This window comes from Rhinatrema bivittatum, chromosome 6, assembly GCF_901001135.1.
Source record: "Rhinatrema bivittatum chromosome 6, aRhiBiv1.1, whole genome shotgun sequence".
Classification (NCBI taxonomy): Eukaryota; Metazoa; Chordata; class Amphibia; order Gymnophiona; family Rhinatrematidae; genus Rhinatrema; species Rhinatrema bivittatum.
The window spans coordinates 256,786,579-256,920,142 of NC_042620.1; the positions used below are offsets into that span (position 1 = coordinate 256,786,579).

A 133,564-nucleotide genomic window follows, 5' to 3' on the forward strand; every position below is an offset into this window, starting at 1 on the left:
TTAGGTGCCACTGCTTCTTCTACCATCGCTGCCGTTCCCACTGGGCTTGAACGTTCTGATAGCCCGGCGGCAACGGCAGCAGGGAAGAAAGAGCAGCGGGAGAGACCGGGAGCATGCAACACACCAGCCGGTGCTTGGCGACACACTAGTGTGTCGCGACACACCGGTTGAGAATCGCTGACCTAGAGCATTAAAACAAAGGGCCTATAGGCTTCAGGAACTTTTTGCCTCAAGAGATCCGTCGGAGGCTCATTCATCGCCTGGCCCGCTAACTTTATCGGCTCCATCAAGGAAAAGAACTTTGTCGCTGGATCCTAAATCCTCCACTCTGGGAAGTAAGGGAAGCATAAAAAAACGAAGGCCAATGGATTCTCAGAAATCCTCAGAGCCTATAGAGCCGCAACATACCTCGTCAGAGAAGGAAACCTCGGCGCCGACAACTTCCGAGACTACGGCGCCATCTGCCCATAACAACACATCGGCGCCAAGAAAGGGATCTGCGCACAACCTAGCACTTCCGGCACGCATGGTGCAGAAGAAACCACCGTGCGCAACACATATGCGCACGGCGCCGGGAAAATCTGCACGTACGGCGCCGACTGCAGAAAAACGTATGCGCACGGCGCCGAGCACATCGGCGCAGATAACCCTGGCGCGTTCAGGATCAGGAACATATGTGGATACAACTACAACCGCACACAGATCTACTTCCGCGCACAAATCTACAAGCGCGCATAAGTCTACAGTCGCGCGTACCTGCGCATAACTCTACATCTGCGCGTAAGCATGTATCCGTGCATAAATCCAAATCTGCGCATAGATCAAAATCTGAGCGTATAAGCCATAATTATTCACCACAAAAATTAAAGGCTCAGTTGAAGCGACAAAGTTACCCTTCACACAGCTCTTCTTTCGGGGGCTGACAATTATCATAAGCACTCAGTTCACTCCCACCTTAAAAAATTGACGAAGAGGAGTGCTACATGGGAGTGCTACATGGGAGATAAGTCCTTCGACTTCTAAATCTTCTCGTAGAGTGCCATCTAGTACCTGCTCAAATAGAGAGGTGGTACAAATTCTTTCCTCTAATACTTCTTCAGATTCGGAAGACTTAAGAAGTACTTCATTCAATAAAAAACAAAAGGACAGGAAAGTTCCTACTACTTCACCTCAAAATAACTCTATGTACCTTAAAGCAGGTACCTCACACAACAAGACAATCGTATGATAATGCCCTCTCATACAAGAGAAGCATTTCATCAATTGTCTCAGTCTTTAGCAGGTTTTTATGAAACGCTGCAATCATCTTTTAAAATGACTAATATTGCTGATGACAATTCTACGGAACATAAAGCACAGTCTAATGAAGAGCAGTCGGCAGAACCACCTATATCTCCCATGGTAAACCGACCAGCCTCGCCAACTCATATACATGATACATCTTTTGATTCTCCTTCAATACAAACATCCCCATCATCATCTGTGGGATGTCTGTCGGATTCGCAGGATCAAATACAGGAGCCGTATTCCCCTCCTGAAGACCTTACATACCCAAAATTCCTAGAAAAAATGGGTACCATACTACAGCTAGAGGTCCAAAAAGAAACAGACCCTAGAGCAGAAACTCTTGGTCTTCTAAAGATTTTTGATACTCAAGTGGAACCAACATCTCTTCCACCACAAGATATCCTGCATTCAGTCTTACAAAAATCCTGGGAGGCGCCTTATACAATTGCAGCTGTTTCCAGGAAAACAGACATTAAATTTCAAATGAAGAAAGCATCACTATACACTCTACCACAATTACCTCACGCTTCCATTGTAGTAGAGTCGGCAATGCAAAGGTTCAAGAAAACAAAGTCACATACCACTTTCCCACCAGGGAAAGACAACAAATATCTAGATGAGGTTGGCAGGAAAATATACCATAACTCGATGTTAACTGCACGAATTATGCAACATCAATTCTACATGGTACAATACCTATATGAGTGCATACAAGCCATGAAAGGTATGCTTTCCTCCACTGCTGATCAGATACCTCCGCCTCTTCATGACATGGAGGAGTGTTCTCGACATCTTTTGCGGTCAATCTACGAAGCACATGAGACATCATCCAGGGCATCAGCAACAGCCATTGCAGCCCGCAGACTAGCATGGTTACGTTCCAGTTCAATACGTGAAGACTTGCACGAGAAACTTACAAACCTTCCATGTACAGGAGATAACCTGTTCGGAGAAAGGTTCCAAGATGCAGTCAGCAAATTAAAAGAAGAAGCTCTAGCAGTACAATCATTAACATCACATCCTACTTATTCGACTACACGTCATTATATGGGATTTACTCGTAGGCAAACATATGCCAGAAGACCTTATAGATCTTATCAATCTTTTTGAAACCAACCATACCCTACTTACCAACGTCCTGCTCCGCAGAACAATACCTCAAACCAACGTAGGGGTAAACCACATAACCAGAGGCAGCAGGCACAACAACCTGCTACTGCAGCAAAACCGACTTCATCTTTTTAGTTACTCAGTCGCCACCACAACATCAAGCTCCACCAGGCAGAATTCGTTCTTGCCTGAAAGCCTGGGAAAGAATAACATCAGATCAATGGGTTTTGGAGATAGTACGTCAAGGTTACCAACTCCAATTTCTCACAAAACCCATATTGCCTCATCTTTCCACACTCAAGACTCACAATTCTCATCCACAACTGGGGGAGGAAATTGCTTTACTTCGCAAACAACAAGCAATTCGACAAATCCACCCACACTCCAATTTAGCAGCATTTTATTCTCCGTACTTCCTCATACCCAAGAAGTCGGGGGGACTTCGCCCCATACTAGACCTAAGGGAATTGAACAAATTTCTCATCAAGGAGAAATTCAAATTGGTATCATTGAAGTCAATTCTTCCTCTCATTCAGACCAACAATTGGATGTGCTCCATCGATCTGAAGGATGCTTACACGCACATTCCAATCCATCCATCCTCGTGGCGTTACCTATGCTTTCGCTACAGGCATCAACACTACCAATACAAAGTTCTTCCCTTTGGCCTTTCGGCTGCACCCAGAGTATTCACCAAATGCATGATAGTGGTGGTGGCTCATCTCAGGAAACAAGGTATAACCATCTTTCCATATCTGGACGATTGGCTCATAATCGCCTCAACTCCAAATGTCTTACTGGATCACCTCCATTGGGTGATACACTGTTTGCAAGAACTAGGGTTGGTGATCAATTTTCAGAAATCACACCTACAACCAACACAACAGTTGCAGTTCATAGGCGCATGCCTGGATACTACGTGCAACAGAGCATACCTCCCAGTCGACAGAATATCACATTTCCGTCAACTTCTACACACCTTGAAACATACTCAGAGGCCATCAGCAAGACAAGTCTTGGTAATTCTGGGCCACATGGCAGCGGCGAACTTCACGGTTCCCAACACCAGGTTGCACATGAGATGCCTACAATGGGGTCTAAAGCGCCAATGGAAACAGCATTCACAACCATTGACGCAGAGGGTATCGCTGACCACAGAAATGAAAAAAGATATAGCATGGTGGCTCCTAGATTCCACCCTGTCCAAAGGAGCGTTGTTCAGCCCCCCCCCCCTCCTCACAATGCAGTCCTAACCACAGATGCGTCTCGCAAGGGATGGGGTGCACACCTCGAGATTTACGAAACCCAAGGGTTATGGACGATCTCAGAACAGAATCTACAAATAAATCTACTGGAACTCAGAGCGATTCGCAATGCATTGCGAGTCTTCCAAGACCACCTGAAAGGGCGCAGGGTCATGATCTACACAGACAACCAAGTAGCGATGTTTTACATCAACAAACAAGGAGGGTCCGGTTCATGGACCCTCTGCAAGGAGACCCTGACAGTCTTCGAACACGCTCACAAGAATTGCATACATCTCCAAGCAACTTACCTACCTGGAATTGCAAACACAAGAGCGGACAGACTAAGCCGCATCTTTCATCCTCACGAATGGACACTCAATACAGAACTAGTCCAGGACATATTTCTGCAGTGGGGAACACCTTCGATAGATCTCTTTGCAACAGAGACCAATGCACAGGTTCCCAACTTCTGCTCCATACGACCAAGCCAATTCAGGATCACCCAAGATGCCTTCCTCATTCCGTGGACGACAGGCCTTCTCTATGCCTTTCCTCCCATAACAAGAACAATTCAGAAGTGTATAGCGGACAAAGCTCAACTGATACTCATAGCCCCGGCCTGGCCGAGGCAGCCATGGTACAGTTTCCTGCTTCGACTATCCATCAAGGATCCAATTCTATTACCGAATCGTCAAGATCTTCTCAGCCAAGATCAAGGAATACTCCTACACCCGCTACACTCATCTCTACACTTGACAGCTTGGAGATTGAAAGGCTCCTTCTGATAGAACAAGGAGTTTCCACTTCAGCACAATTCATTTTGTTACAATCAAGGAAACTCTCAACCAGGAAAAATTATAGCTATAAATGGAAACGCTACTCTGCCTGGTGCACTTCCAAAGGTGTACCACCATTGGACTGTTCCCCGGAATTGCTCATTGATTATCTTCATACACTATATGTAGCTGGTCTAGCAACATCATCCATCAGAGTTCACCTCAGCGCCATCGGCGCCTATCATAAAACAATCAATGACATTCCTATATCCAATCACCCATTACTGACTCGTTTCATGAAGGGTTTAACACACATTCGTCCTCCGATATCCAAACCTCCAGTTCCATGGAACCTCAATATAGTTCTGGAACAGCTCACGCTTTATCCCTTTGAACCCATGGACTCGGCACACATTAAATACCTCACCTGGAAGGTGGTATTCCTGGTTGCAGTAACATCAGCACGAAGAGTTAGCGAGTTACAAGCTTTGGTCCATTATCCTCCCTACTTGCAATTTAATCACCAGAAGGTAGTTCTACGGACTCACCCGTCCTTCCTACCCAAAGTAGTTACCCCATTCTATCTCAATCAGACAATGGAATTACCAACTTTTTTCCCTAAACCGCATGCAAACGATAGGGAAAAACTACTGCACACACTGGATTGTAAGAGAGCTTTAACACACTACAAAGACAGAACGAACTCGGACGCCCGTGTTTCTCAACTCTTTGTCTCCTTTGACCCAAAGGCACCTGGACTACCAGTGGCTAAACGCACCATCTCCAGTTGGATAGCGCAGTGCATCAAATTCTGCTACGACAAACAGAATTTACATTTACGGTCTACTCCTAAAGCTCACCAAGTTAGAGCAGTAGCAACCTCCTTAGCACACCTGAAGAATGTGCAACCCATAGACATTTGCAAGGCAGCTACATGGTCATCACTGCATACCTTCACATCTCATTACTGCCTTGACCAGCAAACAGCCACTGATGCGAAGATAGGGCAAGCAATACTGCAATCTCTATCCTCCTGTCCACGGTGACTGCCACACTGTCAAAGATCACGTCCAAACACATATATCATAAACGACGTGATCGGGAGCTTGGGACTCCCATGACAGCATGGCTAATTCAGCCCTGCTATCCACGGGAAAAAGCAAGTTTGCTTACTGTAAACAATGTTTCCGTAGATAGCAGGATGAATTAGCCATGCTGACCCACCCTCCTCCCTGGCAGTCACCTAGTCTTCGACTACACTACAGCTTAATTACAGACTGAGGAGATTCCGTTACTTTCCTGCGCGGGAACACACGCGCAGCCGCAGAGAGCAAAGCTCTGTTCTCTGCTTTGACAAGCTCCGCCTCCCGGGCCTGATTGACAGATCCCCCATGACAGCATGGCTAATTCATCCTGCTATCTACGGAAACATCGTTTACGGTAAGCAAACTTGCTTTTTTCTGTATTAATTTAAAATGTAATTACTTAAAGACTGTCATGTAAATTGTGTTATTTTGACCAGTATAAAGTCTGCAGAATTTTAAATTTCTTTGCACAGAATTCCCCCAGCAGTATGTGTAGTAGTAAAAGCCACTGAGGCATGACTGCAAGGAACCAGAGTCCACAGGACTGAAGCCATTGTGGAGAGCAATTGGGCCTAAAAAGCCTGTGGGCAATGAGAGATATGGGGGTGAGGGGGAAGACAGATCAAGCTGGGGAACCAAAGGGTAAGGAAAATAGAAATAAAGGAGGGGAGGGATGAGATGGTGGAGGAAAGGGTTGGAAGACATGGGGAGTGGGGAAAGGAATAGAAAGCAGAAGGGAAAAAGGGATATGCATTCACCACAAATGATTTGTGAATTGCAACTAGTAAATAGTAATTATATAATATAGCAATAATATAATTTTTATATAAAAAAATTGGAGATAAGTTTCAAACACATGTTTCAGCAGAAGCCTGTTTCAAGGGGAGAAGATTGTCAGAGTTAGAATAAATATGAAGGTATTCCAAATGTCAAAAATACAAATTAAGTGCAATTGTGAAAGTAATTTAAACCAATCAAGGCAATAGCAATATAAAGATTAACCAATGCAAGTGATTATTATGTAATCTAAAAGTACAATATAGTAATTAACCGAATTCCAACATTATAGAAAAACAACTGCAGTACCACAAAATCAAACATAGTGTAGAAACAGGCGGGCCGATACAGTAACGGGCGGTAGAAAGAGGTGCGTTAGTGCCCGGCGCACCTGCGTTTGCCGCACGCACAGTTTGGATCACCTACCGCTCGATACTGTATTTAAATGGCATGCAAATGCAAGCCGCGTCCATGAAGCGCAATCCATTTTACTGTATAGGCGCTATACAGCGCCTATACAGTATCCTGGGTGTGCTGGTACCTGTCATTTCAAATGTCATTTGAAATGACAGGTACCAGGAAGTGGATCCCAACTTTAATCAAAAGAAAACCTAAGGCGAGCAAGGCGCAGGGTGAAAAGCAACTCGACATGCTATTAAAATATTGTAAATAAAGTGTAATAAAAGTTAACTTACTTTTTCTTACAGTCCTCTCTGCCCTCCGGAGGCGGGCACCGCGGCTCCCCTGCCTCCCGGGGGCAGCCGGCAGCGAAAGCAGCTTCCAGCGGCCCCCGCCGGCGAAGATGGATGAACGCACACCCGTAGTGCACGGGCGCTCGTCAGCAAAGGCGCATGAACGGGCGTGCGTGACGTCACGGCATGCGTTCATACGCTTTCGCTGACTTGGGCGCCCGTCAATTTGGGTGCTCAAGCCAGCATCCCTACTATAGCATTGTCAAAGCAAGGCTGCACAGTAAGCTGGGAGGAGGGAAGGCTGCATTTTCCTTTGACCTGGCTTTGGAAGTTTGGGGGATGCTTCTCAGGGTTGAAGAGGTGATCAGGGAAAGTTGTTGGTCTTGGATTTAAAATTCTATTGGGGGGGAACGGTGCATTATCCCCATATTTAAAATCCTAATTAAGAGGGGAGCTGCAAGGGCTGTGGGCCCAGTACCTTTACTATATTCAGGCAGTGGGGATGAGGGGAGCTGTTGGCCTTAAATTTTACATTCCATTAGGGCAGATGGGAGGAGGATTGCGGGGCTGTCAGTTCTCTACTTGTCATTGAATTTGGGTGAGTGGGAAAGGGCTCAGCGCAGGTTGTGAAACAGGACTTAGCCAGCTTCAGTGTGTTGTGCTTGTGATAGTCTTGCGTTATGTCTGACTCTCTCTCCCTCTCATATATATATATATATATATATATATACACACCACTGTGGCGGGGCACTTTGAATCGGAGTGGGTTTCAGAAGGTGGGGTGTTGGGGGGGGGGAGTGTTACAGAAACATTCTGAGATATTCATATTAAAATTGGCATCACTAAAGATTTGTAGATGTACAAATCTACTCCTCTAGTTATACTTATTATTTATTTATTTGCGGTTTTTTTCTATTTGCGTTTTTTCTATACCGGCATTCATGGTTAGAAACCACATCATGCCGGTTTACATGTAACAAGGGGTGAGAACAGAAAACGGAACATAAACAAGTGCAGGGAGATCAAAAGTTACATTACAACAAGGGTCTTAAACTTGGAGGAGAGATAAAAATAAGAGAGCCGAACAGTAAGGATTACATTATTTACATTATTATTTATTCATATTAAAATTTTCATCACTAAAGATTTCTGCTGTGCAAATCTATTCATCAAGTTATACTTTTCATCCATTAGAATGACTACAAATCTTTAGTGGTCAGTTTTATTATGAATACCTCAGAATGTTTCTGTAACACCACCCCCTAACGCCCCAACCTTCCAAAATCGACCCCGATTCAAAGTGCCCCTCTTCAATGGTACATATATAGAGTGTCAGATTGACTCCATACAGTCTCTCTTTCTCTCTCCCCCTCCCCCTCCCCCATGGGTGATAAATTGCCTATGCGATGTGCGAGCCAGGCAATTAGCCTAACCATGCCCCTTTTAACCGAGGGCACTATTTCCGCTATATTTATAGCATTTTGATAAATCTCGGGGTAAGCTGGGAATGCAATTTTTGGAAAAAAACAAAACTTTCTAGACTAATCAAGCTGATGCAATATTGGCGCAGGGAAAACGGGCACTCGTGATTGAGCGCCTACTCTCCTAGTGCACGCTGATCAACCTATCCTGGGCAACTGATTTAATATTTAAATCGGCTGCTGCGGTGCAGTAAAAAGGAGGCGCTAGGAGAAATGGTGCACCCCTAGCTCCTCCTCGGTAGTGGGCACCCAGGAAAGGTCGGCTCTTAGCCATTCAGGAAAACGGTTGCTCAATTTTACAAGCATCCATTTTTCTAACCTGTGCACAGCCACAGGTTAGCAAAATGGATGCTCGTTAATTTAGCATCACTTTTCCTAACCGGACTGCTGGCACATTTTTTAAATTTATTTTTTTAAAGGTTGTCCTCACTTTTGTTCCTCTGGCTTAATATCGCCTTTGCTAATCTGTTATGTTCAGCTGGGTGCACTCAGTCTCTACAAGCCTCAGACAGCTGGATCTTCACCTGTACTGCTAGCCCAGCCCATTGTACCGTAAGACTTCTATAATATCCAGACTCTGTGTTACTAGCCAAGATTGTACTGCCTCTCTTCCAGAGCTAGCAAGCCATTCAGGTATTGATCAGGGACATGAGCCAGTTCAAATTTCTCCACCTCATGATAGTTTGAGAATGGCTTCTTCAGAATGAAAAATCAGCAGCTAAGACTGAAAAGCTTTAAAGGCAGTCACAGGGATCATGTCCTCAGCCAGCTCTGACACGCCATGCTGAATAAATTGCCAGTCAGTGGGAGGAAGCCAGGTACCTAAGTGGAACAATACATTCATTAGGTGGTATGTTCTTATTCCATCCATATAAGTAGACTGACTACCCAGAGGTCTATATTTATTTTTTAGTCTGTCAATTTTGATTCCAGGGGCCAGCCCTATGGCATAGTAGCAGTGCTGCATACTACCATGTGGAAACCTAGCTTTGATTCCCAGGTCAGGTCTTCTGCTTCTTAGGTTGGCGATGTTGCAGAGACAACATTCACAGCATCTGAGGGGGAGGGTGTCCCAGTCATCAATTACTAGCAACACCTAATGACCAGTCTTAGCACCCATTATTGTAAGGTTCTAGAAATAGCCCTGGTGCATGGCCCACAGCCGAGGACTGTCACTGTAATAATTGGGCTAAGTGGGTTTAGGAGGAGATATAAAAAAGAGGGAAAATCTCCAAATTGTTGCAAATGAAAATTCATAGCATCAGATTCCACCCTGGTTCACCTCAAAAAGGCCTGCATTTCCAGTTTGCATTCTCTAGCATCGAAATATGGTATATTTGGAAACTGAAATGGGAGCTAACTAACTGTAAATTATTACAGTAGGGGTGATGTGGGTGTTTGGGTCTCTTTTGAAATTGTGCCTGGGAGAGTGGTGAAGAGGCAATGAGACACGTTTAGACAGGTCAGTATTCTTGTTTTCCTAAGCTTTTGGTCACAAGTAGCTTTATAATTACCGATAAGTATTCAATTTCATTTCTGCTTAGTTTGTCTAGTAAAATAATATGCACAAAACAGAAGCTGCATAAAAGTATGTGCTAGAAAACTGCTAGTGTAAAACTGAAAAGTACTGTGCTATGTGCTGTCTAAAGTGTTGCGCTGGTGGTGGACCCTTGGCCCGAGGTGGGGTTGATGCTACCCATAGGGCAGACCCTAAAGTTCCCCAACATCGGGAAGCGGAGCAGACCGGGAAACGGAAGCCAACTGGAGCTTCGCCAATACCAGTCCTTGCTTCCTGCAGGTTGAGCCCTTGGATGCCGGGGCCGGCTGGTCTTAGGCGAGCCTCCGTCAGATGAATCCCCGTAGATATTCAGAACAGGCAGACAGGAACCAGCAGAGGTATCAGAGGGACCTAGGCAGGTCCGGATGAGGCAGGAGTCCAGAGACCCGGGTGGCAAAGATGTACCAGAGTGCAAGGATAGGTGACGCCTGGGCGGAAGAAGGCCAAAGCCTAACAGGGCCAAGTCCAGAGGTGAGGTCAGGAATAGGCTGGAGTCGAGGCAGGTGGCAGAACTAGGCAAGGTACAGCGGAGCAAAGGGTCAAAGCCAGAAGTCAGTCCTGAGCGTAGTCCAACGAAGCGAGGGTCAAAGCCAGTAATCAGTCTGAAGCAAAGACTAGGTAGGAACCAGGAACAAAGTCAGGAACAGGAACCAGGAACAAAGTCAGCAACAGGAACGAGCAACGAAGCATACGACTAATGTGGAGACCTGTTGCTAAGGCAAGGCGTGAGTAGCGGGCCCTGCCTTAAGTAGCGGCGCCTGATGATGTCATCATCCGGGGCTGCGGGTTAGTTTCCCACCGCTGCCCCTTTAAAGGCCGACAGGATGGTGTGCGCCTAGGAGGCAGGACGCTGGATGGCAGCGTCTCTCTGCGGCAGACATGGGGAGACCCGCCATGAGCCAGAGAGGTCCGCAGAACAGCTGGGAGCACCCAAGGAGACAGCCCGAGTGCAGGAGCGCAGGCCCACCGCCGCCAGTGAGACCGGGCCAGGTCCAGGAGCCGGGCGCCGGAGGTGAATAGGCCCGGTTGCAGGCCTGCCGCGGCCGGAACACGCAACATAAAGTATACCAAGGCCAGAGCTGACATTTCAGCCTAGCTGCAATCTCATCTTACTCATTGATAGCATTTGCATACTGAAGTTACATATAGCTACTAGCAATAATTGTTTCCTCATTATAGCCAGTCATATGAATATTTTGCCAATTGTTTAAACTAGTCATTGGTTTGGGGGTTAGAGGTATAATCTCTGTTTAATTCCTTGTATCAGGGAATGATCTCTGAGAAAGCTGTTGCGGTGGCCATGCATGGTAATCTGTTACTCTCTCTCCTTAAGATACTTATACTTTTGCTGTTTTAATAAAAATGATTCTTCTCCTTAAACTGCTGGCTTTAATTGTTTATTCAACCACAACAGAGGAAGGAAGTGGGATTAGTCTCCCAAACTATAAGTGTAAATTTCAAAGCTTTTTATGTGGGTAAACAGCTATGAAGATTGCATTTTTAAATCTCCCGGAGTACTTTTGGATGCATATGTTGCCTCTGTAAAGTATGCAGAGACAAAGAACCCCATGTATCCCTGCCAGCCCTAGATTTTCAAAGGGGATTTTTAAAATGTGCTTGCAGACCTGTGAATACAATATATGCATACTTTTCTTCCCCCAACCTAAGTGTCCCCTGAAACGCTTCCCTGTAATGCAGCTCAAAGTATATATATTGTGGCACACATACACATTGGGGCGGATTTTCAAAGGCAGGCGCAACTTATAAAATAAAGTTGGGGGGGGGAGATTTAGGTAGGGTTGGGGGGCGGGTTAGATAGGGGAAGGTGGGGGGCCGAAGGAAAGTTCCCTCCGAGGCCGCTCCGAAATCGGATTTCAGAGCGGCCTTGGAGGGAACAGGGAAAGCAAATGTTGCTTACCTGATGTAACAGGTGTTCTCACAGGACAGCAGGATGTTAGTCCTCACAAATGGGTGACATCGAGGATGGAGCCCACCACGGAAAACTTCTGTCAAAGTTTAAACAGAACTTTGACTGGCCCCTACTGGGCATGCCCAGCAAGGCACTGACCCTGCAGCCAGCAGGGGTCTCCCTTCAGTCTGATTTTCAAAGCTACAGGCAGTGCCTAGAAAGTAAAAACAAAACGAACCCAACACCGCGGGGTGGCGGGCGGGTTTCGTGAGGACTAACATCCTGCTGTCCTGTGAGAACACCTGTTACATCAGGTAAGCAACATTTGCTTTCTCACAGGACAAGCAGGATGGTTGTCCTCACAAATGGGTGAGTACCGAGCTGAGGATGTCCTGACTTGCACCAAATGCACCCAACGACGTGCAACAGGCAGTACAAGTGGGGTGGAATTTGGGAAAGGGCATCCGCACCCTACCGGGAAGGTGGAAGGGTGTTGGTACATCAGGTTGGAAAAAGGTTACGCAAGACAGATTGGCCGAAGATGGAGTCCTGTCTTCCAGCTTTGTCCAAACAATAGTGGGCTGCAAAGGTATGGAGAGAACTCCAGGTTGCAGCCCTGCAGATGTCAGGGCTGCAACCTGGTGTGCCAACCTGGTGTGCCAACCTGGTGTGCCACTGACGTAGCCATGGCCCTCACAGAGTGTGCTTTGACACGGTCTTGGAAAGGAATGCCAGCCTGCTCATAGCAGAAAGAAATGCAGTCCGCCAACCAGGAGGAAAGAGCCTGCTTACCCACAGGTTGTCCTAACTTGTTAGGATGGAAAGAGACGAATAATTGAGTGCTCTTCCTGTGAGAAACTGTACGGTCTAGGTAAAAGGCTAGAGCTCGTTTACAGTCTAGGGTATGCAGGGTCTGTTCTCCAGAGTTGGAGTGGGGCCTGGGAAAAAAGATAGGTAGTATGATGGATTGATTGATATGAAACTCAGAAACTACCTTAGGTAAAAATTTAGGGTGAGTGCGGAGTACCGCCCGGTCCTGCAGGAGTTTAGTGTAAGGCGGATAGGTAACTAGGGCCTGTAATTCACTAACCCTGCGAGCTGAAGTGATAGCCAAAAGGAATAACACTTTCCATGTGAGATACTTTAACTCACAGGAGTGCAGAGGTTCGAAAGGAGGTTTCATTAGACGACCAAGAACCAGATTAAGGTCCCAGGATGGGGCCGGAGGCCGTAAGGGTGGCTTCAGATGGAGCAAGCCTTTAAGAAAACGTGTTACTAGGGGTTGTACTGAAATAGGGACACCCTGTACACCTTTATGGAAGGCGGCTACCGCACTGACATGCATCCTAATGGAAGAGGTTTTAAGACCTGATTCAGAGAGATGCCATAAATAGTCCAAGAATTTGGAAATTGGACAGGAAAGGGGATCAAGGGACTGAGAAGTGCACCATGATGTGTACCTTTTCCATTTGTATGAGTAAGACTTTCTTGTGGAAGGCTTTCGTGAAGCTATCAGGACTCGAGAAACGGAATCTGAAAGGTTGAAAGGCTGAAGGACTAACCTTTCAACATCCATGCCGTCAGGGACAAGGCTTGGAGGTTGAGATGGAGGAGGCATCCGTCGTTTTGAGTGAGCAGATGCGGGTCCTTTCCCAGAGGAATGTGCCTGCGGATGGAGAGATCCTGGAGTATTGGAAACCATACTTGGCGTGGCCAGTAAGGTGCTATCAGGATCATGGTTCCTCCGTCCTGGCGTAGCTTCACGAGAGTCTTTGACACAAGAGGAAGTGGGGGGAATGCGTAGAGCAGACCGGTTGTCCACTTGAGGGAGAATGCATCCCTCGGCCGAGAGTTCTGGCTCCGAATGAGAGAGCAGTAATCGTCCACTTTGTGGTTCTGAGGGGACGCAAAGAGGTCTATGCGGGGAGAACCCCACTTGTGAAACAGAGAGGTCGCTATCAGAGGATCGAGTGACCACTCGTGCGGTCGGAAGACACGGCTCAGCCGGTCTGCCAATACATTGTCTACTCCCGGCAGGTAAGTGGCCCTGAGGTACATAGAGTGGGAGAGGGCTTCCGCCCAGATCTGCGCAGCTTCCTGACACAGAAGGAAGGAGCCTGTGCCTCCCTGCTTGTTTATGTACCACATGGCCACTTGGTTGTCCGTCTGGATTAAGATTATCTGATGAAAGAGATGATCTTTGAAAGTGCGGAGCGCATAGCGGATTGCTCGAAGTTCCAGGAAATTGATCTGGTGTTCGGCTTCCTCGTTGGACCATAACCCTTGGGTTTGAAAATTGTCCACATGGGCCCCCCAACCGATGTGGGAAGCGTCGGTGGTTAGGATAACTTGCGGATCCGGTGGAAGAAAGGGTAAGCCCTGAAGGAGGTTGACCTGAGTCGTCCACCAAGTTAAGGATAGGCGCAGCGCTTGTGTGACTGTGATTATGGAGGACAGAGGCTGAAAAGCTTGAATCCATTGTTGTCGTAGAGTCCATTGTGTTACCCTCATGGCTAGTCTGGTCATGGGAGTGACTTGAACCGAGGATGCCATGTGTCCTAGGAGAACTAGGAATTGGCGAGCTGTGGCAGTGTCTTGAGACTGGAGCTGGTGAGCTAGGGACATGAGAGTTTGGACCCGTTGTAGCGGAAGGTAGGCCTTTGCCTGTAAGGTGTCCAAGTCTGCCCCAATGAAAGATAAGGTTTGAGATGGGACGAAGCAAGATATCTCGTAATTGACAAGAAACCCTAAGGAAAGGAGTGTGTTGATTGTCAATTGTAGGGAGGACCGGGCAATCTGAGGGGTGGAGGCCCTGATCAGCCAGTCGTCCAGATAGGGGTATACGTGGACACCTTCCTTCCTGAGGAATGCTGCTACAACTACGAGGCATTTGGTGAAGACCCGTGGAGCAGATGCCAGACCGAAAGGCAGTACTCGGTATTGATAATGGTCGCGGCCTACGAGAAACCGCAGATATTTGCGATGGGATTGTGTTATCGCAATATGGGTATAAGCTTCCTTGAGGTCGAGGGAGCACAGCCAATCCCCTTTCTGCAGCAGAGGGAGTAACGTGCCCAGGGTTACCATCTTGAATTTTTCTTTTTGAAGGTACTTGTTGAGGGCTCGAAGGTCTAAAATTGGACGTAGCCCTCCTGATTTCTTTGGAATTAGGAAGTATCTGGAATAGAATCCCTTGCCTCGTTGAGAGGGAGGAACGAGTTCTATAGCATTTGATTGCAGAAGAAGAGAAACTTCCTGTTGTAATTGAGCCAAATGGCTGGATAGACTCCACGCTTGAAGCGGCGGGGAGTCTGCCGGAAGAGTTATGAAATTGAGGTGGTAACCCTGTGCGATAATCGCCAGCACCCACTGGTCTGAGGTAATCCGTATCCAATGCTGTAGAAAGTGGCACAGACGACCCCCTACAGGGATGTGGGGGAGTGGGATATGGCATGTGCTCCGAGTCGGGAAGTCAAAGGCCTGCCGCAGGTCCGGGGGGTGGGGCTACAGCAGGTCTTTGTTTCCGAGGTTGGCGTGGCTGAGGTCTGGTGGAGGATCGAGCCGGACGAGGCCTAGTCGACGGAGGGTAATAACGACGTGGCCGAAAGAATGACTTTTTGGAGTCCTTCTTAGGTGGTGGTTTGGAGGATACCTCAGATGGAACAGACGAAAGTTGTTTCAACGTCTCGTGGTGATCCTTCAATTCCGCCACAATTTGTTGAATCTGTTCTCCGAACAGATTATCCCCTAAGCAGGGTAAATCGGCTAGACGATCCTGAACCTCTGGGCGAAGGTTGGATGATTTTAACCAAGCCCAACGTCTGGCTGAGATGGCAGTAGCTGAGACTTTCGTGGAAGCATCGAAGATATCGTAGGCCGTTCGGATCTCGTGCTTCCCAGCTTCAAATCCTTTGTGAAGGAGGGCTTGAAGCTGTGGCTGGTATTGGTCCGGTAAGGTGTCAGCGTAGTCCTGCATTTGTTTAAGGATAGCTCTGTTGTACTGAGTCATATAAAGTTGGTATGAAGCTATACGAGATATCAACATAGCCCCATGATACACTTTCCTTCCCACACTATCAAGAAATTGGTTGTCCTTGATAGGGGGAGTGGAAGAGTGTGGCTTTAAACGCTTGGCTTTCTTTTGCGCAGACTCAACTACAACAGAGCGATGATCCAGTTGAGACTTCTGAAATCCTGGTGCTGACTGAACGAGGTAGGTTGAGTCAGCTTTTTTATTGACTGGTGACACAGATGAAGGTGATTCCCAGTTTTTCTTTAAAAGATCCAGAAATACTTGGTGAATGGGGATGGAAGCGATGATCTTGGGGGCATCCAGAAAATTGGAGCAGCTCCATCATTTGGTGCCTGTCATCGGTCTCAGATTGCAGCTGAAAAGGCACAACTTCTGACATCTCCTTTACAAAATTTATAAAGGAGAGATCTTCAGGAGGAGATCGTTTTCTACTCTCTGTAGGAGATGGTGGGGATGGTAAATCTGTATCTGAAGATGAATCATCACCCCAGGTATCATAAGGATCATGTAAGGTTTGCTGTCCTGAAGGACCTGGTAGAGGATCCAAAGGCATCGATGGAACCGGTGCTGCAAGCGGAACAGTGAACGGCATCGAGGGCTTCGGGGCCACCGATGGAATCGGTGCCGATCTTGGAATCGATGGAGCCGAAGGATAAATCGGTGGAAAGGTATGTGAAGGCACCGATGGAACGACACCGGACGGAGGAATCCGGAACGGTGTTTCTCCTGTCGATGAATGTCCTTCCGGAGATGATGGTGTAGTCGGTGCTAATGAAATCACCGATGGAAGGGCACGCATAAGTGCCTCCATACGATTTAGTATCGGTGCCAACGCTTCCACTATAGGCTCGGTGGTCGGTTCCATCCTCGGTGGCAGAGTCGGTGCTGAGGTCGGTGCCGGAATCGGTGCCGGAGGCGGTGCCGGTGGAGGCTGGAATCTTCGCATCGCATTCTCGATGGCCTCCTGGACCAGCCGGTCCAGTTCTGCCCGGAGACCAGGGGTAAGCATACCCGGCTCGACGGGAGAGGGAGGCTGAGGCAGGGCCGGAGGGACCACCGTAACCGGTGGGATCACGGCCCCCGCACCCCGGGAGGGTGAGGGTTTCCTCGGTGCCTGCGAACGAGACGTGGACGGTGCCAGGTCCGACCGAGGCTTTTTCTTCGGTGGCTCGGCCTGTTCAGAGGTCGATGGTTGCGGATCCTCGACGGGCCGAGACTTGTGCCGTCGATGGCGATGCTTATCCTTCCGATCTCCTCGGTCATCCGGGGAGGGGACAGGAGTCGACGGCCGAGAAGTCATCGATGGTGGACGGTCACCGGCGGGTTGGCGATGGTGGTGCAACTTCGACGGTGCCGGTTCCGATGACGTCGATGCTATCGATGGCGTTGGGGTGGGTGCATGGAAGAGGAGCCCCATCTTCTCCATCCTGGCCTTGCGACCCTTAGGTGTCATTAAGGCACATTTGGTGCAAGTCAGGACATCATGCTCACTACCCAAACATAAAACACAAACCCTATGGGGGTCAGTGATGGACATAGTCCGGGTACAATCCGGACATCGACGGAACCCCGTCGCCATGGCTTAAGGCCAAATTTAGGCGCGGGCTCAGTAAGTTCCCACAGGCCTCAAGGGCCAAAATCGAAGGCCGCCGATTAAAAAAGGGAAAAAACTTACCGGTTTCCGCGAAAGTGACAAAAATTTGTCGAAGGGAGACCCCTGAGGGGCAAATTTTTTTCGGATAGAAAAATACCGAATTCCTGTCAGGAACGTGGTAAGAGAGCTCCTTTCACCGCGTGGCAACTGCTGCGCGGAAAAAAGAAGACTGAAGGGAGACCCCTGCTGGCTGCAGGGTCAGTGCCTTGCTGGGCATGCCCAGTAGGGGCCAGTCAAAGTTCTGTTTAAACTTTGACAGAAGTTTTCCGTGGTGGGCTCCATCCTCGATGTCACCCATTTGTGAGGACAACCATCCTGCTTGTCCTGTGAGAAAGCCATCGGGGCTCCCCTAGGGCTCAGCGCGTGCAAGGTGCAAAAGTGTGCACCCCCTTCGCGCCGACCCCGAATTTTATAACATGTGCGCGCATGTTATAAAATTCGGCGTAGAGTTGTGCACGCCGGGTTGCGCGCAAAAATCTATGCCTGCGCGTAGCTTTTAAAATCTGGCCCACTGTTTTTAGCCATATCGAGGGATAGCGTTTTTTCAGATAGCCAATTAATAAAGATAAAACATGGTTTTCCTACATCAATGACTTTGAAAATTGTTCTCTATAAGATTCTGACAAGGTTTAAATTGCTGCTGCTTGGATAACAGATTATTATGCTGTGGCCTGATGAAAATGTTGGAGAAATTAGGAAAGTGGGAAGATTGCTTCTTTTGTATCCCTATAAGAAATCATGAGAATTTTTGTTCACTTTAGCTTATTGATGATGTTCTTTGGACTGGTGCCTGAAGACAGCGCTTGGGTTATTTACTTTACACTCAAGGAATAGCTGCTATCAGTTAGGCACAAAGCACTTTTTGCAAAGTGGAAATCAGTAATTATACCCTTGTTTAATGATTGGTTGATTAAAATATGGGAATAAATGGAAATTAATGTGTTAAAATCGGATCTGAATAGGAAAGTCAAAACTGTGAGAAAGTGGGCCCCTTTATCACATTAGTTTAAGAAACAGAAGAAGGATTGAGAAACAAAATCTATCCTGGTATCTTTGCTCTTTTTCTTTATGTTTCATGAATAAAGAGAAAAATATAAATGTCATAAAAAAATGTATAAAATGAAGGACAAATTACAAGTTTCTCAATTGATATCTCAATTGAGATCGAATGTCGGTATATAAAAATAATAAATAAATAAAATAAATAAATAAGTAATGTCACAGATTCTGCCTTGAAATTCAGAAAAATAATTGATGGAGACAGTGGACCTTAGTTAAATATGAAAAACATTTTAATTTTAAAGGTTTACTTTTTTTGTTTTTTTGCAAGTTGTTTATATAAGAATTATGCTATAAACAGATATAATAATACTAACATTATAACAACCTTAAATACTTTACAAATAATGTCTTAGTAGTAACTTTTTATTTCAATTGCTCTCTGTTGAGATTGCCCTTGAGCCAATGAAGGTAGTCATATAATTTATTTTTATTTCAGCATTTATTCTGTATTCTATACTGGGGTTTTCCTACACATCTCTTCCACAAAAAGCTTACACTGGAAGTGGGTATTCAAGGCAATGGAAAATAAAATTACAAGGAGAATCTAGAAGAAAAACAGAATGGGGTAGATTTTAGAAAAGTACGCCCGCGCGTACTTTTCTTCGCGCACCAGGTGCAAACAAAAGTACGCCGGATTTTATAAGATACGCGCGTAGCCGCGCGTATCTTATAAAATCCAGGGTCGGCACGTGCTGCCCATTCCCGCTAGGCCGCTCTGAAATCGGAGCGGCCTCGGAGGGAACTTTCCTTCAGCCTCCCCCCACCTTCCCCTACCTAACCCACCCCCCCAGCCCTATCTACACCCCCCTACCTTTATCGCGAAAGTTACGTTTGCCCCAGACAGGTGTAACTCACACGCTCCAGTCGGCTGCCGCCAAGCGATTCCCTGGCCCGGGAGCAATTTCGGAGGCCTCGGCCACACCCCTGGGCCGGAACCACGCCTTCATGGAACGCCCCAAACCCACACCGCCCCCCGACACGCACCCCCTAGCAAAGCCGTGGGACTTACACGCGTCCCGGGGCTTGTGCGTGCCGCCGAGCCTATGCAAAATAGGCTCTGCGCGCGCAGGGGGGTTCTGAAAGGGTTACGCGCATAACTTATGTGTGTAACCCTTTTAAAATCTACCTGAATCTGAACAATGATCTCATGGTTCCAAGCCCATTACTTTAACTACTAGACAACATCCTCTCTTCAAGTTTGCAAAAGGATGCTCAGTTAACTCACTTACTGACTGCTATCCAAATGGGCACACTGGCCATGACATCAGAAACAGGGCACACTCAATATGAACTAATCAAATCTCATTCCACAAGGTATTTTGCAGCTCTGTTCCGAACTTGCCAATGTGGACTTTAAAAATTTACCCTTCTATGGGTGAGTTTTCTAAACAGCCCACAATGATGTAAAGCATGCAGCCACTTTCAACATGCGTACTTTATGCAGACTGTCAGAGAGAAACCTCCATCTTTGAAATGTGCATTAAGTATATGCCCTAAAAGCGGCTGTATACTTTGCAACTGCTTTTTCTACAGACTAATTTTGGCTGGGAAATAGTATGTATATTTTTGAAAATGACAAGTATATGCACTCTTTTATACCCCTGACCTAAACCAACCCCTGGCAATGCCTCTTTTTAACCAGGCTAAAAAATATGTATGTTGTGGAAGCCGACGTGTAATTTTAGCCAAGTTGAGGGTAGGCAATCTATATTTATCTGAGTAAACGACTTTTGAAAATACCCCAAGGATGGTTAGCGTATGAAAATTCTATGTTCTATTTTAAGTGTAACCAAAGACAGCAGCTTTCTCAGCCTATCCTTATATCCCCATTCTCCTAGTTACAACACACTGCATTGATGCAACCTATACAGTCTCTCTAATTGTCACTGAAAACCTCAAATTTTCAATCTGACTAACCGATTATCATGACTCTCGGCAAATATTCAACTATTATCAGTTGCCCTATCAGCACAGTTCACTAGCCCCACACTACAGAACCTGGGATTTTTCACATATCAGTAATGATAACATTTTAATACAATTGCCAAGCACTTTTGCTTCCTACATTTCTTTCATACAGAAGGCCTCATGTAGACTCTTTTGAGCCTGCTTGCAGGTTATTTTCTTCCACTGGTCTGGAAGATCAGCTGGTTTAGCTTCGTATTTTTCAGCAAACTGCTTATTAAACTTCTTAAGAACAAATTTCCAGTAGTCAGAAGCCTCTATACTGGGATCTGGCTGAATACGCCAATCTGGATAATAGCATTTGTATTCTTTATAGGGATGCCAATTCAATCCTGTGACGAAATTTCTGAATGACCCATTGGAAACAACATCGGAAGAACATAACGAATGCACAAGTATTTTTGTTGCGTCATATCTGTATTTATTTAATCCCTGAGGTCGATGAACTGATGCAAAATGTTCCTTATGTTCCTTTCCTCCTGCTTCACAGGGGACTTTACAGAATGGACACTGCTTCCCACATCCAAACACCTTTTTAAAGATCTCATTCTGGGGCTTGAAAGGAAGTTTGGAAAGCTTGTCCTCTGTTTTAATTAACTGAAGTTCCTTCAAAATATTGTCATCTAGTTTGGAAAAAAAGAACTTAATGTCACCAGTAAACTGGTCAACATTCATTTGGTTTTGAAAAAGAATCAATTCCAAGCTGTCTTTAGGAATTACCAGGTCTTTTTCTAACATCTTGCAAAAGTTGTCTAAGAAAGCAGATACTGTGTTAATATGCAAGTCATTTAAGGTTTGAAGAGTTTCTCTAACTTTCTTTATGATGGTGGAAAGGATGCTTTTTTCCAGAACTTCTAAGACTCCAGTCTGTTTGTAATGAGTTAAAATGTGCCTCCAGATCCACTTCTTCACAAACTCCTCATAGCTGTTAATATATTCCACATAGTTATCAAAATTCTTTTCTTCCAGAAGTTTCTTTAATATAGTAAATTGGAAGAAACTCCGGCTGTTGTATTCAAAGGAATGTTTACCATGGAGAATGTCATCCACTATTTCTATCCCAAGTGCTTTTATCACATAGTCAAGAAATGCAGGTTTGAGACACTGATCGCAAAAATCTCTGGCCCTCTTCTGGCATTCATCCTTCTCCATGTATAGATCTTTAAAGGTGGAAAAAAACTGTGGCTTATACTTTTCTAGACGATAATGTGGGTCATTTTCTTTAATGAAATCTTCATGCATTGCTTGAAAACTACAAGCTGCTCGTCCCAAAATATGAAGCTTTAGGTCTACTTCAAAACAAGAGTTAGTGTGAACTTTTTGTTTATCATACTGCTTTAGGCTTAAATTAATGATATGAAGCAATTCTTGACAATAGGTCACATCATAGTCAACTTTGGAACTGACCTTCTCTTCAATGTAGTTGTCACATGTGTCCACTAAATGTTTAGCAATAACTTCCGCTTTGGAAAATAATTCATGTGTAAACATCTCTTTCCATTTCTTGATTCCATGCCAAGATAATTCAAGATAGTCTTTTTTCATACTGAAAGACTCCTTTCCATAATCCAGCAGGCTTTTTGCATTTTGTAGCTTCTGGTTAACTGCTGCCCCCCGATTGCTCAGGTCCTTCCACAAGTGACAGAGCATATCTTCATGAACTTGGTGTCTCTCCAAAGGACAGAGCTGCAGCTCTTCCAGCATCTTTTCCCACATTGCTTCATATTCTTTTTCAAGTTCCTGATTTTCTAGCTCGTGTCCTCTCTTCTTGCAGTCTTCCAGAAGGCTGATGACTTTGTCTTCAATTGTCTTTATGTACACAGTCTGCATGGTTTCTATTCTGTTTTTGCTTTTCCAAATCTGCAATGCTTCTTCACACTTACTCAATGAGTAATCCTGAAGCCTTTTCTGGAGACATTTTGCGCTGGTGATGAAATCTTCTCTGTATTTTTCTATGAGATGCAAATTTTGCATATCACTTTCAAAGTAATTGTTTATACACTGCAAAATCTTTATCTCCTCTTGCTCAAGTTTCTGGAATGCCTCATGTTTCAGGTTGCTGAAGGCACCAGCATCCAGTTCACTGGGTGAGTGATTCTGAATTATAGTTTCTGCCTGAGAAACCCAGCAATGTATCTCCTTGGAAAAATTCCACTCCCACTCAGAATATTTCATAGACATTTGGTTGTAGGCTTCAGCTACCATGCTGTTTCTGAAGCTGAAGATGAAATTTTCATGTTTGACTGCATTCCACAGGCTCTTGATCCATTCAGTGAATGCTAAAATATCTTGTGGTGCTTTTTTCATAGAATGCTCTCTTACAAATTCAATCAAATATTTCTTTAAATCTTGTATATTTTCACTGTATCCAACATTCACTGGAGCCATGGGAGGAACACCATGCCAAAGGCCAGGGATGTACCAGTTGTGTTTATCAAGATCATAATCCATAATATCAGAAAATGACATTTCTCTCTGTTTTTCCATCTTAGCTGCAGCTTTTGTCATTTCATTCAGTTGCTCCAGTAGGTGTTTTCTGTCTCTCATGTTTTGCTCATAAGCAGACACATCACTCACATTCTGATGCACAAACTGGCAATTAGGTTTTTTCCCTGTTTCTTCCATCCTGAGAAATGCATGCACCACAATCTGCAAAATATCCTTCATTTCTGTAGCATTTTCCATAGCCATATTGACTATGGTTATATCACTTAATCCAATCACCAGTGTTGCTAGCTCATTATCATGTTCATAACTGTTCTCCAGCTTGGCAAGTTCAGGGGCTTTCAAGCCTTCTGTATCAATCACCATGATGAAATCACAGCCAAATTCCACCCGTAAATTTTCTTTCACTTTAATGAGTAACATGAAGGCTCCTCTTGTGCATCGGCCACTGCTGACTGAGAACTGCAGCCCAAACATGGTGTTCAGAAGGGTGGATTTCCCTGTACTTTGTACTCCCAGCACTGTTATTACTACCATTCGGCATCTTCCCTCCATCTTTTTGTTGACCTCAGTCAAAACATCAGTTATCCACTGCAGGGGAATATTAGAGGCATCTCCATCAATCAACTCTAATGGAAAACCATCTAGCAGGAGATCAGCTGCTATGCTAGGAAGACCGGTGAACTGACTTTGTTCCTTTCTTATGGTGCCTTCCTGAAACATGGAACACTCAGCCTCATACAACTGCCCCATCTCGCGCATGAAGTGCTCCACACCCAAGGAACTGGTGGATATCCTTTCATCAAGTTTTATTAGTTTCCTGGAAACTACTCCTAAGCTTTGATATTCCTTTCTATACTCAGCTCTCAGGTTAGACAGATTTTTCCTAGTAATGGAATCCAGGCTACATTTCAACCACTTCAGAAAATAATGCTTCTCAATCTTAGAGAGATTTCCCATGCCAGAGATAAATGTAGCCATACCATCAGTTATGCCATATCTATTCTGTTTTCTGCGAAGCTTGAACAATTCGTTTCTCAGCCTAGATTTATAGACCTCTGGAAGGTTGTCCTCTTGCCTCTTCATTTGGCATAGTTCCTTTTCTATTTTAGCCAACCTCATCCATGGATCCCCCTGTAACTTCATCATTTTCTTCTTGTACTCCAAAACATCTTTTATTTCAGCAGTGATTTTTTTGGCATACATACTGGCTCTTTGGCATTCCTCGCAGTCTTCATCTACCTGGATTCCAAGTCCTCGTGCTGCAACTGCCATATCTTCTATGGCAACAGTGCTTGGTGGATGTCTTATAATATCTGCTATGGTGGACTGCAGCTTCTTCACAAACTGTGCATCATTCATGGTACAGTCTTTCATCAACAGATGAGAGCTGTTTAATTTCATCACTGGTGCCAGTTTATTGAGGAATTTCAGCGACTCATTGTGTGTGCTAATCTGAGGATTAAAGATGAAGTAGTATTTGGGTTTTGATTTTGTCAGAGACAGTAGTAGTTCATATTCTCTCTCAGTAATTGTTTCGACAAACACAAACACTGCAGAGGACACCTCACGCAGAAAGCTGAACTGCAACCAATAAGATTGAATAGCTCCACGTAAATTAGCAACAGCAATAGGTTCTGGGTACAGATCTGAATTCTTCTTCCCTCCAGGGAAATACCAGGAAATTTCCACCAACCCATCAGAGATCCTTCGAGGAACATTTCCAGAATCCATGTTGCAGTGTATGAAGAAATCCTGGTGGTGCTGTGGGGGGCTAAGTACGTCATTGAGTATTTTGGACTTGGAAAAGCTGCAGCTCCCAATCCGTACAAAGGAAATGATTGGCATTGGTATGAGCACCAGACTTTCTTCTCGAAATCCTTTGCTATCTTTCAGTGAATGAGGTGTCCACTTTTTCACAATGTCTCTCATGGCCCACAGCAACAGTGTGCACCTGGTGTTATCAGAAGGAGGTAACAAGAGTGGAAGAGCAAATTGGCACATGGACATTTTTAGCATCATTTCCTGCTGCAAAAAACTGTCTGTGCAATAAAAAAGGATACAGAGAACATCAAGGGGGTTTACAGAGACTCTGGTGGTTTTGGATTTAAGATAAAAAATATCATTATCCTTAGCATCTTCATCAACATCCTCACAGTGTCCTTCATTAAATGCACTGTGTTCAAGGCTGGTCCTCCTAGCGGTCACATTCAAAGCTAAGACTTTATGCAGGAAATGCCAAGGAATTTCTTTTAAGGTATATTGTCCAGAGTTCCCTAAATTTTCTAGGCCAATTTGGAGAGCATCACTCAGTGATATCTTAGTATTTCTGCAGTTTTCCAGTTGTAACTGTGATAGGACTTCCTTGAAGACTTCTCTTTTGGCTGTAGGGAAGAATTGAGATGTTTGCCATGTTAGTAAATGGATGCTTTTAAAATGGAGAAATTACTTACCTGATAATTTCGTTTCCCTTAGTGTAGACAGATGGACTCAGGACCAATGGGTATAGTGTTCTCCTGATAGCAGTTGGAGACAGAGTCAGATTTCAATCTGACGACAGCCCTATTACATATACCCCTGCAGGAAGCTCTACTCTTCGGTATTCTCTTCGAAAAGCAATTGTGGATATATGCGTGACTGAATAACTTGATTAACTTGGTTAACTTTGATTAACTTGATTAACTTGAACTGCTTGATGTGGTTGTAGCTGGAGACCGCCAGTGCACTCAACCGAGAAACGTCGACACCCGGTAGGTATGGGTGTCCTCATTAGAGGGAAGCGTGGCTTACCCGTGTTTGTCTTGCTCTCGGTGATTATCACCCGAGGATCCCGTGTTTGGTGGCAGCCGTGGGCGGGATGCTGAGTCCATCTGTCTACACTAAGGAAAACGAAATTATCAGGTAAGTAATTTCTCCATTTCCTAGCGTGTAGCAGATGGACTCAGGACCAATGGGATGTACAAAAGCTACTCCCGAACCGGGTGGGAGGCTGCCCGTGGCCCACTTAATGCTGCCCTTGCGAATGCTGTGTCCTCCCGAACCTGGACATCCAGGCAGTAGAACCTAGAGAAGGTGTGAATGGAGGACCATGTCGCCGCCCGACAGATCTTAGCGGGTGACAGCATCTTGGTTTTCGCCCAGGTCACTGCCTGGGGTCTAGTGGAATGGGCCTTGACTTGTAGAGGTGGAGGTTTGCCTGCCTCTACGTAGACCGCCTTGATAACTTCTTTGATCCAGTGGGCTATGGTTGCCGGCGAGGCCGCTTCCCCTTGTTTCTTCCCACTGTGAAGGACGAATAGGTGGTCCGTTCTTTCTTCCGAATTCCGACCTCTCCAGGTATCGGACTAGGAGTCTGCTGTCGTTAAGATGGGGAAGGCGGCTAGAGTCTTCCGAGTCCTTATGCTCGTCTGGCGATGGCAGCGAGATGGCTTGGTTTAGATGGAAGTGAGAAACCACTTTTGGTAGGAAGGAGGGGACCGTACGTAACTGTATGGATCCCGGTGTGAACCTGAGGAACAGTTCTCGACAGGACAGTGCTTGAAGCTCAGAGATGCGACGGGCCGAGCAGACTGCCACTAGGAATGCAGTTTTCAATGTTAGGAGTCAGACCGTGGGTGGGTCTGAAGGAGGCTCCTGCTAGGAAGTCTAGGACTAGATTGAGATTCCATAGAGGCACCAGCCACTTTAGGGGTGGTCGGATCTGTTTGACTCCTTTCAGGAAGCGGGAGACATCCGGGTGAGAGGCTAGGCTGCCACCTTTCACCTTGGATCTGTAGCATGCCAACGCGGCCACCTGCATCTTGATGGAGTTGAGGGACAACCCCTTTTGTAAGCCATTCTGTAGGAATTCCAGAATCGTAGAAATTTTGACTGTCCGCAGGAGGATGTCGTGGTCTTCACACCAGGCTTCGAATATTCTCCATATCCGTATGTATGTTAGAGATGTGGAAAACTTGCATGCTCGGAGCAGGGTGTCAATCACTGCCCCCAAGTATCCGCTCTTCTTCAGGCGTGTCATCTCAATGGCCAGACCGTAAGAGAGAATCGAGTTGGGCTTTCGTGGAGGATCGGGCCTTGCTGGAGCAGATGCCTGTGTGGAGGTAGAGGGAAAGGGCTTCCTGTCAGTAGTCTTCACATGTCTGCGTACCACAGCCTTCTTGGCCAGTCCGGGGCCACTAGAAGTACTAGCCCCCTGTGGTGTTCTATCTTGCGGATGATCCCGCCCAGTAGCGGCCACGTGGGAATGCGTATAGCAGGATTTCCTATGGCTAGGCCTGATGAGGGCATCGATCCCTTGGGATTGTGGTTCCCATCTGCGACTGAAGACGTAGGGAACTTGGGTGTTGGACCGGGTTGCCAGGAGGTCCAAGGCTGGTGTACCCCAGCGGTTTACTATCAACTGGAAGGCTGTGGTTGACAGCCTCCATTCCCCTGAGTCTAGACTTTCTCTGCTGAGGTAATTCGCAGTGACGTTGTCTTTTCCCACGATGTGGGCGGCTGAGATCTCTTGTAGGTTTGATTCTGCCCATGTCATTAGGGGGTCTATTTCCAGGGACACCTGTTGGCTTCTGGTTCCTCCCTGGCAGTCGATGTAGGCAACTGTTGTGGCGTTGTCCGACATGACGCTGACCGATTTGCCCCGGAGTCTGTGACTGAACCATAGGCAGGCTAGCCTGACTGCCCGTGCTTCCAGTTGGTTGATGTTCCATCCCGACTCTTCCTTGTCCCATTGCCCCTGGGCAGTCAGTTCCTGGCAGTGGGTTCCCCACCCTCGAAGGCTCACATCCGTGGTGAGCAGGATCCAGGTTAATGGGGATAGCCTTACTCCCTTGCTCAGGTGGTCTTCTTATAGCCACCATTGTAGCTAGGTCCGAACTTCCTCCGGGAGTTGGAGGCAAATGGAGTAGTTCTGGGAAATTGGGTTCCATCATGACCGTAGGGAACGCTGTAAGGGTCGCATGTGAGCTCTTGCCCATGGAACCACTTCCAGTGTGGATGCCATGATACTGAGGACTTGGTGGTAGTCCCATACTTTGGGGCGAAGACTGCTTAACAGGTTTCCAATTGGTTCATCAGTTTTGTTCTCCTTGTAGGAGTCAGAATGACCTTGTCTTGTCTGGTGTCGAACCGGACTCCCAGGTATTCCAGAGATTGGGAGGGCTGCAGACAGCTCTTGTTTGTGTTGACCACCCACCCGAGGTTCTCCAGTAGAGTTTTGACTTTGGTGGTCGCCAGATGACTTTCCTCTGGGGATTTTGCCCTGATCAGCCAATCATCCCGATATGGGTGTACGAGAATTCCTTCTTTCCTCAGTGTCACCACCACTACAACCATGATTTTGGTGAACGTTCGAGGTGCTGTGGCTAACCCGAAGGCTAGTGCCCGGAACTGGTAGTGGTGGTCCAGGATCGCGAAGCATAGAAATCGCTGATGCTCGTGATGGACCGGGATGTGCAGGTAGGCTTCTGACAGATCCAGGGATGTCAGAAATTCTCCCGGCTGTATCGCCCTTATGACCGAGCGTAGGGTTTCCATGCGGAAGTGGGGTATCCTCAGGTGGCGGTTGACGGACTTGAGGTCCAGCATGGGCCGGAACGTACCCTCTTTCTTGGGAACGATAAAATAGATGGAATAGTGCCCAGTATTTATTTGCGTGGGCACTGGCGTTATGGCCTTTAAGGTGAGCAATTTGGCCAGTGTGGTTTCCACTGCCGTCCTCTTGGAAGGGTCGTGGCAGGGAGATTTCACAAATTTGTCCGGAGGGATGTTGTGGAAGTCCAGATAATATCCCTCTCGAATGACGGTTAGGATCCATTTGTCCGAAGTTATCTTGACCCATCTTTGGTAGAATAGGGCAAGCCTGCCCCCTGTGGCTTCTTCCTATGGATGGGTCGGCTGATTTTCATTGTGGGGTGCGGCTGGGACCTGGACCAGAGCCGGCTCCCCTTTTGTTGTGCTTGTTCCGAAAGAACTGGCCCCTGCCTGCAGGGCGATATGCTTGATATGCACTTTTGTACGGTTTGATCCCCTGCCCTTAGATATTCGGGGGGAGGGGCGCTGGCTTCTCTTGTTCTTGTCCTCCAGTAGCCGCAGTACTGGGGATTTGCCCCATTTATCGGCTAACTTCTCCAGTTCGCTTCTGAACAGAAGGGTTCCCTTAAAAGACATTCTCGTGAGCCTCATCTTGGACGTCGCGTCAGCTGACCAGCTTCGGAGCCAGAGTTGCCTTCTGTCTGCCACAACAGATGAAACGCCTCTGCCTGAGGTGCGCACCAGGTCGGAGGTCGCATCTGTGAGGAATGATACTGCTGGTTCTAATGCTTCGACGGGTGTGGTGGCGTTCCTGGTCTTTGATAAGCAGGCGCGTGTCACCACGGCACAGCAGGCCACGATCTGCTGTGACATATCTGATACATTGAATGACTGTTTAAGGATGGATTCCAGATGTCTGTCCTGGGCATCCTTTAGTGCCGCTCCTCCCTCGACTGGGATGGTAGTGCGCTTTGAGACCGCGCAGACCATGGCATCCACTTTGGGGAATGCCAGGAATCTTTGGCGGCGGGGTCCAGGGGATATAGAGCTGCCAGGGTCCGTCCCCCTTTGAAAGTGGCCTCCGGAGCCTCCCATTCCAGGTCAATCAGCTGTTGCACGGCTTGCAGCAAAGGGAAATGGCGGGAGGACTGATGGAGTCCCTCTAGGAGGGGGTTCGTCTTTGGTTCCCCTGTGGCACTTGTGCCTGGGATAGCGAGCTCTTTCAAGCTGTGAGCCACGAGGTCTGATCGATCATCTTTGGCGAAGAACCTCCTCATCGTTCGGTAAGGTTCCATTCCTGGAGGGATTTCCCTTTCCTCCAGGGAGTCTTGATCCTCGTCTGAGGTGTCCGTGTCCCCAATGCTGGGGCTTTTGTGCGGAAGAGGCACTTCCCTGGGTTTAGAGGGTCCCGGGATGTTAGGGTCCTCTGGGAGAGGCTGTGGCTGTGTCATTGGAGGCGCCGGTTGCATATGGACAAAGGTATGTAGGCCTTTGAAGAATTCTACCCAGGAAAAAGATGCTGGGTCTAAATTGAGAGGCGCTTCGTTCCCGGGTAGCCCCGTTGGAAGGAGGCTCCCGCTGGGGGCTAGCAAGGTCCAGTGTACTGTCGGTGGATCCGGATCCCAGTGCTGGCTGAGGAGGACACTTGACCTGGTTCACCCAGAGCCTCCTCGCACTGTAGACATATAGCTGTGGCCTCTTCGTGCTGCGCAGCTCTTATGTGGCATGTTGGGTAGAGGACCTGAGCCTTGAGCTTCTTATCTGGTGGTGCCATGGCTTGTGCGCGTAGGGTTGTAGAAATCCCCTGGTTTGTGCATTCAAGTGTACGCTGGGAGGCTTAGATATGCGTTCCGGGCGCGCCGAAGTTGTGCGTGTAAGTCAGATGCGCACGCAATAGGATGTGCGTGCCGCTATGCGCACAGAGATAACTTATGCGCCCGGCACAGTTGAGCGTGTGGCTGTGAGCCTGGCACCCTTGTGTGTGTCGCTGCACGCACGGCACTTATGTGCTCGCTGATGTGCGCACAAGTGATTTTTACGTCTGGCTCGCTTCTATGCGCACGGATCGGATAGGCGGACAGGGCGGCGATCGAGGGAAAATGGCATCGGTGACCACGCAAGCAATATGGCAACCACCTCGGAGCGTCGCCACATGGGAGGACCCTCGTATCGGACCAGGATCTAGCCCGGAACGGGCTGATCAACCCGGTAGCACTGACGCTGGCTGGCGATCTGTGCAGCTATTCAAGCCTTAGAGAACGGAGACTTTTAGGAAGTTTTCTACCTTACTTTGTCTCGGCGTTTCCTGGTCTCGTTCCGGGTGGTCTCCAGCTGCGGGGGGAGAGGGAAAGGTACCTTCACCGCCGCGCTCGAAGTTGGACCCGCTGCCTCTCAGCCACACCCGTTGCCGGGGGCTAAGTCCACGCTGGGAACCAGCTACCAGACCGAGGCCTACCTCTGAGGGATCACGGAAATCACCTCAGGAATTCTCAACTGGGGGAGGGACCCGTAGGTATCACCGCAGGAGAGCAGGGCTCGTCTTAGAGGTAAGATTTCTTCTTTGTTTGGATTTCTTTGGTTAGAATACTCTATGCTGTGCAAACGTATATAGAGTCCCGAACTGCTATGGAGACGGAGAAATACTGAAGAGCTGAGTTTCCTGCAGGAGTATATGTACTAGGGCTGACGTCAGATTGAAATCTGACTCTGCCTCCAACTGCTATCAGGAGCACACTATACCCATTGGTCCTGAGTCCATCTGCTACACGCTAGGAAAACATACACAGGCAGGCTCCCTCTCTCTCTTACACACACACATAGGCAGGATCCCTCTCCCTCTCTCACATATACACACACATAAAGGCAGGCTCCCAGTCTCTCTCTCTCTCACACACAGGCAGGCTCCTGCTCTCTCTCATACACAGGCAAACTCCCTCCATCTTTCTCATACACACATACAGGCAGACTCTCTTTCTCTCTCACACACACACACACAAAAGAAAGCTCCTTCTCTCTCTCATACACATATATACAGGCAGGCTCCCTCTTATTCTCATACACACACAGAAAGGCTCCCTCTCTTTTTCATGCATATACACACATACAGGCATGCTCCCAGTCTCTCTCTCACACACACACATGGGTAGGCTCTCTCTCACATATACACACAGGCTGGCTCCTTCTCCTTCATACACACACAGGCACATTCCTCTCACACACACATAACACACAATGGCAGGCTCTCTGACTCACACACTCACACTAACAGGCATGTTCCCTCTCTCTCATACACAGGCAAGCTCTCTGTTTCTCTCATACACACATACAGGCATGCTGTCTCTGAAAGACACACAATCTCAGGTAGGCTCGAGCTCTCTCTCATGCACACATACAGGTAGGCTCGATCTCCCTCTCATGCACACATACAGGCAAGCTCCTTCTCTCTCTCTCTCACAAAGTACACAGGCAGGCTCCTTCTCTCACATACACACACTCAGGCAAGCTCCCTCTCTCTCATACACACACTTACAGGCAGGCTCTCTCTCACTCACATACACACACTGGCAGCCTCCTTCTCTCTCTCCCATATATGCACACACACAAACACAAGGCTGGATCCCTCTCTTATACACATACACACATGACGGTTTTCTCACTTTCTCTCATGCACACAGGCAGGTTCTCTCTCTCTCATATGTGCAAACACATGCACAGGCAGGTTTCCTCTCTCATTCACACAACAAAGGTGTCAAATCTTTCTAGAATTCTAACTGCATTAATTAATAACTTACTTTGCATATAATTTACCTTCTGTACTTGACTGCATATGAGTTGGTATGTGTGAGGATTGTTCCTCCACCTCCTCTTGCTTCTTCGTTTGCACCTTTTTTTCCTCCACTTTCTCCATCTTGTCTTTCATCCATTTCTCATCCTTCCTGATATTCTCTTGCACCTGTTTTGCTTCCTCCCTCTTCTTCTCTTGCACCTGTTTCTCCTCTTCCCCCCTTTTATAGTCTTCTACCTGTTTCTCTTCCTCATCCTCCTCCATATTCTCTTGTATTGGTTCCTCTTCTTCTTCTTCCTTCTGCATATGTTTCTCCTCCTCTTCCTCCCTCTTAAAATCTTGCATCTGTTCCTTCTCCATCTTATTCTCTTCTACCCATTTCTCCTGTATATTCTCTTGTACACCTTCTTTCTCCTTTCCTTTAATCTCTTGGGCCCATTTTTCTTCCTTACTCTCATTCTCTTTCACTTTTTTATCCTCTTCTTCTCCTCTCTTCCTCTTATTTTCTCTCACTTTTTTACCCTCTTCTACCCTCTTCCTCTTATTCTCTTTTTCATCCGCTTTTGTCCTCTTCAACTCTTGCATCTGTTCTCCCTCATCCTCACTTTTGATCTCTTGTGCATCTTCCTCTTCCTTTATCTTCATCTTATTCTCTTCTACTCGTATCTCCTGCTCGTTTATTTCCTCTTGCACACATTTTTCTTTCTCCTCCTGTTGGAACTTTCCCTCCTTTTCTGTCAGGTTTCCAGCGGTTAGTTCTTGTGCTTAAAAAAGAAATGAATACATGTGTGACTATAGCATTTGGAAAATGTAATTAAACAGAACTATGAAAACAAAATGCAAATTATCATAAAAACTATGAGTTCTTTCCTAGTAGCATAAATAGTTTTTTACAGAAACATATCAGCTATATTTTAGTATTTTTCTTTATACCTCCACTACCAACATCTCCAGTGCTCTCATGTTTTACTGCATGGCATGGCATCAGGAAGTAAATTGGGTAGACTGAATGAGCCTTATGGTTTTTTTCTGCTACCATATTTTGTGTTTCTATGTTACTTAAATGACAGCATGGAAATCTTTACATCCTCAGGGTATCTGTATTTTGAGTTTGTTTTTATGAAGCTCATGTACATTGCATTTTCCACATTAATATTCCAGTAAACTGCAAATAGAGGCCCATATATTTTAAAATATTAAAAAAAAAAAATTGCTTTCTCCTTTTTTCATAGTGCATAAAGCAGAATTGCTAACCTGTTATAGTTTTTCCGAGGAAAGGATGTCAGTCTCTACAAGTGGCAGTGGGAGGCCATCATAATTTACATTTACAGTTATTAAAATTTATAAACCACCTAACACTTAAAAAGGCCTAGGTAGTGAACAAAATAACATACACAAATTAACCCTTTGAACCCTAGGTTCCTATGGCGATAAACCCGTCAACCCTAAGCTCTTCAGGAAACCCAATAATTTTTGTCAATGTACTATTCTTAATATTAGTACTGTTTGCTGCCCATAGGACTCCTGTACCAGTATTACGTGGGAATGGAGTAAATCAGTACCGGTTTACCGGGATAACGGGTGATATTGATATTAGGCCATCCCTGAATTCAGGGACAATGGATTCAAAGAGTTAAATCAACAAACAAGAAATAAAACAATGTACAATTAAAATAAAAATTAAAATGTTACAATGGTGCATAAAATAAAAAATATTAAATTAAAACAGTTGATAAACACAAGAGTTAGATGATAAAAGTAAACTTAACCATAGGCTAAATTAAATGAAAGGGTCTTAATGTCTTTTCTGAATTTAGTAAGCAAATCACATAAGATAGAGCCTGGCATGGAAATTTTATGTGCCTCACTGAGCATGTAACCAATTAAGGTAACAAACAAAATATGTGCAGGCTCTCTGAAAATATCAATCACACATTAAAATTATCAGAGGAATAATAAGCAAGTTATGTAACACTTTCTATCTGTTTATTAGCAATACATATTTAACAAATCTGTATTCTATTCTAAAGACACTATCAGCAAAAAACTAAATGAATTCTTTGCTTCCGTGTTTACTAATGAGGATGATGGGGAGATAACAGTTCCGAAGATGATTTTCAGGGGTGATGAGTCAGACGAACAGAACGAAATCACTGTGAACCTGGCAGATGTAGTAGGCCAGATTGACAAACTAAAGAGTAGCAAATTACCTGGACCGGATGGTATGCATCCTAGGGTACTGAAGGAACTCTAAAATGAAATTTCTGATCTATTAGTTAAAATTTGCAACCTAGCATTAATATCATTCATTGTACCTGAAGATTGGAGGGTGGCCAATATAACCCCAATATTTAAAAAAGGCTCCAGGGGCGATCTGGGTACTATAGACCAGTGAGCCTGACTTCAGTGCTGGGAAAAATAGTGGAAACAATTCTCAAGATCAAAATCTTAGACTATATAGAAAGACATGGTTTAATGGAACACAGTCAACATGGATTTACCCAAGGGAAGTCTTGCCTAACAAATCTGCTTCATTTTTTTGAAGGGGTTAATAAACATGTGGATACAGGTGAACCGGTAAATGTAGTGTATTTGGATTTTCAGAAGGCGTTTGACAAAGTCCCTTATGAGAGGCCTCTAAGAAAACTAAAAAGTCATGGGATAGGAGGTGATGTCCTTTTGTGGATTACAAACTGGTTAAAAGACAGGAAACAGAGAGTAGGATTAAATGGTCAATTTTCTCAGTGGAAAAGGGTAAACAGTGGAGTGCCTCAGGGATCTGTACTTGGACCGGTGCTTTTCAATATATATATATATATATATATATATTTATATATATAAATGATCTGGAAAGGAATATGATGAGTGAGGTTATGAAATTTGCGGATGATACAAAATTATTCAGAGTAGTTAAATCACAAGCGGATTGTGATACGTTACAGGAGGACCTTGCAAGACTGGAAGATTGGGCATTCAAATGGCAGATGAAATTTAATGTGGACAAGTGCAAGGTGTTGCATATAGGGAAAAATAACCCTTGCTGTAGTTACATGACGTTAGGTTCCATATTAGGAGCTACCACCCAGGAAAAAGATCTAGGCATTATAGTGGATAATACTTTAAAATCGTTGGCTCAGTGTGCTGCAGCAGTCAAAAAAGGAAACAGAATGTTAGGAATTATTAGGAAAGGAATGGTTAATAAAACGGAAAATGTCATCATGCCTCTTTATCGCTCCATGGTGAGACAGCACCTTGAATACTGTGTACAATTCTGGTCGCCGCATCTCAAAAAAGATATAGTTGCGATGGAGAAGGTACAGAGAAGGGCAACCAAAATGATAAAGGGAATGGAACAGCTCCCCTATGAGGAAAGGCTGAAGAGGTTAGGGCTGTTCAGCTTGGAGAACAGATGGCTGAGGGGAGAAATGATAGAGGTGTTTAAGATCATGAGAGATCGTGAATGAGTAAATGTGAATCGGTTATTTATACTTTCGAATAATAGAAGGATTAGGGGGCATTCTATGAAGTTAGCAAGTAGCACTTTATTTTTTTGTTAATTTTGTTAATTTTCTATTTATTCATTTTTACAATAATTTCAAGAAACCTCTTGAATTGAAATATACACACTTTGCAGCTTAAACAATCAAACAACAAAAAAATAAGAAAATTACAATAAGGGCAAGTCAAAGTCACCCTAAAAGAAAAAGATCAGCTACAGAGCATCTTGTCAAGCCCTTATTCAAAATCCAAAGATGTTCACAATCTCAGGAAATATTGCACATTAAGGGGCGGATTTTAAGAGCCCTGCTCGCCTAAATCCGCCCAAATCCAGGCGGATTTAGGCCTGCAGGGCCCTGCGCGCCGGTGAGCCTATTTTACATAGGCCTACCGGCGCGCGCAGAGCCCCGGGACTCGCGTAAGTCCCGGGGTTTTCGGAGGGGGCGTGTCGGGGGCGGGCCCGAACCACGCGGCGTTTAGGGGGCGTGTCGGCAGCGTTTTGGGGGCTGGTACGGGGGCGTGGCTACGGCCCGGGGGCATGGCCGCGCCCTCCGTACCCGCCCCCAGGTCGCGTCCCGGCGCGCAGGAGGCCCGCTGGCGCGCGGGGATTTACGCCTCCGGGAGGCGTAAATCCCCCGACAAAGGTAAGGGGGGGGCTTAGACAGGGCCGGGTGGGTGGGTTAGGTAGGGGAAGGGAGGGGAAGGTGAGGGGAGGGGAGGGCAAAAGGAAGTTCCCTCCGAGGCCACTCCAATTTCGGAGTGGCCTCGGAGGGAACGGGGGTAGGCTGCGCAGCTTGGCGCGCGCCGGCTATACAAAATCAATAGCCTTGCGTGCGCCGATCCAGGTTTTAGCAGATACGCGCGGCTCCGCTATTTGAAAATCTACCCCTAAGGAAATTAAGATAGTGGAGAAGCAGTAACAAACTTTGATAGACCCGTTACACATATTGGAAGCTCACAGTCAATTTGCACATGCAGGAGGCAAACCTTTACCCTTCTTACTAGTTATAAAGGAAATTAATTGAGAGGGTTGAAAAAAAATATAGGAATTACCCTGAAATTTGATCAGGCATTTACAAGGAAATTTCAATAAGAATAACCCTCCCAATTCCAAAATTTGGGATTTCAGAAGAAGAAATTGTTGTCATCTTCTCTGCGTTGCTCTCGCCAGGTCGTGGAAAATCTGGAGTTTGGAGCCCAGGAAAGATTCTGTACGGTGGGAGAAGTATTTTTTAAAAATCCACTCCCTATCAGATTCCATCAAAAATACCACAATTAAAGTGGATGGTACAGCGATGTTCTCATCAGACTGTTCCAGGATTGCAGATATATCCAAATTAGGAATTTCTCTAGGTTGCAAAATCTGGAAATTATCAGTCAGTACCAGATTTTTTCATCGGCGGGGTAAAATATACTTTTTTTTTTTTTTAAATTCTTTATTTCTAAATTTTCAATCAATACAATAAATCTAATACTGCATATGCAATATAATAGTATAATCAGCAATTACCATAACATTACATTTTCATATCCATAATTTTATCTTCAACTATTAATATATCAATCAAATTGGAGGAGTAGATAGTTTCATAGATACTGGGAGAAGAAGAAAACAAAAGAAAAACGTTTCACATTGCAGAATCTTAGCACACCATTTATACCTATTTTCTATATTACACTGGGGTAGATACAGACATTCTCATGGGTTCTAAGAAATTGTTTAACTGGTCTGGAGTGAAAAATATATACATATTTTCCAGTTTCTTTATTATGCATTTGCACGGGAAACGCAGTACAAATGTAAAGCCCATGGAAAGAACTTCCTGGCGGTGGACTAGAAAGGCTTTCCGGCGTTGTTGAGTCGAAATTGCCAGATCTGGAAAAATTTTTAATTGTTTTCCAAAATAATTTGTAGGATATTTATTAAAGTATTTTTTCATGGTTGAGTTTATATCTGAAATATTTTGAAAATTTACCAATAAAGTTCCCCAGTCAATTACATTGGCTGAGGAATCTTCTAAGAATTCTGTTAAATTACCCTGAAACATTTCTGATCTCTCATTTTCTTTTTTTGATCTGGGAAGAAAATAATTATTGATAATGGGGAAATAATCATGAGAGAATCCAAGAATGTCAACCAAGAATTTTTTTAGAGTAGTTAGGGGTTCCTCCCCAACTACTCTAGGAAAATTTAAAATTCTTAAATTTAATCTAAAGACAGGGAGGGTTTAGCCAGGAGGATTGAATTATTGGGTAAAATATACTTTTGAAACTATAGGAAGAGTTTCTTCTGTTACTTTCAAAACTTCCATCATGTATCTACGCTAAAGTTCTTTAGGAGTCAAATAAGAAACCTTAGGGAAATTTATGCATCTTAAATTTCTTGCCCTCGCCTGATTTTCCATATTTTCAATTTTTTGTTGGATAACTTGGTTTTCTTTAATAATATTACATTGTATGTCCTTAAAACTTTCCAGTTTTACCTCCAAAGAATGTAACTTCTGAGAGTTTTCTGCCGTTTCCTTTTCAACAGTGATCATTCTTACTTCCAATTTTCCCACTTTATTATCTGTTGACTTTATTTGATGCGATATATTATTATTGTCTCTTATTGCTTCCCATATTGACTCAAGAGTAAAGGTAACAGGTCTTACCAGCTCAGATTGTCCCAGTTCCTTCCGAGTCTGCAGGAATTTGTTCTACCATGTCTCCTGCTTGCAGTTGCTGTGCAGCTTCGTGTGGAACAGCTTCCACTTCCCGGTCCAGTTGGTGTTGCGCTGAAACTCTTCCCCCCGACAACTCATGCTCCGAGGGAGTCTCACAGGAGGCACTCATCTCCAGGGCCTCCGGTTCCTCCTGAGTTTCGGCGGTTTGTCTCTGCACTGGATTCTCGGGTGGGTGTCTATCTTCCAGGGATGACAGAGTTAATTGCTCAAGAACGGCTTCAGACTCTTCCTCCCTCTGAAGTTCGTTCAGCGAGCCTAACGCCGGGCACTCTGCTCCCCGGCGCAGATGAGCGTCCATTGGCCCAACGACCGTAGGAGTCAAGGAGGGCATCGGAGCTGACCGCTCCCTTACTCTCTTTTTTCGGCCAATATGCGGCATCAGGAAAAAGTTTGAGGTAAGCTGGAGACAGACGCTCATATGCGTCTTATCTCGACACCATCTTGGATCTCCAGCAAGTAGCACATTTAAGACTAATCGAAGACAATTCTTTTTCACTCAACGCACAATAAAACTCAGGAATTTGTTGTCAGAGGATGTGGTTAGTTCAGTTAGTGTAGCTGGGTTCAAAAAAGGTTTGGATAAGTTCTTGGAAGAGAAGACCATTAATGGCTATTAATCAAGTTTACTTAGGGAGTAGCCACTGATATTAATTGCATCAGTAGCATGGGATCATCTTAGTTTTTGGGTAATTGCCAGGTTCTTGTGGCCTGGTTTGGCCTCTGTTGGAAACAGGATACTGGCCTTAATGGACCCTTGGTCTGACCCAGCATGGCAATTTCTTATGTTCTTATGTAACATTTTTTTTTATCAAATTGACATTACTTTACCCCATACAATGTCAAATTTTCAACCCCATAAATATCACCACACAATGCAACATACATGCATTACCCACCATTCATACTATATTCCGTGCATACTCATTCAGACTTCATACTCATTCATGTATATAAAATCCACATCACAAAGGGACAATAATTCCCTAAAACATTTGCTAAAATAACATTCTGTTATTTTACTAAAGTCACTACTACCAATTAACTACCCAAAATTAGTAAGTTCAAAATCTTTTAACAGATAATCGGATGATATTAAATCAAGAAGTCTTTTAAGGCTCGTGAGTTAGTGGACCCTTGGCCCGAGATGAGAGATGGTACCGTCTATGGGGAGGAGCCCCACTGGGCTCACCGTCAGGAGGCGAGGTCAACAGCAATGGATGACAGTCCAGAGAGTACGGAGAGAAGGATGTGGATACAATTGCCAGAATAGGTCCCCCTAGTGGTGAGGAGCTGGGCAGAGCCCGAGGAGCGGGGAAGCCCAGGGATCTCTGGCAGTGAGAGAGGACACTACCCCGAGGATCAGGGGAGTGCGGTACAGTCTCTGAGGTGCTGCAGGACGCTACCCCGAGGAGCAGGGAGCAGGGCGTAGTCACTGGGATATACAAGGTGTTACCCTGAGGAGTGGAGAAGCATGCCATAGACACAAGATACACAACGCGCTGCTCTGAGAAGCGAGGATGCGACACAGTCACAAACGAAGGCAATGGCCCGCGGAGCAGGGTACACCTACATTGGTCTCCACGAAGCAGAGTAGAGCGGTAATGGCCCGCAGAGCGGGGTACACCCAATATTTATTTTATTTTATTTAACAGATTTTCTATACTGACATTAAAATACACATCATATCGGTTTACATTATAACAGCAGGTAGAAAATACATAGAACGGGGAAGTGGGCGTGGATAAATAGCAAAAACAAGAGAAAGGAGGGCTCTAACTGGGAGCACGAGGTAATAGTTAAAAAATGAGGGGGGGGAGGGGGGGTGTATTGAGGGAGCTATATACATAGGGTGGGGTGGAGGGGTGTAGAAGGGAAACTATTTACAGAGGGGGGGGGGCAATTAATTACAGGGGACGCAGGGTGAGGGAAGATTGGAGCAAGGTTAATCCGGAAAGGCTTGGTGGAAAAGCCAGGTTTTTAGCATTTTAAAAACCAATAGTCTTCGCGAGGAAGGTGGTTCCGGGAGCAACCCCGAGGAGCGGGGAATCTGGTGAGCAGACTGACTGAAGGTGCTTGAGCAAAGAAAGGCCGGAGCCTTAGGAGTCCACGTCCAGAGGCTCACTGTCGAACTGAAAGGAGAGCTGGCAGCAATTGGAGGGAGTAGCAAGCAACGCAGAACTCTGGACACAAAGGAGTCTATAACGTACTCATCCATAGCAATGGTCAGGGCACGGAGAAGGCAGATGCCTTTGCCATTGGCAGTACCGTCACCAGCCGTGCAACTCAAAGCCCAACAGTTACACCATCTCTGGGGCTCTACTCAGGGAAAAACTTAAACGCACGGCTGTTATTGCGAAGAAGTACGCGGACTGTCTGCGACGTCCGGCTCCCACATTCTTCCCCAGGGACAAGGTATGGCTAAGTACCAAACATCTTCACGTGCGGCTTCCTTCTATGCGCTTAGCTCCGAAGTACAAGAATTGCAGTACAGATTTCTCTGGCTTAGTTACATCACCCCAAATAGGGCCTATCAAATGAGAATAGCAACCTCTGCCCAGTGTGGTAGATGTGGAGCTCCCGACAGTATTTTTTTTCACTGCTTTTGGGACTGCCCGAACATCTCCTGTTTTTGGAAACAGGTGGGTAAAGCGTGTTCTTTTTTTATGGGACGGAAACTCCCACCGGATCCCAATTTATGGTTATTTGGTTTGGGATCATGTTTATCAGAAACCATATCTGACCCTGAGCGACTTTTGATATGTAGAGCGGGCCTATTGGGGAAACAAATAATATTAACTACTTGGCTAGAGGCTTGTGCCCCAAGTTATGACAGCTGGTTCCAGAAAATGGTTCGCCTATGCTCTATGGAGCATGCCCTACTTACAGAGGCGATGCCAAAGAGGTCTGTACATATTAAACAAATTTGGACTGGCTTTACCAGATTTTTGACTCCACGACCTGGGCAGCCCTGGGATCCATGGACTGACGACCCGACGACTTAAATCGAAGGTGACCCCAGGTCGGGGGGGAAACAAAAAAAAACAGAAGACGACGAAATAAGGCTACCCACATATGGACATGAGCGCCCACCTAGCCTCTTCATTTTGGACTTTTTCACAACTATACTATCCACCACCACTCGGATTAGGGGGTGGGGGGGGGGAACGAACGAGCGAAAGAAAGTCATTCATTCCTTCATTCCTGGTTCCTAAGGGGCCTTTACTCTGTTGTTTACAGATGTTGTTTGTACCTGTTTGTATAATAATGAAAATCTGAATAAAGATAGTTTCAAAAAAAAAAAAAAAAAAATTGCTGGGGCCATCATGTGGCTTGGCTTCCATCTTGTGGTGTTCAGGCCTGCAAAGTTTGGTTCTGTTGCACACTTCTTTTTAGGGTGACTGGCTTATCTGTACAGGATCCACATGATAGATGTATACTGTGCCTGGGGGCATTGCATGATGTCCAGGGGTGTTGCAAATATGTGATCATGACCCTGAAAGGATGACAGTCTCATCTGGAACTCTGGAGAAGCACTTCGTGCACCAGAAATACAAGCCACTGGCATTGGCATCGGAGGCATCGACATTGAGGGACCTCGGACCTACGTTGGGGGGAGGGGGGCAGACAGTTTCTTTGATGCCAAGTGTCAATAGGAACCCCAAGGACAGGTCACCGTCTGAATCTTCCTGTTCAAAGAAGGTGATGGGTAACCGAAGAAGCATAGGCATTAGTCTCCATAAGTGCATGATGTTCAGAATGAGGATGGTTCAGCAGCTACCGAGAAACTCCCTAAGTGGTCCCATGGAGAGGAGAGCTCATCCTCAAAAAAGGCATAGGATCCACGCCAGTCTCCAAAGGAACAGGCTCTTACCACAGATACACCTCTCTGTTCCGAGGAAGATGCGGCCACCTCTCTTACCTTGCAGTTCTTATTGGCATTGGTTATTTTCGAGGAAGAGTTGGACAGAAAGATCCAGCAGGCCTTGAGAAGGACCTGCAAGGTCTTGGTGCCTTGGTATTGAGGGACTGGGTCTGGCACTGCCTGTCTTTGAGCTGCTGCTTGAGTCCCTTCAGCTGCCTGGTGGTCTTATACTGGCACTGGTGTTGGGGCCAATGCCAATGCCATTTCCCAGAGGGGAATCTGGGTTGATGCCCACCACACTGCTGGTGATATCTAGCCCATTGGGTGTGGTGGGATCTCTCCAGGGTACTGGAGCTCCCCTGGATCCAGACCAAACAGCCAAGTGCATTCCTCTCTGAGGCCTTGGCTGAGGATTAGGCACTGAGGGAGTCTTCACCAGTCAACCAGTCAGTGGCTGACTGAGTTGTCATGAAGGTATTGCTACAGAACCAGCAATGCCTCCGAAGAGGAGAAATTGATGGATCTCCCCTCTGCCATCTCTGCTGCTCCAGAGTTCCCTTTTGAGAATATCTTCTTCACTGGTTTTATCCATATAATAGCATCTGCCATTTCATTTACTTTGCAGACAGATGAAACCAGATGCTGGACATCGTCCAGTTCGTGGAGCCTCCTAAGGGGGGGGGGGGGGGTGTTCCTGGCAGTCCCAGTCCCTGAAATCCTTCAGGAAGTAATGAGGATATGGGAGAACTCCCTTCTTTGTGACTCCTGATAATAGGAAGGCAGATGTGGCTTATCTTGTCCATAAGGCTCCCGGATTCAAATGAAGGCAACTACTGTACTAATCTGTGGTGGTCAAATCCACCTTTTAAAAGGGCCAAGAGACAAATAACTCACTCATCAGTGCCCCTGGGGAAGGGGTCTCAGACTCTGCTGGGAGAAAAGTGTTTCAGGGAGCTATGCTAAATGCCCACATAGCCTCCTACCAGCTCTTTATGGGCAAGTATATGAAGGATCTGCTGAAGCAGATGCAGAGGTGACTGAGCAGCTTCCTCAGAATAAAGATACCCTCTAGTTACTGGTGCACAAGGGACTGGAATGCAGAAAACACATGGCCCACCTGATGTTTTGAAATGGCATTGAGAGTTTCTGCTGAGGAGATTGGTACCTGTAGACTTATCTGGCTGTGGGCCTCAGATCCTTGGTCAGAGGTCTAGGAAAGACTCGCAGATATACCATGTACTGGAGAGAATCTCTTTGGAGATGAGGTAAAAGCAGCAGTAGCACACATCTGTGAATACTGTGTAATGCTGCAGCAGCTCTCCATTGCCACCCTAGACCTGCCCTCCTCATCCAGGAGGTAGCTGAGGACAGAACAGAGGAGAAACATTTTCTAACCAAGGAATCACTATCCATTACCCCCTTGGTCACAATAGACTCCGTGTGCCTGTTCAAGCTAATAGGGGGCCCCTAAGCCACAGCCAGAACCCTAGTCAACTCCTGGGACTTGGTTTCAACTGGATCATGGCGAGAATAGCCTGAATCCTTATAACCATGCTAGAATACCTTCCATTCAGAGGCAGGCTAAGGTTTTATGTAAACCATTGGCCCAATGTAACTTTGGATCTATGGTTTTTGGCATCATAAGAAGAGCATACAAATTCAATCTGTTGAGACTTCTGCCAGATCAGCCCCCGGACCCAAACTGGTGTCATTTGCCACATACAGAACTGCTTCACAAGGAGCCAACTTGTTATGAACGTCGTTGTGTAGGCTACAGGCCCTCAACCTGCCCATGCCCCGATAGAAACTGTTGAGGTACTTAATATAGTATCAAATGATTTATAGACTAATCGAGAAGACTGCGTATGCACTCTTCAGCAACTCTAAGCGGCTGTGGATAATAATTTCCGCCTTCAGTAGGTTGAAGGAAGGGATTCAAATTTTGTATACAATCGTGCAAGTACTGCTCCAGGTAGAATTGGTGAGAAGAAATCGGTGCACTTAGCATGGAGCTCTAAAAAACTTTCTTCCTGAAATTATCAAGCAACCTAGGCTCCTTCCCTAGTAGTGTATTGGAGGCAAGTTCGCCTTGATGTGGCCCCGTTTTGCTGCAAATGTGCCTCAGGGGGTGGGACCTTGGTGGGACTCCCGGGAATGGCGCGAAGGTGCAGGTGGCTGGGACAGCTCCGGAGGCTCCAGGGGAATAGGAGGAGCTGGCGTCCATTTTGGCAGCACATGCTGAAGTGCAGGCTGCCATTTCTGAGCCCTGGGATTCTCCCCCCACACTTTTGCCTGTGGGAAAGAACTCTGCTGATGACAGGGGACGGGGAGGGATTCGTGAAAAAGATGATCAGGAATCTTCCTCCTTGGACCTGGAGGCTTTTTTCACAGGGTTTGTGCTTCTCCTTCATAAGGCTTATTTAGCCAGGAAGGAGCTAGAGGCAAAGAGACCCTTGCCTCGGAAGTCCCGGACGGCAACAAAGGTGTTGGATTCGTGGACCCTTGAGCTGGCTGAGAGAGATGTACGCACCGTGGGAAGATCCACAGCAGAGGTTGGAGCTGGGAGGCAGTGCAACGCAGGAGACCAGAGGCATCTTCACCACTGAAAGCCCGAGGTCCCCCCAGGAGGAACCCGTGAGGACCCGAGCCGCTTGGACTTACGTACGGGCTTCTGCGGGCAAGTAACAGCAGCAGCGTTCTGGAGTCTTGAAGAGAGAAGAAGCTGGAACCAGGAGGCCGACAGGAGCTTCACCACTGGAAGCCCGCGGTTCCCCCGGGAGGAGACCAAGAGGACCCGAGCCACTTGGACTTAGGCGAGGCCTCGTGGAAGGAGCGGAGTAGGAAGCCAGGAGTCAAGATAGGATCAGGGCCAGTGGACAAACCGAGGTCAGAAGTCGAAGTCAGAAGCAGAAGACCGTAGGCAAGATCAGAAGCCGAAGCCAGAAGCAGGTACAGCAACTAGACAACACTGAACAGTGAGAACCTCGTTGCAAGGCAAGGAGACGCCTGTCAAGCTAGCTTAGGTACTGGCAGCGTCTGATGTCACATCTAGAGGTGGAGCCGGGTTTTCCTGCACTGGTCCCTTTAAATGGTAGAGCCCTGCGCGCGCCTAGGGGCGGGGCCTATCCAGACGTCGGCAGCATCTCCCTCGTCGGGAGGACGCCGCGAAGAAGCCAGCTGGCCAGACTTAGGCCTTAACGCCGCCGCCGCGAGACGCCCCGGAGCAGGTGGGGGACCAGCCTACGGAGCTCCGCGGGTCGGGTGCACAACAGTATCCCCCCCTTCTATGCCCCCTTCCTGGGGGCTTTGGCTTCGTAGGGTAATCCAAATGGAACTGACGAAGAAAACAGGAGATGTTCGGGCAGTCCCAAAAGCAGTGAAAAAAAATACTGTCGGGAGCTCCACATCTACCACACTGGGCAGAGGTTGCTATTCTCATTTGATAGGCCCTATTTGGGGTGATGTAACTAAGCCAGAGAAATCTGTACTGCAATTCTTGTAAATATACATTTTCAGACAGCAAAGGTATAATCATGAAAACAATTTTCAAATTCAGCATATGTCAACGAGAACAAGGCCCACTCTTTCCAGTTTTCATAGGGTAGAGTAAGTATATCAGTAACTGAATATGCCAGCAATTCTTTGTAAAGCAGGGAGACTTTATTTTTGTTGTTTCTTCCTATCCGCACTAAATCCCCCAATTTTTGTACCGCTGCCGTGTCTACCGACCCGTGCTCTGCTGTATGGAGAAAGTGATTTATTTGAAGATAAGCAAAATAATCCCTACTGGGCACCAAAAATCGCCTCTGGAGCTCTACAAAGGAAAGGAGAGTGCCCGACTTGTCATCATACAGATCAGATATATAATTAAGTCCCAAATGTTTCCAGCGTTGGAAGACCCCCCCCCCCCTTGGTGGAAAAAGCTCATGCCCCACTATGGTTAAAAACTTAAGTTGTAAGCTTGCTAATCCCCCAAGTTTACATAAAAGGTGCCATGCCCTCCTACAGAGTCGAATTAGGATTTGTGATTTCAAATAGTGAGGAACCATCTGAATGGGTAGTTGTATTAAAGGATTTAAGGTCCGGACTCCGTACCATTCTAACAGATGGGCATGGGGGGTCAAAGTAGACAATCCTGACATCCAATCCCGAACATGGCGCACCCCTCAGGCCAAATTATAGAGTTCCAAGTTTGGGCATCCCAACCACCTTGTTCTCTCGGTCTCATGAGCACTCCCAATGATATTCTGGCTTTCTTTTCCCTCCAGAGAAACGAACGCAGGCCTTGATGTATCCAAATAGGGGCTACCTGAATAAGATATAACCATTTAGGGACAAGTATCATTTTACATAAATGAATACGCCCCATAAGAGTCAGTGGGAGTGATGTCCATCTTTTAAGCGTGTCTAGAGATTTTACGAGTAGGGGCCGAATGTTCGCGGTATAGAAATTGCTCAAATTACAGGGGATATGGATACCCAAGAATTTTAATGTATCCGCCGCCCACCGAAAGGGGAAGCCTCCCCGCCAAGCGTCTTTTAGTGTACCCGTAACATCAAGGGCCTCTGACTTTTCATAATTTATCTTTAATCCGGAGAACAAACTGTAGTGATCTAATATATCCAGGACATATGGAAGAGAGTACTGTGGATGGGTCATGTAAACTAACATATCATCAGCAAAAGCAGCTATTTTAAAAATATGGGTTGGCCCTCCAAACCCCCTCACCCCGCCACTCTCCGCAATCTTCCGCAACAAAGGGTCTAAAGCTATAATGTATAGTAGTGGGGATAAGGGGCACCCCTGTCGTACTCCCCTCTGTATAGAGATGTCCCCTGATTTGCAGTGGTTGGCTAAAACCTTTGAGGAGGGAGCATCGTAAAGTAGTTTCACATAAGATAGGAAATCTCCCCCAACCCCAAACTTCTGTAAAACCATGAAAAGGTACGTCCAAGAAATGCGGTCAAAGGCTTTCACAGAGTCTAGCCCCACCACCAGTGCCGGAATTGTCTGCGTTCAGCAGATGGACATCGCCGTGAGCAGTTTGGTGATAGCCGCATTCGGTTTCCGTCCTCTCACAAACCCGATTGGTGTGGGGAGATTAAAAAAGGGAGAAAAATCTTCAGTCGCTCCGCTAAGGTTTTCGCTAGGATTTTGAAATCACAATTTAACAAGGTAATTGGCCGGTATGAGGATGGATAAGTGTGGTCTTTACCCGGTTTTGGTATAAGTGTTATGTGGGCATCGTTAAAAGAGGCGGGAAACCCCTCCTGTGTAAGCCCCGTTTTAAAGTAATTGTTAAGGGCTCACTAATATAGGTGGACAAGATTTTATAAAACTCGTAGGAGAACCCGTCAGGCCCTGGAGATTTTCCCGTTGGGCCGCTGAGATTACTTGTGAGACTTCATAAGTCAGGAGCGGCCTATTTAAAAATTCCCGCTGGGCCGCTGACAAGGTGGGTAGGCGCAGGTTCTGGAAAAAAAATCATCCGCCTGTGCACTCCCTTCCCCGCCTCCAGTCTATACAAATTTTGATAATATTGCTGGAAAGAAGCACATTATTCCTTTTCCTCTACCGTCTCCTGTCCTGACTGCGTCTTCAAGCGCGTTATAAACGAGCGGGGCTTTTGGTTTCTCACTAGTCTGGCTAGCAAGCGGCCTGGTTTATTTCCAAATTTAAAAAAACGATTTTTGTCCCCCCCATAATAAAGTCGAGCCCTAGTGTCCAAGAGTGTATTCAGACGGCCCATAATACCATAAAACTCCACTCGGGTCTTACTAGTGTTGCAATGTCGCGAAAACTCGTTTCGCTCGCTTCAATTTTGTCTCTAGATCTAAAATGGACTGATTTATTCGTTTACTTCTAGCATGAACGTAGGAGATTATTTCCCCTCTTAGGACAACTTTAGCCGTTTCCCAAAAAGAAGGGAGTATCGGCATGCTGGTGGATTATCTTGTGCAAAGTGTTTCCACTTTTCTTTTAGAAAAGTCTGAAAAATGGGCCTCATCTTTTAAAAATGTTGGGAATCTCCATATTCGCCCTTGAAGGTCTGGACCCGGGGTTCGGATATCGATTGAGATTGGAGCATGATCAGAAATGACAAGGCTCTCTATGTGTGCCTGGGAGATAGAGAAAAAATCCTGTTGGGAGACTAGAATATAATCAATACGGACATCGTCTGATGGGATCTCGAGATATGGGTATAGTCCCTTTCACTGGGATGCAGTGTCCGCCATACATCTATTAAAAACAATTGCCGACACAAATATGCCACACCTTGTTTTGCCCTCCTTGCGACCTGGACGGTGGATCGTTTCTATCCAAAGTAGCCTCATGTACACAGTTGAATCCCCGGCCACATACAATGTACCTTGACCATGGGTTTGCAATAGATTACAAATTTCTACAAAGAATGCATGTCGGTATACATTCGGGGCATAGATATTACAAATGGTAACAGGCTTATTATTCCAAACCCCTATTACAATAACATAACGGCCTTCTGCATCACTGAGGGTCTAGTGACTTGAAATTTGGGCATTTTTATGTAGTAAAATAGCAACCCCCCCTTTTCTATGCACCGCTTCTGCAAAAAAACACTGCCCCACCCAATCTCTCTGCAGCTTTTGGCTTTCTAGCCCTGTAAGGTGCGTCTCTTGAATACACGCTATGTCTGCGTGTAACCGCTTCAGGTGAGCTAGCACCTTATTCCGTTTAACTGGGGTACCAAGCCCATTTATATTCCATGATATTAGCTTAAGCATTATAGTGCCCAAAACAGAATGCTCCCTGTAGCCGCTCCTGAACAACACGGTTAGGAGGGGGCACCCAGCCTTGCCTCCCCCCAGCGAACCTCACTCCCAGAATGTAATCCCTCATCGAAAAAACAGATGCAATGGTCCTGTGTGCGCCCCATTCCCTCTCCATTCCAAAAGCTGTAATCCACCATATGAATATCCAGAATGTTAGGACTGCCACCTTCCCTTGCTTCCTTTTCCCACTCCCTAAGCTCCCCCCCCCCCCCCCCCCCCCCCCCCCCATCCCTTTAACCCCCAATAGAGAAACTAAACCTCCCATACCCTCGGTGGAGGTCTAGAGATCTTTTGGATGTGTCCGGGTACATCCACTCCACAACTGTAAATCAAGAATTATCACTACAATGATGAACTATATACATAGCAACTCGGGAACAACTGCCCATATCCACCCTCTCCAAAGGACAGTGTCTCTTATGCACTCCTAGTCTTCCACAAGGGTAGAGTGGGGTAGACTGGTTGCCTGGTCCTTCCACTTTTTGTTTTTTTTTCCCGTACATGCAAGAAAGTCCGGGCGAGGTGCCGTGTATCTCCCTGTCGCCGTTTTCGCAGTCTCTCTCTTCCCAAGTGCGGTGTGTTTTCCCAAGTTGGTTTTTTTTTGTTTTTTTTTTATGGTCCCCCTTCCCAAGCATCTCACCAACATCTTAACACAGACTGTAAGCCAAAGAGAGGGGGTGAAATGATTAAACTTGTAGCGGTCCATAGTGACTAGTATTCAAGCAGATAAGCGACATCTTAACCACAGGCATCAGAGTTTATCCAAAATGGCGTCGCACCTCGTGCGCTCCCAGCGGACCATGCACTTGGGCCTTTCTGGAGGAGAGACCATGATTGTTCGTCGACCCGAGACCCAGGAACTAGTCCATATCCTGCACGCCTGGAAATTAACTATTAGCGGTTGTAAGAAAAGCTTACCTCACCAAATGTCCCCACCGCTCCGGCAATGAAAGGTGTGATCAACAGTATAAATCACCGGTATCACCATCATCCCAGGGTGCGCCATAATCCGAAACCCCAAAACCGCCTGAACTGGTTATAACAAAACGAAGTGCGGCAGGGTTTTCATAGGCCGCCAAAGTCCCCCGCTGGCCTTATAGCCTGTAGACACTGGTCGCACTTACTACACGGCAACCAGGCTTTATCCAGGCCACGCGCCCTCCCCTGTGGAAAGTAAACTTTCAAAGTCCCACAGATCATCCATTACTTTATAGGTTCCTTATTTGTAAGTCTGACTCTTCAAGTCCTGGAAGGGCCCAGTGCCATCTCATTTTTAAAAGTGTGTGGGTCGTATCAGTTCCTCCTTTGGCCAAGCACACGGCACCATTCCTCGTCCGATCAGTGGTATTGTAGGTAATTATGTCCATTTGTTGTTTTTTTTTCTATTTTCCTTTCTCCTCTCTTTTTCAGTTGTTGTTTTTTTTTTTTTGTTTTTTATGATGCCGGAGCTTCTTTCAGCTTGGTAAGAAATTGTGCGCTGCCGCTGAGGTCTCAAACATATGAACCCGATCACCGTGCCACACTTTCAGCCGGCGGGAAAGAGAAGGGAAACTTCATCCCCTGGTTATGCAAGGACGTACAGATAGGAGAAAATCCTCTGCGGGCCTTCGAAACCGTAGCGGAAAAGTCCTGGAATAGGCAAATTTGTTGATTTTGGTAGGTAAGATCCCGCTTTGTGCGGGAGGCACGCCAGATCTCAGATTTATGTGCCGAATTAAGGATCTTCGCTATGACAAGTCTCGGGCGGGTATTTGTCTCCTTTCGGGTCCCCAAACAGTGGGCTCGCTCCACTACTAACTTGTCTTGTAAATGCGGCAATCCCAGGGCCTCCGGGATCCAACTCTCCAAAAGGCCACAGAGCGATCTCTCCTCTATACTCTCGGGAAAACCCAAGAATCGCAGGTTGTCTCTCCTCGCTCTATTTTCCAACTCGTCAATTTTTTCTTGGAGGAGTTTCAGCTGTTTTTCTGCACTCACCAGCTTTCCTTCTGTTTGTATCGCTCCGTCCTCCACAGTAGAAATCCGGGTTTCTACTTGATCAATTCGGGGAAGCAATTCGTGCAACGTTTCCTTCACTTCTCCTAATTGCTGGGTGATATGGGCCAGCTTGTCATCAAGGGCTTCTCGGACGGCTTCTTTAATATCCATTATAGTAAGCCCTGACGAGCCAGAGTCGGGCCCTCCTTCTCCCGCAACCGCCATTTTGGTTGCAGTCCTCGGCTTTTCCTTTTCTCTCCGTCCCGCCTTAGTCGCCATCGGTGGTGTTAATTTATTCATATAAGTGATGATTGACATAAGCCCTTAAGCTAGATTAATCTTTGAATGCGTGTAGATTAAATATTCGTGAGTATTCTGCGCGGTATGTGGAGTAGGTCCCGGAGCTGGTGAGGAACACGACCTCCCAGCTCACCACATCACGTGATCCCGGCCCCAGCAATTTTAATGTAAATGCCTGTGAGAATTATACTGAGAAGAAGAAGCTATTGTTTTTCATATCATGCAATCTGTCTTCACCTTACCATTTAGCCACTACTAACAGACAAACTTGCTGAGTTTGAGGCCTTGACAAATTTGAATCCAATAATGAGGCTCACTATTGTTTGACAGATTCTTCTGACTCTCCCATCATCTATGTGAGAATATGCTTATACATACCAGCTAAGAAGAAGTCATAATGTATGCCAGTGAACTGTGGTAACATCCAATCAAGATCAACATTTGGATGCTATGCATATCTATATGCATATGTTGGAGTCCTAAGAAAAGCAAAAGTCTTTGGACTTAAAAATTGGGACTGCAGTGCACTGCTTGTTGCCATTCATGCAAAGTTTACATCCATGAAGTATGTGTCCAGACTTTTCATGAAGCTTAAGCCTAAGTTTCAAGACTGGGTTCCATTAACTTTGGAAATCCTGTCTAATCATATTTGTCAATTCATCTTTTCCTAAATTCTTGCAGGCTAAGCCAATCTTCGCTTCTGTCCCCTGCCTGCATAACTTACGAGCTTTCTGTAAGCTCTTGGTCTGCTGCCCTGACACAGCTGGCTGCCCTCTGTGCCAAGACAGGACCCTGATCCTCCAGGATGACTCAACTGCAGCAGAGAGAGTGAGAGATGAGACACTTTTGTGATATCTTCAGGCCCTCATGATCATAAGACCCTGGTTAATTACTACTTTAAGCTGGGCAATAAATTTGCAGTGTTTTTAAGAAATGGAAATTAACTTTGAGCTAGACACAAGGGTTTTCATAACCTTTGTAACAAGAGTATTTTACACTGTTAAACCAGAAACTTAAAAACAATATCTACTGTGTATAAAACCATTATATTTTATGCTGCTACATAAAAATTATTATACACCTCAGGAAAGGTGTAGGCATTCTGCTCTCTTTATATGAACTTGGACCTTATTTTATCTGATTTAAATATCAGATAAACCATGTAAAACTAAAATCCCTTACAATCTGTGATGTATCAGACCCTTGCGTACAGGAGGCACCACTGGAACCCACTAGACATGGATATCGAAAAGAAAGGAAGCAAAATCGAACTCTATGGTGGCAGCAATCGGCGCCCACTGAGCACCAATGGCATACCAACCCGTCTCCAAGACGAAACAAAATTTAAAAAAACAATCAAAAAACCTACTTAGGGAGAGAAGGCAGAAACAATAACATGGGGCCCTGTGACTAACAATCTTGCTTGAAAAAAAGCCAAAAACAAGGACGTGAGAAATCATGGCCAGAGACTCCACAGAAAGAGAGACACTGAAGGGGTCCCCACAATGATGTGGTATGTTGGCATGCACAGGCATTCTCAATGAGGCATAAACAAAATTCCATGCTGGATTCCTACAGATGATCACCCCACTTGTGAGGACTGCCCTTTTATTTATCTTTATTATATTTCCTCATTTTCAGATTACACAGCTTCCAAATCAAATCTGTTCAATCCAGATTACAATCATAGGGGCGGATTTCAGAGCCCTGCTCGCGTAAATCCGCCCAAAACCGGGCGGATTTACGCAAGCAGGGCCCTGCGCGCCGGTAAGCCTATTTTACATAGGCCTACCGGCGCGCGCAGAGCCCCGGGACTCGCGTAAGTCCCGGGGTTTTCGGAGGGGGCGTGTGTGGGGGGGTGTGTGTCGGGGGCGGGCCCGAACCGCGCGGCGTTTTCGGGGCGTGTCGGGAGCGTTCCGGGGGCGGGCCCGGGGGCGTGGCTACGGCCCGGGGCGGCCCGGGGGCGTGGCCGCGCCCCCCGGACCCGCCCCCAGGTCGCCTCCCGGCGCGCAGGAGGCCCGCTGACGCGCGGGGATTTACGCCTCCCAGGGGAGGCGTAAATCCCCCGACAAAGGTAAGGGGGGGGTTTAGACAGGGCCGGGCGGGTGGGTTAGGTAGGGGAAGGGAGGGGAAGGTGAGGGGAGGGCAAAGGAAAGTTCCCTCCAAGGCCGCTCCGATTTCGGAGCGGCCTTGGAGGGAATGGGGGTAGGCTGCGCGGCTCGGCGCGCGCGGCTATACAAAATCCATAGCCTTGCGCGCGCCGATCCAGGTTTTAGCAGATACGCGCGGCTCCGCGCGTATCTACTAAAATCCAGCGTACTTTTTTTGCGCCTGGAGCGCAAACAAAAGTAGGCTATTCGCGCTCCTTTTAAAATCCGCCCCATAGTGTGCATAAAAACATATTACATAAAATATATAAAAGACAAAACAGAATTATACAGACTGACTGAAATATACATGTCTTAGTGAATTTGGTGAAAAATGTATGTCAGTGTGTTCATAAAATTAACCTTTTCCCTTTGCCCTTAACTAGCTCCTTACCTTGATTCTCACAAGTTTTTCCAATGTGATCCATGCCTGGAAATTCATACCCCAGACTTTTCAGGCTGTTCAGAAATGCAGGCAAACAAGTTCTCCCTTCTTAAGCACCACATTTAGCACTGCTCTCACTCTCATTTGTGAGTCTTCCATCTCACTCAGCATTTGGTATTCCTCCTGCATGATGAAGTGCTGGATAACCAGCTCATCTAGGATGGTGTCTGGATCTTCCTGCAAAATTTCTACTAATTCTCTTCGCATTCGACGGATAATCACAGACGATTTCTCAGCCTCCGCCATACTTTAAATCACAAGGAAAGAGAAAAACATGGACTTACTGCTGTGACAAAACTCTTGAAAACAGCCTCCTATTGCTGGGAATCCAGGAAATGTGTTTTCTGTGCAGGGAATGGGGCTCAGTAGTAAAACCCTGGGAAATCTCCCCTTCAGAAGTGACTGTGTGTGGGGCTACCTCTAATTTGCCCTCTAATTTCTTTTCTTACCTGTATTTTTTATTCTGGGATTTTTTTAATTCACTGTTTAATCCTGTTACCTTTGGTATTTTTCTTGCTTGCTAGATTTCTTTTATATTTGCTTTTTTCCTAATATGTATCTATAATTTTTTTTTATTAGTAATCAAACTCCAAAAAAATCCTGAGCATTACACCTCCACCATCAAACAGTATGTAAAATTTTTAAGTGCTTTAAATGTTTAATCCACAGGCTCTTGCCCGCAATGGGCTTCAATCAGCATCATCAACACCAGAACATTCGTTCACGGAATGAGCAGTTTCAACTTACAAGATAAGTAGGAAAAAAAGTTATTGTTAAAAAAAAAGACGTTTTGGAAAATAATATCTTTGGGAATTAATAAGAACAATATTTTTTGTATCATACATGTAGTCCCCCCCCCCCATGTCTTCTATTAGAAGTGGGGCATAAAGAGGCTTCTTTCCCAAGGAGGGGAAGTTATTCATAAAAACAAAATTATCAACCATATTGACAGACATAGTTTTAGCAAAAAGAAGTCTTACCTTACAAACCTGTTGGATTTTTTTTGAAGATGTAAATAAACATGTGAGCCAGCTGATCTAATGTATTTTGAATTTTCAGAATCCCAACTACGGGTTCTGTACTGGGAGTCACCACCCAGAAAAAGGAACTTGAGTCTTTATGGTCAATACATTAAAATCCTCAGCTCAGTGCATGGCAGTGATCAGAAAAGTAATTAGAATGTTAGGAATGGTCCAAAAAGCAATGCAAAACAGCGAGCCGTGGTATTACCACACCTTGAGTACAGTGTACATTTCTGGTTTTGCCATCTCAAAAAAGAAATTGTAAAACAAGAAAAGGTGAAGAGGAGGGCAACAAAAATAATAAAGGTGATATAATAACTCTCCTATGATAAGAGGCTACACAGCTTGCAAATGAGACAGCTCAGAGGGAACATGACAGAAGTTTATAGAATTGTGAGTGAGGCGGAATAAGTAGATAAAGGACAGTTATAGTGCATTCAGAAAGTTTTCAAACCCCTTGCACATTTTGTAACATTACAGCAGAGCTTTCCAAACTGTGTCACCTGCAGTGTGAAGATGTGTCGCACGAATGTAACACATTAAAGCAGTCGGCTCCTCAGAAGCCGCTCCCCTCCAGCGTCATGTGATTGCGATGGCAACTCCAACGTGAACGTAGCATGCAGTGTTGCCAACCTCGCTTATTTCCCGTGAGTTTGGGCTTTTTCTTCTAGCAATTGCTTTTTTTATTCAGTTCACGGGTTCCTTATTATTGGGCGATTTTTGCTGTCAATCGCGTTTGTTTTGGGCTTGGTGGGTGGGACTTGAGCCCAGCTGACCCTGTCATTGGCTGCTGCTGCGCCGATAAGGCCTGGCCACGAGGAGGACGTGGGCAAACAGGTACTGACTGCAAGCAACAGTGTCTGGTGTTTAAAATCATGAGAGGTCTTGAACGAGTAGATGTGACTCAGTTATTTACACTTTCGAATAATAGAAGGACTAGGGGGCATTCCATGAAGTTAGCAAGTAACACATTTAAGACTAATTGGAGAAAATTCTTTTTCACTCAACGCACAATAAAGCTCTGGAATTTGTTGCCAGAGGATGTGGTTAGTGCAGTTAGTGTAGCTGGGTTCAAAAAAGGTTTGGATAAGTTCTTGGAGGAGAAGTCCATTAACTGCTATTAATCAAGTTTACTCAGGGAATAGCCACTAGGGATGTGAATCGTTTTAGGACGATTAAAATTATCGTCCGATAATTTTAATATCGTCTTAAACCGTTATGGAACACAATACAATACAGATTCTAACGATTTATCGTTATAAATCGTTAGAATCGTGAGCCGGCACACTAAAACCCCCTAAAACCCACCCCCGACCCTTTAAATTAAATCCCCCACCCTCCCGAACCCCCCCCCCAAATAACTTAAATAACCTGCGGGTCCAGCGGCAGTCCGGAACGGCAGCGGTCCGGAACGGGCTCCTGCTCTGAATCTTGTCGTCTTCAGCCGGCGCCATTTTCCAAAATGGCGCCGAAAATGGCGGCGGCCATAGACGAAAAAGATTGGACGGCAGGAGGTCCTTCCGGCCCCCCGCTGGACTTTTGGCAAGTCTCCTGGGGGTCAGGAGGCCCCCCACAAGCTGGCCAAAAGTTCCTGGAGGTCCAGCGGGGTCAGGAGCGATTTCCCGCCGCGAATCGTTTTCGTACGGAAAATGGCGCCGGCCATACGCGTATGGCCGGCGCCATTTTCCGTATGGAAAATGGCGCCGGCAGGAGATCGACTGCAGGAGGTCGTTCAGCGAGGGTTCCGGCGCCTCGCTGAACGACCTCCTGCAGTCGATCTCCTGCCGGCGCCATTTTCCGTACGAAAACGATTCGCGGCGGGAAATCGCTCCCTGACCCCCGCTGGACCTCCAGGAACTTTTGGCCAGCTTGTGGGGGGCCTCCTGACCCCCACGAGACTTGCCAAAAGTCCAGCGGGGGTCCGGAAGGACCTCCTGCCGTCCAATCTTTTCGTCTATGGCCGCCGCCATTTTCGGCGCCATTTTGGAAAATGGCGCCGGCTGAAGACGACAAGATTCAGAGCAGGAGCCCGTTCCGGACCGCTGCCGTTCCGGACCGCCGCTGGACCCGCAGGTTATTTAAGTTATTTGGTGGGGGATTTAATTTAAAGGGTCGGGGGTGGGTTTTAGGGGGTTTTAATGTGCCGGTTTTTTCGATTTTTGATATTTTTCGATTTTTTAACGATTTTTAACGATTTTCACGATATTTTACCCCCCCAAACGGCAACAATACGATTCCCTCCCCCCCCAGCCGAAATCGATCGTTAAGACGATCGAGGACACGATTCACATCCCTAATAGCAGTGGCTATTAATTGCATCAGTAGCATGGGATCTTCTTAGTGTTTGGGTAATTGCCAGGTTCTTGTGGCCTGGTTTGGCCTCTGTTGGAAACAGGATGCTGGGCTTGATGGACCCTTGGTCTGACCCAGCATGGCAATTTCTTATGTTCTTATGTGATCATGGAAGGTATTATGTACTATGGCAGGCTTGAACGCTGAAGGCAGTGAAGCACTTAACTGGCAACAATCAAAAAGAAGAGGTACATGAGTTTGGGGGCCAGACATGTGCTGGGGGGGGGGAGATACGAGTGTGTGGGGGACATATGCTTGGGAGGGGAGATATGAGTGTGTGGGGGCTAGACATGCTTGGGGGGGAGATGAGTGTGTGGGGGACAGACATGTGCTTCGGGGGGGGGGGAGAGAGTGATAAGTGTGTGGGGGACAGACATGCTTGGTGGGGGGAGAAAGATGAGTGGTGGGGGACAGTATTGTGCTGGGGGGAGATATGATGTGTGGGGGCCATACATGTGCTTGAGGGGGGGAGAGAGAGATGAATGTGTGGGGCCATACATGTGTTTGGGGGGGAGAGATATGAGTGTGTGGAGACAGCTGTGCTTGGGGGGGAGAGATGAGTGTGTGGAGAACAGACATGTGCTTGGGGAGAGAGATGAGTGTGTGGGGGGCCAGACATGTGCTGGGGGGGGGGGGAACAATGAGTGTGTGGAGGACAGGACATGTGCTTGGGGGGGAAACGATGAGTTGTGGGGCCCAGACATGTGCTTGGGGGGGGAGAGATGATGTGGTGGGCCAGAGACATGTGCTGGGGGGTGGGAAGAGAAGATGTGTGTGGGGGACAGACATGTGCTGAGGGGAGAGAAGTGTGTGTGGGGTGTGCTTGGGGGGGCCAATAGTGCTGGGGGGGGGAACAATGAGTGTGTGTGCCAGACATGTGCTTGGAGAGAGATGAGTGTGTGTGGGACAGATATGTCTTGGGGGAGAGAGATGAGTGTGTGGGGGACGAAGTGCATAGGGGGAGAGAGATGAGTGTGTGGGGGACAGACATGCTTGGAGGGGAGAGAGATGAGTGTGTGGGACAGACGTGCTTGGGGGGGGGGGAGAGATGAGTGTGTGGGGGCCAGACCTGTGCTTGGGGGGGGGGGGGGAAAGAGATGAGTGTGTGGGGGCCAGACCTGTGCTTGGGAGGGGGGGGGAAAGAGATGAGTGTGTGGGGCCAGACCTGTGCTTGGGGAGGGGGGGAAAGAGATGAGTGTGTGGGGGCCAGACATGTGCTTGGGGGGGGGAGAGGATGAGTGTGTGGGGGCCAGTCCTGTGCTTGGGGAGGGGGGAGACAGATGAGTGTGTGGGGGCCAGACATGTGCTTGGGGAGGGGGGGGACAGATGAGTGGTGGGGGCCAGACATGTGCTTGGGGGGGGGGAGAGATGAGTGTGGTGGGGGCCAGGCATGTGCTTGGGGGGGGGGGGGAGAGAGATGAGTGTGTGGAGGCCAGACCTGTGCTTGGGGGGGGGGGGGGGGGGGAGAGATGAGTGTGTGGGGGCCAGACCTGTGCTTGGGGAGGGGGAGAGAGAGATGAGTGTGTTATTCATAAATTATAACAATAACATTAATCTTGGAATATTATATATTTTTAATATAAATGAAAGGCTTTCATGAGATAAATAAAATGTTTCACGACACAACCTATGTACAAATTTAAGGAAACCTACATAAATTGTCGAAATATGTTTCGTTCGTTTAACCTTTAACCTCTGGTTTGCTAGTAGACTGAGTTACTGTGTTGTGAAATTATTTTTGTCTAAAAAATGTGTCACCAACATGAAAAGTTTGGAAAGCTCTGATATAGAGGGTAGGCCGTGTGGATTCAGAGTTCTCACCCAGACACAGACTAGTTTGAAAGCCACAGGCCAACCTCTGAGTGAACTCATATTTACTGTTTTGCACTGTGAAATGCTTATGAATAGGTAAGAGTCTGTTTATTTTAGTTATTCTGGTGGGTCTATGATTAGAAAGCAAGCAATTAACTTAAACTAAAGCCTGAGAGAGTGAAGACCACACAGCTGCACCTGAAACTGATAAGAAATCAGAAGGAGGGAACATTGCTGCTTTTCCCAAGCATTTAGTGTACAAGGAGAAATAACAGCTACAGAGAGAGAGGGAGAGCACGTTTCCGGATGTGATAGCACAGGCTGATCCTTTGGAAACATGTAATTTATATTATCTATCATTATTCTTCTGTATGATCTGATTGTATTTGTTCTATCCTCCTAGTGCTCAAATAAACTTACTTGCCTAAGTACCTGGAACCATGATATACTGAATCAAAGTTTGTGGGGTGCCTGGCCTCAGCTGATAAACTGAACTATTCCTTGATTTTTGTGAAAACAGTGGAATACAGAGCTAGACCAAAATGAAATGTTTGAAGTTTTTATTTCTCTTCCTGCATAGTTCTACAAGCTGAGGGTTTTTTTTCCTTTCCAGGAAATTAGCTTCATCTTTTACTGGTTTAGGTTGCTTGCAAAGCAGGTGTGTATGCTTTTTGTATGTGCCTACACCTAATTTAAAGTTTGCATTACTTTAATTGTGAAGCTATAGTTTTGGCAAAATGTTTCATAAAGCAGGGAGAGGAAAGATATGTAGTAATCTATCTCATAAGCTTTTTTCTCTCCTTCCTTCCTTCTCCGCAAGAAAGGAATGTAAATAGTTCTGGTTCCTGTGCTTAAGCAATCAAAATCACGTAGTTAGAACATAAGAACATGCCACAAGGGTCCATCAAGCCCAGCATCCTGTCTCCAACAGTGGCCAATCCAGGCCATAAGAACCAGGCAAGTACCCAAAAACTAAGTCTATCCCATGTTACTGTTGCTAGTAATACCAGTGGCTATTTTCTAAGTTAACTTAATTAATAGCAGGTAATTGACTTCTCCAAGAAGGTATCCAATCCTATTTTAAACCCAGCTACACTAACTGCACTAACCACATCCTCTGGCAACAAATTCCAGAGTTTAATTGTGCGTTGAATGAAAAAGAACTTTCTCCGATTAGTTTTAAATGTGCCACATGCTAACTTCATGGAGTGCCCCCTAGTCCTTCTATTATCCGAAAGAGTAAATAACTGATTCAAATTTACCCGTTCTAGACCTCTCATGGTACACCTCTATCATATCCCCCCTCAGCTGTCTCTTCTCCAAGCTGAACAGTCCTAACTCTTTAGTCTTTCCTCATAGGGGAGCTGATCCATCCCCTTTAACATTTTGGTCGCCCTTCTCTGTACCTTCTCCATCGCAACTATATCTTTTTTGAGATGCGGCGACCAGAATTGTATACAGTATTCAAGATGCGGTCTCACCATGGAGCGATACAGAGGCATTATAACATTTTCCGTTTTATTCACCATTCCCTTTCTAATAATTCCCACTATTGTTTGCTCTTTTGACTGCCGCAGCACAATGAACTGACGATTTGAATATGTTCTCCACTATGACGCCTAGATCTCTTTCTTGTGGTAGCTTCTAATATGGAATCTAACATTGTGAAACTATAGCATGGGTTATTTTTCCCTGTATGCATCACCTTGCACTTATCCACATTAAATTTCATCTGCCATTTCGATGCCCAATTTTCCAGTCTCACAAGATCTTCCTGCAATTTATCACAATCCGCTTGTGATTTAACTACTCTGAATAATTTTGTATCATCTGCAAAACTGATTACCTCACTCGTCGTATTCCTTTCCAGATCATTTATAAATATATTGAAAAGTTCGGGTCCTAATACAGATCCTTGAGGCATTCCACTGCCCACTCCCTTCCACTGAGAAAATTGTCCATTTAATCCTACTCTGTTTCCTGTCTTTTAGCCAGTTTGTAGTACACGAAAGGACATCGCCATGTATCCCATGACTTTTTACTTTTCCTAGAAGCCTCTCATGAGGAACTTTGTCAAATGCCTTCTGAAAATCCAAGTACACTACATCTACCGGTTCACCTTTATCCACATGTTTATTAACTCCTTCAAAAAAGTGAAGCAGATTTGTGAGGCACGGCTTGCCTTGGGTGACTTTGTTCCATTAAACTATGTCTTTCTATATGTTTTGTGATTTGGAGATAAATGAATTGGCATCTTCTTTTTTGCTGAAAAAGAGGCCAGTTCCATTGTGTTGAACTCGTAACTTAGCAGGAAAAAGGAGGGCAAACGGTATCCCCCTTTATGCATTTCATTGTGGATATCCTGAAAACCCGACTGGCTGGTGGGCCCCAGGACAGGGTTGGGGACCACTGCTCTAGCCGGTCTAGCAATGAAGAATTCTGTGCAGAAAGCATTTGTACTTGCCTTTCTGCTGCCTGTCTTCCTGATCAGACAGCCTGTTCTCTGCTTCATCCAGCCTTTTAGCCTGCCCCTCTACAGCATTTACAACATCTTCGATGGAGGTCTGAATTTTAAGGAGCCTGGCATCCACCACTTCAGCCACCTTTGCAGATATCTTACATAGGGCTTCCTCCGATACTTCTGCAACTGGAGTCATGTGGTCTCCCGCATTTGTAGCAGCCATCTTGGCCACACTATGATGGTGCTGGGAGGATCGTGCCGATCTATGGTTAATTACGGGCCCAGGAGCGCTCAATTCCATCCCAAAACGCAGCGATTCCAAAGCCCCAGGCGTCCTCAGCAACCCCCCCAAATCCAGAAGGTAGATGCTAAATAAGGTAGGGAGGATGGCCGTCGATGCAAAGGGAGGGAGCTCAGGCCTAGGACACCGATGCTGTAGGGAAAGCCGCGCTGATTTTAGAGCCTTACCGGCCTTAGAAGCTTCGTTTTTTACGCAAATCACGGCAAAACGGCAGCCCCCGACTCGCTGATCAATCTCCTGACAAAACCTTTTAGGTATTAAAGTGTTCCAGGGGAGGATGGCCGCCGATTGAAAGGAACGGAGTCCAGGCCCGAGACGCCGATGCTGCGGGGAAGGCTGCACCGTTTTTAAGTGTTTACTGGCCTCAGAAGCTTCATTTTCGCTGCAGATCATGGCGAAACGGCTGCCCCAGATACCTTGATCTGACTCCCATCAAAAAATTAAAATATCAAAGTTTTGCGGGGGAGGATGGTGTCCGATGTGAGGGAGGGGTGTCTGGAGCTAGTTAGCTATGCTGCTGACCCCGGTGACATCATCCCGTAAGTTGCCCCTCTTTTAATGAGCTTGTTCCGAAAGGACTGGAACCTTCCTGCAGGACGAGCGGCTTGGGGCTGTGTATTCTTATAAGGTTTAAAACGCTGCGATTCCCTGCCCTTGTTCCTCCTGGGTGAGGAGCGCAGATATGTTCTTTTGTTCCTGTCCTCAAGTAGTCGAGGTACTGGGGATTCACCCCATTTATTGGCTAGTTTTCTCCAGTTCACTCCCGAACAGGAGGGATCCTTTAAAAGGCATTTTCATTAGATTCGCTTTGGAGGTCGCGTCGGCTGACCAGTTCCTGAGCCATAATTGTCTTCTTGCCGCCACTGCAGTGGCGACACCCCTGGATGAGGTGCGTACGAGGTCTGCAGTTGCATCGGTTAGGAAGGAGACCGCAGACTCCATCGCCTCTCGGGCGTGGTCGCATCTCTGGCAAGGATCGAACAGGAACATGCCACTAAGGCACAGCAGGAAGCAATTTGTAGCGTCATTGCTGATACATCAAAACTGCTTGAGGATGGCTTCGCCTTCTATCTGAGCATCCTTCAATGCCGCCCCTCACTCCACTGGGATTGTGGTGCGTTTGAAACTGCACAGATCATAGCATCCACTTTGGGAAACTGAAGTAATTCTTCAGCCGTGGGTTCCAGTGGGTATAGGGCTTCTAGTGCTTGCCCGCCTTTGAAAGTAGCCTCTGGAGCATTCCATTCTAGGTCAATTAGCTCCTTGATGGTTTCCAGCATGGGAAAATAGCAAGAGGCCTTACGAGGTACACCAGCATGGGATTCTTCTTTGGTTCCGCTGTGGACTCCATGCCTGGGAGGCCCAGTGTCTTCATGGTCTGGGACACAAGGGTTGGAAATTCGTCCTTGTGAAAGAAACGGAGCATGGTCTGGTGAGGCTCCATCCCTGGAGGAATTTCTCCTTCTTCCAGGGAGGCGGTTTCGTCCTCTGAGGTATCTGGCTCCCCCACGGGGAGGTTCGTGGGAATGAGAGGTATGTCTCGAGTATCCTGGGGGGCGTATCCTGCATCAGGCCTGATGCAGGATACGCCCTGCATCAGGAACCAGCCCCGGCCATGCATCAGGCCTAACCTCCATCGATGGAGGTTGGGCCTGATGCATGGCCGGGGCTTGTTGCGCTTGGACAAAGGTTTGCAGCCCTTTAAAGAATTCCACCCAGGAGAAAGTTCCACGGTCCATGGGGATCCCCTGGGAGATTGTAGTTGGAGCCCCGGAGGAGTTTCCCTGTGGGGGCGCTGAAATGGGGATGCTCAGGTCTGGGGTGCTCTAATCAGAGATTCCAGATCCCTCTCCTGGTTGTAGGGGGTCTTGAATAGGGTCCCCGGGTCTGCTCGCACTGCTGGCACAGAAGGGATTCTAATTCCGGTTGTAAAGCTCTCAATTGGCAGACTGGGCAAAGAAAGGCTCCTTTGGCTTTCTTGGCTGGTGGTGCCATTGCCTGCGCACGTGTAGGTCTGGAAAACTCGACCGTGCATGGAGTTATGCGAGAGGATGCGCTTAGTTGTGCGATTTAGGTGGCGGAATTTGACTGCTCGGCGGAGTTTGTGTGTGCGGCCCAGTAATGCACTTATGGCCTAGTTGTGCGCGCAGCCTAGCTGTGCTCATTGCTATGCGCACAACTCAGATGTGCGTGTCGCTGTGCGCTTTTAACGGAGATAAGCGCTTAGGTTAGGCGCTTTGGTCCTCTGGTCTGCCTCGCGAGTACCGCCGAAAGAGGGGGGCAAATGGCGCTGACGACCCCGAAGGTAAGATGGCGCCCCCCCCCCAAAGGGTCTCCACGTGTGTGGACCCTCGCACGGGATCGGGGCCTGTCCCAGGAGGGCTGCTCAACCCAACTTCAGAAACCTTCGACAGAGGAAGAACAGTACGGCTATTTGAGTCTTGGAGACCGGAGACTTAGAAGAAATAGTTTCTACCTTACCTGGTCTTGGCGCTTACCGGTCACGTGCCGGGCGGTCTCCAGCTGCAGGGGAGAGAGAAAGACCTTCACCGCCTCACTCATCTTCACCCGCTGCCTTTCAGCCACCCGGAGGGCTGTGTCCATGCCGGAAATCGGCCGCCGGACTAAGGCTCACCTCTGAGGGATAGCGAAGTCGTCTCAGGAAAGTCTCGACTGAGGGAGGGACCGATAGGTTTCACCACAGGAGAAGCGGGGCTCTCTTCTTGGAGGTAAATTTTCTCTCTTCTTTATAGCTGTAAGTGTTACACTATTCTGGATTAGGATAGTGTCCGCATCTGCTATGGGAGACGGAGAAATACTGAAAAGCTAAGCATGTTGCACGGGTATATGTAGGCTGACAGCTTTGAAATCTGACTCCGTCTCCCATCTGCTATTAGGAGATTACAATACCCATTGGTCCTGAGTCCATCTGGCTACAAGCTAGGAAAACAGGGATTTTGTTTTGCTTTGCCACATCCGTGGGAGGGGGAGTATGTGCTATACCTGAGTTTAACTGTTCCAAGACCTAAAAGATAAGGATTAGCAGGCTGTACACTGCAGTGGGAGATGCTGTTGAGTATGGAGACATACTTCATCATGGGGTAGAGAGTCATTCAAATAACTGCACATGTGAATGCAGGCTAGCTGAGATGCAGTAGGCCTGATGCTGGATAATCAATGAAAGGTGTCTAATATATTCTGAGGAGCTGGGTGTCCCCCAGAAGTCAGAGAGGGCCAACCACACACAACAACCAACATGGAGATCACAATGGATGACAGAAGATACTGAAACCAATCGCTGTGTGACACTCTCTGGCAGGCCAGAGGCATGCCTTCTTGCTAAGGTTTTAAAATTTAATTATATTAAAAAAAAATACACCACTAGATTCAGCGACTAATTAATAAATCAAAACAATCCTAGAGCAAGCTCTGTCGCTGACGTACAGTGATAACTTAAAATGAATAATTCTGTTTTCTAATAATTTAAATGTTGTTAATCACCTACGACAACTTGGAGTATATTTTTTTAGTTGATTTAAAATCAGCCTGTTTAAAATAATAGTATCAAAGGAGTTTGGAGGCTGGTTTCATATATTGTGTAGGTTGCCCGGCACCACTTCTTAGTGGTTATAATCATCAACCATCCTCCTCCTCCTCAAGATGTTTTTTTTAGAAATTTTTTTGTGTTTGCGTATGCTAGTCCCGATAGCCTAAGACTCTTCCGTGGCATAGTATACAATTGGATTATGTGCGTGCTACACACTGTTGTGCTCTATGAAACTGAGAAAAGGTGTTCAAAAGAGAAAAGATCAGACTTCCCCGATTTGTGTTGGTGTGTAGTTGTCCAACCTTTAGTGATGATCCCGACACGAACAGTCCATGTTTCAGACGTCAGTCCTTTCCTCAGGGGACTAAATGAATGCTGAAAAAACCAACTTCACGGGGTCTGAAACTCTCCACTCAGCGATTCCTCAAATGATGTCAATATCTGCCACATAGCGATCTTCCTCTTTCGATCGCCTCCGGAAGAAATAGTCTGTAGGCCTACTATGACCCCTTTTATATGTGTCTACTGGAGCTAAAATGGCCAATGAGTGACTTGAAAAAATTGAGCGCGTTCATGACGTCAAAGTCCGACCTTACAGAGAACTTTCTTGTTGAAAAACTATCTGATGAGCGGACCTGAAGGAACTAAGTTGGAATAGGGCGTCCTCTTGGCTCGTTTTCATTTCACGTCAGCTGGTGACGTGATGCCCCGACCTAATAGGGAACGATGTTAGCATGGAATCTTGCTTCAATGCAGACCTGAAAGAGAATTGCCACTTGTAAACGTCCTCCAGGTGAACATGCTCGGTTGTTTGACCGTATCCTCCTACTATCATTGACCGGCATCTGGAGAAGCCCGTATTGCTGTGTGCTGTGTATTGCTATGCATCAAAACTTTATCAATGCTCAAATATTAAAACCGGACCCGATATGATATATTCGGGTACCTTATGGATCTAAAATGTTGTGCCTATGGAGATCCTGTATATTGTGAATCTACAGCAGGGTATTGAAGTTGAGTTCGTCGTTCATGCCCCGGGGAACAGAAGATGTTAAAGTAAAAATCCAAAATGCTTCGGGGACTACAGACTATTGCCACAGAGAGTCTTAGGCTATCGGGACTAGCATACGCAACACAAAAAAAATTTCTAAAAAAAACATCTTGAGGAGGAGGAGGATGGTTGATGATTATAACCACTAAGTAGTGGTGCCGGGCACCTACACAATATATGAAACCCGCCTCCAACTCCTTTGATATATTATTTAAAAGGATGATTTAAATCAACTAAAAAAATATACTCCAAGTTGTGTAGGTGATTAACAACATTTAAATTATTAGAAAACAGAATTATTCATTTTAAGTTATCACTGTACGTCAGCGACAGAGCTTTGCTCTAGGATTGTTTTAAGGTTTTAAATTGGCCAGACCTCTGGGTCAGTTAAACTCCAGGTGACATGAAGTTTAATGGGGCTTAGGTATTCTTGATAAGGGTATTCTGACCAATTGCACAGAGGGAGCAATGAGTTAATGAGATTTAGCTTTTCTTGCAAATATGATAGTAGCCCCTGGTTTTTATATTTGCTAGTCCTAAGGGGACCAGTGTTTAATGCATGTATATATCCAATAACTAAAACACATTGTTCTGATTAATGCTGACACCAATATAACCATAGATTAGGAAACTTTTCACCCAGCAGGTGTCATTGTGAATCCTCTGAATCTAGGGGTGGAATATCTTGGGATCATTTTTTGTTACTTTGGCTGAGGATGTGTGTGGAGGTTGGGCCATGTGGATTCAGAGTTCTCACCCAGACAGAGACTAGTTTGAAGGCCACAGGCCAACCTCTGAGTGAACACATATTTACTGTTTGGCACAGGTAAGAGTATGTTTATTTTAGTTATTCTGAGAGGTCTATGATGATAAGCAAGCAATTAACTTATACTAAAACCTGAGAGAGTGAATGTCACACAGCTGCACCTGAAACTGAATAAGAAATCAGAGCGAGGGAACATCGCTGTTTTTCCCAAGCATTTAGTGTATAAGGAGAAATAAAAACTAGAGAGAGGGGGGAGAGCGTGCTTCCGAACGTGATAGTATAGGCTGATCCTCTGGATTGTATTTGTTCTATCCACCTAATGCTCAAATAAACTTACTTTCCTAAGTATCTGAAACTGTGATGTACTGAATCCCAGTTTGTGTATGGCTATTTGTGTAGGGAATAAGCTCCTGGGTTCAAACCCCCAGGTATAATCCCAGTAATTGTGTGTGGTTTAATATTGGGTAAGCCCCGAGGTAGTCCTGTGTGCATGCAGGCGATAAGCTCCTCAGGTAGCCCCCAGTATAGACTTCAGTGAGATTAGCCCCACAGGACAGAGCCCCCTGGGCAGAATGCCGGTATGGCATGGTCCTGAACCCAGAATAGCACCCTTATAATGTGCCACTTTACAGAACTCCTTCCTGCCCTCCTCCCTCTTAAGGCCCTATCCAAGTGCTTTCACTCCTATGCTGTCCCTCTTGCTGTCTGCTCCCTGTGCCCTCTTCTTTATATCTTTCTGAATATTGATCCCAATATGGCCACCTCTCTCTCTTTTCCTTTCTTCTGACCCCCACCAATGGCCATGCTACTCCTCAGCACAACTTTTTTTCCCTCACTCTCAGGCCAGCAGACAGCCAGAGTACATGTAGCAGGGGCCAGAAAGGCTCCTCAGGATCATCACCCTTGTTTGCTGCCGTCTCTGGTCCTGTGGAGCAGCATCTAGTTGAAGTTGCAGCTGCAGACTCCCTGCGGTGGCAATCAATCACATTCTTTTCCTCCTCCTCCTCTGGGTGCCAGTTTGGGCTTGTTGAGGTTGCGATTTCCTTTCCTTGGCATGGGATCGACAATGCAAATAGGAGGCAGAAGCCTTAGAGCAGAGCTCCTCAGAGATGAGGTCCAGCCTGCTTTATTCTCAGCAGTTGCACTTTGAATTGCCTCCCTACCTGGCAGACCCTTGTGATGGTCTTGCAGACCCCTAGGTGTCACATAAACCCAGGTTGGGAACCACTGCTCTCTAGCCTGTAAGGGATCCACAGTGTTTATACCATGCCCTTCCTGAATTAAATTACCATTCACGTCTTAACCACCTCTTCCGGTAGGGCATTCCATGCATCCACCATTCATCTGGACAGGCTACAGTCAAAGACAGGATGCTGGGCTCAGACTTTCGTCTTACCCATCTGTTATGTACTTATGTAGGGTGGATGAAGATATATTTCAAGGGCCCTGATGGTGACTGTCCTGCAAAACCAAGATAGTCAGTGTCCGGATCTCCACACAAGATTTGTGCGCAATAAAATGCTTATTCAAAATAAATTTCAATTGAAATAATTTTCACAGACCGTATAGTTTAAGTGCCATCCACCCACATCCAGTCCTCCAAAACATGCACAGCTTTATCTTGATCAGCTCTAACCTCCACCAAGGAGCATCCCAGCATTCTTTAGTCATTCGTACAGCTACTAGGTGGTAGGGAAATACTATTAGGAACTTTTGTGCATCCTGCTGTCCACAAATCCACTGTTACTCTAGATGCATATAATAGAGGAAGTTCATGCAAATATATCTCGTGCATAATCACTGTGGATATCCCAAAAACCAAACCTGTGTCTGGGACTCAAAAACCTGCCCTATCATGTCCCCTCTCATTTGTCTCTTCTCTAAGCTGAAGAACCCTAACTTGTTTAGGCCTTTCTTCATAAGGGAGCTATTCCATCCTCTTTATCAATTTTGTTGCTCTTCTCTGCACCTTTTCTAGTTCCACAGTATCGTTCTTGAGATGAACTGAATAGATCTGCAGACCAAACTCAAGGCAGAGCCGGTCTTTGGGGTGAGCAAGCTGGGACGATCGCCTGGGGCAACCATGAGCTGAGGGGCACCCAGAGCACCACCCGGCATCAGTTAGCCCATGGTGACAAAGGAGGACTAGCAGCAGCCAGAACATGACAGACCCCATCCTACAGCAGCCCAAAAGAGGCCGGAGGGACCGTAGCAAACCCCATCCCGCCGCAGCCTGAAGAAAGCCCGACAGTGTTGGGGCTGCAGTGGACCCCATCCTGCCTTGGCCCAAAGAAAGGAACAAGCAGCAATGGGGCCACAGCAGACCCCATTTCACCACGGCCTGAAGAGAAGGGGAGGCCATGAGTGTGTTGGTGTGAGACAGAAGTCTGGTTGTGAGTCTATGTGAATTAGAGCCTGTGTGCTTGTGGTTGTGTTAGAACCTGTGTATATGAGAGAGCTAATATGTGTGTGTAAGTGTATGGATGTGTGTATGAGAGAGGAAGTGTTTGAGAGCCTGTGTACATATGTGTGAGGGAATAAATGAGAGAATGAACATATGTAAGTGTGTGCGTGTGAGAGAGCACCTGTATCTGAGAGCCTCTGTGTGACACAAAGGCTCTCATTTTCTCTCTCTTACAAACCCACACACTTACACAGTTTGGGGGCGGGGGGGGTCGTCACCAACCATGCTTACCCAGGGCCTCATTTATCCTAGGGCCTCAAGTGTTGTCACAACCTGAACTCTAGGGTGTTTGCATTATAGATTTCTACAGAGGTATTATTGGAGAAATTACTTACCTGATAATTTCGTTTTCCTTAGTGTAGACAGATGGACTCAGGACCAATGGGTATAGTGTGCTCATGATAGCAGTTGGAGACGGAGTCAGATTTCAATCTGACGTCAGCACTACATATACCCGAGCCCGAGGCTCTGCTCCTCAGTTTTCTCCTTCGAAAAGCAGGTGTTGGATATATGTGTGGATAACTTGATTAACTTGCATTGGTTGATATGATTTCTAGCTGGAGGGCCGCCAGAGCATTCAACCGAGAAGTGCCGGCATCCGGTCGCTGAGGGTGTCTTACTAGGGGCAAGGGCTGGCTTACACCCGTGCTTATCCTGCTCTCGGGGATTGTCCTCCGAGTTTCCGTATTTTCCGGGCATCCATGGGCGGGATGCTGAGTCCATCTGTCTACAATAAGGAAAATGACATCATCAGGTAAGTAATTTCTCCATTTCCTAGCATGTAGCAGATGAACTCAGGACCAATGGGTCCTATAAAAGCTACTCCCAAGATGGGTGGGAGGGCTGCCCGTGGTCCATTTAGGACTGCCCTTGCGAATGCTGTGTCCTCTCTGGCCTGGACATTCAGGCAGTAGAACCTCGAGAAGGTATGGGTTGAGGACCACGTTGCCCGCCTGATAAATCTCGACAGGTGACAGCATCTTGGTTTCTGCCCAGGCCACTGCCTGGGGCCTTGTGGAATGGGCCTTGACTTGCAGCGGTGGAGGCTTGCCTGCCTCTACGTAGGCTGCCTTGATCGCTTCTTTGATCCAGCGGTCTATGTTGCCCGCGAGGGCCGCTTCCCCTTGTTTTCTCCCCGCTGTGAAGAACGAATAGATTTCGTACGGATTCCGATCTTTCCAGGTATCGGACTAGGAGTCTACCGACGTTAAGATGGCAAAGCCAGCATGAGTCTTCCGATTCCTTGTTCTCGTCTGGGGATGGTAGTGAGGTAGACTAGTTAAGATGGAAGAGAGAGACCATCTTTGGAAGGAAGGAAGGTACAGTGTGTAGCTGTACGGATCATGGTGTGAATCTGAGGAATGGTTCCCGACATGATAGCACTTGAAGCTCGGAGATTCGAAGGGCTGAGCAGATTGCCACTAGGAATGCCGTCTTCAAGGTCAGGAGCCATAGGAGCAGACCACGCGTGGGTCTGAAGGAGGCTCCTGCTAGGAAGTCTAGTACTAGATTGAGGTTCCATAGGGGTGCCGGACACTGTAGAGGTGGTCGGATCTATTTGACCCCTCTCAGGAAGCGTGAGACGTCTGTATGGGCGGCTAGGCTGATACCGTCCACTTTAGTTCTGAAGCAGACCAGTGCGGCCAGTTGGACTTTGATAGAGTTGAGGGACAGCCCTTTCTTCATGCCGTCCTGCAGGAATTCCAGGATCATGGGAATTTTGAATGTCCGTGACCTGATGTCGCGGTCTTTGCACCAGGCTTCGAATATTTCCCATATTCGTATATAGGTTAAGGATGTGGAAAACCTTGCACGCCCGGAGCAGGGTGTCAATCACTGGCCCTGAGTATCCGCTCTTCTTCAGGCAAGACCTCTCAATGGCCAGACCGTAAGCGAGAATCTCGTTGGGTCTTCGTGGAGGATCGGTCCTTGCTGGAGTAGATCCCTGTGTGGAGACAAGACGCAGAGGGCTCCCCGCTAGGCATTCTCGCATGCCAGCGTACCACGGTCTTCTTGGCCAATCCGGGGCCATTAGAAGAACTATCCCTCTGTGGTGTTTTAACTTGCGGATGATTCCGCCCAGTAGTGACCATGGGGGGAGGCTTACAGTAGGACCTCCTGTGGCCATGTTTGGACGAGGGCATTGATTCCCTGGGTCAGAGGTTCCCGTCTGCGGCTGAAGAACTTGGGAACTCGGGTGATGAACCCGGTTTGCTGGGGTCCCCCAGTGGTTTACTATCAGCTGGAAGGCTGCGGTGGACAGTGTCCATTCCCATGGCTCCAGACTCTCTCTGCTGAGGTAGTCCGCAGCGACTTTGTCTTTTCCTGCGATGTGGGAGGCTGATATCCCTTGTAGGTTTATTTCCGTCCACTTCATTAGGGGTTCTATTTCCAGAGACAACTGCTGGCTTCTGGTTTCCCCCGGTGGGTTGATGTAGGCCACTGTTGTGGCGTTGTCCGACCTGACTCTGACAGATTTGCCCTGGAGTCTGTGACTGAATCGCAGACAGGCTAGACTGACTGTTCGTGCTTCCAGTCGGTTTATGTTCCATGCCGACTCTTCTTTGTTCTATTGCCCTTGGACCGTTAGCTCTTGGCAATGGACTCCCCACCATCGCAGGCTCGCATCCGTGGTGAGCAAGGTCCAGTCCAGTGAGGATAGGCTTATTACCTCGCTCAAGTGGTTTTCTTGCAGCCACCACTGTAGCTGGTTCCGAACTTCCGCCGGTAGTTGGAGGGGGGCGGAGTAGTTGTTGGCAATTCTGGTATTAAAGCTCTGTTGTAGAGCTGGAAGTAGCAATCTGTTAGGTCTGCTATTGTTGAGAGAGCTGGGAGTAGCAATCTGTTAGTGATAGACTGCTGGAATAGCAATCTGTTGTCACTGGAGATAGTAGTAGGTGGATCCTTGGGCCGGTGGCAGATGACCACAATCCCCGGGGGAAGATCCCGAGAGGGACCACCGGCTAGGCTTAGAGTACGGAGACAGACACACACTAGTTCTTTTATTAAACAGGATTTGAAACCACCAGAGGTGGCAGTAGTGAGCTGATATGCCCGGCTGGGTTGTAGTCCCTCAGATACTGGAACAGTGATCCCTGGATGGCTGAACTGGTGAGAAACCGTAGATAGAAAGTAGGCAGGGTATGCAGAGTTCATGAACAGAACTTAGAAGATAACACTCACATAATGATCTCAAGAAGCTCAGGAGCTGGAATGGAATTGGCCCTCGAGGAGCGAGTACCTGGTTCCAGGGAAAGCTCTGAGAGAGCGGTGGTAACTCACTGAGGTAGTAGACAGTGAAAGCTTCCAGGCAGAAGTGAACAGCAATGAGTCCAGGAACAAGGGCCCTCGAGGAGCGAGTACCGATTCCCGTCTGTAACCTAAAAAGCAAAGAGAGAGAGCGAGGCCCCCGAGGAGCGGGTACCTCTGGTAAGTCCGAGAAGGCAGAGTAGCTTTGATAGAGTGAACTCATCCGTAACCTTATCCTTGCTAACTCGATCTGTTAGTGTTTCAAAGACATTTAAATATCTGAAGCGGATGACGTCATCTCAGGGGGACGCCCCTGAGATTCGTGCTCTTGCTGGTACTTAGTTGGGACGCGCGCGCGCCCTTAGGCTTCAGGAACAAGACGGCGGATTTGCAGCGTCGAGCCGATCCGGGAAACGCCGGAGAAGGTCGGCATGGAGACGCCGCGGCAGTCAGCCTTCCTTCAACCCCGGAGGGAGTCGCCACAGAAATAAAGAGGGCGGAGTGAAGGACATTGGGCAGCAACGGTCGCAGCAGTCTCAGAGGCCATCTTTTGTGCATAGGAATGCACACGGAAGTCTGTGGCACTATCATGCATGAGAAAATGCTGAATAATGCTTTGCATCCTCTCCTAGGTTTTTCTTCCCCTTCCCTCTCCAATTTCAATTAACTCCCTCGGGTGTCTTCATATTCCTATTTCTCATCTCTCCTCTGCATGGGACCAGGGTTTGGGAAGATGGGAAATAGTTTCTCTTGTTAAGAGGAAAAAAAAAAATCCTTCCCCCTTGTTAAGAAGGGAGAACATGGAGCCTCAAATCCAGCAATAATTATTAAAGGTTAGTAAGCTCCACCAAATTTTTTGATTTACAGAAAAAGAAGAGCTTACTTGTGTGAAATTAGCCTAGTGGTTAGATCAACATGCTAAGAACTAGGGAAACCAGGGTTCAAATCCTACTGTCCTTGGGCAAGTCACATCATCCTCTACTATTTCACCTACAAAGTTTGGGCATGATTTATTAAGGCTTTTCATCCATTTTGTGTCTATGGGAAAAGGCTCAGAAGTCTATATTCAGTCATTGTCCAGATAGCAAAGTTAGCTGGACACAGTTATCTGGCTAACTTTGGAGGTATAATCAATATATACTGTTATTTTAAAGTTAACTTTATCTGGATAACTCTAGGAGAACTTTTGATGCTACCAGACTTAGCTGGATAAGTTTTCCAGCTAACTCTGAATATCGGAGTTTGCAGAATAACTTATCCGCCTAAAGTAACTTTTCCCTGGAACACTCCTAAAGTTATCCTGCTAAATTTTAGCTGGATAATAAAATATCTGGCTACACATTTAGCTATGTAAGTTCCCAAATATTCATTTAGCTGAATAATTTCTGAGTTATCTGGCTACATGCCCCTAAATATGGACAATAGAAGGCAAAAATGAGAGTGAAAAACTATGTCACAATAGAAATGTATAGTTTTTCACTAAAGCTTTCTTATATAAAGTTTTTTTGTGTATTTTCATTTTACACCCCTTGTTAAATGTAAACCAGCATGATGTGATACCTTTCGCGAATGCCGGTATAGAAAAACACCAAATAAATAAATAAATAAAAATATTATATATATATATATATGTATATATATATATATACATATATATATATACATACACACACACACATATATATATATATACTAGATAAGGGAGCCCTGACCAACGTGCCGCAAATGCGCAGTAGAGAGCAACTCTACCGCGCATAGGCGGGCGAGCACGTCAGCCAGAGCGGAGCGTGCCCGAAAAAAAAATGGCGCTGGGTCCTTAGGAGCAGTAGCGGCGGCGACGAGCAAGAGCAGGAGGAGCAGTAGCGGCGGCGGCGCGCGCGCGAGGGAGGGACATCCCCCCCCCATCTGCCGGTTGTGGATGAGCTGAAAGGGAAGGGGAGGAGAGTGAGAGAGGGGAGGGAGGAGAGAGTGAAGGAGGGGGGAGGAGAGAGTGAGGGGAGGGAGGAGAGGATGAGAGTTTTAGTAGATGGTCTCTTTTTCTGTCTTTGTGCAGGGGAGGGGTGGAGTAATTTACCGAAATTTTTTTTTAAATGTAGCCCATTGTTACGGGCTTAACGGCTAGTATATATATATATACACCGCCTAACTGAACACATATCAAAAGCATATCTGATTTGCAACCAGTGGCTTACAAATATGAGGGTCACAATTACAATTTACATAAGAACATTAGAAATTGCCTTGCTGGGTCAGACCAAGGGTCCATCAAGCCCAGCATCCTGTTTCCAACAGAGGCCAAACCAAGCCCCAAGACCCTGGCAATTACCCAAACACCAAGAAGATCCCATGCTACTGATGCAATTAATAGCAGTGGCTATTCCCTAAGTAAACTTGATTAATAGCAGTTAATGGACTTCTCCTCCAAGAACCTATCCAATCCTTTTTTGAACCCAGCTACACTAACTGCACTAACCACATCCTCTGGCAACAAATTCCAGAGCTTAATTGTGCGTTGAGTGAAAAATAATTTTCTCCGCTTAAATGTGTTACTTGCTAACTTCATGGAATGCCCCCTAGTCCTTCTATTATCCGAAAGTGTAAATAACCGATTCACATCTACTCGTTCAAGATATTTTGAGTCTTAGCTATTTATGTCACATGTTTAAACTACTGCGTAATCTCTCTACTGTGATCAAAATATGTACCTCCATATAAATCAGGTCCTTAGATTGCACCAACCTATTTTGGTACATTTGTAAAAAAGCTAACTGCAAGCTGCTTGGTTCTGCACACGGCAAGAAGGTAAATGGAAAGCCTGAGATTGGAGGAGAGAAAATAACATAGTCACACAGCAAAGGAGAGAAGACAGATGAACACAGAGAAAGCAGACAGAGAGAGAGCACAGAGACCTATAACAAACAAGAAGGAAAGAGAGCGAGAAAGGAAAGGAACCGAGACATGGCCGGGGTGGAAATAACAGTAAAGATACATGAGAGAAAGCAGAAATAAAAGCAAAGACTCACAAGGATGGAGGGGGGACAAGACATACAGAAAGGGTCACAGAAAGTACAACAACAAATGCCCTTTTCCTCTGAAGAATTTGCTAGATAAGATATACAATAAAATTAGATCCCTGGTTATCGTGCTGAACAGGGCAGGGAATAGGCGAGAGAAGGTAGGCATCATGGGGGGGGGGGGGGGGGGAACAGCCTCTAGAGGGGTGGCAATAGAGGGCACTTGGTGCACGGAGCAGCTGAGGAGCATCACTAGGGCCTGATAAAGTTTTGCGGCCGATCAAGACCTTAAAGATATGGGCCGAAGGGAGTTCAGTTTGTTTACTTTTTACAACACTGCACATTGCAATTAATTACTCCCTTGTCCTTAATACTGTTGTTTTCAGTCTCTTCTGCTTATTTGTGTACGCATTCCCCAAGTATTCACTTTCCGGACGTAAAATAGAGGACACTTACCTGAGAGTTGCAGGAGCGAGGTATCGGTGTCTCAGAATGAATCCGAATGCAACGACCTTTGTCTTGTTTTAGGAGGGGTTTCAATCCACTTCGCCCTTTTCCCCTCCCCCCATATATTCCACTAACTGCGTCGTGTTTTAGCTCTCAAGGGAATCAAATTACCAGCACTCGCAAAGCCCTTTGCACACAATGCTGCTGCGCTGGAAAGCGAACGCAGGATGGCCCGGCAAGGAATTTCCTACCATCAGAAAACGACGGGCTTCGTCTGGAATGCTTCAAAGTTAGCTCCCAAAGATTTCTGGGATCAGAGGAGCTTCTTGTTTTAACAGAAGCATGCCCGGTGCTGCTTGAGAGGGACTGAGCAAGGGGGCTGGTGCCGCTGGACTTGGGCGACGAGCAGGGGGTTCCCGCTCACATGCGCGTGAACATGACTGCGCACGCCACCCGGCTTCCCGCGCAGGGCCTGGGCCGGCATTGGCTGCTGCTGAGCCACTCCCACGGCTGCAGATTGCCGGGGCTTGTCTTCCGGCACAACCAATAGCTGCAAAATTCGCTGCTGTCTGAGATTAGCAGTAGAAAGTGCCAGCTTGCCAGTTTTGAAGTGGCTCACAGAGTGCTTTGTAACACAGAGCCGGTGCTAGCTTCTTTGCAGCCCTGTGTGAACAGTTATTGTGCTGCCCCCTTCTCATTGTTTTGGGGGGGGTTTACATTTAATTTTTATTGTTTTTCAATAATCAACACACAATAGAAACAGTCTGCTGACTGTAGCACTGTCTCACTCTCTCACCCTGTCCCAGGTCTGGTTTCCCTGCTAAAAAAAAAAAGTCCATTTCCCTCCAGCAGTCCAAACTTTAATTAAATATGTTTTAATTTAATTTTTTTTACATTTCCCAAACACCAATAAAATATTTCATAACAAAAAACACATCAAATAACTCCCAATAAGTATTTAAAGTATTTTAAAAATACCCCGCTCTCCATACCTGAGAACTTGATTTCCGTTCCAGTCAGCCTGAGATTATAGTTGATTGGGGAGAGGAAGAGCTATAACCTTTCTTTTCTCTCTCTCTCTCATACATACACTGTCAAACACATACATGTTCATTCACTCCCTTTCTCACTGTCTCTCACATACACATCTTTCACATGCACATACTCTGTTTCTCACTCATACTCACATTCACACATTCACTCACAAGGGTAGCTCAAGGCAATCTGCTGCCTGAGGCAAGGGATGAGATAGTGCTCCCCCATCCCCCAAAGGCACGGCACAGGTTAAATCATCAAAAGGGGCAAGGAGGGGAGTCTCTTTGTAGTATGGCCCTTTTGGTGATTTTCAATACTGCAGAAAGGGGAAAGCAAGGATCAGAGTTCCCAGAGGAGTGGTGGCGTGTCAGTGATAATATTTATAGGAAGCTGACTCCCAGGAATCCTAAGACCTGCCTCCTGCCTTTTCCCCTGGAGATGGGTGAATGGTAGGGGGTCTTTGTGTGGCACACTCTCTCCAGGCTGGTGCAAGGGCATTAGGCACTATAGGTAAACTTTAAATCCTTGTGCCCATGCCCCCTGCCCTCACTACACAATAAAAAAAATTCTGCATTTATAATCATTTTTACATGAAAAAGGATAATGAAAGTATAGTCTTCTGAGATAAAAATATCACAACCCTGCAAAAAACATACGGAGCTCATATGGTGTTAGGTCTAAAGTAATGCATGTTGGACATGGGCTTTGCCTTCAGAAAGCCCAGGGTAAACTGAATTACAATTACAATACAGTAATCTTCTTTCATTCAACCTCTCACCTTCCACAGCCAATCCATCTCCAGCTCAAACCTTCAGATCTCTCCTGCATTTGATCCTCCCTTCAAACAGCCCCTTTTCTAAACAATCCCCTAGGCTAGGGCAACATTTTCCTTTGAGCTCCGGGCCAAAGGTGGATCACAAGTGATGGGAAGAGGCTGATGACAGAGATATCATTTTTCTCTTGGATAGGTTCAGTGGTGGGTGAGGACAGAGGAGTAATGTCTATCTTCACCAGCTCATGCACACTCATCTCTCCTTTCCCCCCATGCTGGTCCTGAGTTCAATGGTGATCTGCAGGTGGCAGCAGCATTAGTAATGAAAGTCAGCACAGGACCTGTAAGCCAGTGCAAGCTCACAGGCCTTGCAAGAGCCAAAATGCCTTCTCATGCAGTGCTTCTAGTTACCACAGAAAATCATGCACAAGTGGAACTGTTGCAAGGCCTGTGAGTGCATTCTGACTCACAGGCTCCTCGCTGCCTACCGCTAATAATGTTGCTGATGGTACCTAAAGAGTACTACTGCCATTTGAGGCACTTGTGATCCCAGCTGAAGGTATTGTGATCCCATTTTGGGTCCCAACCCACAGTTTGGGAAGCCCTGAACTACACGGTAGCAGAATACCTCACCTCGGTTGCACATGCAGAACACAGATAGATCTACAGAAACATATAGACAAAAACTAAATTGGAAACTGAAACAAGCCAGACTATATGAAATGCAAAAATAAAAAAATAGAAATACCAGTCTTCAAAACAATAAAATCAAGAAATATAAAACATCAATCATAATAGTAAAAACATACTGATAAAAAGAATAAATATTTCAAAACAGCTGATGAAAAGAATAACAGCCAATAATTAAAAACTCATACAAAAATTATAAAAAATTTCTCAAACATCAATACAATATTTCAAAATAGCAAATTCATCAAATACCCAATAATTAAAACTAAAAGATAAAAAATATCCCAGCTTTCCATATCAGGGAACTTTTGATTTCCAATTACCCTCTGATTGCCATGGATTAGTTTGGGGGAGGGGGCAGGGAGGGAGATCTTTCTCCTCTCATATATTCAACATTCATTCTCTCTCTAACACACACATACTCTCACACATACTCTTTCACACTCACATACACGGATGCTCTCACATGCACACACAGATGTTCATATGCTTTTTCACACATGCTCATACACTCTCACATGCTCTTTCGTACTTGCATAGATGCTGTCATATATGCTCTCACACAAACATATGCTCTCACACACACAGATGCTCTAAGCTTTCACCACATATTTATGCTCTCTCATCCACACATACTCTCTTTCATACCCATGCACAAGTTTTCTCTCACACACACCTATGCACATATAAACATACACACACACACTCTTCCATACTCACACATGTCTTTCCCTTTCGACTGTGGGTGGGATAAGTTCAGCAGGCAGCAGCGGACACATTTTCTTCTGCTGTGTAGCCTCTGGGCTTCCTTCCTTCTTCAGCCACCGATGGGTTGGGCTCTGTTGGGCCTCTTTCCTTCCTTCCTTCTTTGTGCAAAGTTCCTCTTCTGGCCTGCGGTGGATGGGAACCCCATGGGCATGTCGGCAAGTGGAGGCGGCTGCCGGAGGAGAGTTTTGGAGGGCACTTTTTGCCACTGAAAACTTTGCCACCTGAGGCAGCCGCCTGAACCTGCCTCATTATAAAACTGCCCCAGCATGCAGTCCTTGAACTGATGGAGTTGCAGGCGAAGGAAGTGGCTCCCAGGGAAGACCCAGTCTTAGCAGGAATTAAGAAGCCTGCAAAGGTATTCCTGCTACACCCAGCTAACCAGGATATGCTTAGGGCTGAGTTGGATAATCCAAACTCAGCAATGAGAATAAAGAAGTCAATGGATATACTCTATCCATTTCAGCAGGCCAAAAGAGATTCCAGATGCCAAAGATAATTGCCTCAGTGGCAGCAGTGAGGTGGAAGGAGGCTTGACGCTAAAAGACTGAGGATAGGAAAGTGGAGTTCCTGTTGAAGAAGGCAGTTGATTTGGCTAGCCTGTTACTACTGGTGGCTGTCTGTGTAGGATGTGTCGCCAGAACGATGATTCACTGGATCCAGTAGGCCTAGCTGAAAATGCACCTTTTCAGCTAGCTCTACTTTCTTGTTGTTTTTAAGCGTTATTGGAGTTTGAATGACCTCGATATATATAACGATATAAATTGTGTTAGAGACTACTGCAGTTTGATGCATCACTCAGTTAGATTATGAGCCCTCTGGGGATAGGGAAATACCTACAGTACCTGAATGTAATCTGCTTTGAAGTGCGAAAAAGCGGAATATTAAAAAAAAATAATAACAAGAGGCGGTACTTATACGACTATATTCCAATTTATCCAGCTAAGTAGCAACATGCCTATATAGCCAGAGAAGTCTGAAAAGCGCTACTTGTCCGTCTAAGAAGTGCTTTTTGGACTTATCTGGCTACATGCCACTACTTAGCCAGATAAATTGGCATTTATTGAGACAAGTTCAAACTTTTGCAACTTGTGGTTTTCACATATGCAAGCATTTGTGTGCCTGTATGTACTCGTATTTTATAACCTGTGCACATCCTTTCCACGCAGTTTATAAAATACAGTAGCAATTTTGCGTGCCCCCATATACATGCGTAAATGGGTGCACATGAGCAGTTTTAAAAGTTATCCTTTAAATGAGGGACTGTTTTACAGTGTACCAATTCCAAAACAAGTCAGAATATCTATGTTTTTCTAAGCAGTTTACACAAAGGAAACGATTCTGGCAATTTAAACAAACCGTAACAAACTCATCAGTGCAATATACTCATTTAAACCAGACGAATACCATGCCATGTAATATTACCAGGTTTGATTACCTCACTCTGTCTAGACCCACAATTAAAAAAATGTTTTACCAGTCTTTAACCAAAATTTCAAAAGTACTACAGAAACATTTGGATATATGTTTTACCCTGACTGAAATATACAACATACGAACAAATATTCTACTTAACCAACTGGAAATCAACTAGAAAAATCCCAGATACAGAGCCCCCAAAATGTTATCTTATTATTATTTATTTATTTATTTTTTTATTTATTTGGGTTTTTATATACCGGCATTCGGGAACGCAGTCCCATCATGCTGGTTCACATAGAACAGGGGTGCATCATAAACATAAACTAAAAACAGTGGTGCGGAAAATGCAGTTACATATAACAGGGAGATTGGAACTTGGCAGAGAAAGAAGAGAAAGGACAGGTTATTAATTCAAACATGTAAACAATAATGGAGATGGTTAATCATGGTGTAATTGGAGATAAGGATTGGCGAGGATGAGATATATTAGTTTGAGTCCGGGAATGCTTGTATGAATATCCATGTCTTTAGTCTTTTTTTGAAGGTTGAGATGCATGTTTCCAGTCTGATGTTAGAGGGGATAGAGTTCCATAACGGTGGAATGGCTGTAGAGAATGCCCGATCTCTTAGCGCAGGGGTCGGGAACCCATGGCTCGCGAGCCAGATATGGCTCTTTTGAGGGCTGCATCTGGCTCGCAGACACCTGTCGCCATACTTCACGGTTCCCCGCTGACCCAGCTGCTCCCCGGTCCTCCGCCGCCCGGGCTTAAAATGCTGTCAGCCCGGGCGGAACGCGGCAGGACAGCTGGAGTCAGCGGCACCGGCGTGCTCTCTTCTCCTCCCCCCCCCCCCCCCCCGCGGCCCGGAAGAGGAAGTGGAGAGCATCGGGTGCCTGCGCGGGAAGAAGAGACCACACTAGCGTGGTCTCTTCTTCCGCGCAGGCACCCGATGCTCACCACTTCCTCTTCCGGGCCGCGGGGGGGGAGGAGAAGAGAGCACGCCGACTGGAGTCATCCGGGTGCCTGCGCGGGAGTCATCGGGTGTCAGCCGGGTGCCAGCGCTGGAGTCATCGGGTGCCTGCGCGGGTCTTCCCGCGCAGGCACCCGATGCTCTCCACTTCCTCTTCCGGGCCGCGGGAAGAAGAGAGCACGCCGGTGCTCTCTTCTTCCCGCGGCCCGGAAGAGGAAGTGGAGAGCATCGGGTGCCTGCGCGGGAAGACCCGCGCAGGCACGCTAGTGTCCGACGGGAAGAAGACTGCAGCGCGGCTCGGAGGAAAATGAAAATCTTCAACCGCGGCCGATGGGACTCCGCCTTCGCCTCCGCGAGGGCTGAAAATGAAAGAGGTTAGCGTTGGGAGGTGGCTGCTGCTGCCGCGAGTTCCCGGGGGGGGAAGGGGGAGAGAGAGAGTGAATGAGCGAGCAAGCATGTGTGTTTGAGATCCTGTGTGTGTGAGTGAGAGATTGCATGTATGTGAATGATTGAGAGCCTGTATATGTGAAAGAGAGTATGTCTGTGATTGAGATCCTGCCTGTGAGAGAGAGAGCATGAATGTAAGTTTACCATTGGGACCCTGTATGTGTAAGTTTGTAATTGAAAACCTGTTTGTTTGAAAGAGTATGTGTGTATGATTGAGATCCTTTGTGTGTGAGAGAGATCATGTGTATGTATGATTAAGAGCCTGTGTGTATAAGTAAGAGAGAGATCATGTGTGTCTGTGTCTGATTGACAGCTGGTTTAGGTGATGGAGCATGTGAGTATGTGATTGAGAGCCTGTGTTTAAATGAGAGAGAGAGACCATGTGTGTCTGTGTGATTGAGAGCTGATTTAGGTGAGGGAGCATGTGAGTATGTGATTGAGAGCCTGTGTTTAAATGAGAGAGAGAGACCATGTGTGTCTGTGTGTGATTGAGAGCTGATTTAGGTGAGGGAGCATGTGAGTATGTGATTGAGAGCCTGTGTGTAAATGAGAGAAAGAGAGGACATGTTTGTAAGCATGTGAATGAGAGTCTGTGTGTGAGAAAAAGACAACATGTATTTATGTGATTGAAAGCCTGTGTGTGTGTAAGCGTGAAAAGATAGACAGCATGTGTGTAAATGTGTAATTAAGAGCCTATATAAGTGAGAGAGAAAAAACATTTGTATATGTGAGTGACTGAGAGCATGTGTGTATAGGTGTGTCATTGAGAGCCAGTGTGAGAGAGAGCGCTGGTATGTGACTGAGAGAGGAGAAAGTTCCAAGCAAACCACCCCACCTCCTGCTAATTCAGAACAATCTCAGGACACCTGGATATCAAACGTTCCCAGGTATGCAGAGCAAAAAAATTTTTGTATCCTTATTATTTTTCATTACTGGATCTTTGTGTCTGCTATTTTGAAATATTTTGTTGGTATCTGGAAATGTTTTATATGAGTTTTTATTATTGGATATTCCACTCATCAGCTGTTTCGAAATATGTTCTTTTTGTTAGTACAGTTTTACTGCTGATGATTTTATATTTCTTGATTTGTTTTATAAGGATGTGTGATGTTTCTTTTTTCCTTTGTTACACTGCATACAGAGACTCTGGCTTGTTGCAGTTTCCAATTCAGTTTTTGTCTGCATGCTTCTTGTTATGCGTTTTGGTCTCTTTATTCTATGTTAGGTGAGGGACAGCACGTGATTCAGGTGAGGTTTTCTGCTGGCGTGTAGTTTCTGTGTAGGACTCTATAGCAGCCTGACTTGGTCCGTTTTCCTAATAGGAGATGTATTGGTGTCTTAAGGCCTGGTGTAATATTTTCAGAGACTTATTGTACTTTAAAAGTGTGATCTTACATAAAATGCACACATTTACTTGTATTTAGTTTTAAACATATTGTATGGCTCTCATGGAATTACATTTTAAAATATGTGGCGTTTATGGCTCTCTCAGCCAAAAAGGTTCCTGACCCCTGTTTTAGCGTGATGTGTCTGGTGGATTTGGGCGGTGGTACCTGTAGTGATCCTTTGTATGCATCTCTTGTCGGTCTTGACGAGTTATGTAGTTGGAGAGGGATCTGTAGGTCAATGGGAGCCAGTAGATGGATATTTTTGTATGTGGTAAGAATGGCCTTGTATATTATTCTAAAGTGTATGGGTAACCAGTGGAGGTTCTTTAAGATGGGGGTTATGTGATCCCTTCTCCTGGAGTTTGTCAGTATTCGTGCAGCTGCATTTTGTACCATCTGCAGCGGTTTGGTGTAAGAGGCGGGAAGACCAAGTAGGATGCTGTTACAATAGTCCAGTTTTGAAAAAATGATTGCTTGCAGTATGGTTCTGAAATCTTGGGCATGGAAAAGAGGTCTAATTCTTTTCAGCACCTGTAGTTGGTAGAAACAGTCTTTGGTTGTTTTGTTGATTGTAGCTTTGAAATTCAGACGATTGTCAATTAGGACTCCTAGGTCTCTCACTTGTGTAATTGTTGGTGTGTCTTGCTGTGTTGGGATGATGGTGCTGTTCTCAGAGGTGATGAGTAGGAGTTCTGTTTTGCCTGAATTTAGTACCAGGTTCAGGCTGGTGAGGAGGAGTTGAATTTTTTGAAGGCATGTGTTCCAGTAAGACAGCGTTTTTGCGAGGGAATCCTTAATGGGGATCAGGACCTGTATATCATCAGCGTACAGGAAATGTTTGAGGTTGAGGTCGGTGAGAAGTTGGCATAACGGTGTGAGGTAAATGTTAAATAAAGTAGGAGACAGGGAAGAGCCCTGTGGGACTCCTACTGATGAAGGGTGTTGTGAGGATTCTTTGTTCTGTAGCTTGACCTTGTATCCTCTATTGCTGAGAAATGATATGAACCAGGAGAGTGCTGTGCCTGATATACCTAAGGAGGCTAGCTGGTTAATGAGTAGGGAATGGTTAACGGTGTCAAAGGCTGACGAGAGGTCCAGTAGGATCAGTAAGAATGATTGACCTTTATCAAGGCCCAAGATGAGGTGATCTGTTAAGGAGATGAGGAGTGACTCCGTGCTAAGTGTTTTGCGGAATCCGTATTGTGATGGGAATAGGAGGTTGTTTTCTTCAATGTAATTTGAGAGACGGGTATTCACCAATTTCTCCATGATCTTGGCTATGAAGGGGAGGTTGGCGATCGGTCGGTAGTTGTTTGGGTCATTAGGATCTAGGTTTGGTTTCTTGAGTAGTGGTTTGAGCGAGGCCATTTTGAGGTCATCTGGGTAAGATCCTTGTTGTATTGAGCAGTTTATGATGTCTGACAGGGATTTGGAGATGGCGTCAGGAATTGATAGAAGCAATTTCGAGGGGATGTGATCCGATGGGTGAGAGGAAGGTTTCATTTTCCGTAGGATATCTTGGATCTCGATGGAGGAAGTGAGTTCCAGTTCAGCTAAGCGGGTGTTGTTGACGGCGGTCTGAGGTGAGGTTGATGTATAAACGGTGTTAGAGGGAAGCTGGGTTAGAAGTTTGCTGATTTTGTTGTTGAAAAATATTGCTAGTTCTTCCGCTTTAGATTTAGCTTGGGTGAGAGCTATTTCTGGAGGGCTTGTTTGTGTGAGGTTAGAAACGTAGCTAAAGAGGGCTTTAGCATCGAAGACTAGGTGGTGGATCTTGGATGCGTAATAGTTCCTCTTGGATCTTAGTGTATTGGATTTGTATTGTTGAAGAGTTGATTTATAGGTAGATAGCGTGGTGGTGCTTGGGTTTTTGCGCCATTTAGCCTCGTTTTGTCTTAGCAGTAGTTTGAGATTTTTTAGCTCTGGGGTAAACCACGGTTGTCTTTTGGATGAATTGGGGTGCGGTTTTTTTGTTGTTAGAGGGCATAGCTTGTTGGCAATGGATTCCGTGATGTTGTTCCAAGAACGTAGAGCTGAATTAGGATTGGTGAGGTCTACTTGAGTGAGATGTGATGATAAGTGATTGCTAAGATCTTCCATGGAGCATGTTTTCCTGTAAGTGAAGCAGGGGGAGGGTATGCGAGGTGGACTGGTGTCTTTTATTGAGAATGAAGATGTTATGAGGGAGTGATCTGACCAAGGGACCTTCGTGTAAGTGGGGTGCTGAACAGGTTTGATTGCTGTATTGACGAAGATGAGGTCAAGCGTGTGGCCAGCTTTGTGTGTGGGTTTGTTGACTAGTTGAGTGAAACCTAGAGCGGAGTATGCTGTGAGTAAGGCTTCGCAGTTGGGTGATAGTTTAGAGTTGTCGACGTGGAGGTTAAAGTCTCCTAAGATTATGGTTGGAGCATCCAGATTGATGAGGGATGTGGTTAGTTCGACCAGAGGAGAGGCGTCCGTTTCCAGGACACCTGGAGGGGCGTAGACAAGTAGAATTTGTAGTTTGTCTGAAGAGAAGAAGCCAATTTCAAGTTTAGAGTTTGTATTGGTGGAGTGCTGAGTGAATCTGAGGTCCTTTTTTGTGGCTAGGAGGATACCTCCTCCTTTTTTTCTTCCCTGGCGTGGAATGGAGAAGAAGTTATATGTCTCTGTGGGTAGTTGGTTAATTATTGCAGAGTCTGAGGGTTTAAGCCAGGTCTCAGTAATTGCGCATATATCCGGTTTCACATCGGTGAGGTAGTCGTTTAGTATTACTGATTTCTTTGTTAGTGATTGCGCATTGAATAATGTTAACGAAAATAGTGTGAGGCCTAGCAGTTGGGTGAAGGGAGTGATCATGATTGGAGATAGGGTTTTAAGGTTGTGGTGCTGGGCCTGTCGAGTTGAATGTCCTTTGGAAGGTGGCCAGTGTGGGAGGATTGGGATCGGAAAAGATGGAGACATTCTGAGATTGCTGTGGCAGGCGATGAATATTGGCCGCTGAGGGTGAAGCGTTTGTGGTCCTTAAAGGGACAGTGTGATATGTGATTTTGTTTGTTGACTGGTGAAGCCTAATGTTTGGGGGATGTTTGTAGGTGAGGGAGACGTATTGAAGTGGAATAACGTTTGACGAGTCCACGGTCCTCTGTCCTCAGGGGCTGCACGAAGGGGCGCACAAAGGGGCAGGCCCCTTTGTCGCGCTCCTTCGGCGCGCGGCGCCTGGTAGAGTGAGGCTTAAATGTCTGTCTGGCTGACCCTGATTGGGTCTCAGGTAGTGGTGTGGGCGGGCCTTGGCGCGGTTATGCGCCGGTTTTGTTTTGCAGGTTTTCGGCGCTTTGGGAGCGCGGCTGGCGCTGGGGTCTCCCGGGTGTGGAGGGCGGGCAGTGACCTTACCTTCCCCCGGCGGGGCTTTGGCGCCGGTCGCGCAGGTCTGCAGTCACGATCGGGAGCGGCAGCGAAGAGGAAGATGGAGCTTCTCAGCGCTGGATTTAAAAGGTCTGCCCGGCTGACCCTGATTGGGTCTCAGTAGTATTTATTATTAGTATTTATTATTTATTTATTATTATTTATTATTTATTATTTATTAGTATTTATTATTAATTTATTATTATTTATTATTTATTATTTATTAGTATTTATTATTTATTTATTATTAGTATTTATTATTAGTAGTAATGATGTATGCAAGAGGTCCCAAGTTCACTTTCCCAGGACAGTGGGTATAATAGAAGATAGACACAAAGGCAAGTATTTATATAATAAGAATATTTATGTTAGATAAGAAATGAAAGCATGTTACAGAGTTATATTACACAGAACGGTGCAGTTGCCATACAGATAGAGAGAAGGTGTGAGAGAAGAGAAATGGTTGTGAAAAGCTAAGACTTGATGGTTTTAACCTTTGTAAGACAAAAGCTGTAATTAGGTCTCTTTGTTCCCAGTGTAAGCTTGTTAGCATATAGGTAGTCCCTTCAGAATTTGCTCAGTGTCTGTTCAGACCTGATTAGATCAAGATAGGTATATTTGGATTATGTGTAGGCCCAAGCTGAATTACATTGTGGATATATAAATATTGATATTTCCCATTTTTTTTTTATGAGTGCATGCATGGAGGAATGCGAAAGGAAATTGTGTGCTACCTGAAAACTGAGAGCAGTAAAAGACTCAACTGCCTAGCATAACACAGTGCTAGTGTCATACTTATGATACCTCTATCAGCTTCAATAATATGTACACTGTATTTTAGCAGGTTCCCCTGTCCTGCACAATATCTTCTCCATTGCTATGGAGATAAACAAGTCCCAATATGAATCCAAACCTTGTGTCTTAGGTAGGGCACCCACTACTGGGTGGGGTAACCTAAAACGCCACCCCAGTGCTCGTCATAGAGAGAATGAACTATCTGTAATGGATGCAGGAATTTCTGATAAGAAGGCTGCAAAGAGGTTGAAGGCTCAAGATACCATGATGCATAAGTGAGGGGAAAAGCCTTACTATCTATCCCTTTGCCCAAACTAGCCCACTTAACTTCAGTTAGAGAAAGAGCCCTTTCATTGGCAGGAGCAGCACATTGGAATGCTCTCCCACTGGATATTAGGCTTGAGACAAATGTAAGCACATTTAAGAAATCCTTGAAGACGTGGTTATTTGAGCAGGCACACAAGCAAACCGGCTAAGTTTAGAGTATCATTTCTCTCCCTATTTATGTTCAGTTATGATTATTTTATTTTATTTTAATTATATTTTTAACCATGGAATTAGTCCATGGTAATGCTTTAGGCATTTATATTTGAAATGTTTTAATGTATTTAATATCATTGTAATTTGTAATTGATCGAAGGTTATTTTATTTTGTGATTACAATTATTTTTTGGGCAATGTATATTAGGCTTTTAATTTTGTTTTAAATAGATTTAATTTTAATTTTCTGAAGAATGCTTTTGATTATTTATGTATTGTCTTTTAAAGAACTCTGTAAACCGGCTTGAAGTAATTTACTAAAGTTTCAGTAAAATGGTTAAATAAATAAATAAATAAATAAATAAATAAATATTAGAGCTGAATCTGGGAAGCAGTATAGTAGATAAAACTGGACCAGGTCTGGATTCAGAGGCACATGCTATGAGAGACTGAGCCAAACAAAATATAATGTAAGCTAAAAGCCAGATGGTAACCTATAGCACATGTGTTGCAGAGAGTTATATATCTGTTTCTTCTTAGAATACAAGAAAATTATAACAATGCCTAGTTCAATTTGTATAACAATCAAAACAATAATAGGATGAATGAGAAAATTTAAAAACATGATCAGCAGTAGGTAAGTAGCCAAACTCTACCATAAGCATCTTGTATTAAGTTTTCAACAGTTTGTACGTTTCTTCCATTCTCATAGGTAATGCTGTGTTTCACTTCTGTGGAGATGGCCTTAAGGTGATCAAAATAAGCAAATAGTTCTGTAAAGTTTAATGTTTCTTCTCCCATGCCTAGAGGTAGCAGGCGCACAGCACAAGAGATAAAGTCTAGAATGTCAATAATCATTGGTATGGTATATCAGTCTCTGATTCAGCCCTGAGTCTCCGATGCTGGAGTCAGTACTGCCTGATGGGGCACTGCGGAGTCAAGCAGGAGGTGTTGGAGCTCAGTTGGAAATGCAACAGAAAGATTTTGTTGAAGGTGGAGAGTCACATGGCTGGAGCAAGGTCAGTTCGGAGCTAGGCCCGGCGTGATCAGGTGTGCAAACCGTGCAGTTGCACAGGGTGGCTCAGCCGTTGGGACAGCATCAGGAACAAGGAGAGGCCTGTGCTACTGCTGGTGGACCCGATCCCACAAATGGTGGAAGGAGCAGGAGGTCCGTGTAGCCGCCGGTGGACCCCATCCCACCGGCGGCGGAAGAATCAGTCTATGCAGCCGCCAGCGGCTCCATTCCACTGAAGGCAGAATAAGCCTGTTCTGCAGCTCCTGCTCAAGTGCTGCTCTGCGGTAATTCAACACTCGCAGTGCTAGCACTTCCTGTATTCTCGCACAAGATGAGAATACAGGAAGTGCTAGCACTGCGAGTGTTGAATTACTGTGGGGCCAGCATACAGGAGGAGGTGCAGAATGGTTGCTTTTCCATAGAAACAGGTACAGCCTGGCGGCAGGAGCAGCAAAGCAGGAAGCTCGCCTGGAGTGTGTGGGTGTGAATGAGAGCTTGTCTGGGTGTGTGTGTGTGAGTGAATGGGAGGCTGCCTGGGATGGGGGTGTGTGTGAATGGGAGGCTGCCTGGGATGGGGGTGTGTGTGAATGGGAGGCTGCCTGGGATGCATGCATGTGTGTGCAAGGGAACCTATCTGGGATGGGTGTATATGTTTGTGTGAATGGAAGCCTGCCTGGGATGTGTGTGTGTGTGTGTGTGTGTGTGCGTGCACATAACATGCATGGGAGCCTTCCTGGGATGGGCAGGGTTATATGTGTGAGAATGGGTACCTGCCTGACATCTGGGTGGATGTGAATGGGAGCTGCCTAGGGTGTGTAGGTGTGAATGGGAGCTTGTCTGGGTTGTGTGTGTGTGAGAAAAAATGTGAGCTGCTTGGGTTGTATGTGTGTGAGAGAGAGAGAAAGAGAGAGAATGGAGTTGCAGGTGGATACCAAACTGCCAGGAATGAAGAGGAGGGCCCGGGGCTGCTGGCAGATCCCAACCAAAGAAGGCCTGGAGATGCCTGTGAGTTTGTTTGAAAGGAAGCGTATGTCTGGATGAGTTTTGTGTGTGTGTGTGTTTGCTGGTGTGTAAATATAAGAAAGAGAGGAAAAAGTTTATGCACCCCACTCCCATTAATCCACGACAATCTCAGGGTGACTAGAAATCAAAAGCTCCCAGGTATGGTGAGTGTGAATTTTTAAAATCATTTTTAGTTTTATTTTTAGGTGTTATTTAATTTATTTATTTATTTGTTTAATGAGTTTTATATACCGTCATTTGGTAAAGCCATCACAACGGTTTACAAAAGCTCAAAATGCAGGATTTTTAACAATTGAGCAAAAAGGGATAACAGGAAGTATATTAAACAAAGGAGAGATATTCAATTGCAAAGATATTAACTGGCATTTGCACTACAGGTTGCACTAAGGGGTGCACAAAGGGGAAGGCCCCTTTGTCGCGCCCCTTCGGCGCGCGGCGCCTGGTGGCAGGGCGCCTTTCAACGGTCGGAACTCCCCTGGTGACATCGGGGGGGGGCTTCCGATCGGGTCTCTCCCTCACATTGCAGTTCTGGTTTTTTTTCCTTTTTCAGTTTCAGGTGATATTTTTTTCTTCTCTTCTGTTCCCATGGCAATGGAGAAGTGCCGCAGGGTGCCCAAAGGTGGTGGGTGGGCTGCCAGTTCGAGGGCGCCAGTGGCAGGGCGCCTTTCAATGTGTCTGCTGTTTTGAAATATTTTATTGGAGTTTGTATGTGAATTTTTAATTATTTGATCTTTTATTTGTCATCTGTTTGTGTAATATTATTAGCATGTCTTTACTATTATGATTATATATTTATTTTATTTCTTGATTTTATTGTTTGATGTTTGAAGAATGGTGATGGTTCTGGTTTTTATTGTTCCACTATATAAAGAGTCTGGCTTTTTGTGGTTTCCAGTTCAGGTTTTGTCATTTTTATATTTCTACTTTATGGTTGCTCTATTCTGCATTTGGTGAGGGTCTATTTATGTTCTGCACGTGTGACTGTCGGGTGAAGTATTCTCCTAATAGGAAGTGTATTAGTGTTTTAGGACTTTTGGAGGGCGACGCTCACATACAACACACATCACAATAGGCCTAATACCAGATGGGTTCCAAGTGTGTTTTTACAGGATTTCTGGCTGGCATCACAGCAGTGCATGTACACATAACGTAAGTGATATTTGTACCTCAGATTATGGTACTTTGATATATTTTATGTAAAATATTATAAATGCATAACTCTTAACTGTGTGTGTGGAGTGGGCTGAGGGGGCAGGTTGGGGGCGGGGCGCATTGTGCAAGACTAAAGGTTCACCTAGGGCACCTAATACCGGGGGGGGGGGGGGGGGGGCAGATGGTATCAGTTTTCAAAGTTTGTATCACTGAAGGGAGCTGAGATTTATTTTGGTGGGCCCGGGAAAGACAACGAGGGCCGGATTTTAATACGTACGCCTGATTTTATAATCTTGCGCGTGCCGAGCCCTCGGGGAGCCCCGCTGGCTTTCCCCGTTCCCTTCGAGGCCGCTCCGCTTCGCCATGCCCCCGGACCATCCGCCCCGCCCCCGTCTCGCCCCCTGCCCGCCCAGTCAGAAAAGCCCCGGGACTTCCACGTGTCCCGGGGCTTTATGCGCACCGCTGGGCCTTTTGAAAATAGGCCCGGCGTGCATAACCCCCCTACACGCGTAAATCATCCTGGATTTACGCGTGTAGGGCTTTTAAAATCTGCCCCTGAATGAACACGCTGATAAGGGGGGAGCAACGGTGATTATGGATAGGGGGGCTTACATAGAAGAAGTATATAGACAGTTGAATGATACTAATTTTTATCACCCATTAGGGACCCCACGGAAGGGATCCAGATGGAAATCTATTCACTTATACAGTGGGCTTTGAAAAATAAAGTTATTGATAAAAAATGAGGTGATTATTTGTTTGAGGAGTGTCCAGTAAGTCCGGTCTTTTACATAGTACCGAAGGTGCATAAAAATTTGATGACTCCACCAGGGAGACCGATAGTGTCGGGCATGGGCTCATTGTTTGAACCCATATCCAAATATTTGGACTCATTACTACAGCCTGCAGTGCAACAGATAAGATCATACATCAAATAAACAAAAATAAATAAATATTAATGCAAAAAAAATCTACGTGTATCCTTGTAAAATTGGAAGTAAAATACATGGGTATATGATCTGAGCACACTTATCCAGCTAATTTCCAACTTATTCGGCTAGGTAGTGCCGTTCTCACTATTTAAACCAACAAATGTGAACTTATTTGGATAAATTCAAATTTGAGGAGTAGCCTACATAAAAAAACATAAGAAATTGCCATACTGGGTCAGACCAAGGGTCCATCAAGCCCAGTATCCTGTTTCTAAAAGCGGCCAATTCAGGCTACAAGTACCTGGCAAGTATCCAAAAATTAGGTATTTCCCATGCTACTGATGCCAGTAATAGCAGTGGCTATTCTCTAAGTCAACTTAATTAATAACAGGTAATGGACTTCTCCTCCAAGAACTTATCCAATCCTTTTTTAAACCCAGCTACACTAACTGCACTAACCACATCCTCTGGCAACAAATTCCAGAGCTTAATTGTGCGTTGAGTGAAAAAGAACTTTCTCCAATTAGTTTTAAATGTGCCACATGCTAACTTCATGGAGTGCCCCCTAGTCCTTCTATTATCCGAAAGAGTAAATAACCGATTCACATTTACCCGTTCTAGATCTCTCATGATTTTAAACACCTCTATCATATCCCCCCTCAGCCGTCTCTTCTCCAAGCTGAAAAGTCCTAACCTCTTTAGTCTTTCCTCATAGGGGAACTGTTCCATCCCCTTTATAATTTTGGTTGCCCTTCTCTGAAACTTCTCAATCGCAACTATATCTTTTTTGAGATGCGGCGACCAGAATTGCAAGTAAAAGACTTTTGCCGCATCACTTTGGCAGGTTTTAATACAGCAATTTACTCAGGTACATGTTGACCCCTGCCCAGAATGTGCCTGGCTCGCATGCGCAGTTACTCGCGGACCCTGATTTACGCGGGTCAGTTGCAGTTTTGAAAACAGCATGTATTCACGTATGTGCTATTTTGTGCGTGCAAGTGATCATTTTTAAACGGGCAACGTTTGAACATTCACCGTATCTATCCCTGTGATCTAAACCATACCTTTTCCTTATCACTTATTTTCATTCTAGCCTGTCGGAGTGAACTGTGGCTCTTTGGAGTGGGCACTGACAGCTAGCTGAACAAAGTGTAAGCTCCCTGGGGTGGGTATCTACAGTAAGCCAAAGTTGGATGCACAGTGCTGGGGTACTGTTCAGCTCTAGGTACCCTCTCTGAGAGTACCAGAATTTAAACTCCTGGGTCCGAGATGGAGTAAACTCACATTTCTCATGGCCAAAGTTATTCTATTGCTGTGCTCAGTGTAGTAGAAGCAGCTAGACACTACCACACTGGGCACTGCAATAGTATAACATGGCAACCAGAAACATGAGTTAAGTTTTACTCCTGCTCTGATCCAGGAGTTCAATTTCCAGTGTTAAAAAAATGTGCTTTAAGCTGTCTGCCCTTTAAGGCACCTCCCTGCATTGCTGGGGAATAGCTAATGCCTTCTCTAACACAGGATTTGTATGCACCTGTGCTAATCTTCGCGCAAGCTTTTACACCTGTTTTACTGTAACCCACTTTAGTAAAAAAGACAATGACATTGAAGAACTGCCAATTGGGTGCTGTCTCTTTAAGGGCTGTAAACACACAGCCGAGCTGTAGTCAGTTTGGGACCTGTGCAAACAGATCATTGCTCCCTGAGCAAGACAGAGGATGTTCTCTGCTCTGCCCTGAAACTAAAGAGAATTGCCTGTTTTAATTAAGGATCCATGCTGTGAAGGATTAGTCATTTGAATTGCCAGATACTGAGGGTCCCTTTGTAAGGAGGGTTCAGCCTTAGGACCAGAAGAAGTGTTAATGTCATCCCCCACCCATCAGCATTCAAACGGCTTCACAGTAGGACACAAGCTGGGACTTTGAAGTAAAGGCAAAGACTGTGAAAAGATTGGAGATAGCTGTTGAAGTATCACCATTTGAAATCTTTCAGCAGTATTTCATGTCTAAGCTACTACAGTGTGCATGCGTTTGCGGAGTGAGCAGAATGATTAAATCTGCTAACTATTTAGTAAAGTTTAATGCTGTTATATGCTAATGCGGTGTGTAACTTCATTATTGGTGCTGGGCTATCAGTTGAACTGCAGGTCTCTACAGCCTTAACCCTGTATAGTCTGGTTAACCCTGAAGAAATAAACCATAAGAAACCAGTGTCACACATATATTACAAGGGTACATTAGCATGCTTTTTTTTAGGAGTTAAAACCCCTGTTACAAATCAGAGTTAACTTACTCCAGGAAAATGCACGCAAAACAGGAGTAAACACCTGTGCTAATGTTAGAGCCCCTTATTACATTGGCCCCTTTCTGCTCCTGTTCTGGCACATCCAGATCACATACACACATGGGGCCCATATGCAATACCATACGAGAGCCGCTGGACACGGCTTAACATGCGATTGGACGCACGTCCATAACCCGTGCTCCAGTACGGTATTAGCATGTTCAAAACGCGCGTCCAAATCACCGCGTAGCTAATAGCCCTTCACATGTAAATTCATGTAGATGAGGCTATTAGCTAATTCCAGGGATTCAATAAAATTTCCGCATAGCCAATGCGCCCTTGCAACACGGAAAACTTTGTGCCATAAGAACAGCCCCCAGCCCATAAGAACATGCCATATGGGTCAGACCAAGGGTCCATCAAGCCCAGCATCCTGTTTCCAACAGTGGCCAATCCAGGCCACAAGAACCTGGCAAGTTCCCAAAAATTAAGGGCCAGATTTTAAATCTTATGCACGTGGAGTACATTTGTGTGCACTACCTGACGCGCACAAATGTACTCCTGATTTTATAACATGCACACGCCGAGCCCGAGGGGAGCCCCAATGGCTTTCCCCATTCTCTCCAAGGCCGCTCCGAAATTGGAGTGGCCTTGGAGGGAACTTTTCTTTTGGTTCCCCCCACCCCCACCCCCGCCTTTCCCTCCCTTCCCCTATCTAACCCACCCCCCAGCCCTACCTAAATCCCCCCCACCTTATATTATTTTTTATGCCTGCCGGCGCGCCATTCCCCGGCACAGCCACTGTGCCGGAGGACTCTGGATCACCCCCGCCCCGGCCCCAGCCCTGCACCTTTTTCAAAGCCCTGGGACATACGCGCGTCCCGGGGCTTGCGCACGCCACCGTGCCTATACAAAATAGGCTCGGCGTGCGCAGGGGTAGATTTTAAAGGGTTACGCATGTATATTATGCACGTAACGCTTTGAAAATTCCCTCCAAGGCCGCTCCGAAATCGGAGCGGCCTTGGAGGGAACGGAGGCAGGCTGCGTGGCTCGGTGCGCGCAGGCTGCCGATTTTGCACAGCTTTGCGCGCGCCGACCCCAGATTTTATAAGATACGTGCGGCTACGCGCGTATCTTATAAAATCAGGCGTACTTTTGTTCGCGCCTGCTGCGCGAGCAAAAGTACGCGCTCGCGCAACTTTTTAAAATCTGCCCCAAAGTCAACTTAATTAATAGCAGGTAATGGAGTTCTCTTCCAAGAACCTATCCAATCCTTTTTTAAACACAGCTACACTAACTGCACTAACCACATCCTCTGGCAACAAATTCTAGAGTTTAATTGTGCGTTGAATGAAAAAGAACTTTCTCCGATTAGTTTTAAATGTGCCACATGCTAACTTCAAGGAGTGCCCCCTAGTCTTTCTATTATCCAAAAGAGTAAATAACTGATTCACATTACCCCGTTTTAGACCTCTCATGATTTTAAACACCTCTATCATATCCCACCCTCAGCCGTCTCTTCTCCAAGCTGAAAAGTCCTAACCTCTTTAGTCTTTCCTCATAGGGGAGCTGTTCCATTCCCTTTATCATTTTGGTCGCCCTTCTCTGTACCTTCTCCATCGCAACTATATATATTGTACACATGGAGCGATACAGAGGCATTATGACATTTTCCGTTTTATTCACCATTCCCTTCCTAAACATTCCCAACATTCTGTTTGCTTTTTTGACTGCCGCAGCACACCGAACTGACGATTTCAATGTGTTATCACTATGACGCCTAGATCTCTTTCTTGGGTGGTAGCTCCTAATATGGAACCTAACATTGTGTAACTATAGCATGGGTTTTTTTTCCCTATATGCATCACCTTGCACGTATCCACATTAAATTTCATCTGCCATTTGGATGCCCAATTTTCCAGTCTCAGAAGGTCTTCCTGCAATTTATCACAATCTGCTTGTGATTTAACTACTCTGAACAATTTTGTATCATCTGCAAATTTGATTACCTCACTCATTGTATTTCTTTCCAGATCATTTATAAATATATTGAAAAGTAAGGGTCCCAATACAGATCCCTGAGGCACTCCACTGCCCTCTCCCTTCCACTGAGAAAATTGCCCATTTAATCCTTCTCTCTGTTTCCTGTCTTTTAGCCAGTTTGCAATCCACGAAAGGACATCGCCACCTATCCCATGACTTTTTACTTTTCCTAGAAGCCTCTCATGAGGAACTTTCTCAAACGCCTTCTGAAAATCCAAATATACTACATCTACCAGCTCACCTTTATCCTCATGTTTATTAACTCCTTCAAAAAAGTGAAGCAGATTTGTGAGGTAAGACCTGCCTTGGGTAAAGCTCTGCTGACTTTGTTCAATTAAACCCTGTCTTTCTGTATGTTCTGTGATTTGATATTTAGAACACTTTCCGCTAGTTAGAAAAAAACTGAAAGGAGCAGCTACAAGGGTAAAAAGTGTGCAAGAGGTGTGGTCATTGTTAAAAAATACCATCCTAGAAGCACAGTCCAGATGTATTCCAGACATTAAGAAAGGTGGAAAGAAGGCAAAACGATCACCGGCATGGTTAAAAGGGGAGGTGAAAGAAGCTATTTTAGCCAAAAGATCTTCATTCAAAAATTGAAAGAAGGATCCAACAGAAGAAAATAGGATAAACTATAAGCGTTGGCAAGTTAAATGTAAGACATTGATAAGACAGGCTAAGAGAGAATTTGAAAAGAAGTTGGCTGTAGAGGCAAAAACTCACAGTAAAAACTTTTAAAAATGTATCAGAAGCAGAAAGCCTGTGAGGGAGTCAGTTGGACCGTTAGATGATCGAGGGGTTAAAGGGGCAATTAGAGAAGATAAGGCCATAGCAGAAAGATTAAATTATTGTTTTGCTTCAGTGTTTACTGAAGAGGATTTTGGGGAGATACCCGTATCAGAGAAGGTTTTCATGGGTAATGACTCAGATGGAGTGAACCAAATCACGGTGAACCTAGAAGATGTGGTAGGACTGATTGACAAACTGATGAGTAGTAAATCACCTGGACCGGATGGTATACACTCCAGGGTTCTGAAGGAACTCAAAAATGAATTTTCAGATCTGTTAGTTAAAATTGGTAACCTATCATTAAAATCATCCATTGTACCTGAAGACTGGAGGGTGGCTAATGTAACCCCCAATATTTAAAAAGAGCTCCAGGGGTGATCCAGGAAACTATAGACCAGTTAGCCTGACTTCAGTGCCAGGAAAAATATTTATTTTTATTTCATTTATTTAAAAGTTTTCATATACTGCACAATAAGATGTAAGGGTATGCCACACTCCAGGGGCGCATTGAAAAAAAAGAAAAATCCTGCTTTCTGTGATTCCTACTAACTAATAGTATCGACACAATTCTAAGTAGGAGGAACCAAATAAAGCAGTATTTAGTTTTTTAAAAAGTCTTTGAAAAAAAAAATTCTGGACGATACACGGTCCAGGTTGTGTATCTTGTGCGTGTCTATGTCTGTAGCGGGAGAAAACAGACGCTCGTAGATTGAGCGTCCGTTTTCCCAAATCGCTTGACAGCACATTTTTCCCTAGCACCTTCTTTTTAGCGTGACCCTCCTCATTTAAATATTGAATCGTGCACCCAGGAGAGGAGGCTGGGCACGTGTTAGGAAAACAGCTTGGCCCCAGCATTGGCCCCAGTATTTTTTTTCTGCACCCTGTAGTTGGAGAAAATAGTATAGGTGCTGCACTAACATACGGGCCGATGCAGTAAAGTGCACGGGAGAGCCTGCGCTCCGAGGCAAGCACCCGCTCTCCCGACGCGCGCCCAGGCCACTCTCCTGGGCGCATGATTTTGTATTCAAATTAGGGCCCGCGGTAATAAGGAGGCAGCGGCTGTCAGCGGGTTTGACAGCCGACACTTATTTTTTTCGGCGTCAGTTGTTGAACCCACTGACAGACACGGATTCAGAAAATGGACGCCGGCAAAATTGAGCATCCGTTTTCCAACCTGCGGGCCACAGCCAGATATTTTTTTTGGGGGGGGGGGGGGGGCCCTCCATCTTAATATTGCTATGATATTAAGTTGGAGGGTGTACAGAAAAGTAGTTTTTTCTGCTTTTCTGACACTTTCCTGGTGCTGGCCGAAATTAACTCCTGCCTTTGGGCAGGTGTTAATTTCTGAGAGTAAAATGTGCAGCTTGGCTGCACATTTTACTTTCTGTATCGCACGGGACTAACTAATAGGCTCATCAACATGCATTTGCATGTTGAGGGCGCTATTAGTTTCAGGGGGGGGGGGGGTGTTGGATGCGCGTTTTCCATGCGCTATTAACCCTTACTGTATAAGGGATAAAAATAGTGCGTGGAAAACGCGCAGCCAAACGGGGGCTAACGGTGCGCTCGACAGAGCACACCATACTGTATTGGCCTGATAGTGTTTAGCAGGAATAGACTGTCCAATTATTTTCTTTTTCAGAGTTCTCACCTCTCCTGAACAAAAACTGGGAATCTGTGAAAAGCATGCCCTGGCATCTTATGCTGGTATGCAGAAATTAACATACATAATTGGTACTCAGACCACACACATCTGCAGCCACCACACCCCACTTAAATTGATTGTGGAAGGAAAATTAGTGTGTAGCAAGATTAGGACTGAAAGAATAGTTCAGTGGACCCTAATGTTACAGGCTCAGAATCTAAATTTTGAGTTGCTGTAAGAACCCAAAGTAGACGTTGCAGGAATCTTGCATAAGGGACAACCTATGACTGTCAGTCCTCACCTGGTGCTCCTAATCATGTGATTTTTCAAGGATTAGTACAGGACAGGCTATCCCCTTATCTTCCCACGGTGTACAATGATGGAAGCAGACAGTAAGGCCGATACAGTAAGGACGTGTAAGAAACAGTGCGGCAGTGCCGGGCGCCTGCTCGTTTGCCGCGCGCATATTTTGGTTCACATACCGCTTGATTCAGTATTCAAATTAGACGCAAATCCAAACAGCGTCCAAAGCGCGTCAATGAAGCGGTAGGCGTTCGCAATCCATTTTACTCTATAGAGCAGTATGCAGCGCCTATACAGTATCCAGGGTGCGCTGGTACCTGTCATTTGAAATGTCATTCCACCAGGTAAGTGGATGGTTCTTTTCTACAGACCCCGCTGCCTTGAGCGCCCGGCCGAACATCCAAGCCGCGACCTTGGAAGTCCGGCTGGGCGCTCAAGGCAGCGGGGCCTCCGATCATGGACGCCCAGACACAGGCGGGAAGGTCCAGGTCTCAGCTTCCATTCATGGACGTTCCCGTCTCTTTCCGGACGTCCATGACTGAACACGAAACTAACGCCAGGGACAGGGTAGCCGGTAAATATTCAGGTTAAAGACGCGGTAAATAAGCTGGTTAATAGGGTGATAATTTGGGCGCTCGTTACTGTATCGGAGGGAATAGCTAATCCAATCATTAACATGTCATATACATGCGGCGGGCGGAAAGGGATACGCGTCCTTTTCGGCAAGCGGTAAGGACGCGTAAAAGCAGATACTGAATCGCGGGTACGCCTTACGCGTCCAAAACGTGCGTCCAAAGTGGGTTAAAAACCGGATAACCACGGCCGCGCTTTACTGTATCGGCCCGAGTGTGAGGGAGGCAGAGGCCTGGCAGGATTTGACATTGTGCAACTTGATCCTGATGAGCAAGTGCTTATTCAGAGGCAATATTCCTGTGGATCTGCTTCAGCAAAATACTGTGAGCTGGCAGCTTTTGGAGCCTGCCTGCAGCAGTTTCAGGGGTCACACCCTGAAATATAGATAGTTTGAGATTCTGATTCTGTTTTCAGGAGTGCCATTGCTTTACTGCCCTGATGGTTGGCTAATAACTTTATAAATCCACAGATGGTTCCACGGTGAAAAACTCATCACTTTGAACTATGGCACAAGAACTAAGTGAGAAGTTTCAGACAAATCACGTAATTAAAATGAAAGTGTACAGAAAAATGGGACCTTTTGTGAAAGGAAACACGATAGCAGATTCACTGACAAAATAAACTTGCCATGGTGTGAGAAGACCCCCAAGGTTGCCATAACAACACATCCCACAGTTTATGATCATGTGGTACCACCTGATTATTTTACATTGCATAAAGAGGACTCTGAGCTTTCTAATTTAAGGAAGCTAGTGCAATATGCAACAGATAATACATAGCATGTTTCATTTCTCACGCTCACTATACAAAATGACATTTTATGTGTGAAAAGGGTTTTATTACAGCTATCCCCAGAGCTCAAGGTAAAGACTGGATGCATTGGACTCATGGTACAGATTCCATGGGATACCCCCAAGCAGGTTAAATGCTTTCCAGCCTTAACATGCTGGTGTGGTGACCAGAAATGAAACTTGATAAACATGATCATGTTTCCTCTGTATAATCTGTGTCTTATTTTTAAGGCAACCTAAAAGGAGAAGCGGACAGCTAATGAGAGTGCTTCCAGGTGGCCAATTTGAAAGACTACAGTCAGATCATTGAGACCGCACGAGCACTGGTAATGCCCCTGAGGGACGGCCCCCAGGGGTCCTCGTGGCCGGGAGGCGGTACAGGTCCAGGAGACCCAGCAGGAGTTTCACCTATACCAACCCCATTCCCCTCAGGTTGAGCCCTTGGGTGCCGGGGCTGGCAGGACTTAGGCGGAGGTCTCCTGCTGCAGGGCGGTCCAGAGAAGGAGGCGGTGTCAGGAAGTCTGGGTCGAGGCAGGCTAAAGACAGAAGCACTGTGGACAGTCCAGAAGTCAGGGCAAGCGGAAAGCAGGCTGGGTGCAGAACCAGGCCAGGGGTCAGGGCAGGCAGTGGACTTGGAGAAGCCCCGAACAAGCCAAGGTCAGGACGGGCAGCAAACACGGAGAAACCAGGAAGCCAAGCCAAAGTCGAAACCGAGAACACCATCCAAGGAACAAGGGGCCAGGAACAGCAGAACCACAGGCGAGGGGAAGGCAGGAACTGAGGAGCAGACAGGGACTGAGGAGGGGGCAGGAACTAAGGAACAGGCAGGAACTCAGGAACAAGCAGGAACGCAGCAACACACACTCAGAGAGTAGGACCTGTTGCCAAGGCAGAGAACGCTGGTCTGAACTGGGCTTAAATAGCCAGGGTGTCTGACGTCATCTTCGGGGGCCAGGCCAAGGTTTCCCGCCGCGGCCCCTTTAAGATGCGGCAGATGCCGCTCGCACGCACCTAGGGAGGCGCACGCAGGAAGCCTGCTGGCAGCATCCCGAACTGCATGGGAGGCCTGCAGCAGCCATGAAGCGCAGCGGCTATCTCAAGCCGTCGGAGAGGGGTACTCGGCGTCGGGGCCTGCTGGAGCAGGTAAGGGGAGCCGGCTGCGGAGAACCACGGCCGGGATTCCCAACAGTACCCCCCCTCCCCTTACGCCCCCTCACAGAAGGACCAGGCTTGTTGGCTTGAGCTTGATGGAATTGCTGGAGGAGGCATTTATCCAGTATATTCACAGCAGGTTCCCACATGTTCTCTTCTGGGCTGAAGCTCTCTCAGGAGATCAGATACTCCCACCGTCTGTGGTTGTATCTTACATCCAAGATGTCGCAGACTTGATAAATTTAATTGTCCTCGGAAACCACAGGTGCAGGTCTTGAGGGCTTGTGGTGAAAAGGAGAAAGGACCAAGGATTTCAGCAAGGAAACATGAAAGGTGTTGTATATCTTCAGGCTAGAAGGTAGATGTAACCTGTATGAGACTGGACCTAGGCAGTCCTTTATAGTGAATGGTTCAATGAACTTAGGTGCCAACCTCATGGAGGGTACACAAAGGTGGATATGATGGGTGCTAACCCAGACCCGGTCTCTCGGGTTGAAGAGTGGGGCTGCAAGGTGGGGCTTGTCTGCGCCTTTCTTGGCCACCATTGCAGCACGTTGTAAGTTGGCCTGCGTGGCATTCCAAAGTGAGTGTAGTTGTTGAGCAGTGAGTTGGGTAGCCGGAGAGGACACCGTCAGGGGCATTGGTAAAGGTGGTACTGGTTGTCTCCCAAAGACTAGCTGAAAGGGTGAATTCCCCATAGCGGAGTAGACATGAAGATTATGAGAGAATTCAGCCCACGGTAGTAGTGCTGCCCGGTCGTCCTGTCTGTCTCCAACGAAGGAGCAAAGAAAGGTTTTCAGGACTTGGTTGGTACGATCCACCTGGCCGTTTCCCTGCAGGTGGAAGGTGGATGTAAAGTCCAGCTGAATTTTGAACTTTTTACATAAGGCTCTCCAATATTTTGCTATGAATTGGGAGCCCCGATCAGAGGCTTTATGTCGAGGAAGACCGTGGAGGTGGAAGATGTGTTGAGTGAACAACTGAGTGAGTTTGAGCGCTGAGGGGAGCTTTGGAAGAGCCACGAAGTGTGCCATCTTAGAAAACCTGTCAAATGTCCCTCAAATAACTTGATTTCCTTCAGATGGGGAAGATCTACCCAAAGTCTGTGGAGATGTGGGTCCACGGCTCCTTTGGCACAGGTAGTGGCTGTAGAAGGCCCCAGGGGTGACCTGGCAAAGGTTTCTGCTGGGCGCAGGTCAGGCAAGAGGCAACATATGCTTAGACATCCTCTTTCATGCCAGGCCACCAGTAGTACCGGGATAAGAGCTCTAGCGTGCGGGTCTGCTGGGGTGGCCAGCCGTTAGGGAATTGTGCGCCCAGGACAAGACCTTCCTACGAAGGCGGAGTGGTACGACTGTCTTGCCAATGGGTACTACATCTGTGGCAGAGAGAAGAACTTTAGCGGGGTCCAAGATGTACTGGGGAACAAATGATGAGTTCTCCATTTCACAGGTCCGGGATAGAGCATCTGCTCAGGCGTTCTTGGAGGCTGAGCGATACCGCAGAGTGAAGTTGAATCTGCTAAAGAACAGTGACCAACGAGCTTGCCAGGGATTCAAATGCTGGGCCTGGCAGAGATATTCTAGATTTTTGTGGTCGGTATACACTCTGACGGGGTGTTGGGCCCCCTTCAACCACTGCCGCCACTCCTCAAATGCCATTTAATCGCCAGAAGTTCTTTGTACCCGATGCCATAGTTCTTTTCGGTGGGAGAGTACTTCCGGGAGAAGTAGAAGCATTGTAGCAGAGCTCTGGCGGCAGAGTACTGGCTGAGTACAGCTCCTACTGCCATATCCGAGGCATTCACCTCCACCACAAACGGGCGTGAGGGATCAGGATGGCGGAGACAGGGCTCTCGGAGTCTCCACTCCGCCCTCCTTACCTCTCTGGCGACTCCTCCTGCGGTTGACGGACGTTTGGCTGCCGCGGCATCTGCCTGCCGTCTTCTCCAGCGTCCCCGGACCGGCTTGGGTGCTGCCTCCCGCCATGCTGTCCAGTTGCCTTAGGGCACGCGCGCTGCACAGCCCTGCTTCAAGTACCTTCAGTGGCGCGAACTTCAGGGGCATCCCACTGTGATGACGTCATGCATCCAGGATATAAAAAGCCTACGCAATTGCTAGCCTACAAGTTAGCAAAGGTTTCCTAACGGATGGGATTCGCTCTCCGTACCTAGCTACTCTGCCTCCGCTACCGGACTACTCTATTGGGGTACCCACTCCTCGGGGGCCTCTCTCTCTCTTCTCTTTCAGGTCACTGTCTGGAACCGGTACTTGTTCCTCGAGGGCCCATGTTCCTGGACTCGCTACCTGGACTTCACTTCTGCCTGGAAGACACTGCTGCCTATACCATCTGTGAGCTACCATCTCTATCTCTCAGAGCTGTTCCCTGGAACCAGGTACTCGCTCCTCGAGGGCCTGCCTTTACTTCAGCTCCTGTGCTCCATACCTCGTTGGCTGCGTGTGTACATTACCAACGAGGCTCTAATCCTGAACTCTGCATATACTGCTTCTACTCACGATATCAGTTTCTCTCCACTACAGCACAGCCATTGTGGGATCGCTGTTCCAGAGCCTGAGGGACTACAAGCCCAGCCGGGCTACTTTCCAGCTCACTACTGCCACCTCTGGTGGTTCACCAATACTGTCTAATAAAAGATCTAACTGTGTGTGTGTCCTACGCTGAGCCTGATCTGTGGCCCCTCACGGGACTTCCCCCTGTGGGCGTGGTCATCTGCCACAGGTCCAGGGGTCCAACCAAAATCCTTACCATTGATGAAACAAGACATATTCCCACACCAAGGACTATTAACATTGCAGTCTTTATCTCTTGTGTTGTGTACCTGCTACCCCTAGACACAGGAAAAAAGACATTAAACTTTACAGAACTCTTTGCTTATATTGATTACCTTAAGGCCATCTCCACAGAAGTGAAACCAGCATCATCTATGAGAATGAGAGATATGTACAAACTATTGAAAACTAATACAAGATGCTCATGGTAGAGTTTGGCTACTTACCTACTGCTGATCATGTTTTTAAATGTTCTCATTCATCCTATTATTCTTTTGATTGTTATACAAATTCCAATAAGCACTGTTATGATATTCTTGTGTTCTAAGATGAAACAGATATATCTCTCTCTTCAATACATGTCCTATAGGTTACCATCTTCCTTTTAGTGTACATTATATTTTGTTTGGCTACAGTCTCTCTTAGCATGTGCCTCTGAATCAGACCTGGTCCAGTTTTATCTACTATACTGCTTCCAGATTCTGCTCTAATATATTATTACTTCTCATACCAACATCCCATTACTCATGCATCATGCTATCTTGAACCTTCAACCTCTTTGCAGCCTTCGTCCATTACAGATGGTTCATTCTCCCTCTGATGGGCACTGAGATGGCATATTAGGTTACCCCACCCAGTAGTGGCTGCCCTACCTAAGACATGAGGTTTTGACATAATGGGACTTATTTAATTCCATGGCAATGGAGACGGTATTGCGCAAGACAGGGGAACCTGGTAAAATAGCATGGTACATACTATTGGAGCTGTTAGAGTCATCCTAAGTATGACACAAGCGTGGTATTATGCTATTGACCATGACCACTGCTATATGCAAGGCAGTTGAGTCTTTTAATGCTCTGTTCACAGGTACCACACAATTTCCTTTCGCATTCTTCCATGCATGCACTCATAAAAAAAACAGTGTGGGAGGAAATGATGTCATCAGCAAGGCTGGCAACTTAAACCCAGAGCTCCTCCGTCCACCCGATGAAGCCTTAATAAAATCTTAAACATTGGTGAATTAACCTGGCTAATTCTCAGCGCATTTGGGCTTTCATCATCGCTCGGTGTCTCTACGGCGAAAATCAGTAGATTTTTGCTAGTACTCATATTAAAAAAGCAGACCAGGAAAAAGAGGCCAACCCTGAAAAAATGGCTGCAGAGGAAAAGCAAGCTTCAGAGAAAGGCCTATATAGCGATTAAGAACTGCCCGAATCAGAAGCATCGACACGGGCAGAATTTTGCAACTGGATCTGCGAAATTAGATAAGACATGCAAACATACAAGCAGGAATTGGAGGAGTTAATTGGTGACTTAAAAGAGGATATCGCAGAACTGGGAAGACTAGTAGATGAAAATGAAGTGAGGACCGATGCACAAGCAGAGAACATCAAAAAACAACACGGAAGCCGATCCAGTTGGCTGTATAGCAGTGAAGACAAAGAGAATCGGATGATGGAAAAAGCCCTTTATTGCAGTGTGCCTGACTCTGGCCGAGTTTCGCTCTTTCTTATAGAGCTGCCTCAGGGGCTACTAAAAACAAATATACAATATTTAAAATTGACATCAGGTCCAATTTCGGAGCGGCCTCAGAGGGAACGGAGGCTGCTCAGCTCGGTGCACGCAGGTTGCACAATTGTGCACCCCCTTGCACGCGCTGACCCTGGATTTTATAACATGTGCACGGCAACGCGTGCATATGTTATAAAATCGGGTGTAGATTTGTTCGCGCCGGGTTGCGAGAACAAATCTACGCTCGCGCATAACTTAAAAAATCTACCCCTCAGTGAGTAATCTAACCTTTGCCAGTCTGTCTCACCTACAGTTCTGCACTGGGAACCTGCATCGGAACTCCCTATCATCTACCATTGTGGGACGGGTCTCCTCTGCCGAGGGCTCCTCGACTGCTCTACTGAATCACCTCACTACTGCCAACTCTGGTGGTATCATCCAGTTGTATAATAAAGACAAATCTTCTGTGTTTGCGTGTCTCGAGTCTAGCCTAGTACTGCGGTTCCTCACAGGGCTCCTCCCCGTGGGAGTGGCCATCGCTGCAGTACCCAAGAATCCACTCCAACACCTCAAAACCAACACAGATTGCTAACTCCATGGATTCGGCTCAGCTCCCCGCATTGCAGGCTATTCCAGGCCTGGCCCAGCGAATCTCCGAACAACAAAACTCGCTGGATAACTTGACTGTTGCCTTTAACCAGTTGCACACACAGATGAATACACCGACCACCGCAGGTAAAGAAGTTACATCGCCAGAAGTGACGGTCAAGACTATTGTACCTCTATCTGCCCAACACGCTTCTCAGGGGAAGTTTGGAGATGTAGAGGATTTATCAATCAATGTTGCATGCACTTTTCTCTGCAACCTAATCATTTCTCTACAGCTTATGCCAAGACCACCTATATCCTGTCTTATCTGGACGGAAGAGCACTGGCTTGGGCCTCTCTGCAGTGGGAGCACAATGACCCTATCCTGAATGATCTTTCCGGGTTCCTTTGACTGTTCAGATCAGTATTCGATGACCCTGTCCGCTACACTACAGCAGGATCTACGTTGGTTCATCTAAAACAAGGTAATAAACCTTTACCAGACTTCGCCATAGAATTCAAGACATTGGCTTCAGCATTACATTGGGACCCGAGATCCCTGAAGACTCTCTTCTTTGAAGGCTTGAACTCCCAGTTGAAAGATGAGCTGGCAGCTCGAGAGATGCCTGAGACCTTAGCAGAACTAATGAAGTTGGCAACAAGGATTGATCGATGACTTTGTGACAAGGTTTATTTATTTATTTATTTAAAAACTTTTCTATACGGTTGCTAAGTTAAATACCATCGCAACGGTTTACATGTAGGCACATATTTAATGTAGGTAAAAGTGTACTATAGTGCATTCTAACAGGTGCCGTCAAAGGTTCGGTTACAATATATCATTAGACGTAGTCATTTAGTGAAGTAGTTCATGACCAATTGTACCAAGGTACTTACACCGGTAGTTTTATCACACTTAGTATTATAGTTATGCTTTATTGTGGTGTAGCGTTCATAGACTAATCTACTATACAGTCCTAAGGACTGTGTGTCGGTGCCTTTCTGTCTTTTCCTGAAATATTTCTCTCTATTCTCCTGTCTCTTTGTAAAATGCTTGTTTAAAAAGCCATGTTTTTAAACTTTTCTTAAATGTCTTGAGATCACTTTGCAGTCTGATTTCTGGAGGCATTGTGTTCCAGATTATGGGTCCTGCTAGTGATAGGGCTCTTTCCCTCACTTGGGTCAGTCTTGCTGTTTTAACTGATGAAATGGTTAGGAGTGCTTTATTTGCTGATCGGAGGTTTCTGTGTGGAGTGTGTACCCGTAATGCTGTGTTTAACCAATCTGATTTCTCATCATAAATTAGTTTGTGAATGATAAATAGGGTTTTGTATTTAATTCTTTGTTCAATTGGTAGCCAATGTAACTCTGCTAGGGTTTCAGTTATATGGTCCCTTCTTCTTTTTCCGGTTAGTATTCTAGCTGCTGTGTTCTGAAGTATTTGCAGTGGTCTTAGTGTTGTATTAGGTAGTCCTAACATAAGGGCATTGCAGTAATCTGTGCTGGAGAAAATTAGTGCTTGTAGTATTGTTCGGAAGTCAGGGAGAGACTCGAGTCAAGTCTGTACCTAGGCCTATACCCTCTGGTCCTGTTGCTGGTGAAGAAGAACCAATGCAATTAGGCCGCAGTCATTTGACTTCTAAAGAGAGAAGAACGCGAAAGAGGTTGGGACTATGCATGTATTGTGGACAAGCTGGTCATGCTGTACAAACATGCCCTATATATCCGGGAAACAGGCAGACTAAGTCCTGTGGGAGGACTCTTCTTAGGTCTAACTGCACCCACTCCTCCACTCCTCCACTCTCTCTTCCTGTATCCTTAATCTGCAAACTCTAGAATACCAGACCCTTGCCTTAGTGGACTCTGGGGCAGGGGGAAATTTCATTTTGAAACGTCTAGTGGAACATTTGCGGATCTCCACCACTACCATGATGTCTCCGCTACTTCTGTCTTCTATTCATGGAGAGCCCTTACCGGGTGAAGTAACCCTTCTGTTGTGATCCCGGGCCGAGGGGGTTCCCGACCGGGACCTCCTACCGGGCCCAGCAGTTCCCTCGATGGCAGCCGCAGATCGCGCAGGCTGCGGCGCGTCTCTCCCTGCATCTCCAAAGCAGCGTCGGGGAGAGCGCGGCAGGACCCGCCCCCTTAAAGGGGCCAAGGCGGGAAGGTCGGGTCGGTCCCGGATGATGACGTCAGACGCCCGGGGAGATTTAAACCTCTCCCCGGGAAGGCTCAAATGCCTTTGCAACAAGGTTCTTGCTGGTTCCTGTGGGAGTTCTGCCTTGCCTTCGCCTGCCTAGACCCTGCCTGGAATTGGAACTTGCTTTGCCTGCCGCTTGCCTAGACCCTGCCTGGAATTGGACTTTGCTTTGCCTGCCACCAGCCTAGACCCTGCCTGGAATTGGACCTTGCTTTGCCTGCCACCTGCCTAGTCCCTGCCTGGAATTGGACCTTGCTTTGCCTGCCGCCTGCCTAGACCCTGCCTGGAATTGGACTTTGCTTTGCCTGCTGCCTGCCTAGACCCTGCCTGGAATTGGACTTTGCTTTGCCTGCCGCCTGCCTTGACCTTGCCTGGAACTGGACTTTGCTTTGCTTGCCGCCTGCCTCTACCCTGCCTGGTGTTATACTTGGTATCTGCTGCCTGCCTTGTATTAGCTGGACTGAGTTATCACTCCACCTTCCGGAGAGGAATTCATCAGGACTACTCGGTGAGTACCCTCCGGACCAAGGGTCCACTACTGATTGGGTTAGAACAGATTGCAAAGGCCATGGACCCGGTGGACTTGCACGGTCTCCAGGCTATCCCTGGCCTGGCTCAACAACTCATGCAACAGAGGCAACAACAACAACAACAATAACAATGCCTTAAGGCTCTGACCACCACGGTAGAACGTTTAGCAAACCGGCTTGACTCAGTCTGAGGAGCAGAGGCTGCCGTCCCAACGCTTGCGACTCCGAGCCTTACGAGTACGAGCTGCCTGCTCCACCTCGCTATGCTGGAGATGCCAAGCAATGTCATGGATTTTTGAATCAATGCTTCATTCGATTCTCCTTACAGGAACAGCAGTTTCCCTCAGATCGAATCAAGACGTCCTTCATCATCTCCTTATTAGATGGGAAGGCCCTAGCCTGGGGATCCCCGATCTGGGAATGAGAAGATTCCATTTTGAACGACTTGCCACGATTTGTTCGGACCTTCCGCCAAATATTCAATGAACCAGGACGTCAGTCTACTGCCTCCTCGGAACTCCTCAACCTACGTCAAGGCACTCGTACATTGGCAGAGTTCGCGGTGGAATTCCGCACCTTGGCTTCTGAGTTGGGTTGGCAGAATGACTGTCCAAGAGGAATTTTTCGAGAAGGACTTTCCCCGCGCATCAAAGATGAGTTGGCAGCGTGAGAGATCCCAGATGATCTAGAAGCAGTGATCAACCTCACGGGTCGTATTGATCATTGCCTACAGCAACGAGCCAAGGAAGCAAGAGCCTACCGTCGCACAGTTCCCTTGGCCCCTACCTTCTCCCGTCCTATGATTCATTCTAATCCTCCTGAAGTATCCACTGAGGGCAAGGAGTAGCCCATGCAGTTGGGTAGGAGCCACCTGACCTCAGAGGAAAAACAACGCCGAAGGAGAATGGGACTTTGCCTTTACTGTGGTAATAAGGGGCATCTGTTGGCTCAGTGCCCTGATCGTCCGGGAAACTACCGGACCTAGGTGTCTTGGAGGGGTTGACCCTAGGGAGCAGTCTCGCCCCTCATTGTACCGTTCCGGTCACGATACATTATCTTCAAGGATCTCTCACTACGCTAGCCCTAATCGATTCAGGCTCCGGAGGAAACTTTATTCTGGCAGAGCTGGTTCACCAGCTACAATTACCGGTACTTCATCATGAATCCCCCTTATACATCTCCTCAATCCAGGGGGAAAATCTCCCGGGTCAAGTCACCACCTGCACCGCCCCGATAACTCTCCAGACGGGGTCCCTCCATAAGGAGGAGATATCCTTCTTCATTTTGGAAAAGGCGGTCCATCCGGTAGTTTTGGGCCTCCCTTGGCTACAAAAACATGCACCCATCATTGACTGGAAGACTCTTCAGATTACAGCTTGGGGACCAGGATGTTTTACTACCTGTTTAAAGCAAAGACCTCAGCCCAGAATCCAACTAGCCACCTCAAAACTGTTACCACCTTCACAATATGCAGATTTTTCAGATGTATTTTCCAAGAAGGAGGCAGAGATACTCCCAGCACATTGCACTTTTGACTGTGCCATAAATCTGCTTCTTAATACCTGTCCACCTAGAGGCCAGGTGTACCCATTATCTGGGTCCGAATCTTTAGCTATGTCCCAGTACATTAAAGAAAATCTAGAACGAGGATTTATTCGACCTTCATCATCTCCGGCAGGAGCAGGGTTCTTCTTTGTTCCCAAAAAAGATGGGTCATTAAGACCATGTATTGACTACCGTGGACTTAATGCAATAACTCGCAAGGACCGATATCCTCTCCCGTTGATTTCGGAATTACTAGATCGCCTTCATGGAGCTAGTTTATTTACTAAACTGGACTTGCGGGGGGCATACAACCTAGTACGGATCAAGCCGTGAGACGAGTGGAAAACCACGTTTAATACGCGAGATGGACATTACGAATATCTGGTGATGCCATTTGGTCTTTGTAATGCGCCGGCGGTATTTCAAAATTTAATGAATGAAATAGTTCGGGATATGTTGAATCAAGGAGTAATCATCTATCTGGATGATATATTAATCTACTCCAAAAGTCTGGCCGCTCATCGCATAAAGGTTCGAAAGGTTCTTCAACGACTACGAGAGAACCGGTTATTTGTGAAATTGGAGAAATGTCTATTTGAGAGACAATCATTACCTTTTCTGGGCTATATAACTTCCACCACTGGGTTTCGAATGGACCCTGATAAATTGGCTAGCATCCGAGAATGGCCACAACCAGTGGGACTCCGGGCCCTACAACATTTTCTAGGATTTGCTAATTTCTACAGGACATTCATTCCTCGATTTTCTCACATTGTGGCACCTCTCACAGCTCTGACTAAGAAGGGAGCTGATCCCAGGAATTGGCCTGACGAGGCAGTATGGGCTTTCGAGGATCTAAAAATTGCATTTCTACAAAAACCCTGTCTCCACCATCCAGATCCCACGCAACCATTTATTGTGGAGGTAGATGCGTCTGATGTGGCAGTAGGAGCAGTACTTTGCCAACACTCCAACCAAGGGAAATTACTCCCCTGTTCTTATTTTTCTCGCAAATTTTCCCAGGCAGAAAAGAACTATGGGATTGGAGACAAGGAATTGCTGGCCATTAAAATGACCTTCAAGGAATGGAAGCAATGGCTGGAGGGAGCGCAACATACGATTACAGTCTATACAGACCATAAGAACTTGGAGTACCTTAGTAAAGCACAATGATTGAACCCACGCCAGGCTCGGTGGTCCCTGTTTTTCAGTTGTTTTGATTTTGTATTACGCTACCGACTTGCAACAAAAAATATTCGTGCTGACGCAGTGTCCCGGCTGCATGAGACCGATGACAGACCTGACTCCCCCAGCTATATTATTGACCCAGCCAGGGTGGTCCTGGCCGCCACTAGGACTGCGCCACCAGGGAAGGTAGTGGTCCCTCTTCGCCTTCGTCCCAAGGTACTCTCTTGGGCACATGATTCTCTTACAGCGGGCCATCCCGGGAGAGTGGGTACCTTGGAAATACTATCCCGCTATTATTGGTGGCCCAATTGTCATAAGGATGTGCGGGCCTACGTTGATTCCTGTCCGAAGTGTGCCCAACAGAAACCATTACCTGGTCGACCATGGGGCCTCCTCCAACCCCTACCACCCCCTCAGGAACCTTGGACTCATATCTCCACGGACTTTATTGTGGACCTTCCTTCCTCTTCCGGCAATCAGGTTATTTGGGTGGTGGTCGACCGGTTTTCCAAAATGGCGCACTTTGTTCCCTGCCCAAGCTACCATCCGCCCTTGAGCTAGCAGAACTGTTTGCTCTTCATGTGTTCCGCTTGCATGGTCTTCCACTCCACATTACGCCAGACAGAGGTCCACAATTTACCGCCAAATATTGGGGTGCGTTGTGCAAAAGATTTGGTGTACAATTGGACTTTACCACCGCTTTCCACCCACAAGGGAATGGACAGGCTGAACGCATCAACCTTGAATTAAAGACGTTCCTCTGACTGTTTGTGAATGATCATCAGGATAATTGGTCCTCGCTGTTACCCTGGGCTGAATTTTCACATAATTCACACACGCACTCGGCCACTGGGAATTCTCCCTTCCAGATTGTTTATGGAAAGCAGCCCCGACCTCCTCTTCCTTTGCCGGTTTTGGTTGCCTCTCTGGCAGCCCACCTTTCTGCATTACAGCTTCATGAACTCTGGAAGGCTACCAATGCCAAGTTGTTACGTGCGGCTGCTATTTCCAAGCGGATGATGGACAAGCATCGTCGCCCTTCTCCACTATTTAATGCGGGAGACCGTGTTTGGCTGAGTACCCGTCACATACATCTCCGGGTTCCGTCTATGAGACTGGCTCCTAAGTATATTGGACCTTTCTTTGTCAGCAAACGCTTTGGTCCGGTCACCTATCGCTTGCGGCTCCCGACCAGTCTCCATATTCATAATTCCTTCCACGTTTCCTTGCTCAAACCTGTGATCTGCTCTCATTTCCATGCTGCTCCCTCTCAACCACCAATGGTTGCATCTGAGGACGATCCAATTTATCAGGTACGGGAGGTTCTTGACGTCCATTGTAACCACAGACGATGGGAATATTTGATTGCATGGGAAGGCTTTGGTCTGGAGGAGAACTCGTGGGAACCATCCGTAAACATCTTGGATAAGTGCTTACTCCAGCACTTTCATCTTTCACACCCTGGTAAGCCTGGTCCTTCTAGAAGAGGGCATAAGAGGGGGGGGTACTGTTGTGATCCCGGGCCGAGGGGGTTCCCGACCGGGACCTCCTACCGGGCCCAGCAGTTCCCTTGAAGATGGCCGCAGATCACGTGGGCTGCGGCGCGTCTCTCCCTGCATCTCCAAAGCAGCATCGGGGAGAGCGCGGCAGGACCCGCCTCCTTAAAGGGGCCGAGGCAGGAAGGTCGGGTCGGCCCCGGATGATGACGTCAGACGCCCGGGGAGATTTAAACTCTGCCTGTAATTGGACTTTGCTTTGCCTGCCGCCAGCCTAGACCCTGCCTGGAATTGGACCTTGCTTTGCCTGCCGCCTGCCTAGACCCTGCCTGGAATTGGACTTTTCTTTGCCTGCCGCCTGCCTAGACCCTGCCTGGAATTGGACTTTGCTTTGCCTGCCTAGACCTTGCCTGGAATTGGACTTTGCTTTGCCTGCTGCCTGCCTTGACCTTGCCTGGAACCTGACATTTTCAAGGCCACATGGGTGGAATGCAGATTGGCCTTGCCAGAAGGCCTCTGTACACTTGTTTTCTAAACATTACAGGCTAGATATGCAGGCAAAAGAGGACACAGCTTTTAGGACAGGGATTAAAGTTGCCTTGGCTTCCTTTAGCCAAGGATAGTCATTGCTTGGTACATCCCAGCTATCTGAATTGGTAAGGAAAGTGAAATTAGAATAATATCTGCTAATATTTTTTCCTCGAGTCCTGCCAGACCAGTCCAGGGCCGATCCTGAAGCCAAGGGTGGGGGTGGGAGTAATTAGTTAGAAAGACAGTAGTTTAAAAAAAGATAAAGGAGAAGCAATGAGAGAATTGAAGATTGTCTCCACTAACTATCCAATACCCAAACTGAGATTCAGGATGGGGAAGGAAGAGCAGGTTGGCTTGCTCATTTTACATTTGTTAATTTTTTATTTTTTTTTTTTAGATATTCAATGGGAGTTCAGTTGCTCCAGGACTGAAGGAAAGGAAATTAACAGGTAGAATTCTAATGTCTCCTTAAATCTGTAGTAATACAACAGGTAAGTTCTTTTAAGAACATAAAAACATAAGAACATAAGAAATTGCCATACTGGGTCAGACCAAGGATCCATCAAGCCCAGCATCCTGTCTCCAACAGTGGCCAATCCAGGCCACAAGTACCTGGCAAGTACCCAAAAACTAAGTATATCCCACGCTACTGATGCTAGTAATAGCAGAGGATATTTTCTAAGTAAACTTATTTAATAGCTTGTAAACTTAATTAATAGCAGGTAATGGACTTCTCCTCCAAGAACCTATCCAAACCTTTTTTAAACTTAGCCAAAAGATCTTCATTCAAAAATTGGAAGAAGGATCCAACAGAAGAAAATGGGATAATTCATAAACGTTGGCAAGTTAAATGTAAGACATTGATAAGACAGGCTAAGAGAGAATTTGAAAAGAAGTTGGCCGTAGAGGCAAAAACTCACAGTAAAAACCTTTTAAAATATATCCGAAGCAGAAAGCCTGTGAGGGAGTCAGTTGGACCGCTAGATGATCGAGGGGTTAAAGAGGCACCTAGAGAAGAGAAGGCCATCGCAGAAAGATTAAATGATTTCTTTGCTTCGGTGTATACTGAAGAGGATGTTGGGGAGGTACCCGTACTGGAGAAGGTTTTCATGGGTAATAATTCAGATGGACTGAATCAAATCATGGTGAACCTAGAAGATGTGGTAGACCTGATTGACAAACTGAAGAGTAGTAAATCACCTGGAACGGATGGTATACACCCCAGAGTTCTGAAAGAACTAAAAAATGAAATTTCAGACCTATTAGTAAAAATATGTAACCTATCATTAAAATCATCCATTGTACCTGAAGACTGGAGGATAGCAAATGTAACCCCAATATTTACAAAGGGCTCCAGGGGAGATCCGGGAAACTACAGACCGGTTAGCCTGACTTCAGTGCCAGGAAAAATAGTGGAAAGTGTTCTAAACATCAAAATCACAGAACATATAGAAAGACATGGTTTAATGGAACAAAGTCAGCATGGCTTTACCCAAAGCAAGTCTTGCCTCACAAATCTGCTTCACTTTTTTGAAGGAATTAATAAACATGTGGATAAAGGTGAACCGGTAGATGTAGTGTACTTGGATTTTCAGAAAGTGTTTGACAAAGTTCCTCATGAGAGGCTTCTAGGAAAAGTAAAAAGTCATGGGATAGATGGCGATGTTCTTTCGTGGATTGCAAACTGGCTAAAAGACAGGAAACAGAGAGTAGGATTAAATGGACAATTTTCTCAGTGGAAGGGAGTGAGCAGTGGAGTGCCTCAGGGATCTGTATTGGGACCCTTACTTTTCAATATATTTATAAATGATCTGGAAAGAAATACGACGAGTGAGATAATCAAATTTGCAGTTGATACAAAATTGTTCAGAGTAGTTAAATCACAAGCAGATTGTGCAGGAAGACCTTGTGAGACTGGAAAATTGGGCATCAAAATGGCAGATGAAATTTAATGTGGATAAGTGCAAGGTGATGCATATAGGGAAAAATAACCCATGCTATAGTTACACAATTATAGGTTCCATATTAGGTGCTACAACCCAAGAAAGAGATCTAGGCGTCATAGTGGATAACACATTGAAATCGTCGGTTCAGTGTGCTGCGGCAGTGAAAAAAGCAAACAGAATGTTGGGAATTATTAGAAAGGGAATGGTGAATAAAACAGAAAATGTCATAATGCCTCTGTAGCGCTCCATGGTGAGACCGCACCTTGAATACTGTGTACAATTCTGGTTGCCGCATCTCAAAAAAGATATAATTGCGATGGAGAAGATACAGAGAAGGACTACCAAAATGATAAGGGGAATGGAACAGTTCCCCTATGAGGAAAGACTAAAGAGGTTAGGACTTTTCAGCTTGGAGAAGAGACGGCTGAGGGGGGATATGATAGAGATGTTTAAAATCATGAGAGGTCTAGAACGGGTAGATATGAATCAGTTATTTACTCTTTCGGATAATAGAAAGACTAGGGGGCACTCCATGAAGTTAGCATGTGGCACATTTAAAACTAATCGGAGAAAGTTCTTTTATACTCAACGCACAATTAAACTGTGGAATTTGTTGCCAGAGGATGTGGTTAGTGCAATTAGTATAGCTGTGTTTAAAAAAGGATTGGATAAGTTCTTGGAGGAGAAGTCCATTACCTGCTATTAATTAAGTTGATTTAGAAAATAGCCACTGCCATTACTAGCAACGGTAACATGGAATAGACTTAGTTTTTGGGTACTTGCCAGGTTCTTATGGCCTGAATTGGCCACTGTTGGAAACAGGATGCTGGGTTTGATGGACCCTTGGTCTGACCCAGTATGGCATGTTCTTATGTTCTTAACTGCACTAACCATATCCCCTGACAAAAAATTCCAGAGTCTAATTGTGCATTGAGTGAAAAAGTATTTTCTCCGTTTAGTTTTAAATGTGCTACATGCTAACTTCATGGAGTGCCCCCTAGTCCTATTATCTGAAAGAGTAAATAACTGATTCTCATTTACCCTTTCTAGACCTCTCATGATTTTAAAGACTTCTATCATATCCCCTCTCAGCCGTCTCTTCTCCAAGCTGAACAGCCCTAACTTCTTTAGTCTTTCCTCATAGGGGAGCTGTTCCATCCCCTTTATCATTTTGATCGCCCTTCTCTGTATCTTCTCCATCACAACTATATCGTTCTTGAGATGCTGTGACCAAAATTGTACATAGCATTCAAGGTGCGGTCTCACCATGGAGTGATACAGAGGCATTATGACATTTTCCGTTTTATTAACCATTCCCTTCCTATTAATTCCTAACATTCTGTTTGCTTTTTTTGACTGCTGCAGCACACTGAGCCAACGATTTCAAAATATTATCCACTATGATGCCTAAATCTCTTTCCTGGGCGGTAGCTCCTAATATGGAACCTAACATTGTGTAACTATAGCATGGGTTATTTTTCCCTATATGCATCACCTTGCACTTATCCACATTAAATTTTATCTTTCATTTGAATGCCCAATGTTCCAGTCTCACAAGGTCCGCCTGCAATTTATCACAATCCGCTTGTGATTTAACTCTGAATAATTTTGTATCATCTGCAAATTTGATTACCTCACTCGTCGTATTCCTTTCCATATCATTTATAAATATATTGAAAAGCACAGGTCCTAATACAGATCCCTGAGGCACTCCACTGTATACCTTTTTCCACTGAAAAAAATTATCCATTTAATCCTTCTCTCTGTTTCCTGTCTTTGTTACGACTGTCGCTGCCCGACGTCTTCACTCCGCCCTCCTTACCTCTTTGGCATCTCCTCCTGCGGTTGAAGGACGTTTGGCTGCCGCGGCGTTTGCCTGCTGTCCTCTCCGCCATCCCCAGACAGGCTTGGGTCCTGCCTCCCGCCATGCTGTTCAGCTGCCTTAGGGCACGCGTGCCGCACGGCCCTGATTCAAGTACCTTCAGTGGCGTGAACCTCAGGGGCGTCCCCCTGTGATGACGCCATGCATCCAGGATATAAAAGGCCTACCTGATTGCTAGCTAATCGAGTTAGCAATGGTTTCCATTGGATGGGCTTCGCTCTCGGTACCTTGCAACTCTGCCTCCTTGGACTTACTCTATTGGGGTACCCACTCCTCGGGGGCCTCTTTCTCTTTTATCTTTCAGGTCGCAGTCTGGAACTGGTACTCGCTTCTCGAGGGCCCATGCTCCCGTACTTGCTACTTGATCTCCACTTCTGCCAGGAAGACACCGCTGCCTACAGCACCTGTGAGTTACCTTCTCTCTCTCTCAGAGCCATTCCCTGGAACCAGGTGCTCGCTCCTCGAGGGCCTGCCTTTACTCCAGCTCCTGTGCTCCACACTGAGAGACCACTGCGTGAGTACATTATTAACGGGGCTGTATTCCTGAACTCTGCATATCCTGCTACAACTCACGATATCAGTTCTCTCTATTTCAGCACAACCGTTGTGGGATCGCTGTTCCAGAGCCTGAGGGACTACAAGCCCAGCCGGGCTACTTTCCAGCTCACTACTGCCACCTCTGGTGGTTCTCAGTTCTGGTTTAATAAAAGAACTAGTGTGTGTTTGTGTCTCCAACGCTGAGCCTGACCTGTGGCCCCTCTCGGGACTTCCCCCCGTGGGCGTGGTTATCTGCCACTGGTCCAGGGATCCACCCAAAATCCTTATAAACAATAACAGTCTTTTAACCAGTTTGTAATCCACGAAAGGACATCACCACCTATCCCATTGCTTTTTACTTTTCTTAGAAGCCTCTCATGAGGAACTTTGTCAAATGCCTTCTGAAAATCCAAATACACTACATCCACCTGTTCACCTATATGTACATGTTTATTGACCCCTTTTGAATTCTTTTTAGTTTATATTTATTGCAGTTTATAAACACACAAGAAGATTTTGTATAAAAAGCAAAGAATGCATTGCAGAAACATCAAATCCAATCAATCACATAATAAAAAGCAAATGTCAACACATTCTTTTATAAATTCCCTAGTTGGAGATCCAAAAAACAAAAAAACTGCAGTATAGAAAAATATACAAGAAAAGGGACATTAGTAACAGATGAGAACATCTAAATCAATTACATAATGAAATCTTCCTGGCCCAGCTATGACAGCTACAACCAAAACCTATTTTCCAATCTTTTCATGTCCAAGACTCACATATTAAATAAAAAATGTTGCATAGTACACCGGCCTCTATAGCAGACAAAGAGAGTTTTTGTATGGTCAAAAGAAGAGCCAGAAAAAAAACCAAAAACTGAATGCCCCACTGGTCTTTCTTCCAAATTTTAAAACAAAGGGAGAGAGGGAGCAGAAACAAACATGAACCTGTCACAGTGGGACCAGCTCCCTCTAAATACAAGTGCAGGAGATGGGAGAGACGTCTGTGTGTCACAGACAGCCAGCCCAGGTAATTACTTTGCCTGACACATGTGACTGCCAGAGCTTCTCCAAAGCTGCTACTCCCAACACTCAGAGTAAGTCATAGCAATAAGGGCAGAGTAGAAAATAAATACGTTTGACTACAAAAGTACAGGATGTATAGATAAAGAGTAATCATCCATTACTGAGATAGTAAGAAGCAATTAAGGAGAATTAGCCAAGGGTGTATAAGTGATCAGGATAGAGTTCAGGTAGTGAAAGAAGTCTCTGCTGTGGAGGTAAGGGATAGGCATAGGGCCAGTGGTATGTTTAAAATGGTTTCCCACAAATTTTACATTTGTATAGGAAAGGAAGAGCTGATCTTAAAAATTATATGTAACGGTAGTTATAAGCAGGATGTTTATGACACCAAATCTCTGAGTCATTCTGGAACAGATGGTTAAAGCAAATTTCAGAGTACCTGTTACAAATGTTATTTTATCTCTGCAGGAAAATCCTCAGTCCGTGAGTCACTGGTTTTGAAATGTTTCCAGCCTCATTGCCACACATGTGACATTTCAGAGTCTCAAACACATTTATTTATTTACTAGCTGTACCCGGCCACACATTGCTGTAGCTCAGTTTGGTTAAATGGAAAAGAAAGTAAAGAGAAAGCGCACGTTTCTAATATGTTTAATTTCACAATGCTCGTGGGTATACAATATTTTTTGTTGTTCCATTGTCTGTGCAGATATAGAGATTCTCTGGTTTGCCAACTTTAGAACACGCAACATATAATTGTCCATGTGAGAAGCAATCCGTGTCTAGATGTAAACCGCATAATTGTAGAAATGAAAAAGAATGAAAAAATAAAAAAAATAAACTATACTCAGTAAATGAACGGTATGGTAAACGACACAGCTCAATTCCAATGCAATGTCACACGAAATAATTAAATCAAAATGAAAATAAATCGAAATCTATGAAAATTCAATTTAACAATGCAATCGGAAACATTGAAATGGAATCGTAAAATATTTAGTACAAGCCGTTAAGCCCATTAAAACGGGCGAGATTTTTGTCCCCTCTCCTCCTACGTCTTTGCTCTGCTCTGCTCCTCCCCCCCCCCCCCCCCCAGCACCACGAAGGGCCAGAGGTGGCGGTGGTGGTAGGAGCTGCAGCGGTGGCCGAGGGGGATCTCGCGAGGGTTATGGTCCTGCCATCCCAACTCCCTCTCCCCTTCCCCGGTGGCGGAGGGACAGGCTCAGAACACTTTCACTCTATCCTTACAGGCCCCAACTCCTTTGCTCTCCCATTCCCCTCTACACTCAACTCCTTCCACTCTAACCTATAAGTGGAGAGCTGGGGGGTTAGAGACTCTGTCTCTCATACAGCCCCCCTACATAGGCTTCCTCTCTCTCTCTCTCTTGCACATACACTCTCCCTCTGACCCTCACACACGCACGCCCAATCCCTCTCACACACATACACGATCCCTCACGTAGTCTCCCTCTCTCTCTGGCACTCACACTCGCCTTCAGCGCACATTAACACACTTCTCTCTCACACAGTTAAAACGGGCAATATTTTTGTCCCCTCTCCACCTAAGTCTTTGCTCTGCATTCGCAAGAGCTTGCCTGTTGTGTCTGGGAGAGTGAGGAAAACACTCCGCCCCCCCCCTCGCAAAGGGCAGGCGGCAGGCACTGCAACAGATTTGGGACACGTTGGCTAGCTTACTTTGCTGTTTCTGGGAGACCTGAGCCTTTAAGAAATCTGATCGGGGGCTTGAGAGGGAGGAGGGAGCAGGGCTGTGGCTTTCACTTTCATGACGGTGCTTTGCTGGGAGTGGGGGTGGAGCGATGCCCATGTAAACTCTTCCCTTGGTGGTTGAGACCCACGGGCGGCTTGACAGCACTGCCTTCCCCCTCCCCTCCCCCTGCAGTTGCGGGATATTTACTTGGCTTCTCCTTATCTGCGGGACTCAGGGGGCGGGGGAGGAGGGCGAGCTGTTCTCTGTTCAGCTCTTTGCGCTTCGGCTGCTGCAGGCTGCAGCTGCTTGTGATCTCTTCACAGCCATTTTCTACTGCATTTGCTCTGCTCCGGCCTATATAATATAGGTATATAAAAATACGTGCATATTTGAAAGCAACATTGTGTCAAAATTTCAAAGCAATCGGTGAAGAACTTTTGGGATTTAAGATTTTGAACAAACGAACATTTACATTTTTATTTATATAGATTCTTGGACTTCATATGCTGCCTTTCTAGAACCCAGGATTTTTGCACGGGGGCATTGTGCTTTTAAACAACCTGAAGAAGGAATCCTTCTCCGAAACATTGCAATGTCGGGTGGAAGATAAATTCAAACAATTGAGATATCATAATTTTTGTGCTTCAGTGAACTTGTTACTTTTCCCAGATTTTCAAGATAAGTATGATTTTGTTTTGGTCAAGAAAAATATTTTAAATGCATACAAAAAAAATGCTTTAAAAATTGTTGGACTCTTTCTTTAGATATAAAGACTCACTTGGTGGTTCAGTGACCAACGATTATAATTGTTCAGCACGACAATCGGGCTTACCAACACGAATGTTTTTGTAGTGGTCCGGTGCTGTATGAAGATCACAAAAATTTTAATTTCACTGACTTGTGAGTTTATTTTGACTTCCATATTTTGTTTGTAGTGAGATAAACATTTGTACTTGACATATTTATTCTTTTACTATTTGGGTTCATTTTTGTATACATTATTGTCACATTAACACCCACATGGTAGCACCTGATTGGAAATATATTTTCAGTTATTCTACTGAACATATTACGAATATAGTTCAGGAATCCTCCTTATTCTCAAATTCTGCATTAACATCGTCATCTTCAGATCTGCTTGGTGAGCTTACTAGACTACATAAACGAACAGCCATAGCTGAATTACACAATGCCACACTACTGAATATGGGCTGGATTTTAAAAGGATTTACGCGTGTAACTGGCCTTGCCCGCGCCGGGCCTATTTTAAAAAGGCCCGGCGACGCGCGTAAAGCCCCAGGACGCGTGTAAGTCCTGGGGCTTGCAAAAATGGGTGGGGAGGGGGCGGGGTGGGGGTGGGATCAGCCTCCCTGCACAGCGCCTATATTTGCTGTTGTGCCGGGGATCGTGCGCCAGCAGTTGGCCGGGCGTGCAACTTGCGCCTGCCCAGAGGCAGGTGCAAAAGGTAAAACAAAAATTTTGGGGGGGTTAGAGTAGGGCTGGGGGGGGGGGGAAGTTAGGGGAAGGGGTGGGAAGGTCAGGTTAGGGGGGAGGGAAGGTCCCTCACAGGCCGCTTCAATTTTAGAGCGGCCTGGGAGGAAATGGGGGAAGGCAGCACAGCTCGGCGCTCACACGGTGCACAATTGTGCACCCCCTTGCACGCGCTGACACCTGATTTTATATCTTGTGCGTGCCTGCGCGCGCAAGTTATAAAATCAGGTGCACATGTGCGCACACCAGGTAGCGTGCGCACATGTACGCCCACGCGCACTTTTTAAAAATCTACCCCTATGTGTGCTAGGATTTGTGGGTTTCATGGACCCTTGGCCCGAGGTGAGAGTTGATACCACCTGCGGGGAGGAGTCTCACAGGTCCTCACCGTCAGGAGGCGAGGTCAGCTGCAGCAAGAGATAGTAGTAGTGGCAGAGGGTTAGAGCGTCCTGCATCACAGCCACGTGATCGCAGGAGCTTGTAGAGAGAGTACTGTGAGGAGTCCTGAGGAACGGGGTAGGAGACACAGTTCTGAACGACCCCACAGTACTCAGGCACAACTGGAGATGCAAGTTCCAGAGCAGGAGCCTCCAACAGAGAAGCGCTAGGCAGGCCCCGAGGAGTGGGGAGTGCGAGACAGGAACCTCTGAAGGAATGCAGCAGAGACTATCCTGAGGGGCGGGACAGCGAGCGAGAGAGGCTCTCATGTGATGACGTAGGCTAACCCGAGGAGCGGGGAAGCCCAAGATGAATCTCCAAGATAGTGACATAAGATGCCCTGAGGAGTGGGGCTGTGCACGATGGAACCTCTGGTAGAGAAGCAAGGCACTGCCCCGAGGAACAGAGAGGTGCCTAGAACAGACACTGGTGTAGAATGTAGGCACTGCCCCGAGGATACAGTCACTAGTGTAGAACATAGGCACTGCCCCAAGGAGCGGGGGAGCATGGAGTACAATCACTTGTATAGGCGCTGCCCCAAGGAGCAAGGAAGCGAAAGGGTCGAGTCTCAAAGCAGTAAGGTAGTTCGAGGGACAACTCCGAGGAGCAGGGAAGCCAGCAGGCAGGGCCTTTGGAAGGCGCCGGAGCCACCCCAAGGAGCGAGGCAGCCACAAGGTCTCCAACTGGAGCACGAACAGGCCCCCGAGGAGTGGGTACCCAAGCCAGAGTCCAAAGCGCAGGTAGATCCAACACAGGAATTACGAGTCTGAGGAGACAGGAAACCAGTATCAGTAGCGAAGGAACTTGTTGCCAAGTCAGCTAGCAAGGGGCAAGGGAGGTGCTTATGAATCCCAACCTTGTGATGACATCAGTCGGGGACGCCCCTGAGGTTCCCGCCATTGGGCCTTTAAAGGAGGGCTTGATGGTGCGAGTGCACCTAGGAAGGCCCAAAGTCGGTGTGGGTGGCAGCAGCGTCCCGGATGCCACAAGGAGGCTTGAGAACCCAGAGGTATGCGGCAGTAGTAGCTAGCCCGAGCTGCGAGTTGACCTGAAGAGGAGAGCAGGGCAACACATGACATGAGTTGAATCAGTTGCAGCCATCTGCGACCAACGGTCATAACAATGTGAAACAGCAGATCACACCAAGAGGACTCCATATTAACAAAGAGCCTTTGATTTTTACAGAAAACCCCGATTTCTTATCTAAATGGGCAGCAATCTTGAATAAAAATTCGTTAAACTTAATGGTTCTCATTATAGATTACACTAAGATTACTACAGAAGAAATTAAAGCAGAAATTGTAGTAATAGAAAATGAATATAAACAGTCAACCTCCTTGGAGACCTTTACATCACCCTTAGAGGATTTACAACTTTTTATTGAAAAGTTTAAGACAAACATCAACAGAAACAAGATCGCTAAATTTCAACATGACAAGTTAGACTATGAGTCTTTAAAGATATATCCATGACTTAGTCGTAAAGTAGATTCATCTTCTAAAGTTAAAAAAGTTGCATTTGCTTCATCAGACGACTCTTCCAGTGGTTCCGATGACAACCAGGATGGCAAACAGGAACATTTACAATTCGGTTCCAATTTTGTAGATAAATGGCGCCGTCCATTCAAAGCAGGACGACCCTACAGCAAAACATACAACCAACGTCAAGAACTTCTTCATACAATGGCACAAACCATTCATACGTTCACAATCAACTCTCAATTGGCAGTAATCAATTTATCACACTATGAACTCTCTCAAATGAAAGGATAAGGTGTTAAATCGAGGTTTGTCATATGTACCCACCATCCTGCAAGACTCTTTTGAAAGTAGAGTATTTTTGCATCGTTTCTTCAGGACTTTACAAATCAAGCTATTTTTTTCACAAGAACAGGAAAATAGGGTTGATCATTCTGTTGTGAAACCACGTAGCACATGGATGCCAGAGGGACTGATAGACCCACAAATTAGGGCTTTTCAAAATTTGGTACTGTAGGATCTTCAGCAGGTCAAGCAGATGCCAAATCATACATGTTTTAATTTGATGAGCGAGAAGCCCTACGTTTCTTATCTCGCAATAAGAAAATAACTATAAAGCCCGCCAATAAGGGGTGCCTTTGTTATTATGGACACTGGGGATTATACCCAGGAATTGTATGATCAGTTGGCGAACAGTTGTTTTTATAACAGAATTGATATAGAATTCACAGAAGATTTGCAAAGGAGGATTCAGTTTGTTTTGAAAAAGACACAACAGCAGGGTTTTCTTATGTCAAAAGAAATTGCATATTTACAGGTAAAAACACTGCGTATGCCTGTGATTTATGGGGTGCCTAAAATTCATAAGTCCCTGATTAAATCACCTTAGAGACCTATCGTCTCTGCAAATGATTCTCTATTAGAACCCTTAGCTCATTTTTTGGACTTACTTTTGCATCCATATTTACAGCAAGCTACCTCCTATATCCAAGATACGTCACATATGCTCAGAAAATTGTCCACAGTGGGTCAATTATCTTTGGAAACATGATTTGTCAGCTTGCAGCACTACAGATTGTGGCAGAAAAACCACAGCGCATTCCATTCAGTTTTTTGGCTGATTTGGCGGAGCTGGTTCTATGTAACAATTTTTTTCAGTTTGAACACGACCTCTTTCACTAAATCCATGGCGTTGCTATGGGTTCTCCCATTACACCGGATGTTGCCAAATTATTTGTCACAAAATTTGAGGAAACAATAGTTTATACCTCAGAATTTTTTCAACATGTATCATTATGGTCAAGATACATTGATGGTATTTTATTCATATGGAAACATAGCAGAGAAAAATATTTTAGCCTTTCATTCTTGGTTAAATCAAGCTGACACAAATTTGAAATTTTTCATTTCATATGACAATTCTCAATTGGCTTTTTTGGACATTAAAGTCAGAAAAACTGATATGGGGTTCAGACCACCTTGTATCAAAAGACAACTGATAGAAATAATTTGTTATGCTTCGAAAGCTACCATTCGCGTCCTTTCAAGTGTGGCCTTCCTGTGGGCCAATTTTTTTGACTACGTAGAATATGTTCAGAAGAGACAGAATTTATGTTGCGCCGGAGGTGGGCCCTTGGGCCGAGGTGGGGTTGACGCTACCTGTAGGAGGGATCCTATGGATCCCACCGTCAGCAGGCAGAGAGGGCTGATGGACGGAGGCTGGCTGGTGCTTCACCAATACCAGCCCTCATTCCCCGCGGGTTGAGCCTTTGGGTGCCGGGTCCGGCTGGACTTAGGTGGCCTCCATCAGTGGTCGTCAATGGGTGGATTGAAGTCAGCCCAGAGGCAGCAAATAGTGTAGGTATCAGTTTGTACTGGACGAGGCGGAGTCCCAGAGACCCGGGCGCCAATAGGAACACAGTCTGACAGAGGGCGCCCTAGCAAGAGCAGGCCGAAGCCTGAATGAACCATGTCCAGGCAAGAGCTGAAGAATCGTCTTTAAGCAAGCTGGGATCAGGGCTGGCGGCAATCTGGAAGTAGTGGCAAGCAACGCTGAGGTCTAGGTGAGGAGAAAGTCAAAAGGATGGTCAGACGAAGCAGAAGTCCAAGGCTGGAGAAAGGCAACAGAGTAGTCAGGCGATGCAGAGGTCCGGGGCTGGAGAGAGGCAACAGAGCAGTCAGGCAATGCAGAGGTCAAACCAGATCAGCAATCTGAAGGAGAGATGAAGGAACAGGAACGCAGGAACAAGGAAACAGGAATGAAGACAAACAGGATCAGGAATCAGGAACAGACGAAGCAACGAGTGCTCGACTAGCGAGGGGACCTGTTGCAAAGGCAATTTGAGAGAGCGGAGCCCGAGCTTATATACCGGAGCTCCGCTGACTTCATCATCCGGGGCGGCGGCTAGGTCCCCGCCGCGGGCCCTATTAAAGGTTTAGCTGCGCGCGCCTAGGGAGGGGCGCAGCGCTGGTCGGAACGGCGCCTCTCCGCAGGCCACGCGGAGAGGCCCAACGCGGAGCACCAGGAACTGTAGCAGAGCCGGAAGCAGCAGGGGTGGCCTGAGGACAGAGCCAGCGGCTCACAGCCGCCAGAGACGAGGGACCGGGCACTGGATTACTTTGAAAGAGGTGAGGGGGCCGAGCCGCGGGTCTGCCGCGGCTCGGCACACATAACAATTTAAACATCAATCTATGGATTTATCTGCTAGATGTAATTCAAGAGAGTATCCTAGGAGAATTGTTAAGAACTCGTTTTCTATGGCACGTTTTTCTGATCACAGCCAACTTCTTCAATACAAAATAAAACCAATGGGTGAGGAGGTAGTTTGCGTTTTGAGGTACACAAACATGGCAGATAAAATTAAGAAAATTATTCAGCACTACTGGCACGTTTTCAGTGTGTATGATATTTTTATGAAACAACCAATATTCTCATATACAAAAGGGCCAATCATTAAACAGCATGTGATGAGGGCAGCAGTGTCAGATGATTGGCATCTGGGTGATCTGCATCCTAAACATGATTTATGTGGAAATTGTGATTTTTGCGATTCTTCAATATTAGGGACCCAATGGAGGGAACCCAATACTGGCTATGTCATCAAGCGCATATATAATACCAATTGTTTGTCGAGTCGTGTGATCTATTTTCTACTCTGCCCCTGTCAGAAACGTTATGTGGGCTGCACTACTCGTGCAGTAAAGAAGGGATTCACTGAACACCGCAGCTGGATTACTAAGAGAGATGAAAGAGCTCCTGTGGTTTCACATTGCATAGCAGTGGGACATTCGTTTCGAGATTTTATGTGGACTATTTTGGAACATATTCCGCCCTCGCCTCGAGGGGGTGAACATATATCCAGGCTCAATTCATGTGAGAATTTCTGGATTTTCAAACTTAATATTGTTGAACCCCATGGCTTTAATGAAAAAATTGAGTGGTATTCTATTTTATAAAATGTACGGTCTGTCCGAGGATACTTCCTGTTTTGATTGACAACCAGGGTTTCACGGTCTTTTTCCCTTTAAAATGGCAAACGCGATCAACAATTTGTCAGTACATCGCCGCAGCAGACCTGCATTTAGGGACTACAGAGATTTTGCCTCTAACAGTTTGAGTAAATATTTATATGGTGTTTTTTTCTTTCTTTCTTCATGTTGGATGCTTGGAAGAATATTTGTAGATGCGTGGAGGTAAGTCATATAACTATGCTAATAAAATGTCATATGTATTTTCTAGAACCCGAGATTTTTGCATGGGGGTGGGGGCATTCTGCTTTTAAATACCCCTGAAGAAGGAAGCCTTCTCTGAAATATTGCAATGTTGAGTGGAAGATAAATTCAAACAATTGAGATATCATATTTTTGTGCTCAAGAATTTGTTACTGTTCCTGGATTTTCAAGATAAGTATGATTTTATTTTGGTCAAGAAAAATGTTTTAAATGCATACAAAAAATGCTTTAAACATTTTTGGACTTGGTGGTTCAGTGACCAATGATTTTAATTGTTCAGCACGACAAATCAGGCTTATCAACACGAATGATTTTGTATTGGTCTGGTGCTGTATGAAGGTCACAAAAATTTTAATTTCACTGACATGAGTTTATTTTGATTTACAAATTTCATTTGTAGCAATATAAACATTTGTAGTTGACATATTTATTCTTTCATTATTTGGGTTCATTTTTGTATACAATGTTAACTGGCAGCAAAATCCAGGCCTTCTAGAGAGGGGATAAGTAGCCCTCCTAGCAGGGTACCTGTCAGGAAAACCCTCACACCTCTTCTCTTATGCCTCAAAAACCATTCACTTAGCAAACCTTGAGGCACACCAAACTCCTTCAACCAACTCTCACACAGCATCAGTGCTCTCTCTCACTCCCTCTGAACTTGCCCAATACCTTTTCATATAGACTGAACCCCTCCCCAAAAAGGGGAGGGGGAAAGTAGGGGGAGGGACTTTAGATGCAAAAATCCCCAACTTCAGCACTGGGAAAAACATTTAAAGATTAATTTTCAAAGCCTGGCGAGCGCCGAAAATTAGGGGATGAGCGAATATGTCAGACTCACACAAGCCGAAAGGATTTTAAAAGCCAACTGGATACGCGCATAAATGCTCCTATGCTCACATATTGGAATTTCTCAAAAAGGGGCACAGCATGGGCATTGTCTGGGCGGGGCATGGGCAGTACATGGGCGTTTTGGAACTTTAACCAGAAATTGGCGTGTAAGTACTTACATGAGCCAGTGTGTGCCGAGGCTCCCAGCTACATAGCTTTACTTCTGCTATGGATGGAGTGTAAATACAAAAAAAAAATAATAACAAGCCATTTCAGAGGGGTTTAAAGGGTCTGAGATAACTGGGAGATGAACAGGCTATCAAATCGGCGGGAGTTGGGGGTACTATCTGTTAACTGGGCAAACGGAACGAACTGGTAAAACTGGCAAATGCGTCGGCATGCGTTCCTTTTAAAATCCTCCCTCTTACGCTGTAGAAGCGGCTTTTGCAAGTCAGGCACAGGTCCACTTAAAATTGGGTGCACTTATCCACACAGCTAAGCTATTTTATAACGTGCACATATACATGCGTGTGTTATAAAATAGCCGCGTCCCCGGGCACAGGCCAATGAATACATGCACATGTGCGCCTGCGCGCTGCTTTCAAAGTTACCGGCGCTTTGCGGGAGCACAGCCCTGTCACGTATGCTGTCTAAAGCACAACACAGAATGATCAGAAATATTAATATTCAGCCTAAAACATTTAAGCATATATAATAATAAACAACAAAATTCTTAAAAATAATATCATTATTTACCAATTAACTGGTTCCCGCAGGTTTGCTGCTGTGTCCAGGAAAGCAGAAGCAGAGTGGAGCAATGAGAACAGTAGAAGTAAAATATTCTTTGCTTCTGCTTAATAAAAAGCTGTGTAACCCCCGTGCAGTACTGTAAAAGTGTACACATTGGAATCTGCAACAACTATGTTATACACACTAAACATTTCATCACCAACTCATTCACCATCATCATCATGTATCACAGGTTATGTCCTAGCTTCATTGTAGATCACCATTGGGCCAACTTTTTCTAGGTCTGCTTGAATCTCTTTTTTCTGTAGGTCAATATTGACGAGATTCTTTTGAGAATCTTCCATATTCTATTATTTCTACATGCTCCCATCATTCTTTATAATATCCACAGAATAAATATTTCGTTCTTTTCTTATATCTTAATTCCTAACACATAGCTGGTCTATTACATCCTTTAAACCAAGGGCCCCCAAATTATAGTCTGTGAGCCATGTTCAGCCTATGGCCAAATTTCATCCAACTTGTAGTGGCAGTAGGAGGAGCAACAGCTGTCTCATGATAGTAGTAGCTTGAGGAGAAGCAATTTGGTTACCCCTGCTCTAACTGACCTTAAAAATATCATTTCTGATGCCTGAATTCTGCTAACATCTTTATTTATTTATTTATTTAAGAGTTTTTATATACTGTCATTAAGTTATTCACCGTCATAACGGTTTACAATAGGACACCTATATTAATAAGTATGGGTCGTACATTACATAGGTTGTGCCATTAGTATTCGGTAACAAAAAAGGCGTTAATTTTGGGTGATTGAGTGTTTCATAGTAATGCGTCCAGAGGGTTGCCTGCAGTTGCCTACTTGGTTATTATGCATAACCCATGGAAAAGTGTTCATGCATAACCCATGGAAAAGTGTTCGTGTTGCCATTATTTTATAAAATTTAAGTTTCTCTTACAGTTTTCCCCTTTAATTCTCTTTGGATGTTACTACAGATTGATTGGAATTGGTGTAATTTATTCGTTATATTATTGTCATAATTAAAAGTAGACCAGTTTATTCCTACTGAATCATTATGTGTAAAATTCTTTCAGCTGCTCCCCTGAACTTTTGGGAATGGCCATGTTAGCAGCAGAATTATAATCACCATACACATATACTGGATCCAGTTGGGTATACTAGCTGTGCTGTCACAAATGGCATCTCACACACAGACACACTGTTATGTTTGATGGTCCGCAAGCTCCTTCCATGGACCGCTGCACTCATCCCTCCTCAGAATGCTGCCAGCTCTTCTCCTCTCCTGCCTGGGTGGCGGGACTCTGCCAATGCCTCTCTGCAACAGGATGCTACTGTCTTCCTTCCGGGCCTTCCTAGGCATCTGTTCAACAGCATGTCATTTAAAAGGCCCACGGTGGGAAATCCCCCACAGCGCCCATTGATGACATCACAGACTTAGGCCTATTTAAGGCCCTTCTGCGCAATCCTACCTCACCTCGGCAACAGGTCTCCCTACAGCCTGTGAAAGTGTGAGTTGCCTCAGCGTTCCCAAGTTCCCGTGTCTTGTCTTCAGTTCCTGGTCTTCGTCTTGTCTTCATTTCCTGATCCTTGTCTTGTTTCCAGCTTCAGTGGTCTTTGTTTTCGTCTCCAGCATCAGTGGCCTTCATCTTCAGTTCCTCTTCAGTTCTGTGGTCCATTCTCCAGTTATCCTATGTTCCATGTCTTCTCATCTGCCCGCCTTTGCTGCTCCTCACCTCTCTGCTTACCACTCCATCCTGCCTTTCCTTGGATGGATACTTGGTACTGACCACTGTTTGCCTACTGGACCTTTCTTGACCACCACCTGCCACTGACCACTGCTTGCCTATTGGGCCTTTCTTGACCACCACCTGCCACTGACCACTGCTTGCCTATTGGGCCTTTCTTGTATGCTGCCTGCCTTTCACCCAAGTTTGCCTTCATCCTTGCATGCCCTCGTCTTTCCTGCGGATCTTCTGACCATCAGCAAAGGACCCCACCTAACACCTGCTGGCCCCGGTACCCAAAGGCTCAACCCAAAGGGAATGTGGGCTGGTATAGGCGAAGCTCCAGCTGGGCCTCTGCCTCATCCAACTCTGCCAGCAGACGGTGGGGACCTACAGGGCTCCACCCTATAGGTTACATCAACATCACCTGTGTCCAAGGGCCCACGCCTGCAACACACATGGTGTGAAACTATATTGAGTCACTCTTTTGATTATGACATTTTAGAGTTATAATGAAGTAATTTGAATAATAAAGAAGTGACAATTGGCTAAAAAAACTTGGCCCTTTGATCAGAGTAAGCAGCAAGAATTCTTTCTCCAACACCACAGCTTAAAGAAATGTACAGCTTTGAAACCACTGCCCTGTGCTCTGTCCCACCAAAATAGATGTACATATTAACTATCAATGTACTGTAATAAATTAATTTGGATATTTTTTATTGAACTTCAACATTTTATATTTCCAGAATCCTTGAAAGAAAGAAATTAAACACATGATACCACACAATCAATATCTCAGGTAATGTAAACGTACAAAAAGAGAAGGAAACAGAGGCAGCAATACACACTTGCATAAATATCAAACTGGATGGGACCAAATAGGAGAAGCAAGAGCTTTAGAAAGTGCAGTCCCTATATAAAGAAACACAAAAACGAATTTGGATTTTAATGGTTTGGGAGGGTGACAACGAAGCCAGCAGGGTTGAAAGATGTAGGGAAGATGGAGACAGCCTTAAAATGGAAAAGGAGGAGGATAGAGAAATGGCAGATAGGTGGATGAAAAGTCTTTGA

At 46.0% G+C, this 133,564-nt stretch overlaps 1 protein-coding gene across 1 annotated transcript; it reads right to left on the minus strand.

Annotated features, from left to right (window-relative positions):
- Window positions 1-19,690: 19,690 nt before the first annotated feature.
- LOC115094692 (interferon-induced very large GTPase 1-like) lies at window positions 19,691-76,991 on the minus strand. The gene is made up of 5 exons (XM_029607943.1): window positions 76,661-76,991; window positions 54,194-54,412; window positions 43,717-43,844; window positions 32,421-33,161; window positions 19,691-25,465 (listed from the first exon to the last, which is right to left on the minus strand). Exons 2-5 carry the CDS (start codon window positions 54,409-54,411, stop codon window positions 20,733-20,735), a joined length of 5,820 nt encoding a protein of 1,939 aa, XP_029463803.1. The 5' UTR covers window position 54,412; window positions 76,661-76,991; the 3' UTR covers window positions 19,691-20,732.
- Window positions 76,992-133,564: the final 56,573 nt, after the last annotated feature.

What these genes read in the sequence shown, in the direction of transcription:
- LOC115094692 (XM_029607943.1), bottom strand. Translation starts at nt 54,411, where the DNA reads ATGGCGGAGGCTGAGAAATCGTCTGTGATTATCCGTCGAATGCGAAGA. An exon ending in AAGGGAGAACTTGTTTGCCT is followed by an intron (nt 43,845 to 54,193) that starts GCATTTCTGAAC and finishes TTCTGTCCTCAG; the next exon opens with CTACCTCCTGGATGAGGAGG. An exon ending in GAGATTCTCTCCAGTACATG is followed by an intron (nt 33,162 to 43,716) that starts GTATATCTGCGA and finishes TTCTTTTTTAAG; the next exon opens with CACAAGAACTAACCGCTGGA.